At 39.8% G+C, this 144179-nt stretch overlaps 2 protein-coding genes across 6 annotated transcripts; both read left to right on the forward strand.

Moving 5' to 3' along the window:
• Positions 1 to 10452: 10452 nt before the first annotated feature.
• TUT7 (terminal uridylyl transferase 7) lies at positions 10453 to 68887 on the forward strand (the record flags this gene model as incomplete). 4 transcript variants are annotated; one of them, XM_079707119.1, is made up of 29 exons in its annotated part: positions 10453 to 10972; positions 15135 to 15316; positions 15673 to 15789; positions 16290 to 16467; positions 18205 to 18293; positions 20079 to 20130; positions 21095 to 21164; positions 22139 to 22265; positions 24340 to 24459; positions 30867 to 31019; positions 33900 to 34080; positions 35501 to 36600; positions 37013 to 37163; positions 38439 to 38525; positions 39130 to 39230; positions 40920 to 40977; positions 45368 to 45471; positions 46126 to 46215; positions 47044 to 47157; positions 47332 to 47409; positions 48032 to 48209; positions 51458 to 51505; positions 51592 to 51683; positions 53023 to 53138; positions 54333 to 54658; positions 56820 to 56896; positions 57258 to 57325; positions 68384 to 68440; positions 68538 to 68887. In XM_079707119.1, the coding sequence occupies 29 exons, from the start codon at positions 10453 to 10455 to the stop codon at positions 68677 to 68679; spliced, it is 4776 nt and encodes a 1591-aa protein (XP_079563245.1). In that variant the 3' UTR covers positions 68680 to 68887. The 4 variants fall into 4 exon arrangements, with proteins under 4 accessions (XP_079563245.1, XP_079563246.1, XP_079563247.1 ...); XM_079707120.1 differs by lacking the exons at positions 68384 to 68440; positions 68538 to 68887 and adding an exon at positions 62558 to 63384 and having other exon boundaries at positions 57258 to 57321; XM_079707121.1 differs by lacking the exons at positions 56820 to 56896; positions 57258 to 57325 and having other exon boundaries at positions 68380 to 68648.
• Positions 68888 to 74335: 5448 nt separating this feature from the next.
• ISCA1 (iron-sulfur cluster assembly 1) lies at positions 74336 to 87273 on the forward strand. Of its 2 annotated transcripts, XM_079705753.1 has the most exons (5): positions 74404 to 74537; positions 78031 to 78135; positions 81586 to 81639; positions 84347 to 84452; positions 86835 to 87273. In XM_079705753.1, exons 2-5 carry the CDS (start codon positions 78115 to 78117, stop codon positions 86981 to 86983), a joined length of 330 nt encoding a protein of 109 aa, XP_079561879.1. In that variant the 5' UTR covers positions 74404 to 74537; positions 78031 to 78114; the 3' UTR covers positions 86984 to 87273. The 2 variants fall into 2 exon arrangements, with proteins under 2 accessions (XP_079561878.1, XP_079561879.1); XM_079705752.1 differs by lacking the exon at positions 78031 to 78135 and having other exon boundaries at positions 74336 to 74537.
• The last annotated feature ends 56906 nt before the right edge of the window (positions 87274 to 144179 follow it).

Here is a 144179-nt window from a genome sequence, read left to right on the forward strand (position 1 = left end):
GTTGCTTTGTGGCATGTGGGATCTTCCTGGACTGGGCTCGAACTCATGTCCCCTGCACTGGCAGGCGATTCTTAACCACTGTGCCACCAGGGAAGTCCCTGTGAGTCTATTTCTGATTAATTAGTATGATGATCTCTAGGTCCATCCACATTACTGTAAATGGCATTATTTCATTCTTTTCTTCGGCTGAGAATATTCCATTATATATATATATACCACATATTCTTTTTTTTGGCTGCGTTGGGTCTTTGTTGCTGCATGTGGGCTTTCTCTAGTTGCAGCGAGCGGGGGCTGCTCTTTGTTTTGGTGCACGGGCTTCTCACTGCAGTGGCTTCTCTTGTTGAGGAGCACGGGCTCTAGGCGTGCGGGCTTCAGTAGTTGTGGCACGTGGGCTCAGTAGTTGTGGTGCATAGGCTCAGTAGTTTTGGCACATGGGCTTAGTTGCTCCGTGGCATATGGGATCTTCCCAAACCAGTGCTGGAACCTGTGTCCCCTGCGTTGGCAGGCAGATTCTTAACTACTGCACCACCAGGGAAGTCCCAATGTACCACATATTCTTTATCCATTCATCTGTCGATGGACATTTAGGTTGCTTCTATGTTTGCCTATTGTAAATAGTGCTGCATGAGTCATTTATATTTACAAAAAAAGAAAAACAAAGATAAACAAGAAACAAATAAATTTGTTTATCTATGGGGGTTGGGGGAATGAAATGGAAGAGATGGAGAGGGGATAGGACCTGTCTGAATATAACTTTTATATAGTTTCATATTTTGAACCATGTTAAGCATTTCACATATTAAAAAAAAATAAATTAAATCAACAAGAATGGGTGGGTAGGAGGCCCTGAAAGTGAAAGAAATGAATTAACTTGATTATAACCAAGTTAATAATACAATTACAAAGAAAAAAGAATTAATCCAAAAAACATCTGAACATAATAACAAATTATTCTGACTATACACTTTCAGTGGGATATGTTCTAAGGACAAAAAAAATCTCAAACTTTACTTGGTAAGCTTGTTTTGGATAATGTTGGTGAAGTAATTCTCAAACTGTTTTGTGTATGTTATAGAAGTGAGCAAATGAGTAAATACATTGATGTTTTGAGGAAGCAGGGAGTTCACTGTGGGAGAACAAAGAGACAAATATGGAATGGAGGTAGAATTCTATACTACTGGATGGGATATCAATTAGACTATCATTATGAAGTCATGGATTTAAAAAAGTGTTTCTAGTACTGTCCATTTAGAGGACCTAAAAGCAATTTCACCCCAGAGCAATGAGCACACATGGCACCCAGGGCTTGTTTTCTAAACACCATTCCCCAAACCCTTTGGGAAAATGCATAATTTCAAGGTGAGCCTGGAGCATTTTCTAGTGCCAGAAATTAAGGAAGTACTCAATACTAAGGAAGATACGTCAAAGAGATATAAGAACCCGTTTAAGGGGCTGCCACTTGCCAAGTTTGGGACAATATGAGCATCAAAGTGAATAATGACAGGAATGGATTATAACACACTGAATAAAATAGAATCCATGAGTCTACACTGACTTTTTTTTAATTTTAAAGTGATTAGGAGGAGAAAGGAAAGACTTCCTTTATAGAAGAATGCTAACTAATAAACATAAAAGAGATGATAGAAATAGAAAGTCACTATTTCACAACTACCGTATTAATATTTGATTTCAGGAGCGAATCATCAATGGATACTAAAACCATTGGGAGAAATATGGGGAAACAGGACCTTCACACAGTCCAAAATAACCCATCACAAGTCACTTATTAACTACAAAGGGAAAAAATGAATCTTTATAATGGAGAAATACAGTAGATAACACCTTAATCAAATAATCCAACTGATCATTATCAAAAGGACATATTCACATCATATATCCTCTGTTGTGACACACTCAGATGTGTGATATATCACCTATTAGTATTCCTGCCAAAAACGTTTAACCTAAGTCTAACCATAAGGAAACAATCAGACATCTGCAAAAGAATGCACTTGGACTCTTCAAAAATGTCAATATTATGAATGAAAAAAAAAAGACTGTCAACCTGTGCTACATTAAAGAACAGAGACATGAAAATAAATACAATACGATGTATGATCCTTGCTCAAATCTAGAATACCAAAAAAAAAAAAATGTTAAAGGACATTACTGGGACAATTGCAGAAACTTAAATATGGACTGCATATTAGAAAGTAGTATTATGTCAATATTAAATGTCCTGAGTGTGATAATTACACTGTAGTTACAGAGGAAAATATCCTCATTTTTAAAAGATACATGCTGAGAGTTTGGGGGCCTAGGTGTCTAGATATCTGCAACTAACTCTCAAGTAGTTCAGCTAAACAATACACATATGCACAAAGGGAGGAAAAAAGGGAGGAGGGAAAGGAAGAAAATGTGACAAAATGTTAAAATTGTTGAATTACGTAAATGGTCTATAGATATCCATTGTACATTTCTTGCAAATTTTCTATAGGTTTGCTATTTTTCAAAATACAACGTGGTTGGGGGAGAAAGGGAGCTTTTTATATGGTCACTGCAAGAAGACAGCATAGTAAGATATACTTAGATAACATGAGAACCAGTAAGTATTCTTTAGTTGGGTAAATCCTTGCCAAGAGTTCAAGCTCTAGCAGAAAGCCTCCGGAAGATATTGGAGACAGCCAAAGTTAGCAACAACAAAATTAATTAGTTAATACAGGACACCCAGTTAAATCTGAATTTCAAATAAACGAGCAATTTTTTTTTTTAGTGTAAGTATGTCCCAAGCATTTTATCTGGCAGCCCCACTCAGAGAAGCACTGTGGTCTGTTCCATGCCCAGGGGATAAAGTATAATGGTTAAAGAATACTAGAACAGTTCAAGATTAGAGCCATTAATATTTTTTATTTACTATTTTTATTTAATCAAAGTCTACTCCATTTTCTGTAATGAAGACTACTCTTCAACCTATATTTTCTCCTTATATATGGTTGGTACAGCCCTAATTTAAGCTTCATTTTCTCTCTCTGCATTGCGAAGCTTTCCCCCACTTCCACCACCTTTGACTTCTAAATACTACTTTCCCATCCTCTTCACTACTTTTCTCCCTTCTCAATTTCTACCTTTTTGGCTCAGGAGAGAATAGTTTCAAAGCAATAGATGATACTTAGCTGGGATTGCTTCTGGAAATTTGAGTCACTGTGTTAACCCCACCCAATGTCATTAGTTAAATGCCTTGACCTAGGCTGGTTGGGGATCCTCCCCTCCCAACGGAACCCCTGGATGTCTTGACATAGCATTTTTGGTACATTTGGCATCCATCAGGCCAGAGCGGTTCAGAGAAAAGTTTTATATATTACACTCTGTGAAATTCTCTTTTATCAGAAATGCAAATCAAAACCACAATGAGGTATCACCTCACACTGGTCAGAATGGCCATCATCAAAAAATCTACAAACAACAAATGCTAGAGAGGGTGTGGAGAAAAGGGAACCCTCTTACACTGTTGGTGGGAATGTAAATTCGTACAGCCACTATGGAGAACAGTATGGAGGTTCCTTAAAAAACTAAAAATAGAACTACCATATGACCCAGCAATCCCACTACTGGGCATATACCCTGAGAAAACCATAATTCAAAAAGAGTCATGTACCACAATGTTCTTTGCAGCTCTATTTACAACAGCCAGGACATGGAAGCAACCTAAGTGGTCACTGACAGATGAATGGATAAAGAAGATGTGGCACATATATACAACAGAATATTATTCAGCCATAAAACGAAATGAAATTGAGTTATTTGTAGTGAGGTGGATGGACCTAGAGTCTGTCATACAGAGTGAAGTAAGTCAGAAAGAGAAAAACAAATACCGTATGTTAACACATACATATGGAATCTAATAAAAAATGGTTCTGATAAACCTAGGGGCAGGACAGGAATAAAGATGCAGACATAGAGAATGGACTTGAGGACACAGGGACAGGGAAGGGTAAACTGGGACGAAGTGAGAGAGTGGCACTGACATATATACACTACCAAATGTAAAACAGATAGCTAGTGGGAAGCTAGTGCATCGCACAGGGAGATCAGCTCAGTGCTTTGGGACCACCTAGAGGGGTGGGATAGGGAGGGTGGGAGGGAGGCGCGAGAGGGAGGGGATATGGGGATATATGTATATACATATAGCTGATTCACAATGAAACTAACACAACACTGTAAAGCTATTATACGCCAATAAAGATGTTAAAAAAAATTCCCTCTTATCACTGAAGCTCCTCCTTTTTTGGTCTTCTTTATCAGGTTCTCTTATTTTTCTTAATGTCTAAATGTTGGACAGCCTCAGTATTTAATTCTGGGCATTATCTCTTCTCTCCCTTGGGTCCAGTGCTCCCCAAAGTTCAATCATATGTATATCGTCTTCATGACTTTTGACATCTCTTGATAATTATTACTAGTTTTCTTTAAATGGATATGTTTTAATTTATATTCTTTTAATTAATTTTTATTGGAGTACAGTTGCTTTACAATGTTGTGTTAGCTTCTACTGCACAGCAAAATGAATCAGCCATACATATACATATATCCCCTCCATTTAGGACACTACAGTGCATTAAGTAGAGTTCCCTGTGTTATCCTAATTTATATATATATATTTTTTTTTTTTTTTTTTTTTTTGTGGTACGCGGGCCTCTCACTGTTGTGGCCTCTCCCGTTGCGGAGCACAGGCTCCGGACGCGCAGGCTCAGCAGCCATGGCTCACGGGCCCAGCCGCTCCGCGGCATATGGGATTCTCCCAGACCGGGGCACGAACCCGTATCCCCTGCATCGGCAGGCGGACTCTCAACCACTGCGCCACCAGGGAGGCCCCTAATTTATATATTTTAAGAGAAGATTTTATACCACAACTATAGAGGAATATCATAAATAGAAGATAAATCTAAATAAAACCTCAAAATATATAAAATGTAATGTTTTACTTAGATTTAAAATAATCAATAAAACAAATTATTAATATATAAACAAATTATTAAAATGCACACCCCAAAATAAATTACTCATGAGAAGAACTGAGCTTTTCAGGATCAGTCAAGAATAGTGACTGGATGTTTGGCATCACGTTCCTTGTCTCGGGCTTACAGTTAGAAACTGAAGATCAGGAGGGAAGGTAATTTGCTGAAGATCAAAACAAAGTAGAGGCAGAGCTGGATCTATAGCCTGAGACTAATGAATCGCAATTACAGAGAGTGGTCTCAAAAAGAGAATTCAGGGCTTCCCTGGTGGCGCAGTGGTTGAGAGTCCGCCTGCCGATGCAGGGGACATGGGTTCGTGCCCCGGTCCGGGAAGATCCCACATGCCGCGGAGCGGCTGGGACCGTGAGCCATGGCCGCTGAGCCTACGCATCCAGAGCCTGTGCCCCGCAACGGGAGAGGCCACAACCGTGAGGGGCCCGCGTATCGCAAAAAAAAAAAAAAAAAAAAAATAGAGAATTCATAAAGGAACACTAGCTCCTGACGGTGTGAGGGTTCAGTCAGGGCACAGGAGCTTGGTGCATGGTAGAGTAAAAAGAATATAAACACTGAAGTCTAAAAGGCTGTGGTCACGTTGTGAATAGGCCGGTAAAGCCATGTTACCATAAGCCTATGACTACTCTTTGAACCTCAGTTTTCTAACTAACTCACAAATTGTAGAACTGCGAGAAGACAATCAGACACAAGTACTGAGTGCTCAGCCCAGTGGTTACACAATCAGTAGAAGTTTCCTTCCTTCCTCTCCCATCTTTGTATCACCAACACTGCCACAGACCTACCCACCACTAGCTATATCTCCTTTTGAAGGAGATACGGATTTTTTTTCTTCTGAATAATCCAGACCTGATTTCTCTCCATCACTGCCCTGTGTCCAGTGCTGGGAGAAAGGACTTCATCTGTGCTGGGCTGCTTGGCAAGGAGAGAGGCAGCAGCTTCCTGGTGTCTTTTGGGGGTTGGGTCTGTAAAGGTGAAGATGGCCTAGAGATGACTTCTAAAAGCCTCAGGTAACCCTCAGCTTTCAGTTGCAATGGGAGGGCTGCAGGTTTTAGGTGGTAGCACATGAGCCCAGGGATATTCTCATGTTCCTGATCCAGTGAATACTCAAAGGCCTCTTGGGAAGTTCGATCCCAGGAAAGCCGTGGGGGGCAGGGCTGTGGGGAACCTAAAAAAGTCTAGAGTGCAGCATTTGATGATTGTGGAGATGAGAAGCAGGCAATGGGACCTAAGAAATGGCTGGGAGTTGGGTATTAAGTTTTCATGGGAAAAGGGGCGGCTGAAACTTGGAAGTAGGGAGAGGAAGGAAAGATGGGGCTGCTAGTCTCCATGGCAACAGGGAGGGGAGCAGAACTTTCCATCACTCAGAGGGTGAGATTAGTTGAGGGAAAAGTTTGAAACATGTGGCCCATCCCCAGATTGGAACATGGGGGAAGCAGACTACCGAAGAGAAACATGGGATGATTTCAGGAGTGTGAAAATAACAGCAGGACACAGTCAAGCAGAGAACTGAAATTGGCACTTTCGGGCATACTTGAGATTCTTTGTGTTCTTGAAAAGAATCCAGATGTTTCTGGATTCTTCTTGATGCCAAGGAAGACAGACAGCAAAGTAGCCAGGAGATTGCCAACTGGGGGGAAGTAGTGGACCACCCACAATGAAAATCTCCTGGGAGTTGCAGCTAGATCCCAAGAGGGATGCATGATGCCATCATGTGTAGTAGGATTGGTCCAAGCTGGCAACAGCGAACCACTGGAGATGGACTAAGCTGACAGAACTAACCACGCGTCCATGAGTCTCAGACCTCAGCATCAGATATCCAGCAACAAGGCAAAGAACAGAGCCTAGAAAGACCAAAGAAGCAAGAGGACCCCCTCAAAGAGCCTGTGGATATGTATCTAGGGACACTTCTTTCCAATCATATGACTCCAGATCATCACATCTCCAGATAGCATGCAGCGGAAGTGGAGAAGGAAATCTGAACAATAGGGCATATATCCAAGAAACCAAACCATCAAAGATATGATTTAAATTAGCAAAGACTTGAGATATGTTAACTGGCAAGTTAAATTTTTTTTTTCCATAGTTCCCAGAGGGAAGTAGAGCCCCAGAGTAACATTAGCTCAAATTTAGGAGGAAAAAAAGTATATTCATCTAAGCGAAGTCTTAAATTTTCAATTTCAGGACATTTTTTACCTTTACCATATTTTTCAACACTTTGAAAACAGGGACTGTGACTATTTCTCTCATATATCAGGCACATATCAGGAATTCAACATCTGTTGAAAAAAATGAAACGGATGAATGACCCTAAATAAATGGCTGACTCTGGAACAGCACAGTCTAGGTTTTAACTCATAGCATATACTAGCTCACTGACTTTCCTAAGGTTTGAAAACAAGCACTGGAAACAGAATTATTTTACTTTACACAACTTCTTAGGTCATAAATATAAGGTCCTGAAATAATTTAAACTAAGAGACTTTGCGGCAGGCAGAAACGGGATTCTGTTTGCCCTCTGTAATTTGTTAATGAACTCTAACGCAGGCAGCCCCATATTTCTGCTCCAAATTGTTGGAAATATGTCTGGACCATGACGCAATCACTGCAAAGATTCTGAGAAAATCAGTATTCCCTCCAGTGACATCCAAAAAAGAATCAAACCAAACTTTTCAACTGGATTTTATGAACTCCATGACCAATTTATATTCCCATTACAGTACAATACTGACAGAAAGAGGTATCTTACCTGTCAATATCTTTTGATTAGTATTGCATCTTGTTTTAGAGAGCCTCATTTATCCTCAAGATGAATCTTAAAAATACATTTTGAATAGAAGTTAGGCTTTGGGAAACACATTGAAGAAAATGCAAATAAAAAATATTTTAAACTCTTAAAAAGATGTGTCCTCTACTGCTCCCCTAGAACTCTAGACAGTCAAGACTGACTTTTCCTAAACCGGTTGTTCCAGAGTTACTCGGCTGGGTGTGGTGGTGCTGCTCTTCCATATAATAAATGTAATAATGTATCATCACACTCCCTTTGGACTCCATAAAAGGCCACTGTCTGCCTGTCAGATTACTGGCTTGTCATGTATTTTCAGAACCAAAGTATCTAGATAAAGCATTGTACAAAAGTTGTACCTACCTGTTTTAAATCACCTTTAGTATAGACAGTGGTTAAGAACAGACTCTGCCTCATTAGGGTTTGGATTCCAGCGGTTCCATTTACTTCACCATAAACGCTATTTCGCCCACCATCTTTAAAAGGGGGATAAATGCTATTCTCCTAGTGGGACTGTTGTGAGGATTAAATGAGTAATTATTTGCAAAGCCCTCAGAACGGTGCCTGGCAACAGCCAGTACTAATGTGATCATTTTAAGACCATTATCCCCACAGAATCTCATGGATTTAAATTTAAATACCCTTAAAGAGAAATCAAAACTGCTGCATTTTCTCAAAGCTCCCTAATTTTATTAGTTGCTCGAGGCTTTCCAAGCATTTAGAACACGGCAGATAGCAAGGAAGGTAAAGTCAATGGAAAAGAAAGAGAGAAGAAAGGAACCCAGTTGTTTGCTAGTTGCATTAAAACATTCTCCGTTTGAAAATTCGAATATGAATGCCCTCCTTGGTCATCCTTTGCGTTTACACATTTTCTGCGAAACCAGATTTTGTTTTTAAGAGAAACAAATCCGTACACAATCCAAGAAAAAAGCATAGCATTTCTTTCTCTGAGCCATACTGTGATCTGGATGAACAGCGGAGGCTTAAAAGCTAGGGTCGGCCATTAAGACCTCACTGAGACTTTCAATCACTCGAATTATCAGAAAAACAGCACGAGAGCCACGAGGCCTCAGACCCACGCTGAACTTGCCCTGGAGGTAACCAGGAGCATCCAGGGGCAAAGCGAGCCTCCGAGCCGACCTGGGCACGCGGCTATGCCACGACCGCGGGCTTCGCTTCTCTCGCAGAGAACCAGAGGCTTCCTCCGCACGCCTCCCCAGTGCTTTTAAAAGCACAGGAGAGAGAGGAGCCCAGGCGAAGACAGCTCCGAGCGAACAAGAGCGGAGAGCCTGCACTCCGACCCCAACCCAACGCCCAACACGCGACTCCCGGAAAATGCGCCCGCGAGGCGGCGGCGGCGGCGGCGGCGGAAACGGGAGCGGCGGGGTGGCGAGAGTTTCCGGCGTGCGCGGCGGAGCGCTCGAAACGGGGCACTGCCGAATTCCAATAGCGCACAATGAGACAGCGCTGAGCGCCGGAAGTGGGGCTGGAGGAAAACACAGAGAGGGAGCCCGGCCGGGACAGGAAGAGGCGGGGGGCCGCGGCGGAGATGGTGAGTGCTCACGGGCACCGTTTCCCCCCGTGTCCCTGTCAGACTCGCGTCCGGGGAGGGTCTTGGGTGGGTTCTCCGGTCTGCACAGTCGAGGGTGGGCCCGGCCCGGGAGATACGTTGGCTCCATCCTCCGCCGGCCTCCTCTCCCCAGTTGCGAGGTCCAGGGAACCCCCGAGCCGGTGGGGCTGAGCTCTCGGGCTCTCTAGTCCGCGTCTTCACTTTGTGTCAGACCCTGCGGGGGCTGGAGAAGAAGGGATCTGGGTGGAGGCACTCGGCCTCAGCCCCCTGTCCGGCCGGGGAGACCCCGGAACCCTTTCGAGGAGGCAGGTCACTTCCTGCTTTCTGATCCCCGCGGTGGCTTCTTGGCCAGGACTGCGGAGACGCCTCCTGTTTCTCCGCCTCCGACCCAAAGGGTGGAAACCGAGGCAGATCGGGGGTGGGGCGGTCCCATGGGGATCGAAGAGGGAGAATTGCTGTTCGTGACAAAACCAAACTTGTTTGAGGTGGGAGGATGAGGACTGGGGGCGTTAGCTTGAGTTGTCCCTTGGTCAGAAAGCCAGCCTCACTGACCAAAGCGGAGCCTTGGTCGGGAGCCCTCCGTAGCCCAAGAGATCGAAGCCTGTCGTTCTGAATAGTCGCAAGCGGAGTCGAGGTGCCGGGGTACGTAGAAGGGACTGAAAAGTGGAGTTGAGAGATGTACTGCGTTCACAAAGTTTCGGTTACTTTGTAGTAACACTTAAAAGTAATTGCCAGCTTGTTTTTAAAAGACTGGGGAGTTCTCTAAAGTATAGGCTTGGAGTGAGGTATTTGGTTTTGGGGGTTTTTTGGGGGGGTTCTGAAGAAAAGAGCTTTTGTTATATCTATATAATATCTATGAAGAATATTATAGAATTAAGCCTCCTAACTTCTAGCATAACGCACTAATTATTGGAGCGTGATGGAAATTAGGAAAAGAAGGGTTTCTTACAAGCTTTTGAGCATCTGTGCAATAAATGTGTGGTACTTTGTGAACTTAGTATGATACCTTGTTATAGTTTGTCTCCAAAATGCCTTCTTCCAGGTGAAGAGTAAGAAAATTGAAGTCAAAGACCATGGGAGATGCCGCAAAACCTTATTTTGTGAGGCGTGCTAAAGAGCGAGGGACTACAGATGATGAGGATTTCAGAAGGGGTCACCCCCAACAAGATTATTTAATAATGGATGATTATGCTAAAGGCCATAGCAGTAAAATGGAAAAAGGCCTTCCAAAAAAAAAAGGAACACCAGGGAACTATGGGAATACCCCCAGAAAAGGACCATATGCTGTTTCTAGCAATCCATATGCATTTAAGAACCCAATTTACAGTCAACCCGCTTGGATGAATGACAACCACAAAGATCAGAGTAAAAGATGGCTATCTGATGAACTTGCTGGTAATTCAGACAGTTGGAGAGAATTCAAACCTGGACCTAGAATTCCTGTTACCAACCGACCAAGAAAAGACTCTTTTCAAGAAAGTGAAGATGGGTATAGGTGGCAAGATGGAAGAGGGTGCAGAACTGTAAGACGACTATTTCATAAAGACCTGACAAGCCTCGAAACTATGTCAGAAATGGAAGCAGGAAGCCCTGGTAATGTTTCCAACTTGTCAGGTTACAACCCTGATGTCAGCAATGTCTTTTATTTTTCATTCAAATGAGTTTTATTATTTTCAGCAATGCAGTTCCAATTTTTCATAGTTTCTGCTTATTTAATGCGATTATTTTAAGAATTGTAATCATGTTATTTGGGCAACTTCAATATGTTGCATGTATTTCCCTTTAAAAGTTTACTTTGCCACAAGGCTTATTTTACTTTAGTAAAACTATATTTCCCATTGGTACTTTTTACAGAAGAGGGTGATGATATCCCCCTGGGGATATACCGTAATTTCTGAGGGGTATGTATGTGTTTTCTAAATTATGTATTTTAATTTTGTACTTGAATAATGAATGTATCTATAATATAAATGACAGAATATAAAACTTAAAAAAAACTTATTCTATATAAAAACATGATGTAGACTGCATATATCTCCTGCTACAGAGGGATATGTGTCTTTTGTGTGGAGCATCAATCTCTAGAGAAGGATAGTGCAAGATTTTTTTTCTCAAAAGTGAACATGGTAAACAGGTTGAAAAACATTGTTTAGAAAGTCAGAAATTCAGATAAGATAAAAGCTTGTCCTTTTAGTTTCAGTAAAACCAAAAGCCTTCTTAGCACCCTATGTGCTTGATAATAATTGCCCCAGAGTTATTATTTATACCTTTCTCTAAAAGGTGAATAGATTTTGTCCATGTAGCAGAAGAACAGAAGAATCAACCAGCCTCGTAAATCTTTAAGCTAAAAAGAACTTGAAGGAATTGCAGTGCTCTGTCATGCTGTGTCAAAGGTAGAATCACAGTTTTATTCAATACAAAACAGGTAGCTGTGTCTCTGGAGAGGTTAAATTTATCCAGACTTGTTTATGCAGAGTGGTAGATGAGGAAGTGGAACTGAAATCAAGTACTGTGCTGCTCTGGCCATGAACTCGGCCTGGAATCTGACAGAGGGAACTGAACACGTATTCATAATTTCTGGCCTTTCGATTCTAAAAGTTTGTGTATATTTAAGTAGTTCTTTATTACTGTGTCCAGGCGAGACATGGACATTCTAATTTAGTTACCAATTGTTGGTCTTTCAGAAAAGAAAAAGTTGATCTTAAGCAGCATTACCAAAAGAAAGATTTATAGGTCAGAAGTTTGCAACCAGATAGATATTAAAAGAGACTGTTTGCAGACCAAAAACCTCTTATTCTATATTCCTGTCTAGTCTTAAAAGCAAAGCTTAAGTGATTTTGAATAGGACCTGCATTTTTACTATCTTTTTGTTGAAGTAAATCCAAAACTCCTGTGTTTGCGATATATGAAATTATATTTGTGTGCTTTCAGTTTCCAAATGAAGGACTGTTCAGTTTCTATCCCTTGAAAAATCTTCATAAAGAAAATATTAAGCTTTGGCATAACATTGCTTACTGTAGCGAGAAATTCAGTTTAAAGTATAAACTTTACACTATACTCAGAGGATCCTAAAAAGGATCTCACTAAAGGGACTGAAATTTTCCTTAAATCAAACTTATATCTTAATAAGGAAGGGTCTTATTAAATGATGCAAGAAGATGTAATGAAAATTATCTTAGAGTTGCTTTGTTTTTTAATACTAACTTTCTATTTTTCAGTTCTACTTTACTTCCCCTACTTCATTCCTCATATATCCTAGATTGCCAATTTAATATATTTGGGACAATGCCATTAATGATCTTAGCTGGAAAATATCCGCTCAGATGCACTTGTCCTTTGTGAATGGAGTAATGGACCATATGCAAATAAAATATGAGAAACTTGGAGTACCGTATATAGAAAATTCATATTACTACAAAAAGCCTGGGATGAGCCAGGTAGTTTTCCTCTAAGTAATTATGGGAATTTTTTTAGCAATACCCAGCTTTGCCTTTCTAGATTCCCTCCAATGAGATTTTAACTGTTTTTACCATGCAGGCCTATGAAATTCAGTTCAGAAGTTTGTATTGCCTTGTCAGTTCCTGCCTTTTTTTTTAAACAAAGTAAGGGGTAGGGAGTTCTGGTCTATTTTAGATGTGAATGGGTTTGCTACAAGAAGGGATTTTTCTTATACTGTTAGATAGAAAGATGAATTTCAGAATTCCATCCATGCTCTAATCTCTGTTTTAAATCCCTTTATTGGATTTAGTCATGTGTCCCTGGACAAGTTACTTATTTTCTTGGACCAGCATGTTCCCTATCTGTATAATGGGGATAATATTAGCATCCATGACAGGATCACTGTAGGGATTAATCTGAGGCAGTGCACATAAAGTGCTTACATTGCATCTGTTGCATGAGAAAATACTCAGTACTGGTAGCTGCATTTATTGTCATCACCAGACAATTTGTGCAGCCATCCACTTCTGTGTATAAAATAAGGAGTTAACTGTGCTCTTTGGAGGGAAATTAAAGTCACTAGTTCTAGAAAAATGATAGCAAATATAGTGAGAAGCCTTTGTGATCCAGAGAGAGGAGATGAAAAAAGGAGTTTGGTTTCATATCAGTTTTTGCTTTGTGAACTAACGATGGACTTCTCTGATGATGTTGCACATGTTAGTGTAAATCTTTAACGAGTGTTTGCCTAAGAAACTTTGCCCTGAAAACTGAAGTCAGGTGCAGTTATTTAGAGTTTGTATTGATAAGCAAAATACATGAGAATAGACACACCTCTGAGTTAAAAGAATTGCTTATCTCAAAGGTTTATGGGGACCAGGAGCACTATCCTTAATTGGGCATAGGGGGAGTGTTAAAAAGCAATAGACCATTTTTGACTACTTACCTTTTAGTATTCTATTTGTCCCATTTTGATTGCTTTAAAAAAAAAAAAACAACAACTGTATTTGTCCTAATACTTGTTTAATTTTTTTAATTGCTGCTGTATTTGCAGAATTTCATTATATTCATCTTAGGGTAGTTTGAGTACAGTGCTTGCTGCTTTTCCTTTAGAGCTGTTGGCGATAGCTATTTTTAAAATTAGAGGTCCTATACGTCCCTTTCCTGACATAATTTCTTTTCAGTCGACTGATTCATCATACTTGCTATACAAGTAATGAGTTCCACTGAAAACTTGACATGACAGTTACCGCATGCAGAGCATTTCAGTAGGTTTATATTTTCAGAGAGTACTTTTTGGTAAGCCATTTAAAAACTATTCAGTCCACTTATCACACTTTTAATTGAGGAAATGAATTTCATTTTACTCTTATGTGGTACTAGTAGCTTCATTTTCAGAACTTGATAGAAATTACCAAAGCTATTAAAAACAATTTTTTGTAGATCAGTTCCACAAGCATCTTCAGTTTTACTGAAGTTGAAAAGTTATAAGTTTAAAAAAGGAATAGATTCATTTATTAGTTATAAGGACTGTAGAACTAACAGCAGGGTTTATAAACAAATGTATTAGTCTGTACTTGTAGAAAACTTTTATTTCAACTGCTAATTGTTTTTTTCCTTTGAAATGTGCTCAGTGTGCAGGCCGTTCAAAGAAGCTAAAATGAAAGTAAAGATAAAATGGGTAATAGTTATCCTCAGTAAATACAGTTTTGGCTTGGACTTCTTGATATTAATGTGGGGGAGGGCCCAATTATGTGAATGCTAAATTTACAATTTAGTGACGGATTTTCACTCCAGATAAGAATGTAGTTGATTTCTGAGTTCTTTGGAGATAGACTGTCCATCTTTGCTCCACTGAGACTGTTCACTTATAAAAAATGAAAACAGATGTGGATAGTTTTCATTAGAATACCAGGTATACTTACAGGTCTACTAGGAAGCGTTAGATACATGTACATTATATATTATGATATATTAATCACATTAGAATTACAGGTGTACTTCAAAGGATAATTTTTACTATTGCTTGAGTATGCTCAGCAGTATACCAGGAAGAGATGATAAAATCGCATTTTATGGTTGAAGTAGAATTCTTTTAAGTTTTCCAAAAAGATGGTTTCTGTGGATTGGTGTATCCAAATGTGAGGAGCTTAAGAGTATTTAAGCATTTTATCCATGGGAGAGGTATACCTTTCCTTTTGCTCTGTGTTCAGATGTCATTCAGATATCACATGATTTCATTAATAAATATGTAAGTTCTGCTTTTTACTCAGAGTGGTGTTATTCAGTATTGCCAATAATATTTTCCCCCTAACTTAAGAAAACAAGAAACAGAGGTCCAGACCTAGGAAGCCACGGAGGACTAGAAATGAGGAAAATGAACAGGATGGAGACTTGGAAGGCCCTGTGATTGATGAGTCTGTGCTTTCAACTAAGGAGCTACTGGGCTTACAGCAGGCTGAGGAGCGATTGAAAAGAGACTGCATAGACAGGCTGAAAAGGGTAACAGCCTTTATTTGTTAGTTAAAATCCTTATTTTGGCTTAATCTGTTAGTAATTGGGAACATGTGCTTTGATGAATTATATATCCTACTTTGGTATTTAAGCACTACAAGTCAAAAGTGATACTGTTTGATTTAATAGAATTACTTTTTTTTTAAGAATTACTTTTAAAAAATGATTATTAGCATAGTGATAAAGAGTGATAGTACTATATTAACGGTTTTTAAAGTGAATGAGAAATCATCTCCTGGCCAGTTTTTGTTTACCTGTATTTTGTGTCTCTACATCTTTCTCTCTATATGTCTCTATAAATATGTGCTTATGTGTATGTCTCTACAATTCTCTTCAAATTGTAGCGACCGAGAAACTACCCTACAGCAAAGTACACCTGCAAACTCTGTGATGTTTTAATTGAATCCATTGCATTTGCTCATAAGCATATCAAAGAGAAGAGGCACAAGAAAAACATTAAGGTAAGTTTACTATAACCCAAACAAATATGTTTGCTTGTCAGTTATTACTTGTCATCTTTATGACTTTCCTTAAGATTATGGTATTAGTAATTTTGCTACTTATATTGCTGAATTTATTTTGACCAAAATATTTTATACTGGTCAGATATGTTTGCTGGGCAGTCTTGTGAATTTCCTTAGGACAGTATCAGGATGAATGAAGCCAATGGTAGGACCTAGATATATGTCCTTAGGCCAGTAATAATAAAGTAAATAATTTGCCATTGCTGTTTCTAAAGTTCTTTCTTTACACTTTTTCCTTATTCCTGTCTTCCCCCTATTATGACTTTATGTGCATAAAGAAGTGTGTGCGTGTTTGATAAGATGAAGACTAAAACAGCTAAAGTGAGAAGGAGGGCTAAGAAAAATATTCCAGAATACTGTACAGGGTGTTGTCTCTGTGAATGGTAGAAGGTAAAAACTGTGTGAGTCATTTTTAATCTCAACATTGATCCTAAAAGGAGAAGCAGGAGGAAGAGTTGCTCACCACGTTACCCCCGCCTACACCCTCCCAGATAAATGCGATTGGTATTGCCATTGACAGAGTGGTACAGGAGTTTGGCTTACACAATGAGAACTTGGAACAGAGACTAGAAATTAAACGTATCATGGAAAATGTGTTCCAGCACAAGTTACCAGGTATTTTCTAGATTTGTTTTTCTTTCTAGCTACCTAAAAGTACCCCATTCATTTTTCCTACCAGTAGTAATTTTTGCCTAATAGAAATTGATTTGCCATGTCCTGAAGCTCTCAATTTTATTGTATGTTTTTGTTTCTCCTGGCTTACCCTAAGGTAACAAAGACTTTTACATATGTTGTCATTAACCTGTCTTCATTGTGAGTTTCATTGTGTCTGTCCATTTACATGTCCCATATTATTAGAGCACCATGGGACTCTTGTATATCTGTTTACCTTTCTATTTATTTATTTACTTTCCACCTCTAAGTTCAGTTTCTTTTTTTTTAATTGAAGTATAGTTGACTTACAATATATTAGTTTCAGGTGTACAACATAGTGATACAGTATTTTTTATACATTACAAAATGATCACCACACCTTTCTGCCTATTTACATTGACACAATATTTTGAGTTAAAATAAAGAAAAATATCCTGGAGTCATTTTCAGGTTATCTGTGTCCATAAAAGGTTCTATTTAACTGCACTTAAAAGAATTGCACCATCTAAAATGAGCTTTCAAAACTAATTTGTAAGAGATTTTGTACAGTGTTGAATTGATTTTTCCAAGTTATGTCTGTGGAGCCATGGAAAACTATTTTTTTTGAAAGCTCCACAAGTGATTCTGATCCACAGCCAGGGTTGAAATCACTATTTGAATTTATCGCCGTACCACCCATAAAACTGTTTGTTCTACTGAAAGATCATTCATATAGTATATGATTCATATTAATATATATCTGTTAAAAAAATAAAGGGCAAGATTCTGCTCATCCCCCTGTATAGGTGTCTCATCCTTTATGTTGTAGACAAGCTCCTGAGAAGTCATTTGTAATTTTGATTTTTGCCATAGATTTTCATTGTAAAATTGAATGTGCTTTGTCATGGAAAACCTGTTAAAACCCAAAGAAGTTGTTTGACTTAACAAACCTGAAAAAAAAAAAAATACAAAGTCCCCTGGTGAGAAGGGGTAATTTTTTGGCACAACAATAGTAAAACATTGGGAAAAATGCTATAAAATAAATATAGGTGGTACACATACACACGTCTTACTCTGAACTGTGAATCGCTTGCTGCCTAACATTTTAAGTTATATCAGTGATATTACAATTATTTTCTAAACTTTTCCTAGAGGGATTATATTATGTTAAATTAAGCTTTTTGTTCATAATACAATGAGTATTCATATTGAAAAGTAACTTTATGCTGGTTTTTGTAATTATTGTTTTACTGAAACATGATCTTTATAGTAAATTATACCTATGTACGCTTTCAAAAAGGTGAAGTGTTTGCATTAACTCTTCAGTATATACATACTATCAGGTTTACAAACGTATAGCAAAGTTAGGCATCCCTTTTCGACTTCCACATTTTAAAAATCATTTCAAATAGTATTTTCTGCACAAAACATGAAATAGTAAAGTAAGTTTTAACATGTTTTACAACTGATATGAAAAGAGTGGCTATTAAACTGAACTGCAGTCAATGCAGTCTTCCTTTTTAAATAAAATAAAATGAAGACAAGAGCAAAGAGTCACCCATTCTTGTTCTTTGCTTATGCCAGACTTGAACACTGTTTTTCCTTTGTGTGTAGTTCTAATTGATGGTTACATTTCTGAAATAGCAGTGTCTTGTAATAACTTTTGAGAAATTTTACTTTATTTATGACTTGTATTTATTCAATTTTTTTTGGTTTTAGATTGTTCTCTGAGATTATATGGGTCATCCAGTAGCAGATTGGGTTTCAAAAATTCGGATATAAACATTGACATTCAATTTCCAGCCATTGTAAGTACAAAGTGAAGTGTCAGAATTTTCACAGAGTGGTACAGAAATTCTTTTTTTTCCCAAATGTGAGCTATATATGGATATATTTTAGATACTTGAAGACAGTTTACGTGTGATTTTTTTTTCCTAAAACTGCATTGTTTTTCCTAAAATTGCTGTTTTTATGTTCTTCTGCATGCCTTCAATTTTAGCACATTTCTTTTTATTCTACAGATCTTTCATACTTTCTTTAGACACTGGTCTTCTAACCATGTAAATCTGATGGGGTAATTTAGGTCTGTTAACTTGAAAGGATTAAATTATCTTGATAAGTCAACTTTCCAATGGCAGGAAAGGATTTCAGATTTCAAATTGTGTATCTATATAAACATTTATGACCTGCAAGCTTAATTTGTTCCTGAGTTTCCTCTTATATACACCCACCTTGTAAAAATAATTCTGCTTTTGAAGAACTACACCTAGCCTAGATTTCTGGTTTAAACATGGTTCAAAAAGATGTTGATGAGTCAGAACTTTAAAACTGGAAGGGACTTTGGTAGATTATCCATTTACTTACTGGTGGTTCCTGCAGGCCAGTTTGCAAATGGTTTATGCCCATTTACTTGGGTTGCTACTTAAAAATAAAAATGATTCCTAGTCTGCTCCCCCAGATTTTCTGTTTCACAACTGCTCATTCCTTGCCATCCCTGACTGCTATAGCTACATGCTCAGCTGACCAATAGATTTTACTGTTCTTTTAACCTTAAATTCTGCTTAATAATTTACCAGCATAGCAGTTATTTTGATTTCATGTCATTCATTCATTTAGCAAATATTCAGTGAGTTTGAGTATATGTCAAGCACCATACTAGGTTCTAGAGGACAAAACAGATATCATTCCTCCCTCCTGGAATTCATACGTAGAGAAGGAGATAAGTAATTATGTATGTATAATTAATTATAATGAGAGCTATGCAGGGAAACAAGGTTCTGTGAGAGAAAATAAGAGTGTAGATACAGCTGTCCTGAAGGCCCCTTTGAAAGGATTACATTTAAACTGAACTCTAAAAGATGAAAATGGGTGGGGACAGTGAAAGGGTAAAAGAGTAGTGAGAGGCCCGCGTACCTCGAAGGAAAAAAAAAAAAGTGTTTCAGCCTGAGGGCACATCATTTGCAAACTGTGAGTTTGGCCATTCAAGGTGCTGAAGGGAAAATTGTAAGGGCTGTGGTGAAGGGACCTTGAGAAAGAATAGCTTAAGATTAGGATAGAGGAGTAGTCTGGGGCCCAACATACAGGAAGCCAGAATTTCATTTTGACCTAAGGGCATTAAGAAGTCAGACTGAGAGTTTTAAGGAGGGTCACAACTAGATCTAATGTATGATTTTTAAGTGGTTTTGGTTCCTGTTTGGAGCAAGGATTAATAGAGAAAGGCAAGACTAAAGTGGAGACCCAGGTAAGCAATCTGTTGAAGTAGTCTCACAGAGTGAGAAGTAATATTGTTAACAATTTGACAACCTCTAGCCACAACTTTGAGATTTGCTGAGAGGCTAATTACCTCAGGAATTAGTGAATCAGGAGTTAACTGCGTAGTAGGTCTCTTTTTGCCCACACTCATGCTCTTTTTGCCCATCTCTCTGTGTCTGACTGATGTGTGCACACAGCACAATGATTAATTCCTTTACTGTGGTAGCAAGGTGCTTTCTAATTTGGAAAGGAATTTGGGTAATTTCAGACGACTGTGTATTATCTCAGTGAAGCAAAAGTACTTATGGATTATTTGATATATTCACTGATTTATTTCCTAGATGTCTCAGCCAGATGTTCTCTTACTTGTCCAAGAATGTTTAAAGAACAGTGGTAAGGCCAAATTCTTTCCACATTTTGCTCTTAAATTTTTCATTTGTCTATAATTTGAATATCTTATTTCTCAAACTTTGAAAATAGGAAGTCATGTTTTTTGATTTACTTATATGGGTAATATCCAAACAAAAAACTAAAGCAAATGCCCATGAATTATTAGCAAGTTAATTAGAGTCTTGTTAGTTGTCCTACTATGCAGAATAATTATTTTGTAAGTAAAGCTTTTAGCTTGGTGATACTGTCATAATTTATAAAGATTATATTAGCCCTAGGCTGAGACTAAAAAGAATCAAAATATGTAAAATTTACTCTTGAGGGTAAAAAAATAAAGGATAATCTTTTTTATTCCATGGTTTAAATTAATACTTTACAAATAATAAATAGTGTGGCCCAGCCCAGATGAATGAATCAACAAATAGTTGTTCCCAATTAGGTTTATCAGTTGTCCAGAGTAATGTCCAGCTGGGGCTTGACGGCTTATGTGCTTTCCATAGGCCTCATTAAATTGTCTCATCCCTTTAATTAGTCTTTCCCATCCTTTTTGTTTTGATTGAATGAAACATTTAAACATTTCTTCTTACTTCAGTCAGCATGTATTTTGACCCCACGTATTTTAGTAGCTTTTGCAGCAATTTTTTTTAATGTCCTATTCATATTTCTAATTATGTTACCCACGTAACATTTAAATGTTCTAATTCAATAATGTAGTCATTTCTAATCAGACATTAGTTTTTCAAAATAAGGATTTTAAATTAATGTGATTACTTGATTCTTGAATATAATACTTTTTTCCTTTTCAAGTCACTTTTATTTCATAATCATCTCTTGAGAACCTTATTTTGTAATGGTCTTTCAAAAGGCCAAACAGATAATTCACAACTGGTACTTGTACTTTATCTAGTTGTGCTTTTAAACAAAGGCTTAGTTAACTAACCTATCTGATATTCTTTTCTTTTTCCAGACTCTTTTATTGATGTTGACGCAGATTTCCACGCTAGGGTGCCAGTGGTGGTGTGCAGAGAAAAGCAAAGGTCTCTGCTTCTTTAAGCTGTTTATTAAATACCAACTTGCCAAAAGCACTTGTACTTTACTCCATCTTAATGTCCAGTTTCTAGAATTGTAAGCTCCCATGTGGTTAATTTCACAAGCTTCCTGTTAGCATTCTCCCTCTACTGTTGCTGTTTAACGCAAGAGGAAAAAGTGTTTTATTTTTAAAAGGGTAAAATTACTTAAAAAGAAAAAATATAGGAAGGAAGCATTTTGACCCATTTCAGTAAAAAACAGCTCTGTCAAATAGTTACTTGCTCTAATCACCTTTATTTGCCATCCTTTTTAGAAGCATTTTAAACAGTGCTGAGTAACAGTTCACCCGGCTCTCTCTCCATCTGGAAGTATTACCATTACCACTGTAAATGGGTAGTTTGTAGGCTGTAATGATTTGCCATTAGGCAGATTCCTCCAACTAGGGAAAACACTCTTGCCCTTATAAAGATGAATTTATACTCCCATTTGAAACATTTTACAGTATTCTCCTTACTTGCATTTTCCCCAAAAAATAATTTTAATATATGAAAACATGAAGTTTTAGTTCTTGAAAAATAAAGTTTACTCAGAAGACAGCTGCCCTATCTTTTTTTTTTTTTTTCTTTGCGGTTTGCGGTCCTCTCACTGTTGTGGCCTCTCCCGTTGCGGAGCACAGGCTCCGGACGCGCAGGCCCAGCGGCCATGGCTCACGGGCCCAGCCGCTCTGTGGCATGTGGGATCTTCCCGGACCGGGGCACGAACCCGTGTCCCCTGCATCGGCAGGCGGACTCTCAACCACTGCACCGCCAGGGAAGCCCTGCCCTATCTTTTTTAATCCCATATTGAGATGACCCATAAAGGTTTAGTGAGTTAGAAGTATTTATTATCAGTGTAAATTAGTTGGTGGTGGTGTAAAAGACACCTGATACCTGTATAATACTTTCTCTTTTTCCTTCCCATTCTCACCCTCTACCCCCACCAGTGGTCTTCTTTGTAAAGTGAGTGCAGGAAATGAAAATGCTTGTCTGACAACAAATCATTTAACTGCTCTTGGAAAACTAGAATCGAAGCTGGTTCCTTTGGTGATTGCCTTTAGGCACTGGGCAAAGGTAGGTTTGAGTTCTTTAAATGAATGCACATTCTATGTGTGCATAAGCAGTATGCTTTGATTTTTACGTGGTTCATTTAATCTTAAATGTTTGGATGCATATTTATAGACATCAAGGGAGTTGGCATCTGAGTATTAGAGCAGAAATTTTAATGTGTACAGAAAGAAAAATTCAGTTTCTATTTCACTATGACATATTGCTCAAAAGATCAAAATGCTTTATGATGCTTATTAAAAATTAGATTTGTAAGTCAAATCCCAGAGTTATGGCCCAAGTGTTTACATTTTTTTTCTTTTCTTTGTAGTTCTGATCCCTCACCAAACAAAAGTAAAATTTTGATGGTTTAAAAAATACCTCGAAAGCTATTTCCATATATTTGTTAGTGGAAGCAACCAGCTGGCATTTCAATGATGTGTCCTAAATCTAACATTACTCTCATTGGCTGGAGGCAAATTCAAAAACACATAGTTTGAATAACAGCAGAAGAGAATTCTGTCAGTCCCTCTCCCATTTCCCCCTTTCTATTGGTAGAATGGCACTGCTGTTACCCTCAGAAAAATGCAACTCTCCCAGAATCTTATTTTTTTGTACGAGTCTGTCTCAAACCATAATTCTTTCCATGTTAATTGTGTAGCAGGGATTTCTATGGATTTCTCAGCTGACATCCTTGGAAGCAAGTTCACTTTATTTCATGAATTTATAAGGTTGTCTGTGCTTGATCAGCTTCACTAACTAAAGCCCCCCATCCCTTAGTCTCAGTTTGGGGCTGGATCTTGTTCATGTTGTCCTGCTCAATTAAGAGAGACAAAATTACACTGCTTAAAGATTCTTGATGTAGGTTGTCAGGAAAACCTGATAAAAACATGTGTGTGGATTAAGGCAAATTATGGCCATCAGTGAAAAGTCAGTTTAGAGCACAGGACTCCCACAAGTGGGTTAAGAAATCATTTTCTGCAGATCAAGAAAATATACTCATCACAATATTCCTACCTTTGTACCCTATGAATCAAATACACTGTAAATAAACCAGGTCTTTGCTGAGGAAAAAACAATGTCCAAAAGCATTTATAAATGAAGCTGCAGCTTCATAAGATGAATCTCATCAATAGTAAGTACATTACTCTCATGTGACCCACCAAGTGTTTACATTTTAACTAGTTTCCGGCAGTGATTCTCAGGCACAGGAAAGTTTGAGGTGAAGCTTCTCATACCATTTCCAGTAATATACCCAGAGACTCCCCAAAAATGAAAGCCACTATCTGATCTTGCTTTACATTTCTACAGTGTTTTAAATATGGTATCCTATTGAAATGCTCAAATAAGCATGAGAGCATCTAACATTTCCCCAAAATGTAAGGTCCCATCATGATTATAAAATTGAGATTCTGTGTAGAGAAAAGCCAAAGCTTTACCGATTAAGACATGGCTGTAACAATACGTAGTTCCTGTTGCTTGGGTCCAGGACCCAACAGGGACAGAGGATGTCCCACTCTTAACTGGGTGAATTGATAATCACAATGTGCTGTGCTTTGAAAGCAGCCTCCTCCTTCATCACTAAGTAGGCCATGCTTTCTAAGTTGTTATTTCTGCTAGCGCTAATGAGTTTGCCTACATTCTCCCCTAATCGCCTTTCTGACCAAAGCATGCATTTTCAAGATAGTAGCTAAGGGTGAGGGGACCATCAAACTGAGCAAAGCCAATTGGCTTACAGTTGGAATTGAACCATCATTTTGACTTCATTAACAAGTTTTTGAACCAAGTGAATGGATTTACCATGGATATCAAAAAAATAAAACAGCAAATATTAGTTTTAGGGCCCTTCACAAATGAGTTTAGTTAACAAAATGAAAAATTTGAAATTGAAACTGTCACTCAAAACCACAATATTTGGTTATCCCAAAAGTACAAGGAAGTATTTTGTCACTGTGGAGTTTTATTTGGAGGGGTAAATCATGTGACACACGGAAATGAAGTAACGGGTTTTAGACCAAATTGCGTAAATGACAAGTTTACAAAAGAATGTACTTTTTGACAAGTACAAAAGAATGCTTATCCTCTTTTCTCTCATTTGTAGCTTTGCAGTATAGATCGCCCTGAAGAAGGAGGTTTGGCACCTTATGTGTTTGCCCTGATGGCCATTTTCTTTCTTCAACAGAGGAAAGAACCCCTTCTGCCTGTTTATCTAGGATCATGGGTATAAAACTTTTTTGCTTATATATCTGATACTGATTTTATTACAGGGCCACAATCCCTTGTGTATAATTTCAGAGTCTAAAAACCTAACCAGAACTGACATGAATTTATTTATCCTACTATTGTGAATATTCATACTTTTCACTGCTGAAATATTAATGTATTTGACTCAGGATGCTGCCCGGTACTCTGCTTAGGGACACTGTTACTTTTCTAAACTGAAAAAACTCTTGATTTATGGAACACATGATCCTGAGGTTTTCAGACAAGAGAATGTGAACCTATATTATCATTTGGTACACACTTTCTTTGGGTACAGTTTTATAATTTGATACTTGAATTTATATATCACCTCCAGACAGACTGTAGGAAACTTTTGCTTCGCTATCACTTACTTTCTATTTCTAGTCTTTTGATTCTCTTTATACCCTGTTCCCTGTGAAACAAAAGAAAATATAAGTGCTGAAATTGCTACCTATAGCACAAGATGCAGAACTTAGTAGTCACCTCTTGAATAATATTTTGCTATAATCTGTAAGATGAATTAGACTTCAGTGATGTGACTGTTCTTTCTTTCTGGATAAATTTAAGTTGAGCTGATTTATTCAAATAGTAAGATTTAAGAAGAAGCCATCCCAAAGTCAAAATGAGGTTCTTCTCATTCTCTTGGAAACCTCACTGTTAATCCCTAGGTGTTTATCTTGATAAAAATCTTACTTGTACACTTACTTTATAAAAAGGCTCACTGGGTGAAAGCTTACTTTGGTACATCCAGTATTTTAACTAGTCTTCTTACCATACGCAGGATTCTTGTCATTTAAGGAGATGTTCTAGAGCAGTAGCCCTTAATTATGGGTCTATAAAAAATATATAAGATTTTAAGGAATTTTTTCTTTATACTTAATAAGTTGAGCATTAAGCAGGGACCTTTGTCTGCCAGGCCCTGAGAATAAAGACTAAAGCAGAATAAGTCCTATATAGACTCTGTCTTGGCATTAGGGATTGCAGTCTGCTGTGCTGTGACCCAGTTGCCTAAAGGGAGCTCTCTTTGTGCTTGTGGTACTGAAATGAAAAAACTCAGGGTATCCTTGCTAGTCTGTTCTCCTGGTAGAAAAAAGGGTGAGAGAACAAAGTCAAGCCTTAGTTGATAAATAACCCTTTTCATCAGACCCCAATAGGATTCTGTGAAAGTCTTTGAAGTTTTCTTTTCACTTTGATCCAAGAGAGACAGGAGTTTAAGATGGAACCAAACCAGTTGGACTCCTATGCCAAACAAAAAGCCTTAGAAGAGGTTGGATGCATTGCCATGCTCACTAATGTCTTAGTGAAATCTGCCTTTTCTTGTGTCCTCATCATCTCTAAAGTAGGCATCTGTCACTGATGTGAGGATGCAGTAAAAAAAAAAAAAAAAAAAAAATGCTTCTATTCTGGTGATGGGATTCTCCTCAGGATTTGCTTAAGAGTAGCATGAATACCCTTTCCTATGGCCAGTGTATTATTTCCTCGGGAGTAGTACTGGAATTTCTCTAAGGTGACACAGAATTTGGTTTTGAGTATACCATTTATTTATTTAAGATTCAATAACAAAAACAAGTATGTGGTGGCCAAATACTAGATTGAATTCTGTGTATCAAATATGGCAAACTCTGCTGCCTGAACCAAAGTGATCTGTAGCTTTCAACATTTTAAACTAGTCAAGTATCAGGGTGCTGGCTTCTGCTAGGGTCTTTTAGTCAAAAATATGAAGCAAGTGAGAGAAAAGAAATTCAGTGCCTTGTTCATGCCAGATATTTTATATCACTATTTCTGCAGAAAATCTATTGAGAACCTCAAAATTACGTGCATGAAAGTATCTAAACTGTTAACTCCTTCAAAATTTTTAAAGCACTCTATATGTTAGTCACTGTACTAGACCCTGAAGGTAATACACATATGTATAAGACTAAATTCTCTGTCAAGAAGTTTAGAGTATTGTATCTCTGTGCTCAGATCTGTGTTTTCAAAAATCTTTCAGCCATTCTCTCCCAACCTACTCAGATTTCTTCCATGTTGGAGATTATCTCTCTGACCTTTTACTCCCAATTAAAATTCCCATTTATTATCATTAGATATTGATATGTGAGTTGTGAATGATGAATAGGCTTAACCCTGTGTTCTTAGCATCTTTTATCCCTTACAACAATATTTTACTAGTAGATATTATTTGGAATCTTCCTTATTTTAGATTATGTAAACGTAACCCTTAGGAAACAGTTATTTACACTTTAAGAATGCCAGATAATATAGTAGAAAGAAGAGTAGTGTTAAAGTTTGGCAGCCCTGAGATTCACCCAGGATTTGCCACTTAAATCCTTGTGACCTTGAACAAGTTATTTAATCTCTGAGCCTTGGTGAAAGACTCATCTGCAAATTTTTGAAATGAGATCAGGAATGTAGAGTTCCTGGAACTCTACAGGTAGGAGAACAGATGTAGTCCTTTCCCCCTTCAATAGAAAGGCAAGTTCCACTTACGGTATGTAGGTGTGAACTCCTAAAACAAGTGATCCTTCTGGAAATAACAGCTATAAATTCTCAACAAAATACATAAAACAACAACGTGAAGGCTCTGGAGACTGAACAAATGCAAACAGACTTTGGAGAGAAGTCAAAACCTGTAGCAAGTGACCAACACAGAGTGAGTTTCTGTTTTTCAGTGGCTTTATCCCTGAAGGCAACCCAGGTAGAAAAACCAGTCCTCTTTCTGGCCAGAGGAACTAAGGCCACCAGATAATAAGGGGAAGAAAAAACAGAAAGGGAAGATATAGAGAAGTGGAACCCTTAATTCTGTGTGGGAACTCAGTACATCACTGACTGACTTCTGAACCAGTCCAGCGTGCCATATAAGGAGATTAGAAGTCAATACTCTGTCCTCACAAAAAGAAAAAAACTGAACGTGCTGAAAATCAACAACTCTTTTTAGATCCATCAGAGAATTGAGGTCATGAGGAAAACCACTGCCCCCAAAATTGGAGAGACAGGCAAATATATAACTTGTCAGAGCATAAGCCCAGGGAACAGAATCCTGCCCATGGAACGGCCACCAGGGTAGAAAAACATGGACTCTGATTCTGGAGACTCAGTTTGGATAAGCTTGAAAGTGAAAAACAATAAGGGGGCCAGTCTTAGGGGGCTGATTTCATGAGTTTTATCTCCAAAAATGCCCACCAGTTTCTCAGGGTAAAAATCTAAGAAAAATCCCATTTGAGGGAAAAGCTAGCCATTTTGAAATTGCCTGGAGCATTATTCTGTTAGAAACAAAAACCTGCCCTCAAGGGAAACTGTTTTACCAGAGCCTAACCACCTTAAGTTTTATCAGGGCCTAAATGTCCTGGGTAAAGGAAAAATACCAACTCCAACCCTCTGTAGTTTCCTGTCTCACCTCAGGTGGGCAGGACTGAGAAGCACTTTGTGAAGGTCACAGCCCAGGACCACAGTCTCACTAAAAGACTGAGATCTGAACATAGGACTATAGAATGCTTCCTCTCCCCTCACACCTTACTACAGCATCATTAGGCCTCCGGTGTAATAATGGGATTACAACAGACAGACCTCATATAAGAAGAAATCTCTTGGGAAACCCAAAAGCAATACAGGAGACAAAAACAAGGATACCAGCATAAGTTATAGCCCCTTGACATGTACAGCTACAACAAACAGTACATAGCCTGACTCCTAGCCAGGTAAAAGAAAACCTCACACCACAGGCCTATATTTTACCCAGCTTTCCACAAAAAAATAACAAGGCATACTAAAAGTCAGAAAACATAGTTTGAAGAAACAGCAAACATTGGAATTATCAGACTAGGAGTTTAAAAAACAAGAATATGCTAAGGGCTCTAAAGGAAAAAATGGTCAACATGCAAAAACAAATAGGTAATATAAGCTGAGAGATGAAAACTCGAGGGAAGAATCAAACGGAAATACTAAAAATCAAAACTAACAAAAATGAAGAATGCCTTTGATGGATTCATCAGGAAACTGGACAAAGCTGCGGAAAAAATCAGTGAGCTTTATTCAATGGAAACTTCTCAAACTGAAAAGCAAAGAGGAACAAAAGAATGAAAAAGAAATGGAACAGAATAGCTAAGAACTGTAGGACAGTTACTAAGGGTTGTAATGTATGTATAATGGGAATACCTGGAGAAGAAGAAAGAGAAAGAAACAGAAGAAACAGTTGAAGTAATAATGACTGAGAATTTTTTTTTTTTTTTTTTTTGCGGTACGCGGGCCTCTCACTGCTGCAGCCTCTCCCGTTGCGGAGCACAGGCTCCGGACGCACAGGCCCAGTGGCCATGGCTCACGGGCCCAGCCGCTCCGCGGCATGTGGGATCTTCCCGGACCAGGGCACAAACCCGCGTCCCCTGCATCGGCAGGCGGACTCTCAACCACTGCGCCACCAGGGAAGCCCATGACTGAGAATTTTTTAAATAAATGACAGACTTATAAACCATACATGTGAAGCAGACTGAAAACAGTTAAGAGCCAAGGCTTACTAAACTGAGCTGAGGTTGGAGCTGCTGTCTCCCAGAGATGTGACAATCTGCATTTTGTCTAAGCAAGTTAATTACCTATAAAACAAAAGTAGCTACACATATTGGAGTAACATAAAGAATCCAGAATTTTCACAATACATTATAGTATCACAATATCCAGAATACAATCCAAAAATACTCAACAATACAAAGAGCCAAGAAAATGGGACACACTCTCAAGGGAAAAGAAATCAGCAGATGCCAAGCCCAAGATAAGATACCAAAGACTTTAAAAGCAGTTATTACAACTGCTCCATGAGACAAAGGAAATACACTTGCAATAATTTGAAGAGATAGAGAATATCAGCCAGAGAATTAGGAAGTGTAAAGAGAACCAAATGGAAATTTTAGAAGTGAAAGATACATTATTTTAAATTAAAAAAATTTACTGGATGGGCATCATAGCAGAGTGGAGGTGACATAGGAAAGAGTCAGTAGATATGAAAATAGATAAGTAGAAACTAATCTAAAGAAGAAAAAGAAAAAAAATTAAAAAATAAATAAACCTCAGGGACTTGTGGAACAATTTCAAAAAAATCTAACCTATGGGTAGTTTGAGCCCCAGAAGGAGAGGAGCAAGAGAAGGGGATAGAAAAAAATAAAGTTTCACAAATTTGATAAAAAGACAAACTTACAGTCTCAATAAGCCAAGTAAACCTCAAGTAAGATAAATTCAAAGAGAAGCATGCTTAGCACATCATAGTCAGACTGCTGAAAACCAAAACTAAAGAGCAAAACTCAAAAGCAGCCGGAGAAACACCTTACATAAGGTGAGAAAGGTAAATAAGTACATATCAAGTGGTGGTAATTCTCTGAGGAAAAATAAACCAGGGTAGGAAGGACAGAGAGTGAAAGAGTAGGAGTTATTTAGAGTCCAAGATATTTGAGCAGAGCCTGAATGTGTTCCTCGCTGCATGGGTTAGCTTATTTAGGGAGAAGAGTCTTCCAAGCAGAGGGAATAGCAGGTGTCAGCTCCAAGCCAGGAGGACAGATCAAGAAAATGGGTCAGAGAAGTAGCAAAGGACCAGATTACCTAGGCCCTAGAAAAGACCGAATTTCATCCCGAGTAAGAAGGAAACTGTCATGAGCAGGGGAGTGACATGATGTCTTCTGTTTTAGGATTGCTCTGTCTGCTAAACCAAAGAAGTAGTCCATTTGATGTGGAAATACATTGGGGAACTGGGGCTACCACAGACACACCCCACCCCACCCCACAATTCATTATGTACATTAACCTGTCTAAAAGGCTGTGATACATCCCTTTGTACCTACAGTAAAGAAATCTGTTCACATTTGTTCCACATTTCTTAGACCTTTTGAGCCTAGACTTTTCTTTACCATCTTAACAATGTCAAAAGAAACACTTTATTAAACACTTACTATTTCATACCCTGTATCTGAATGCTTTGTGTCCATTATTTTATTCCATAACTATCGCATGAAGGAGATTCTAGCGTTATCCCTTTTTACAGGAGCCTGAAACCTAACGAAAATGAGGACCTTACTGAAGGTCTCACAGCTAGTACATGAGGGAGTGAGATTTGGGCCCAGGTGGTTTTATTCCAGAACCATGACCTTAGGCCTAGGCCATGTTGCCTTCTCTGAGACTATTTACTAAAGAATTATTTCCAAAAATCACCAATTCTTTTGCAAATCAAAACCTTGATTTTTCCTTTAAATTTACAGATGTCTCAAAGATACTCCTTTTATAAAAAAATACCTTTTATATTTTCAGTGAACTAAAGTATGTTACTTTTCATTTCTTCCAGGATTAATATGCTCTGCTTGATATAAAATCGTTTCTGCCTTATAATAGTATGTGTCTAATTTTTCCCAGATTGAAGGATTCTCATTAAACAAACTAGGGAATTTCAACCTTAAAGAAATTCAGAAAGACTCTGTGGTCTGGGAGTACACTGATAATGCTGCAGGGGACACAGACTCAGCAAAAGAAAAGGCACCAAAAGAAATGCCCGTTAAAAGGGGACAGGTCTGTTCTCCCTTGTTTCTAGTTTTACCGTCTATTTATAATTTGTTGTTAATTGTGGAGTTTATGAGTTACTCAGTTCTTCCTCTTCTTTCCTCAACTGTCTTAACTATTTCGTGGCTGTTTAGTTTCCTAGTCTATTCAGTCCTTTGAATAGACAAGTAATGAGAAAAGGTAAAATTCAAATAATTGAATCCCCAGTTACTCATGTGGTTTCTTGTGTGTGCAAGGTGCTATGAAAGAGGCTGAGAATTCAAAGATAAATTCCCATCTGTCCTCTAAGAGCTTAGGTCTTAGATAGTATTATGAGGTTTAAATATATGAAAAGTTAACCAAGCTCAAATTACTAAAATAACAGTGAATAAGTCTGTGGTCTAGTGTGCTTCTGCATATCCATACCATTAGGGGTGGGCAGGAGAATTTATGCGAAAGGAAAGAATTGCCATTAGAATTTCAAACAAAAATCTGAACAATGTAATTATACTAGTAATAACAATAGGATTCTGACCCAAATTGGTAAATGGGCCTTGACTCCATGAGCTTCCCCATAACCCTTTGGGGTAAAATGACAGTAATACCCACAAAATACTTCTGAGATCCGGATTCTAATCCTAGCTCTTCACTAACAGGTCATGTCACTCTTTTAGTCCTTATTTACTCATGCCTAAAATGAGATAATGGTGAATCATACGTTCTCCAGGTGTGTTTTCTGGAATCATTGAGAGTTGAGGGGAAGAGGGTTGGGGTGGCACTCTACCCCTGTTGCCGCCGGAACATGCTGCTGGTATCAGTTTTCTATTTGGGGTTCCAGGAGTGGCTAAAAGCACAGGCTGTGGAGCCAGAATATTTGAATTTACAAACACAAATGTAGCTCTCCCACTTCCTAGCTGTGTGTCTTTGGGCAGGTGACTTAATCTTTCTGTGCCCCAGTTTCCTCACCTGTGAATGCGGATGATATTGGTACCCTCTCATAGTCACTGATTTATAGAATGCTTCACTCAGTGCCGAGCATGTGGTAAGCACTCAGTAAATGCTAGTTGCTAGTCTTATTTTATTTGAGAAAGAAAGTGTTCTCTACGTTAGAAAAGCAGAAACAATAACAACAACAACAACAAAAAGTGTAAGTACCGCTAGTCTAGATATGTCAAAGGTCTCTTAAGTTCCATGTTATAATATTATCAAGTCATTTCAGTGAGATGCTTAAAAATCCTTAGTAATGCTGAATATATGGATAAAGAGGTGAGATCTAATGAAGCTTTCCATTTCTGGGGTTTTCTTTGTGTCCTCAACTATAGTGTGTGGGACCTAGACAACTTCCATTTTTAATCAGTTTTGCTTTGTAAGTCCACCTAATAACTTTATCTTATTTCACAGAACCTTTGTGGTTAAGATTTAGTGAATAAGTATGTGGCATTAATAAAATACCATACCACTTGTTTTGAAGCTTGATATAATAAAGTGCGATTGGAAACAAATTTGTATACCCTAGAAGGAAAAGCTATTGCTGCAAGTCCAATTAAATACTTTATCTTTTCATTTGAATGCTAATTGGAGAGATAAATCATGCTGCCACTTCTGAAACTGAGACCTCGACAGTGTCGAAATTGCGTGGTGTGGTGAAAGAACACTGGACTGGGGTCAGGAGACATTGTCCTCATTTTGCTCCTGATGGGCATTGAGACCTTTGACAAGTCACTCTTTGGACTTCAGTTCCTTCTCTTGTAGCATATGGGAGTTGAACCAGATTACCTCTTAAGAGCATCTTACAGTTGTGACATTGTTTCAATGGTATATGGATTTCTTGTATTTAAAAGACTATACCTAAATGAAAAAATACAGAGAGCAGCCAGTCTGCCAGATGCTTTCCCTTGTTTCTGATTTAATCCTCATAACTATCCTGTGTTATAGGTGGTATCATCCCTACTCTGCAGATAATGGTAGCGACCATTTTTTGAACATGTGTGCCAGGCACTGTGCTAAGCTCTTAACAGACACTCTCTCACTCAGTCCTCCCAACAACCCTATGAGGTGGGTACTGTGATCCCCATTGTTCAGATGAGGAAACTGAGGCTTAGACAGCTTATATACCTTCACTAGGATCAGACACAGCGAATAAATGGCAGAGCTGGATTTGAAAGCTAAGCATGTCCCACTCCAAAGCCAGTTCTCTTAGCCTCTGTGCTATACTGCCAATCCAAGAAAGAAGAAGCTAAGTCACAGAGCAGTTAAGATCTGTGAAGTGGCAAAATTGTATTTGGACCAGTTTTTTTCTTTTCTAAGTCCTTTGTACTTTCCACTATATTCCATCACAGTATGTCCCAACTTGTCATGAGTCTGTGAGTGGAAAACTTAGTATTAATTTCTGATATCAAGAGTTATTTATTTGACTTTAAAATCAGTTGCTACTGGCAGATTCAATGAACTTAATGTAGCTTCTCAGAGCAAGTGAGAGGAGTGTTTTTGCTTTTGCTCTGTGCCTCTAGCTGCAGCCCATTTCTGTGTGTAACTGTGTAAAGGCACCCTCCAGAGGCAGGAACAGGGAGAGCTCAGTGCTGAGAGTAGTAGCAGTCGGGGCACAGTTCTCTCCACCTGCCCTTAAGACTTCAAAATAAGGAGTGCCGCCTGGTTACATAAAACTGCCTGTCTATTCCTATGATAATGACTAGATTTTAACATACTTTAATCCTGGGAATTCAGTGAAGGAAGGCTGTTTTCCCACAATCAAAATAGAACCTAGAATGTGGTTATCTAGATAGGCTGTCAAATTCATATCTTTGCTAAGGTTTTTCAGATTTTTTAAATTTGATGCTTGAATGATCTCTTATTTTTCAGATTGTACTGACATCTGAAATAACCTGTATGTTTTCTCTTTGCTGTTAATAGGTATCATTAATGTTTGATTTAAAACACCAGCCTTCAGTACCAGTTGGGCAACTCTGGGTGGAATTGCTTCGATTCTATGCTTTAGAATTTAATTTGGCTGATTTAGTGATAAGTATCCGTGTCAAAGAATCGGTATCTCGTGAATCAAAGGATTGGCCCAAAAAGCGCATTGCCATTGAAGGTACCTCAAAATGTTTATCTTTAATTTCCCCACCCCACCTTTTTTTTAAGGTGTCAGTCTAACAGCATGCTTTTTATTTCAGTCTTTTTTCAGCTCCTACATGTGAGGTAGGCCTGACCCCAAAAGTGAAATAGATAGCTAGAATCTTGCATGTGTTACAGTGAGTCATTCCAAGGGACCAAATTGTTCATCCTGGGTTTTTTAAGTGCTGCAACAAAACATCTTAATCACTTAAGCAACTAAAAGAATGGCTGGCTGTGTCCTTATTTTCTTTGTAAATTGCTTAACAACTTGAAATGCTTAAAAAGTCTTTTCCAAGTGATGTGTAAATCCCGCTTTCCTCTTTGCTGTTCTCATTTCTGGATTTTTAGATTCACTCCTTTCATGGATTGTTGTTGATGTTGTTTAGTTTTACAAAGGTTGAGGAAAATACCTTTTCTCATGAAAAATAACATTCTTCATTGGATTCCTCTCCATAGAGAAAAAGGATAGTTATTTTTGGAATATCTGCAGTAACATTTAGAACTTATTCATAAAAGCACCTTTTCTCTTAAAAAAAACACTTAAACTCTTAAATGAGTTAAGGTTCATTTAACTGAAACCATTGTATAAAAGACATACTGATGTGCCCTGTAGATTTCATTAAATGTCTGAGATCTTCTCAGCTTTACAAAGTCAGGAGGTGGAAACCCCACTAGAAATCTTAATTCTCCTCCTTCAGATAATTTAAAGAACCTCCTAAATGGAATTCTCTTATTTTTGCTTGATTTTTTTCAAGCCTTATATTGCATAAGAGGGTTTTTTGCATTTTGCATAAATTCTGTGTGCAGTCATGGGGATCTCACATTTTTAAACCCTCCCCTGCAGTTTCTCTGGCTCAGCTCTTCTGGCCAATTGCCTAACCTGCTGGAGTTCTAGGGGAGGAGAAAAGATTGAGAGAAGTGGTGTCTCCTCCTGGTGCCTCCCTCTCGCCCCTGAATTCAGTCCAGCCAGTTCAGTGATGGGGCTTCCCAGGGCAGAAGAGTGGAGGTAAGCTCTACAAACCGCAGGGCCTGGCTGAGTGGGGAGGCTGAGCACTCAGCAGAGCCTGGCGGGAAGACCTCACTTCCCGAGGGCACAAGAGCCACACTGATGACATCTTTTTTTTTGTTTTTTTCAACCTCCGCAGTCACAGAACAGAATAGGGAAGGGGTACTGGTTCTGAACAGAATGGGTTCTCTTCAGAGAGCAGATGTTTAAGAAAGCATTTCTTTTCGTTTTTAAACTGTATCTTCTTACTCCCCATCCCCAGTTTTTTTAAAAGCATATGATACATGATAAATTTTACTGTTGCTTACTTGTTGTCTTTATCTATAGCAGGCTAATTTTTAAAACATGAAATAGAAGTGTATGAAGTAGCAGATTTTTTTTTTCATTACAGATCCCTACTCTGTTAAAAGAAATGTGGCAAGGACCCTAAATAATCAACCTGTGTTTGAATATATACTTCATTGTTTAAGGACAACGTACAAATATTTTGCTCTTCCACACAAAATTACAAAATCCAGCCTTCCAAAGCCTCTGAGTACTGATCCCTGTACTTCCAAACTTTCTAAAGAAGTAGCAAAACGTGATCCGGATGTACAAGCGAAAGGTGATAAACTCAAAACCTCAGTTTTGGCTCAAGGTCCTGGTGCTGCCAGTTTAACTGCAAGCACCTGCAAGGTACAGTCACTTACTCTTAAAGAGACTGCTGAAAGCTTTGAAAGCCCATCAACAGAGGAAATGGGAAACACACACATCAGTGTCCACCTGGAAAACTCAGACTATATCAAGGCAGAGGTCACTTGTGATGACTCTGAGGATGTTAAAGTACATCATCAAGAAACAGGAAGTAAAGATGAGAAAGAAAAATGTGGAATGGAGGGCAAGCATCCTTTGACTGCTGATGATCAAGCTTTAAGTAGTAGCAAACGTGGAGAGCTTGTCATCTGTGGCAGCCCAGGAAATAACGAGACTGATGGCACTTTGGATTTAAAAGGCTTCGAAAATCCTACAGCTAAAGAGTGTGACGAATTTGCTACTTTAGATGACAAGGCTGATGTTGATGAAGAAAGCATTGAAGGTACAGACGAACTTGGAGATGCTCTAAGCCACTTTACCCCTTCAAGACAGGGCCAGACATCGGGAATCATTCACTCTGATGAAGAAGAGGAGGAGGAAGAGGAGGAGGAGGAAGAACCCAGGCTCTCCATTTCCCGAAGGGAAGATGAGGATGATGTTGCTAATGAAGATGAGTTAGACAACACCTACACTGGATCAGGGGATGAGGATGCCCTGTCTGAAGAGGATGAGGAATTAGGTGGATCTGCTAAGTGTGAAGACTTGAAGGAATGTGGAAAACACCAGGTGGATGGAAATCTACTAATGGAACTTAATAAAATCAGTCTTAAAGAAGAAAATGTATGCGAGGAAAATTCAACTGCGGATCAGTCTGATTTCTTCTATGAATTTAGTAAACTCACCTTCACCAAAGGCAAGGTAATCAGTGCCACTCCTAGACATGGCACTAGGAGACTTGAAAGAGTTTTAATGCATGTACTTCTGATTTTTGTGTACTAAAACAGGGCTCTCCCCTCTCGGTAGTGGTTAACAAGTTGCTCTTTCACTCCAGTGCAACCACTAGGTCCACTTCCCTCCTTAATCTCTTAGGAATTTGCAGAGGAGAAAAGTAATGCCGTTGGTAGTAAAACTAACTGCCTTTTTCTCCTGAGTGTACCAAAAGGGTGTCCCCATCTCAGATACTTTGGAGTGGCCACACCATTATATTTTCATTCCTTTGGAATGTGAGAAGTAGAATGTGTACTTTGGAAAAAAGATTAAAGACCCCTTTATTTGGTAAATAAAATTTTATCTTAAATCTTATATTATTTGCTTTGCCATCTTCCTGCAGTCTCCTACAGTAGTATGCAGTTTATGCAAACGAGAGGGTCATCTAAAGAAGGACTGTCCCGAAGACTTCAAAAGAATCCAGCTGGAACCTTTGCCACCATTAACACCCAAATTTTCAAATATCTTAGATCAAGTTTGCATTCAGTGTTACAGTAAGTTATTAACATTTCTTTTGATTTGTCAGAATATTAAATTGGCGGGCTTCCCTGGTGGCGCAGTGGTTGGGAGTCCGCCTGCCGATGCAGGGTACACGGGTTCGTGCCCCGGTCCGGGCAGATCCCACATGCCACGGAGCAGCTAGGCCCATGAGCCATGGCCGCTGAGCCTGCGCGTCCGGAGCCTGTGCTCCACAACGGGAGAGGCTACAACAGTGACAGGCCCGTATACCGCAAAAAAAAAAAAAAAAAAAAATTGTCATTTTCTCAAGAGTTATCTGAATCACTAACCCAGTAGCTTCATTATAGGGGCTAAGTCTGTTCCGTTCTCCATTGTATCCACAGTGCTCTATGTATCCTGTTCCATTTGGGACATGCAATAAAAAATTGTTAAAGACACGGAGGGAGAATCTTTTAAGACTGGAGTACTATCATTTCCTAACTGGTATTCCTTGAAATGTTTTTCTAGGTGCCTGCCATTAATCATATTTCGTCACAAGAAGTATTCCATAGGTCAAGTAGGGAATAACTCTATATCCTGCCCCCTCCCATAGAGGTTTTCAGGGCACATTAGCATAATAAAGCCTTCTGAGAAATGCTATGGTAAAGAACTTATTCAACTCTTTAGTCTTATGTAACTCTTTTCCAAAATTTGAGCGTAGAGTACTTTTTAATTAATGCTAATAACCTTTATAACAGCCCTTTAAGGAGCACCAGTTTGGGGAAGTGTTGGTATACAGAGGTATAAAGTTCCACAAGGAAAAACATTCGATGGAGAGGCATGGCAGCTGCTTAGAGTGGAAGAATGTGATACATCACATTGCTGCACCTTGAGCTGTCTGTCTGTGCCAGAAGACACTTATTCTTAATCAGGGATTTCTTTTTTAAACCTCTTCAGAGAGTATAAGTGATGAAAGAAAACTATTGGTTCTCTTTAGAAAAAATACATACATATGCACATGCTCACAAACTATTATGTTCACCTTTGGGGGGAGTTCCCTGAAGGCTGCCTTCATAGAGCTCTGGGTCTCTGTGAAACCCAGGAGCAGAACCCTTGTTCAGACTGCTTTACATCTCAGGAGCAGTTCTTGGTGATAGACTCTCTCACGAGGCATCTTTATTTTACATTGCTTAATGCTGTCTACTGAGAAGACACACAAAATTTAGAGTTTTGTTTATTTTTTTTAAAGCCAGTTAGGTTTTATTAAAAAATATAATTTTTCAGAGAATGTGAACAATCTTTGTTTCTGAATGTATCTTTATTTTAAACAGAGGACTTTTCTCCAACTATTTTAGAAGATCAGGCACGTGAACATATTCGGCAAAACCTGGAAAGTTTCATAAGACAAGAGTTTCCAGGTAAATAATTTTTTACCTTTATGAAAAGAACGATAGTGTGACTTTCCTTCAGAATGAGTACATGTGTTACAACAACATTAATTTTGAGACTAAGAAAGCAGTCTTGCAGTGATGGTGGGGACAGGGCTTCAGTTGTTTTGTGATATACCTAGGGTGGTTTTTGGTCTTCCCAATCCTAGTTTGCCAATAGAAAAGACAGATGCAGTGTAGTATTTTGCTTAGCAGATACCACAAGTGAACTTCATTTAGTATTAGGTTTAGAGTCAAAGTTCAGACCTGTAAAAGTGAATTTATTTAGAAAGTAGTAAGCTTACATTATTAAATGTGCTGAGATGATCCACATTTTCCTTGAAATGTCCTTGCATTTAAGAAGAAAGTGGCATTTGATAACCTTTCATGTCTTCTATAGCTTGTATTTATTTATTTATAGTAAATTTTGAGAGAAAATATAATAAATGACTAGTTAATAAAAGAACATAATTATAATGAGATTATTATAGGACAGTTAACAACTGGGTATTTTTGATTCATGAGAGAGTTGTTTCGATCAGAAAATTAAATGTACTCAGGTAATTAGGTATGACTTCTCATATATCCCTAACAGGAACTAAACTGAGCTTGTTTGGCTCCTCCAAAAATGGATTTGGGTTCAAACAGAGTGACCTTGACGTCTGTATGACAATTAATGGACTTGAAACTGCTGAGGTACAGTGACCACGTAAAACTTCCATTTGCTGTGGAGTGTGATTTGACAATCTTGACTGACAATACAGCATGGTATTTTCCCGATTTATCAGGGTGTATCATACGGAGTATGCCATTTGGCACAATCTGTCTGGTCAGATAACTTAGAAGTTGAGAAGTGAATGTGAGGAGTAGAAAGCCTTCTGCTTGCAACTTGTAGTGCAAACTAGATTTGAAAGCAACATCTGGGAATTCTAGAAAGCCAAACCAGCCTCTCCCGTGTCCCATTGGCATAGCCACTAGGCTGACTCAGGTACATAAATATGCCAAAGTAAGGTTTTCTGAGAAGTTTTTTAGTAGGCAGACAATGTGGTACAGTGATAGGAGAGTGCTAAACTGAATTCAAGACAGACTTGATTCATCAGTCCTTAAGCATGTGGTCTTTGGTTGATAATCTCTAATATGGAAGTGAGATCCTCTTGCCTCAGGAGATGGTTGTGCTCATCAGCTTGGATCATGTATGTCAGGAGTCAGCAAACTATGGCTCGCTGCCTGTGTTGTAAATATCAGTTTTTATTGGCATACAGCCACACCCCTTCATTTATGTATTGTCTACATCTGCTTTCACTCTGTAACTTCACGGTTGAGTCCTTGCAACAGGCCATATGGTCCACAAAGCAGGAAAGGTTTGCCAGCCCTCATGGATATGAAGACATTTATAAAATGTAAAATACTTTTGAAAAAAGGTGTAAAGTCTGAGAAGTACTGAATTTTTTATTTATAACAGTCCAAATGCTGTATATCCAAAGGAGTGATGCTGCTGTTGCTCAGGATCTTTTTATGCCTCTTTTGAGTTTCAAGTTTTTATCCTTTGAGGATGTATCTGATTTGGGAAAATAGTCAAAAGTTATCTAGCATGACTATGGTGAATAAGGTGGATAAGCAAGATTGGGTCCAATATATGGAATGACCTGATTATATCGGGTGGCCAAAAAGTTCGTTCGGGCTTTCCTGTAAAGTTCTGAAAAGACCCAAACGAACTTTTTGGCCAACCCAATACATCATCAAGATTGAATTTTTACATGATTAATAAACTAGTCTTGAGGGCATTTCTAAATTAAATTCCAAATATATTCTGGGAAGTATATAGCCATCAGAAGGACTTAATGTTTCAGCCCGAATGTTTTTAAATACTTGAAATATTATTCATATTTCCTGTATGACTTTCTTTTTGTGCATTATATTTTTTACTGGCCCTGTGGAGAAATAATCTGAGCTTAATTACTCTCCACAGCATTTCATCAGCTCTTAATTAAAGTGTAATGAAGGTCTACCCAGAATGAATAAGACGGGCCACAGAAGCTCCCTCTTATTAATTCTGTCACATAAAGAGTACTTCTGAGTGACATAATTACATAGCGGGGAAAAATGGAGATCCTCGCTGGTTCAGAGACTTTTCTGGAGGCACTGATTTCAGCCTCTCTTGTGCCTCCAAGAGCAACCCAATGAGGGTTTCCATATCCTTAGGATATTCCTATGAATGAGGATTAATGCTCGCCTAAAAGGGAAAAATGTATGTAGAATAATTTGAAGTTAATTTTGTTATTTCTGGAGGAAATGGAAACTATAAGACAGGTTAGGAACCTGTCTTCCATTTCTGATTCAGTAGTTTGTGCCTTTTTTTTTTTGTTCGCGCCATTTTTCTTGCAGGGGTTGGACTGTGTAAGAACTATTGAAGAATTGGCAAGAGTCCTCAAAAAACATTCAGGTACCTCTATAAGCTTTTTCTAAAAAATATTTTTCTTTTTTATTAGTGTTTTGCATACTTAGAATTTATGAATGCCAATGAAACAGTGTAGTGGCTCATATAATATTTATGGTATTGGTGTCTTTAAAAAAAATCTTATGTGATTAAGTATGAAAAACTGAGGAATTGGTTATAATATGTGTGTGCATGTTTTTGCCTCTGTCAGTTTTATTTCAAGACAAAGTATATACCACGCAAGAAATTTTGGGAATCGCTTTGCCTTATCAGCATTGTGTAAATCAAAGTGTAGGGGCTGCTCGCAGTGATGTGAAGTGTAGTGGAAAGCACCATGGACTAGGGTGATGGATTGTACTTACAGCTGTTTAGCTGTGTGTGACCCTGAACAAGTATTTACAGCTGTAAAATATACAGATTCTGTAAATTGTGCACAGAGCTGAAATGCCATTAGCATATTCTCCTGCCTCTCTTTGTCAGAGGCAGCTATGGATGCTGTTAACAGTGAGAGTCTTCATTTAAACTGTGGTTCATCAAACTTCTGTGCTAAGAGTTGAAAATGAAAGTGAGCAAGATATTGTCATTGCCTTTGTGGAACTTAAAATCCATGCACCATCCATGAAAAGCTTTCTTATATCTTAGTGAAGAGTAGACTTAAATTCACAGCGTGGGCATGCACACATACATACATACATACACATAAATATGCACTTGGAATGCCCCTTTTTGTTGCATTCTTTTTTTAATAAATATATTTTATTTATTTATTTTTGGCTGCGTTGGGTCTTCGTGGCTGCACGCGGGGGCTACTGTTTGTTGCGGTGCACGTGCTTCTCATTGTGGTGGCTTCTCTTGTTGCAGAGCATGGGCTCTAGGTCCGTGGGCTTCAGTAGTTGTGGTGTGCGGGCTCAGTAGTTGTGGCACATGGGCTTAGTTGCTCCGCGGCATTTGGGATCTTCCCAGACCAGGGCTTGAACCCATGTACCCTGCATTGGCAGGCAGATTCTTAACCACTGCGCCACCAGGGAAGTCCCTGTTGCATTTTTTATTTCCAGGAGTTTAAAGAGGATACTGTGTTATTTAAATAACAGGGGGAAAAAACTTAATTTTGATTTACTCCTAATGAAAACCTAGCACATCACTATTTTTTTAATATGCTTTGATATAATTTTTTTGGTCATTGAAATAAGCATTTTGGGACTTTTACCTCTAAAGATCATGTGCTTTTTTATTTTTATTTTTGAAGATTATGCAAAGAAACTAAATTCCTAAGCTTCCGTGACTATTAGTTATTTAGTGCTGAGCTAGGTTTTGACTTTTGATTTTGAAATAATTTCAAAGTTAAAGGAAAGCAGCAAAAATTGTATAAAGAACTCTGTCTATCCTTCATTCAGATCCACAAGTTGTTAACATTTTACCACATTTGATTGATCATTCTATCTCTTGCTTGCTCACAATTTTTTTCTGTACCATATGAGATTAAGCTGCAAACATCACGCCCCTTTCCCCTAAATACCTGTGTGTATTTCCTAAGAATGAACCATGTTAAAAATAGGTCATTTTTAGACTAGAAATGACTTTTACATACAGATTACAATGTAATGCAGATTGCATGGAACAAAAATGGAATAATAGCTACAGGACTATGATTAAGAAAGCAGTCTCCCCATGTATTTTATTGGGTACCTGTTATGTGCTCAGCCCTGTGTTGGGCACTTAGGGATGATAGAAAAATAAGTCTATACAGGTCTTTGACAGCTTTCAGATCTCAAAGTTAAGGTAATCTCACAGGCTATGTAACAATGTGTGGTAGTATTCATTTATTAAAATGAGTTGTAGAAACTACAGTAAGTATTAAATAACTTCTGAAGAGAGAGAGATTCTGGGAAAAGAGTTGAGTAGGGGAGGTTCATGGAAGGGATGGGCTTTTTCTGATCTCTGATGATGATGAACGTGATTTGAAAAGGATAGGAAGAGAAGTCATCTCTGAGATGCATGGATGTGAGTGCGAGAATCACTGTAATATATTTTTTAGGACAGTGAGAAGATTGGTACATTTTGAGAGGAATTTCAAGTGGGAACTATTAGGAGATAAGGTGAAGTCTGTAGATATTTGGAAGCCACTGAACTTTCTTCAGAGGGGAGAAACCCAATAAAAGCAAAACTTAGACTTTTTTAGGGAGCTGATATACTCTTAGGGAAGATATAAGCTAAGTGACAGGGCAGAAGGACCTTAACCAGATGCCAGTGATCCTAAAAGGAAAAGAATATGAGAGATTCCAAAGGCAAATCTCCTAGAATTGGAACCTACAAGTAGAAAATAAGGGTTCAGGCTGATGTCTGGGTATTTGAGAAATGAGAATGTTTGCAGAGAACACCAGTGTGCCATGAAGGTATAATCTCCGAGAGTTAACAGTACAGCAAGCAGTTAGAAATATGGAGTTGTCAGTTAGGATTGAAGAACAAAATGAAACAGTTTTCTATTGAAATGCTTGAAGGAAGAAAGAGAGACAGAAGCCAAGCATAAAACAGAATTCCATGGGAGCATTTGAGAGAAGTTGAGGACCAAGCTTTAATTCTTGAGTGTAGAAATTAGGGAAAGACACTGAAAAAGGAGCTATTGGAATGGTAAAATAGGAACCACGATGATGTGCTATGAATAAATCCTAGAGAACAGGCTTAGAAGTGTCATACTGGTTAACAGGGTCAAATTCTAGAATGGGAAGGAGATTGAGAAAAAGGATATCTAATTTAGAGCCAGTATAGCAAAGTGGTTAATGGGGCTTCTAGAATCAGACTCTCTAGTTTTAAATCTTCGGTCCCCGCTTTCTGGCTGTGTGATCCCCAAAAGTCACTCAACTTCATTATGAGCACTCAGTTTCTCATCTTTAAAGCAGGAACAACAGTAATAGCATTTAAGATTAAGAAAGGCAATACATTAAACTACAGGGCCTGACATATGCTAAGTGTTCAGTAAGTACGAGCTTCCTTGCCTCTCCTCCCTATCAGTGTGTTAGACTTCTGTCTCCCACACAGACCTTTTTTGCTGAAATTTCTTTCATCTGTGTACTTTCTTTCTAAATTCCAGACCACTAGGGATCTGCCCTCTAGCCATCACCACTTAACTCTCTCAGAAGGAGCTCAAACCCCAACATCTCAGGATGAGCTCATCTTTCTCTTTACTGCCTCCCTTCTGCTACAGCCACCACTACCTGCTCGTCCTTCTGAATCCTCTTTCTTGCTTATTGACATTGGCTTCCTTGGAATCACCAAAATGAATGAAGTGATAATTAGCCTGTCCTAGACTAGGTTCAGTAGATTCAGTCATACCTAGATTTGAATCCCAGCTCCACAGTTCACCAGCTGCACATTCCTAAGCACATTCATTTCTCGGGGTCTCTGTTTCCTCATCTTTTGGGTAAGGGTGAATGGTCTTAGGAGGTAATGTTTGTAAAGGAATCTAGGTACTCAGGAGATGGTCTTACTGTTACAGCCCTCCTTCTCCCTTATCACCCCTACTTCTACTTCCCCAACCCATCCAGTTATGGATGCTCTCACACATGTCTTACTGCTTCTCTGCCAGGTCAGTTTTTATAATGGTCACTTAGTCTCTCTTCCGGGTGCCTCCAGTCTATCCATTGCCAGGGACCTTGTCTAAATAGATGTGGTCAGTGATTCTCCCCAACTTACACCAGTTCATTGGCATTTCTTTGCCTGTAAGGATGTATATGTTCCCTATTTGGACTCTTCCCAGTTTTTACCACATCTCCTATTACTCATTATTTCTTTCCCTCAAGTCCACTCTGTAGCCTAAACAATTCCATGGAAGTTCCCTGAACATGCCGTTCTGCTTCAGGCATCTACCCTTTCCCTGTGCAGTTTTCCTTGCCTGGTAAATCCCCTCAGCCTTCTCTTTTTTTGCCTGTTCTTTTTCAAAGCCTAGCTCAAGCAATTTACTTCTCTGTTGAAGTTGATTCCTTTCTTTTACTGACATAGCTTCTAGCTCCAGGATGAGTAATTTTTGTTTTGAGGATTCTGATGATTACCCCATGGGCTTTTCTCCATATTATATGTGTAGTCATATGGAGAGAATAGGTAGGGCCCACATAGTCCAGATTCTGTAGTAGTTTCCTCTTTTGTGGTGTTTATCAGACTGACAGCCCTATACACATGCACATGATCCATTGAGTTCCTGAAGAGCAGTGGCTGCCTTGTTCATTCTTGTACTTCAGATATTGATGTGTTTAACAAATGTGAACTTTGCCAGAAGAGTCTTCCCAGATGTTTGTTAATAACAGAGAATTCTTTGACTAGTCTTAGTGACTCACATTAACGTAAGAGCAACTTATATCCCCTGCTGCTGTATTTAATGACACTATCTTATTTCCCAACCTAGGGCTGAGAAACATCTTGCCTATTACAACAGCAAAGGTGCCAATTGTAAAGTTCTTCCATTTGAGAAGTGGTCTGGAAGTGGACATCAGTTTGTATAACACATTGGTAAGATTTTCTTTAGACTTTTTCTTTATGGAGATTAAGGGGAGCAAGTATCTCTTAATTTACACAATCTTTCAGTAAAATTAAGCCATTCATTTCATCCAATTCATTCTTTCAGTAGTTATTTATGAGTGCTTGCTAAGTGCCTGGCAGTGTTCTGAAGCTGGGGATGTAACATAGAATTGAGTTAATATTAGTATTCATTTAAAATGAGGTCAGAGTGGCAAGTGCTTTTTGTTTGGCTTGAACTTTGTTTTAATTTTGGAGTGGGTGTGTGTGTGTGTGTGTGTGTGTGTCTTTGGTCTCATACCTGGTTTATTTCAGGGCTTTATTGGCCCTCTCTGGCCCCTAAGGACATTTAATTTGAATAATGGGCGGGGAGGGGGGGTGCAGATCTTACATTGACTTAAATGGAACTGATTATTTTAATAGCCCATATTTTCTAGGAATGTTTAGACTAAGGAGGCCTGAGATCAGATGTCACTTATAATTCTTATCTAGTAAGTTCAAGAAGTTTGTCTTCAGGGGAAAAATATTAGTTTCAGCCTAAATGTCTTCATCCTAAAATGAATTACAGTGTAAACCTTTTCAGAAAATTCCATCTTAAAACTTGTTCTTCTAACTGGTAGACTTATAGTGTAATTTCCCTTTTAACAGGCCCTTCATAACACAAGGCTCTTATCTGCTTATTCAGCCATTGATCCCAGAGTGAAATATTTGTGCTATACCATGAAAGTATTTACAAAAGTGAGTATGCTTCCTCTTGTGATTTATCAGGAAATCTCATTACGTCTTCAACCTTGTTGAAAACATAAGTCTGTAACAGAAACAGACTCAGTGATACAGAAAACAAACTAGTGGTTACCAGTGGGAAGAGGAAGCGGAGCGATAGGGGTATTATGGGATTAAGAGACACAAAGTACTATGTATAAAGTAAATAAGCAACAAGGATATATTGTACAGCACAGAGAATATAGCCATTATTTTGCAAAAACTTTTTTTGGCCTCACCGCACGGCTTGTGGGATTTTAGTTCCCTGACCAGGGATTGAACCCAGGCCCTCGTCAATGAGAGTGCAGAGTCCTAACCACTGGACCTCCAAGGAATTCCCTATTTTGTTATAACTTTAAAGGGACTATAGTCTATAAAAATATTGTATCACTATGTTGTACACCTGAAACTAATATAATATTGTAAATCAAATATACTTCAATTAAAAAAAGAAAAAAGATAAGTGAGTGTTTTTAAAGAACCATAGCCATGTCAAATGCTTTTAACTATTTGAGAAGCCCTACTCAGCAAGATAAATTTTGTTGCTTAAATTTTACGTGGTAACCTAATATTGCTTCTGGCTGATAGTTCCACAGCTTTGTTGGGGTTTGTTTTGCTTTGATTTTTATTTATTTTTTTGGTTGGTCTTACTTGGTTTTGTTGGCATATTTTAGCATTTGAAAATGTAATTTTTATATTAGTGCCCTCTAGAAGCACCTTACTCTTAGTGACAATAGAATAGATGCAAGTGTAGCAGAAGACATTGGTGGTCTTTCCTTTGTTCCTCCTTTTCCTTCCCCCCAGATGTGCGATATTGGTGATGCTTCTAGAGGCAGCTTATCGTCATATGCATACACGCTTATGGTGCTATATTTTCTCCAGCAGAGGAACCCACCAGTCATTCCTGTCCTTCAAGAGGTATTAGTAAAAGAAATTGTATTTCTCATCTGTAGAGCTGGGTGATCTTTGAGCCCTCTTCCTTCTCTAAAATTCTGTGGTTCTGTAGTTAAAATTTTTACTATTTTCCTACAAGTTTTTGTATCAATGCATTAAGTTTGTAATCCATACTAATAGTTTAAAAATTAATTTCAGATATACAAAGGTGAAAAGAAACCTGAAATATTTGTTGATGGCTGGAATATTTATTTTTTTGATCAAATAGATGAACTGGTACGTATTTTAATAGTAAAGATTTTTTACATCCTTGACTGAAAGTTACCTATCCTATGCTGTAGTGTAGATGGTCAACAACTATATTATCACTTGTAATATTTATTTATATTATGATAGTAAAAAAAAATAGCACATACAGATGATTCCTTTGAAGTTGAAAACATTTTTTTTAAGCCAGGTGAGTTTCTAGGGACTATATCCAGGATTTCTTTAATGCCTAATAATTCCAAATGGTCAAGTAACTTTATTCCAAATGAACAAATATTTGCTCTGTGGTTTCCTACAGAGAGTTAGGAAAGGCTCTCAGTTACAGAGATATAATAACAAGGTGTCACCAAGGCTCTTAAAATTTATTTCCAGATTCTTCCACAAACATGCATTCTGAGGTTTGGCATTTAAAACCCTGAGCTCTTTCTGTCTCCAAGTCATAGGGTAGAAACTAATAAACTCATGTAAATGATATTTTAAAATATAAAAGAAAAGTTATATAATTGTATTTTTATGTATTTAAACTCTAGTTAATTAAAATAAATCCAGATTTACTCCCTAAGATACAAATGACTATTGATATTAACACTTTACTATAGAGCATGATATCTCTTGTTCCTTCTATTTCTAGCCCACCTATTGGCCAGAATATGGAAAAAATACAGAGTCTGTTGGGCAGCTATGGTTGGGACTTCTTCGTTTCTACACAGAGGAATTTGATTTTAAAGAACATGTTATTAGCATCAGGAGAAAAAGTCTGCTTACAACCTTTAAGAAACAGTGGACATCAAAATACATTGTTATTGAAGGTACAAATAAAATCAAACTTAAAACTGAATAGAATATAGAGATTGAACTGTGAGGGTGTTCTTCATCCTTGCAGAGCTCTTCCAGAGCAGCCATGAGCCACTGATCGGGGTGTGCCTTGCGGCCATCCCGTTACTGTCCACATCAGGCAGACTTGTCTGTTTCCAACTTAAAGATTTATTTTTAAATGGCTGATGCCCTCCCGTGGGGTCTCTCACAAATCCAAAAGTCTTTGTTCACCATGACAAGCCCTTTACCTGTGTTTAACAGGTACTGGAGAATAAGGTTGCTATAGAGGTAAGCCAGCTTCAAAATAGTGGGACTTTTAAAACCTTCCTAAGTGAGGGTTTGAAGAGTACCACCGAAAGTCAGTTTTCAAAATCCTTATTTGCTGTTTATTGATGGAGAAGTTTACCTATAAGTAGTTAGATATCAAATTTGCCATTTATTTCGCCCATGCTGAAGCCTTCCTTGAATGCTAAGATCCATGGGCCCTTGTGTTTGTATTGATATTTGATAGTTTATTTCCACTTTGGGAGATTTTTGTTTCTATCTTTGTAGATTTTTTATTAACTATATATATATTTATATATTCACCAAATTATTTTCAGTGGTTGCTCAGTACTGGTTTTTTTTTATTGTTGTGTACTTGTTTTACAATATTATATTAGCTTCCTGTGTATAAAATAGTGATTCGATATTTTTATAGATTCCTCTCCATTTAAAGTTATTATAAAATATTGGCTATATTCCCTGTGCTGCACAGTATATTCTTGTTGCTTATCTATTTGATATATAGTAGTTTGTGTCTCTTAATCCCATACCCCTATCTCGCCCCTCCCCATTTCCCTTTCCCTACTGGTAACCGCTAGTTTGTTCTCTATATCTGTGAGTCTGTTTCTGTTTTGTTACATTCATTTGTTTGTTTTATTTTTTAGATTCCACATATAAATGATCAATTTGTGGGATTTTTAATTTTAAAGACAAAATGGAGTTTAAATGCTTAAAAATGAATTGAGAAATGGCTTAAATATTTTGTTGATTTTGGTCCTTTTTTATTTTTGTTTTAATATAATCATACCACCTAAATAATGTGTTACTTTAGGTTATGCTTTTATCATTACTTCTGCTTATTGACAGTATTAAAATACTGTGAACATTTGTAAAATTAAATTCAGATGACAATGGGTTATAGATACAGTTTTAACTTTTTGGTATCTGCTATGTCAAAAACATAGAACTTTGTCTTAAACCTTTCCAGAATCACAGTGGGTACTTATGGTCTGCCAATTATTAATATTTTTTTCTTAATTTTTTGAAGCCTCATTATCTTTTGCTTTTAACTTTTACATTATTTACAAACGAGCCATTAGTAATAGGCTATATTAGAAGGAAGACTTGTAACTAGTTATTCTAGAACTGAGAAATTTCAGTGGTGGTAGTTTGTAGTGTCTGTACAATAGCTAATATCGTAGTATCTCTGCTACACCAAGCAAACAACCAAAAATACTTCCACATAGCACACACATAAAAATCACCAGAAGAAAGCATGACCAAACCTACTAGAAAGGTAACCTTCTCATAGCAATTATTAGTATAGGGTTAAACTGAGTAAAGGGTCCTATACACCGGTAAACTCTTAGTGGGTCTAAATCCCAAATGGTATACCCCAGTTATTATACATTAGAAGCATAACAGACAACCAGAAGGAATGCCTCTTTTTACTTCTTTACTCCTTTTGTATGTACCATATACATCCTCCATTTTCTTAATGAGATGATCCCCAAAAAAGGTTTTGGGTTTATTTTTTCCTTTGCTTTCTTAAATATGTTTTTAGACATTTATTGGAAATAATTAAATATCTACACATAATGTTTAAATTGTGAATTATTCTGTGTATTTTTATTTTATATCAAATATAAAATAGTATTTTGACTTAGAAATAGTGCTTTACCTGAATTTATTTCATGAACCAGTTTATTCAGATCTCACATACATCTTTGACATCAGCATTTTTTTCATCATTTCTACCACTTTTTGGATCATCTAACAAATAATATTTCAGATACATCATGTATATATACCTATCTAAGACATTTGAGATGCAGACATTTCAGACCATATGGGAGGGACTTCCCTGGTGGCACAGTGGTTAAGAATCCACCTGCCAATGCAGGGGAAACGGTTTTGAGCCCTGGTCCGGGAAGATCCCACATGCCGTGGAGCAACTAAGCCGGTGCGCCACAGCTACTGAAGCCCATACACCTAGAGCCCGTGCTCCGCAACAAAGAGAAGCCACCGCAAAGGGAAGCCCGTGCACTGAAACGAAAAGTAGCCTCCGCTCGCCACAACTAGAGAAAGTCTGTGCACAGCAACGAAGACCCAACGCAGCCAATCAATCAATCAATCAATCAATCAATAAATTCTAACACAAACCATTTGATTAAAAAAAAAGATCATACGGGAGTCTTTTTTTGGGGGGGTGCTGCATTGGGTCTTCGTTGCCGCGTGGCTATAGGCACGTGGGCTTCAGTAGTTGTGGCTCGCGGGCTGTAGAGCACAGGCTTAGTTGCTCCTCAGCATGTGGGATCTTCCCGGACCAGGGATCGAACCCATGTCCCCTGCATTGGCAGGCAGATTCCTAACCACTGCACCACCAGGGAAGTCCCAGGAGTCTTTATATAAAGCTTTTACTGGAAATGGAGATCCAGATAGCCATTGGTATGCTACTGGGACAGGTGTGTGTGTCTGTGTATGTTTTCATTTATCTTATGTTTTATGAGCTTCATGATAAATTATTTTCTAAAATGATGTTTTAAAGGCTGTTAATTAGCAGGAGCATTCAGTACTAAAATGTTTTAAATATATTTGTGACCTCTATATGCCTGTAAAACTAGCATGATTAGGTAATATCAGACTAATATGTCTTCTCCAAACAGTATTTTGTTGTTCAGAATGAAGCACCTTCTCATAATATGAAGGACTCTTCAAGGATTCAAATATAAAGCAATACCCTCTTTTCTGATGGATACTTTTGGGGGAAGACTTGCCTTATATTTAGGAATATATATATTATTACTTAGTTGTATTATAGACTTAAAACTCATTAAAAAGGCAGTCATTTAATACTTTTATTCATGATAAAGTATGTAACACTTTCTTCTTGTTATATAGACCTCACTTCATGTATGAATACTGGTATTTCCTATTTGATTATCTTTTTTTGTTTTCATTAATTTTCTTTACTTAGATCCATTTGATTTGAATCATAATCTTGGAGCTGGATTATCAAGGAAAAGTAAGTTATTACTTTGTTTATAAATATTAATTCCATCTCTTTTCCTTTTAATCCCTCTAATTGAGCCTTTACTCTTTTCTTCTTAGTGACAAATTTTATAATGAAAGCATTTATAAATGGGAGAAGAGTATTTGGTATTCCAGTCAAAGGATTTCCAAAGGACTACCCCTCAAAAATGGTAAGTGTTGGAAATACAAAAAACCAATTCTAAAAGCCATTTAAGCACCTAATTTGTATACTTTACTTCAGTAATAATCTAAATATTCTGGAAGTTTGGTGAGTCTAGCCAAGATAAAAACCTTTTAATAAACATCCCTGTTTTGAAGCCATTTATCAGGAGAACAGGAAGAGATAGCCGGAAGTGGAGTTTGGGTGGGAAAATTAATAATTTTGTTGCTGCTGCTTTTCCTCGGTAACACACATTGGTGGCACTGCTGTTCCACCAAGCATTCAGCTCCATACCAGCCTCTGCAAACCCAGTTTGCACATATCCAAGGACATCCCCCACCCCCTCATATGACATCTAGATTTTTCCAGTCTGCTTGCAAAGAGTAATAAATCCCTTAATGGGACAAGAGAGAGTCAGTGCTGCCTGTGCTAAAGATCTGTCTGTTCTCATATAACCTAATAATTAGGTTTTTATGGAACCACACTCACTAAAAACAAAACAAAACTGCATTATAAAAATTCATTTCAGTGAGAGAAAATGGGAAGGGGTTAGGAACTAGAGAGTTTTATATTAAAAACAAAGGGTTTTTTTTTCCTGCATTAATTTTCTTAATAAAGACTTTTTAAATGAACCTTAAGTTATTGGGTGTATAAGCATGTTCAGCATTTGATTACATCTCTACATCTAGTTTTTGCTAGATACTGCTGTGGTGGTCTTCTACACCAGTGCTTTTGAAACTTGTTCAAACAAATCACCTGGGGATTTTGTTAAAATGCAGGTTCTGATTCAGGAGGTCTGGGGTGGGGCCCAAGCCTGTATGTCCTACAAGCTCCCAGGGGATGCCACTTCTGCTGGTACCCACCTTAATTTTGGTGGCAAAGAGACTAGAGTCCAGACCATTGTCTTTCCTTTCCTCTGATATTTTCCTTCAGAAGCCACAACAAAGCAACAGCACATAGCTTCTTTCTTTTTAGGTTTTAGCCTTTTCATTTTATGAGAAAATGAAGTCTTTGTACCTGGCCTCAGCTTCCCCCAAGTCCTAGAAAGCTGACTCACAGGGATGTGTAATGCTTTTGTTCAGAAGTGTGCAAGGGAACAAGCTATCTTTATGGTTAAACAGTGTTCTGCATGATGAATAGTAATAAACAAAAATGAATTTAGGTAAGCCTATCCTGAATTAGACCTCCTAATGGTTTTAGATTTTGGAATTAAGCAATATAATAATAACTATTAAAATTAATAATGTCGATGTTGGTATGTCAGTGAGATTCCTGATTGATATTGGTTAGTTTTTGTGTTTGGATCTCATATTAATCGTTCAGATTTTTATATATTTATATTCCGCTAGGAGTACTTTTTTGATCCAGATGTGCTAACTGAAGGCGAGCTGGCCCCAAATGATAGATGTTGCCGAATTTGTGGGAAAATTGGACACTTCATGAAGGACTGTCCTATGAGGAGAAGGTAAGCAAATATTCAAAAGGGGTGGTTTTGTTTTTGTTTTCTTGCTGTACCAGTTTTTAAATGAGGTTCTCTTGTAACAGAAAATAAACGTATTAAATCCAGCAGTTCTCAGATAAATTTGAGCTTTTTTTACCATGAAAATGAAGTGATTTAAAACATGGCTTTAAGTGCAGATGACTAGGATTAACTAGGGTGTACAGGCAACAGTCTTCCAGGCCCAGTCACCTTTCCTAATCTGGGGCACAGCCCTAATCATCACTTGATCATTTGGTTATCACACTGTCCAACAGGGATGTAAGAACAAAAGAGGAAACTGAAATTCTTCCCTTTTACAGCAGTGAGGAGTTCAGAATCATTTCAGTCAATGAAAAGTAAAATGGTTTTTTTTTTTAGGATCTCAGTTACACTTCTATGTACAATAACTGGGGTGTACTGTGTGGGAATTTAGACTCACTAATACTTTACTGCACTGTAGTACCCTTCACTTGTATGCATTTTAATTCTTAATAATTGCTATAGTGACCTACTCAATTTGGGCACCATGCTTTCTTATGATAATGATTGCAGGAGGGCAGAGGGGGACATAGGTTTGGTTGCTTGCTTGGGACATATTCTTGTTTTGGGGTGGTGGTGGTATTTTTAACTGGATGATAATATTCACATTTAAAAACATGCCACTTAAAATAAGTCACCATCTGGAATTCAAGGCTCTTATTTAGTACTTTATTTTTATTCAGATAATAGTCACTGATCATGTAGGGCAAGGAAGAAATAATTTTGACAGTTTAAGAACATAAATCTCCTTATAACCACTGTTTCCTTGTGAACCTGAAGTTTCATGTCTCAAGTTTCCAGTGCTGGTAAAGAATGCTCATGGGCCAGAAAGGTTTAAGAAATCACTCCAAGGATAATTTGAGTTTCATTGCATCAGTATCAGAGTAGGTATTAAATTAAGGAGTTCCACTAGTTGCAAAAACTGGTTTTACAGCACTGGAGTACTTGTGAGAATGAAAAAAACTACACCCTTAAGCCCTGAGGTTGCTTCTTAATAGAGAAGATGCACTTAAATTGTTAAACTCTTGTTTTTCCCTCTGATGCCTCCTATATCTGGTTGTCTCCTAAACCTGAAGTGACCTTAGGAATTTATTTAGGTTTTTGTTCAGATTTTTCCTACTAATATTATATTTTCTACAGAGTGAGGCGACGGCGAGATCAGGAAGATACACTGAACCAAAGATACCCCGAGAACAAAGAGAAAAGAAGCAAAGAAGACAAAGAAATTCAAAACAAGTACACAGAGAGGGAGGTATCAACAAAAGAAGATAAGCCCATGCAGTGCACACTTCAGAAAGCCAAGCCAGTGAGGGCAGCTGTTGACCTGGGGAGAGAGAAAATTCTCAGGCCACCAGTGGAAAAATGGAAGAGACAAGACGACAAAGACTTAAGAGAAAAACGTTGTTTTATTTGTGGAAGAGAAGGGCATATTAAAAAGGAATGCCCACAGTTTAAAGGCTCTTCAGGTATGCACACCCATCACACCTTGATGTTTGCACTCACATCTCAAGGGAAATCTCTTTTTTAGAGTTCTTAAGTATTTTATTTATATTTATTTCTTTAACAGATCTATTTACTGGCAAAGATTTTACTTTTAAGAAGGTGAACCCACCTCTCCTGCCTTTACTTCTGATCCTCTGTATGTCTTGAACACTTATTGCTGGTTTTTTGAGAGGCTTATCAGAGTCATTTGGTTGACTTTTCTCATAAGATTATCAGTGAATCGAAGACCTGGTAATCCCCAGTACCTAAAAAAATGTAACCTAAGTGACCAGAAAACAAGCTACCACTTGAGCTTTGCTACTCAGTGTGTGCATTTTTGAAATGGAAGCGCTGCCGGGCCATGGGGGAGTGATCTCAGGACACCATACAGTGCGTGCAGGAGCCACTTGTATTGTTGTTTAAATACATGTGCGCACAGGCCTAGAAAGGGGACTAGAAGTAGAAGGGTTACACAGTTAATGGTGCCTCTACCTGCAGAGGATTGTCTTTGCATTTCATCATTTTAATAATTTTCTGCAGTGAGCATGATTATTCTTATGATGAGGAAAAATATATTGATACTATCAGTCCATAGCTGAAAATCATCCACAGATCTTGCCCCTTTGAGTTGTCAGATCTTAATCCATTTTTTCTATTAAATGGGTGAAGTGTCCGTTATGGGCATCTTTTTAACAGACTATTAAGGGTAAGGGTTCTTTGTGTGGGGGGGATAAGTTATGGTTTACAAAGCAATTTATACACTCTCTCTTTTCTCAGAACAAACCTGTGAAAGTGGATGGAATTTGATTAGCATGGAAATGAAACCCTGAGAAATGTTTTTGATTAAAGTGGTAACCCTGTTCCTGTCCTCAATTGTAAATGTTTATGTGCAGCATAAAAAAATGTCAGCACCGACAATTTCCTTAAAATACTCACTCTAGTCCTTGTTGTTCCTGGAACACTAATACCTCTCTTCCATTTTATGATACCATATCAGCAATATAGTATCTCTTTTTTTTAAGGTAGAAAATTTTTAGATCAGCTATCCTTATTTTTTTTAAATGAGCTTTATATGAAAAGAAGTATATTTTTAAATTGTTTTCATTATTGATTTAAAAATAGGACTTAAATGTTTATGAAAGTTACAGCTTCAGCTTGTCCTACTTCTAAGGAATTCAAACTCAAACTTTTTTGCCCTAACAAGGGACGTATACCAGAATAAAATTATCTTCTTTTATAATTATGAGAGGTAAAATGTTTAAAAGAAATTAAAAGCAATAGCTAACATTCATTGAGCACTTATGATGGGTAATTTCATCTCATTTTCACCACAGCCCCATTAAATGTGGTATTATTGATATCTCCAGTTTACAGATGAGGAAACTGTAAACAGTATAGATAAGATGTAATATAGTCTCACCAAAATTCCTTTTGTAGGCTACCCTTCAGAAAACTCAGGTCTTGTGTTTACTCAGAGCAGGAACATTGCGTTCCTCTTTGGTACAACAAAGTGGTGAAGGAATGCCCCTGTCCTCCCGCAGCTTGGATGGATCTCTTCTTTCTGGCTAGTAGCAAGTTTTAAGTTGCCTACTAGTGAATCTCTCAAAATAGTTAGAGCAGGGAATTCCCTGGCCGTCCAGTGGTTAGGACTCGGGGCGATTTCACTGCTGTGGGCCAATCTGTGGTCGGGGAACTAAGATCTGACCAAAATTTTTTTTAAAAAGTAGTTAGAGTGGTGATTCTGGCTGCCTAGCGGGCAGTAGCAAATCAAAGAGAGATGGGATATCCTGGGGCAGGGATGGGGTATTATCAAAACTACGGAAAGCACTAGAATCTTAGTTTCTTCTGACTGCAGTGTTTTCACATTAAATCAAGTAGTCATAATATAAAAGTAAAATAAAAAGGGGAGGAGTGGGGCTAGAGTATGGTGAATTTCCTCCAAGAGCAATTAAAAATAATCAGCTTCTTTCTGTCTAAAAATTATGTTGCTCCCACTCATTTCTTCCAATATGTTATTATTTTGTCCACACAGTATACTGAGTAGAGTTTCTGTCATATCAACAGAAAATCTTTCTGTGCAAGTTTGAAACAGGGCTACTACTTTCGATTTAAAGTAGGAACCAAAAGTGCTGATTTCTTTCTCAGGTCTGTCTAAATCTGATTGTGTATTTGGATCCCCTTCTTCACCTAGCCCTTTGAGACCAACTGGCACATTTATTCAGGTAAACCTAGCTCAGGCCTGAGCAGGAAGCCCTCCCATCCTCTGTCTCTCCCGCAAACACGTACTGAGTGCTAGCAGCTCTGTGCCAGGTGCTCGGAGGTGCTGGGCTGCCCCAGGCCCTGTCTCCATCCTTGTGGCTCCTCTCCTCTGACTGAGGCGCAGGTTGCGGTGAGCTTGCTGTGCACCAGCTCACCGGGTGTGCTTTAAGGGGTCCTGCAGATGTGTCTTGCTTGTTGGTTAACTTGCAAAGTTCTGCCACCCACGTGCCTAATTTCAGCTCTCCTTGGATTTAGTTACAGTTTTCAGGCTGTTTCGGATGCTATTCCTTTCGACTTTGTAAACCAGTCTATTTCGTTTTTTAGGCAGTGCTTTTACATGAAGACCAAAAGAAACAAAAAACATCTATATTTTTGAGTCCCCAGTCAGGTATGTGGGTTTGAAAAAAAAAATGTGTTATTTTATTTACTGCATAGTGTACCACATGCCTTTTGAGGCACTTCCTTTGAATAAGTGGTTTTAACAGGGATTGGACATCAGAATCACTTGGGGAACTTCTAAAAATACAGCTACCCTGCCCCCACCTTCATTTCTTAAATCAGATGCTTCAGGGGCTAGGCTTAGGCCTGTGTATTTTTTAAATGTTCTAGGTGATTCTTATACCATCCTTGAGTAGGAACCATAGTCTAGTTATTTGTTCCTCTTCTATACTTTTTGTTTCTGCCTTGAAATTGCCACTGTCTTGTCAGCAGTGTATTCTCCTCATGGAGATCATTTACCATGCACCAAAGTAAGGAAAGAAAGTAATCATTGACCTGAACACTCTCTCTCTCAGCTGCGTCATTTACTAATTCCTTCAACAAATATTTATTAAGCCACACCTCCCACCCACCCGCCCCCTCTAAGTTCAGGGTGTGGGCCTAAACACTGATGAAGCAGCAGTGAACCAGCAAAGCCCCTTCTCTCATTTACTCTGCATTCTTGTCAGAAGAGAGACAAATATTTCATGTGGGACAGATGCTAAGAAATATAAAGCAGGAAAAGGGAAAGAGAATGTTGGAAGGGAGGAGGCCTCTCTGATTGAGTAACATTTAAGCAGAGAGTCAAGTGAAAGAAAGAGGCAAGCCAAGAGGAAATTGGAGTTAGACTCTTACAACAGAGCTGAGAACAGTTTTGTCCTGGATGGGTGACACTAAGTGGGATGAGGGTGAGGTGGGTAGGTGGGAGGTGAGGTCACGGGTATACAAGTGTGGGTCATGCAGCTCCTTCAGCAATGGTAGGGATGGGATTTTTATCTCTACATGAGATGGGCAACTGTTGGAGGGTTTTGAACAAAGGAGTGGTATTATCTGAATTGTTTTAAAAGGTTCATTATGCCGTGAGGAGGCAAGGGTGAAAATTCAAACCAACAGGGAGGCTCCTGCTATAGTTCAGGGGAGAGTGGAGGATGGCTTAGATGTAGGTGGAAGGGGGTGGAGGAAGTGAGGACTGCTAATGTTCTGGAGACTTTAAAGGTAGCGCCATCATGATCTGTTGATGGGTTAGATGATAAAACATGACAGAAAATCATGAGATTTTGAGAATCAGAGCAGACACTGTGATTTTTGCTCTGAGCAGCTAGAAGAATGGAGTTTGAATTTCCTGTGCTGGGGAACCGTCAGGAAGAACAGATTATGGGGAGAAATAGAGTTCGGTTTTAGACGTGTAAGTTTTAAGAGACCTGCTAGATATTGGGTAGAGATGTTGAGTAGCCAAGCAGATATAGGAGCCTGGCATTTAGAGCAAATTTCAGGCTGCAGATACAAATTTGAGGATGCTCAGTGTATAATAGATGGTAGTTAAGTCCTGGGTCTGACTGTGATCACTTAGAAAAGAGAAAAAGCATGTAGAGGCTCAAGCAAAATAAACCAAGGAGACACAGGAAAAAGGGTTCATGGGGGAGGAGAAGCAGCAAGTTGGGTCCCGGAGCCCAAATGGAGAAAGTGCCTCAAAGAGGGAGAATTGACTTCGTGCGAATTGCTGCTCATAGGTCTGTGCACCAAAGACTGAGAATTCAGCATTTTATTTGGCAACACAGAAGTCACTCACTGTGACTTTGAAAAGAGCCATTTCTTTGGAGTGGAGGGCAGAAAAACCTGATTGTAGAGAGTTGTGGTGAGAAGTGCTGGAAGAACTGTAGGCTACTTAACTTCAGCTGTGGGTTAGTGCCAGGTGGGGTTAGTGCCCCATCCCCATCCAGGCCCCAGGCCTAAGGAAAAATGCTAAAAGGGAGGGGGAAATGGGAGGCTGTGAAGCCCTTCTCTTTCTCTTTCTTTCTCTCTCTCTAATCTTCAATAAAGTAGAGTTAAAGGAGGAACATTATATAAGCAAATAGAGCATTTGTGCTCTTTTTAACTTGATTGTATAGTTGATGAGAAAAGTTAAGTTTTTGAAATTTTAAAACTTCATTGATATAACCTGACATTTTTATATATAATGTAAAACAAGCCACATATCTTATGCTCAGCTTTTACATATTGTCTTATTGCTAATGTGCAAAGAATGTTTGCTTTTAGATTGGAGAGGTGCCTGTGTTAGTTACAGAGTGTGAAGAGGCTAATCTGTATCTACCATCAGGTGTCGGTTTCTGAGAGATAGTGCTCTCAGAGCCTCAGCAGCCTCCAGAGTCCCACTGTAGAGAGAGCTCTTCCCAGCTTTCACCAAACCAGGCTGAAATAAGCCAGGGCACAGTGATCTCACCCTGGGAAAGCTGAGAGCTCCAGGCGAAGAGTATTTGGTTGTTTCTACTTTGAATGTTAACAAGAGAAAAATTAATTATTAAATTATTTAAGTACTTCCGTTTCTGTCAGTACCACGATGAATTATCTCCAGTATATAAAATGATCTACATAGAAGTAGGCATTTATTTTTATGATATGCTAATTTTACAGTTGGGTTTTTTTTTTAATGATTGGGAAAAACATTTGAAATGGCATCAAATCTCTTTACAATCAAAATTTAAAAGGCCAGGGTTTTCCTGGTGGCGCAGTGGTTGAGAATCTGCCTGCCAATGCAGGGGACACGGGTTCGAGCCCTAGTCTGGGAAGATCCCACATGCCACGGAGCAACTAGGCCCGTGAGCCACAATTACTGAGCCTGCATGTCTGGAGCCTGTGCTCTGCAACAAGAGGCCGCGATAGTGAGAGGCCCCGCGCATTGAGATGAAGAGTGGCCCCCGCTTGCCGCAACTGGAGAAAGCCCTCGCACAGAAACGAAGACCCAACACAGCCATAAATAAATAAATAAATTTAAAAAAATATTTTAAAGGCCTGAGTATTGAGGTTGGTATGCAGAGTGAGGTAGAACAACTCAAAGAGAAACAGAAATCTTCAGAGAATTGCCACCCTTACCCAAAAGGAGAATATGGTGTCCATGAAAGGTAAAGACATAGGAGACTGTAAGAACAGGGGAGAGCAGGTCTTTCCTGGGAAGGTCTTGTAATTGCTGTCAGTGGAATGCATGGACTTAAAAATAAGAAAAGTTCTACTGGGAAAACCCTCAAAATGAAATTGTGTGAAAAGAGAATGGGGCCTATCGTGAGAGGATTTGATTGACAATGGCAGCAGCCATGAAAGATGGATGAGGAGATTGACAGGCTGCTTCTGAAAGCTGCTTCAACAGATGAAAGTGTTTGGGAAACAGACTCCACTGCAGTTTGTGGGATTGTTTCCCGTAGATCCTCTGAGAGTTTGAGGATCACATAGTTACCAGATGTAAGCAAGGCAAAAGAGTGTTGTTTTTACAAGCTTCAGCCTTGAACAGGCATTTCCAGAACATTTTATGTGAGAAAATACTGATTCTTGCTTAGTTGAGATATTTGTTTTGCCAAGGATAAGGTGTTTCTGAATATCAGCTTTGCCATCAGATCGCATGGTGTGATTTCTAGCTTTGTGATCTTAGCCTCCACTTCCTTCAGTTTCCTCATCTGTTACAAGGGGATAATAGCACTACTATCACTTGCCTGGTATGGCTTTTGAGAAACCCTGGTAAAAGCACTTAGAACGGTAGCTGCATGCAGCGAGGGCGGAGATTGGCGGGGGCTGCTGATGGGGTTGATATTCCCGCAGGGCATCTGTCGGCATTGCTTTTGCTAAAGGCTTTACACATCTTGAGAGTAAAACTTTATATTATAATTGTATAATTTTTTAAGTGGGGGAGAAATACAGATATTAGACATATGCCTAGAAATGGCATTACCAATTGACAGTAAGGATTTCAATAAATTGTCTTCTGAGTAAAAGACTTACATATTTATAAATCTTTTGAATAACTGTAAAACTTAACTTTTTTTTTCCTGTAGTAAGTTTATTACAATAAATAGGTTTACTTTATACCAGAAAAGAAAACATAGGTGGTTAAAATTTATCCTTTCCGGGCTTCCCTGGTGGCGCAGTGGTTGAGAGTCCACCTGCCGATGCAGGGGATATGGGTTCGTGCCCCGGTCCAGGAGGATCCCATGTGCCGTGGAGTGGCTGGGCCTGTGGGCCGTGGCCGCTGAGCCTGTGCGTCCAGAGCCTGTGCTCCACAACAGGACAGGCCACAACAGTGAGAGGCCCGCGTACCGCAAAAAAAAAAAAAAAATTATCCTTTCCAATAAATTAAACTTCAAGTTTAATTTATTGACAACTGTTAAGACTGTTAAATTTACCCATGGTAAATTTATACAAGTTATCTATGTTGTTATAGATGTGAAATATGTCTCAACTGTAAGTAGTATTAAGTTTCCGAAAAGCTCTTCCTTTTCACAGGCTTATTTATCTGTGATGCGTGGGTAGTTTCCTAACAAGAGCCTGCTGGTGTGGACAGCCCCTGCTCTCACACATCAGTTATATTGACCTTAGAAGAGATTAGCTGCTCTGAGCTCCAGATGTCACATTTATAAAATTGGCAGTAGCACCATCTGTGTCATCGGGTGCTGAGAAGATTAAAGCACCCATTCAGTAGTAAGCACTCAACCAAGTTCTCTTTTCCTCTCCTGATACCTCCCTCCATTCCTTTCCACTAGGCTACGTATAGTTCTTAACTCTCAAATGTGATAGTAGTAGATAGAGAATTCCATGAATTTCCTTGATCTTCATTGTTTCCTCCCTCCCCCACATACACACAGCCAACACAGTGCCTTAGGTGTTCAGTAAGTTTGGAAGAATGATCAAGAATACGAACATTAAAATCAGACTTACTTGAGTTTGAAATCCAGCTCAGTCATTAATAGTTGCATTACCTCTGTCGAGTTATCGAACCTGTCAGTGCCTCAGTTTCCTTGTCGATAAATTGGGGCTAATATCTCACAGGGCAATTGTAAGGATTAATTTCATATATGTAAAGCCCTTAACACAGCATCTGGCACACATCACTCAATAAATTATTACTACTCTTATTACTGTGGTTAACAGAAAGTCTCCAACCAGGCTGTAATTCTCTCTAACTTCTAGGACAAATATATAATGGAAATGTTTAACAAAACAGAAGTATGTGGAGATTGGAGAACCATAGTCATAAACTGTTCAGTATGAGAATCTCAAAAAACTAACATTTTTATGTTTCTTAATCCTCTACCGTTTTTGCAAAGAAAATTACTTTTCAAAAGAAACTACCTGTCTCTTCGTTTATTCCATTTTAATCCCAGGATTTGAAATCTTAAAAATTGGAGATACTGGGCTTCCCTGGTGGTGCAGTGGTTGAGAGTCTGCCTGCCGATGCAGGGCACACGGGTTCGTGCCCCGGTCCGGGAAGATCCCACATGCCGCGGAGCGGCTGGTCCCGTGGGCCATGGCCGCTGAGCCTGAGCGTCCGGAGCCTGTGCTCCGCAACGGGAGAGGCCACAACAGTGAGAGTCCCGTGTACCGCAAAAAAAAAAAAAAAAATTGGAGATACTATAAGAGATTGGCGGATATCTTTTCTCCTTCATGATGATGTATACTTTTTTCCTTAACCAGAATGTTAAAGCCTACTTATTAAAAACAAAAACACAGTTCTCTTTATGATAGTAAATTTAAAGTAATAGAAGCACTTTTTAAAAACCATATGGGGAGGGGCTTCCCTGGTGGCGCAGTGGTTGAGAGTCCGCCTGCCGATGCAGGGGACACGGGTTCGTTCCCCGGTTCAGGAAGATCCCACATGCCGCGGAGCGGCTGGGCCCGTGGGCCATGGCCGCTGAGCCTGCGCGTCTGGAGCCTGGGCTCCACAACGGGAGAGGCCACAACAGTGAGAGACCCGCGTACCGCAAAAAAAAAAAAAAACCATATGGGGAGATCTTAGTATCAGTGAATATAGATCATTCTTTTTCATACCCTTCTTGATATTCCAGTATATGAATATACATTATTTATTTAACCATTCCTTATTAATGAACTAGCTCTTTTCAAACATTTGTTATGTCGGTGTCTTCAAAACTTTTTTGCTCGCCTACTCTTCCCCAAAATGTTGAACCACCAATGTATCTCCTTGTATGTGTTTAAGTTTATATCTCAGTTTTTCATCATAATTGCAAAACATGTAATTTCTGGAGGTTTTTTGTAAATATTGGCATTTTAAAAACGAAACTTTTAAATCAGCCTTAAGTGTATCAAATGAAATATAAATATTATTGCAGAAATTTTACATCTTTTATTTTTCGCCTTGAATTCTTTTGTTTCACTTCCATGGAATTTTATCTTAAGATGATACCTTTTATCATATATATTTCAAGCATTTTATTGACCAGCCTATCATACTTATCTGCAACAGAAGTGTTTATATAAATTGGATTTTCTTTTATAAATTGAATTTTTAAGCTTTTTATTAAATCTCAAAGTGTAAAAATTTCTTCTAAATTATTTTTATAGTTATAAGAATAATATAATTAACCAAAACAAATGTTACAAATTTTGATTAAAAATTGCTTTTTATGTTTACTTACTGAAAATGACTGTCCTTTAATTAGATGGGATTTTTTTCCCCATGCATTAATTCATCTTTGGATCAGTACTACTTATTGCAGGAATGAAACAGTGAATCATTTCTATTCCTAATCTTTTTGTTTTTATACTTGGTAAACATTGAGAAACCTCATTAGTCTTTATGATAGCAAATTAAAAGTAATAAATACCTTTAGGAGTCTGGGAAGGGAAGATGTATTACAACAGTGCCACTCAGTTGTTTTCATTCCTTTTTAATTAAATGACCAAAAATCACATAGTAATGCATCATCAGAAATTATTTTGATGGTCATCAGCTATCGGTGTAATTTTATGAAAGCTAAAAATTTGGGTTTTTATTAGAGGCATTCACATTTTGTCACAGATACCAGCATTTTGTGTGCCTCCCTGCCTCCCAAGGCTTTTTTTTTTCACCCTGGGGCAACGTACCACATTAAGAGGTGGATGGTTAGAAGGTATGCCTCTCTGTCTTGTGAAAGGGGAAAGAAAAAGTGGTGTGATTCCTGAGAACCAGCCCAAAGCCTGGGCCACAAAGGCATTCTCAGAAAGAACTCAGAAATTGAAGCACTGTGGTCAACTCTGATTGCCCAACGAATATGTTAGGCACTTGTCCTGTTAAGCTGTTCAGGAATACAAGTACCCAGGGTTGAAGACCACTGTTTAAACTTTATAATGTATATTTGCATGTTTGTCTAGTTATTTCCTCAGGATAAATACCCGTTTAGGAGGATAATAGGTTTAAAAGTATGCATGTTTGGACAGAGATTAATGGCATGTTGTGATTGTTGACAGTCTCAGAGAGTCATTCACAACCTTTCCATACCCTCACTTCATTAGGGTAGTCTTTTTTGCCAGTCTGCTTGAAATTCTACTATTAGCGTTGAACACTAACATTTCCCACATTTTCATTTGTATTTCTTCATGTTATATCTTTGTATTTTCGTTAAGGATTCATTTTTGTCTTTAGTTCTTTCTACTTAGAAATTCATTCATGCTTTGTCAAATGTGTTACAGTAGCCTTCACCACCACCACCAGTTTATTATTCTTTCAGCCTCATTTATGATTTATTTTTCCATACATACATTTGTTTGTTTTAGTAGTTTGATCTAGCCAACTTTAGGGTAGTTTCAAGTCATGCTTACACAATTTTAAGAATTTCATGTTCTTCCCCTAGATTACATAAAAATTCATATTTTATTTCTAGCAGTTTTATCTTTTTTTCTGGCCGCACCATGCGGTATGTGGGTTCCTAGTTCCCAACCGGGGATCGAATACGTGCCCCCTGCACTGGAAGTGTGGAGACTTAACCACTGGACTGCCAGGGAAGTCCCATAGTTTTATCTTTTTACATGTGAATTTTTTATATGAAGTTTCTTCAGGTATGATGAGATTTTATATATATATATATATGGGATTACATGTTTAAGTGATGCAGTAATAAAACTATAAGTACTATTCTTAGAAAAGAATGGTTTCTTAACATTTGGGGGAAAAATATTTTTAAAGGTACAAATAATATAACAACTACCCATCTACTAGAGAATTGGCGTTATTTTTTCACATTTTCTTTTCAATCGTTTGTTAATAAAAGGTTAAGATGGTGACTACCCCAGGCCCATTCTGTCTGTCATGTCCCGCTCCATCCCAGAGGATCCATTATTATGACTTCAGGTACCCGTTCTTTTTAAGCCCTTACATATGTATCCTTTAACATACGTATCCTTGGTGAATATTTAAATTTAAATGACATATCACACTGTATAATAAGAATGTTCTACAACCTGCTTTTTTATATCTATTTAACGAAATTATTTTGAAATTTATATATGTTGTTGTATATAGAGTTAGCCTGTTTCTTTACAGTATTGCATCATACGAATACAGAATATTTTATGTAGCCATTACCTAGTACATGAACATTTAGATTACCTCTGATTTTTTCCTATTATAAACAGTGTTGTAGTGATCATTCTTGTGTGAGTCTTCTTGAGCATGTTTTAGAGATTCTATAGGGTTTGAGTACCTAGAAGTCAAATTGTTGGGCCATAACGCATTTTCATATGTGCATATGTGCCTTTTCAGTTTAGTTAGATACTGTTGTATACCCTCTTATTGGTTGAAACAATTATCACTCCCATCAGCAGTGTTTATTCTTACAAATCTGTTGAGTGAAAAATACTTTGGTGTTGTTCTATTGGGTATTTTTTTGACTCTGGTGATGCTAAGCACCTTTTTCTATGTTTACTGGCCAGTTGGAGTTCCTCTTCTATAAATGATCTGTTCAGATCATTTGCCCATTTTCCTGTTGCGTTATCATTTCCTTAATAATTTACAAGGGTTCTTCATTCTGAATACTGAGCATTTATTATTGTATACTTCCCTAATATCTTCCTCCAGTATATCTTCTCTTTCACCTTGTATCTATTGCCACTTCAGTTTTTAATTTTGAGATAATCAGATGATTGGTTTTCCCTGATTAATTTTCTTGGACATGTAATTCATGATTTTAGGGTTATCTTTCAGAAATTCTTCCCTAGCCTGAGGTTATAAAGATATACATCTATATTTTTTTCTGTTAGCTTTAAAACCTTATTTTTCCTATTTAGATCTTTAATCCATCTGAATTGTGTGTAGAATATGAGGTGTAGTGATCTAAATTTTTGTCCCTTGAGTGAAAAGCCTGTCCTCAATACTTTGTGCAGTTCAGAATATCAAAGATGTGTATTTTTGACCAGTAGACACTCCGTGGTATAAATATGGTATTTATATACAAGTAGAGTGCTTTGAATCTTCTTGACATAGCACTGATTTTTCACTGTGAGTTGACTATCTAGATGTCCTGCTTCGAAAAGTTTGCTTTTGGGGGGCATAAGTTTATATTTGCATACTTAATATTTTGGCTTTGGACATTTTAGAAAGTATAGTTTAAGCAAAATGAAAATAAAAGCCATTTATACTTGTCCCGTTCTAGAGCATTAACTATTATTTAGGTTTTGGAGGTAAAATCTTCCCATCTTTTTACATCAGTGTAATGATAATAGTTAGCATTTACTGAGTACTTTCTATGTGCCAGGTACTATTCAGTTGCTTTACATGTATTAATTAATTTAATCGTCACAATAACTCCAAGGGGGTAGGTGTTATTGCCCTTATTTTACAGATAAGGAAAATGAGGCGCCAAATATCTGATTGGTAGGGTTTTTCCTTTTTCCTTTTTTAATTTTTAGTTTTAATGAAAATATTATTCATATGGTTTTATAACCTGCTTTTTTCATGTTATTGATTATCCTCTGCATACCTAATAATCCTATTGTGTTCATGATATACTTAGTCATATCACAAGTTCTGGACATTTGAGTTGTTTGCATACTTAAATTATTGTAAGGTTTGTATGAATATTCCTTTACCAAAATTTCTACCCACTTCCCTGTCCTTCTGATATTCCTTCAAACAATTTGGTGGTTAGGAATTGGTATCTTGTTTACATTTCTTTGATTACCCATTGATATTGAATATCTTTTAGATACTTACATGCTGTTTTTTTCTCTTTCATATATTGCTTTTTCTTTCACCAGCTATCTATTGGTGTTCATCTTTTCTCTATTGATTTGTAACTTCTTTAGTACTAAGCATAGAAAGCCTTTTTCATAAATAAAACATAATGTGATGTACTTAGGAAACTCTTTCCCCACCCCAAGATTGTATAAATATTCACTACTTCTTATACTTTGACTCTCTTATATTTAATTCTATAATTCATTTGGAATTAGGTGGGGAGGAAAAGTATGATGTGAGGAAGGAAACTTATCTAACTCTTTTCTTCCAAAATTACTTATTTGATACAATACCAGTTATTGAACAATCCATACTTTCCCCCATTGGTTTGAAATGTATATAATCAATGTGTATAACCTTTGTTATATACTACTTTCTTACAAGTAATCACTTAAGAATTTCTCAATTTTCTTGCTTCGTTGATCTATTTGTTTAGACTCCAGAACAGAATTTATTAACTGTTCTGTGGTATGCATTTAATTAGCAGTCTTTATTTCTGTCCTTCACCTGTAAATATAATAAATTTCCTTTTTTTCTTTTAAATCAATGACTTATGGCTACACTATCACCATTCACAGCTTCGTGTCTTCAGAGTAATAATGCAAGATATATATTTCTGACCAAAGTATTCTTTGCAATCTATTCTGTTTGGTTGCAGATGCACAGCAGAGCCTTTAAAAGTTCACCTGGGCTTCTGTACCAATATGTAAATAGTGAGCATGCAAATGTATTAAAATGATGTCACTCTAGCAACTCGTCTGCATTTAGAAAGAATGTGACGAGGCTTACGTTTAATAGATAATATTCTATATATACTTTTTTACAATGTATCTAGCCAAATTACTTGATTCAAAACAAGTGACCAGTATGAAAAGTTTCTGTGAATAATTAACAATAAGAAGTAATTGTATGGCGTTTACGATAAAGTGAGGCTTGTTTCATTTATGTTGGGTTTTGTTTTTTCCCCTCCTCTAGGTAGCCTTTCCAGTAAATATATGACTCAGGGAAAAGCCTCAGCGAAGAGGACCCAGCAGGAATCATGAGGGAAGGAAAATGCTGCACTCTAAATGGCCACTCAGGCGTTCCTATTCACTTTGAAAATTAGGTTCATTTCACAGGACACAGCAGCATAGATCAGGCTTCAACTTAACATTTAAGGGAAATGTCAGATTTTTTTTTAACTTAATGAAATTGTTAATGAGGAAAAAAAATTTTAATATAGTCTTACCTACTACAAATCCCTGTAGATTTAAGGATTTTAATAGAAAGCCATGATGTATGTATTGAAGACAGGTTTAAAAAAAAATGTAACTATGGGCCAGTATTCAGGAACACAATTTCATGCTTTTTAATTCTTTCAAAGCACACTAAAAATGGTGTGCTGATAAACTCCAAGTAAATTAATCCTTTTTTTTCCCTTATAAATCCTTTTTTGTTTGTTTGTTTTGAAGAGGGGAAATTATATTTATTGTTGTTGATTGAATCCTTGTGTGAAAGCGTGTCAAATATGTGTGAACTGCCACTACTGTATTTACGATTTACAAACCTTACTTTATTGATATTTGTAGAAGAAGTGATAACGTGAACATGCGTACCTATTTATGTGAGCCTTCCGTGGATGAGCAGTGCCACTGAGGGGCTTTTAGTTTTCTTCCCTCTCTAATTTTAAGTAAGTTGACATATAACTACTATGGTCATAAAAATGAAGTAAGGAAAACAAGAGTCCTGTTTGCTGCTAAAAACATTTTCAAAGGAAAAATGACGAAAGTAATTTTTACTTTTTATGATATTCAGAAATTAGGGTGGAGGACTTTTAAAATCCCTGATTATTAAAGAGGCTATCTCTGCCAATCATGAGTTTGATTGGTATCATTTTGGTCTGACTGGAGCCCTCCTGGAACTGTTTCTCTAATTCACAAGCCCTTCAGAAGTAGTACATGGTCTAAACTATGCCTCGGTTTATTTATCATTTTGAAATAAAATCACATTTTCAACCTGTAACTTTATCCACATTACTTTCCACTGAGAGTCCTAAATTTCCTGAGGAAACTAGGTCAAGGATTAAGGGCAGTACAGATCTGCTCCTCTTTATCCTGTGTTGCCTTTACATGTGCTCATTCGATCTGGTGTTTATTGACACCCGACGCCTGCCAAGTCCTGGGAATGTGCCAGTAAGAGGCACAGATTTAGGGGAATGAATGCATAGGAAGGGCTGCAGGGGGTGCTTGCTGGGCAAACATTCCCAGATAGAAGAGGGCTCAGAAAGTAGCACACCTTGTGTGCCCTGCTTTTAAACAAATTAGAGACATTTTCCAGCTAAAAAAGAATCATATCAAAATTAACTTTAGAGGGGAGTTCCCTTTGGCTTAGTGGTTAGGATTCGGGGCTTTCACTGCTGTAGCCCAGGTTCAGTCCCTTGCCAGAGAACTGAGATACTGCACGCCACGCGGGGCAGCCAAAAAAAAAAAAAAAAAAAAATTAACTTTAGAGTAGGGAAGTTGTGCTAGAAAGAATTAGGGATTATTCCTTACTCAGTTTTGAATGAACAGAAACTCATGAATTAACAAGTGAATTAAGCACCCTGGGCTAAAACTGCTCTACCTGACTTTCCTCCGCGGCTCTCTTCTTCTCTTGCCTTCGTGCGTGAAAGTCGACTGGACACGTAATTCTTGTCACTTTTTTTGGAAAGACTGTTGATGACATTCTGTTGTCTTCTGGCATAGTAACGAGATTGGGGCCAACCTGATTTTTGTTCCCTTACAGGTTTTATTTTTCTGCTTGGATGCTTCTGTGTTTGTTTCTCCCTGTAACTTTTGTATCAGTGACATTTGTCTGAAACAAAAGTGAATCCAATGTCTCTCCCCACCTAAGGTTTTTTTTTTTAATTTGAGAGAATATCTATATTCATAATTTTAGTTCTCAAAAATACTTTTGTCTATTCTCAAATGCCTCTCCCTATCATCTCTTTCCTTTCTGGTTAGGAAAGCTTGTCAAGTTTAACCTCCACGTGACTGGCTTGATTTTTAGTGTCATTCTGCTGTTTGCTGTTTCTAACATGAAGTTTGTTATTGCACTTTTAACTTTCTTGAACTTACCTAACCCACCACCTTCCTTTTCCTCTCATTCTTTTAGTTTGTTCTTATTATCTTCCTTTTCATAGAAACCATATTTTCATATATCCTTTTAAGAATGTTGAAAGTTTCCTACATTTTATTCTGATTTCTAAAGTAGATTCTGCCCAATATATTTGATAGCTTTTTGATTTTCAGTTCGTCACACTGAATCAATGGGACAGTGACTAGTGTTTGCCAGCAGACCTGGATAATGTATTGCCCTTGGTTCTCTTCACTCCCTTTACTTGGATGCTGGTCACAGCCCCTTCTCAGCACCCCAGCTGGGGGACAGGAACATCTGCTCCATGCTGAGTCCAGTTTCCAGGGTGTGGCTATCTTGCAGATGCAGCTGGTCTGTCTCTTACAAGCTCCAAAAATGCCCCACCACCAGGGTTCTCCCTTCCTCTTTGTCTCAGAAACAAACAAAAATATGAAATCCATTTTTTATACCCCCAATCTATACTTTTTAATCTCTTTCTCAGTGTGTACAGTAGCAGGAATGTGCACACTTAGAGATGTTATTAAATGTTCTCAGATAACTTCAGTTTATTCAAATATATATATATATATATCTTTATTCCCCTAGTGGAAAAAATCCTGGGTAGATAAGTCAATAGGGTTCAGTATTATGGCAAAAAAAAAATGTTGAAAAGCAAACAGAATTTAACAAACCTCCCTAAAACTGCAAAGATGAGCTCGGTACTTTTTTTTCTTTGAAAGCAGGCTTGTTTGGACAGCAGCAGTCAAGAATTTAGCACACTTTCCACTGAGTGGGATTCTAGGCCTAATTAGGTTCTGGCTCTGCCATTTTTCCAGCTGAGAGTGTGGCAAATCCCCCTGACCTCTTAGCAGTTCATTTTCCTTGCCTGTAAAATGGAAATCATACCTGCCCTTCCACAGTAGTGAGGATCAAGTGTGGTCTTACTAAGAAAAAACTTTTTTTAATGTCTAGAACCCTGAAATTAAATCCTGAAGTGCAGTGTTGAACATTTCCCTATTGTAAGTTTTTAACCTATTAGTGGAAATCTAGAAGTGGTTACAGCTTGCGACCACTTCAACAGTCCCCACACCCGCCTAACTTCAACACCACACAACAGCTGCTGCTCTGAGATAAAGGAGCACACATTTTTTATATAGTCATGAAGACACTTTTTTTTTTATTAGTTTCTGCTTTATAACAAAGTGAATCAGTCATACACATACATCTGTTCCCATATCCCTTCCCTCTTGCGTCTCCCTCCCTCCCACCCTCCCTATCCCACCCATCCAGGCAGTCACAAAGCACTGAGCTGATCTCCCTGTGCTTTGCGGCTGCTTCCCACTATCTATCTACCTTACGTTTGGTAGTGTATATATATGTCCATGCCTCTCTCTCGCTTTGTCACAGCTTACCCTTCTCCCTCCCCATATCCTCAAGTCCATTCTCAAGTAGGTCTGTGTCTTTATTCCTGTTTTACCCCTAGGTTCTTCATGATATTTTTTTTTCTTAAATTCCATATATATGTGTTAGCATACGGTATTTGTCTTTCTCTTTCTGACTTCACTCTGTATGACAGACTCTAGGTCTATCCACCTCATTACAAATAGCTCAATTTCGTTTCTTTTTATGGCTGAGTAATATTCCATTGTATATATGTGCCACATCATTGCAGCTCTATTCACAATAGCCTGGAGATGGAAACAACCTAAGTGTCCATCATCGGATGAATGGATAAAGAAGACAGTTTCTTCTAACATGCCAATTTCTTTCAGGGATCTGCACCATTTTCAAGTAACATTAGGTATGCCTGATCCACTGACAAGTAGATTATGTGGCTGAGCACATACATGCAAAACAGCCAACAAGTTAAAAACTGAGTAGTGTGTATTAAGTAGAGGAAAGAAAGCTATTAGTCATACACAGGATCCTCAATCAGAAAATTTAGGACTAGAGTTTTTAAATAGTGTCTAAGGCACTATACTAAACGGCTTGAGTTTAAGCATCATTTATAAAATAGCCATGCCAACGCTCCTGCTCTGTGTGGCTCAAAGTAGTGAGGCTTCAGTGAGATAACGTGCTCAAGGGTTCTTCTGAAACCTGAACAGTGCTGCACAACTGTATAACATTTTTTCAATAATTGATAAAAATGATACATGGCATCTTTTTTTTACATTTTTATTAATAAACTTTATTTTTTTAGAGCAGGTTTAGGTTCACAGCAAAATTGAGCAGAAAGTAGAGAGTTCCCTTATGGCCCCTGCAGCACACCAACCTCCACCACTGTCCACATCCTGTAGCGGAGTGGGACATTTGTTAAAATCCATGAACCTACGTGGGCACATCATTGTCACCTGGAGTCCATTGTTTATGTTAAGATTTATTCTTGGTGTAGCACATTATGTGGCTTTGGACAAATGTATAATGACATTGTATCATACGGAGTATTTTCACAATTTATGGCATCTTTGAATATCTATTACCAATTAGCACCGTTTATGGAGTGCTGCTGTGTGCTGTGCAGTCTTCCAAGACCTTTTCATTTAAGCTTCACCATATCTTTAGGAGACAAGGCATAAGAAGGAACGTGATCACCCACCTAGTCACAGATCACCACCTAGTCAAATCACCCACCTAGTTACAGATGAAACCAAGAGACGATTCCACACACCGTCTCCTAAACTCAGTTTCTTCTGTGCACATAGGGGCTTGGAAAACAACTGTTCTCTTACTGTCAATGCGATTGCATCTCAGTAGCAGAGAGAAAATTACTTAACGAATTCTGAACTATCCAATCCTGTAGGCTCTAGGGGATGAAAGATAAACTGGGTTCTAATAAACACTTCACACTCCGCCCGTGGTGGTGCGCGCGGCGGGCTCACCCTCGCCCAACCCAGCCCAGCATTTTAAAATAAAAATTAAAAAACACTTCACTGATTGGTTCTTTCCACGTCAAAACACTGAGCAAGAATCCATCCTCCCCCGCAAGACTCCACAGAACCCCCTCCTTCCTTTTTCCCTTTAGCACTTAGAAATGCCGCCTTTCTTGATGTTCTCCTCCCATCTGCTGCCCCTGCTGCACTTCTCTCCTACCAGGATCTCCAATTCTTCCTTGGACCTTCCGTTTACCAGGCTTTCTGTGTATGCCTGGGTATAGTGCTGGCTGGACAATGCCTGGGGCTCAGGAATGTTTGCCGAATTAAAGGACAGAAGTCCCTGAGCAGCCACAAGATCTGACAAGCAACAGGTATTCCATCAAGCTATCGACTGGTACTCGCTATAAAAGTACTCCCCGAGCTGCCCAGTCACATCTTACAGTAAAGCTGGATTCCAACCTAAAGCGAACATTGTGTTAGTACCATATTTCAACATCCCAAGCAGCTTGGGGAAAGGCGGGGGAGAGAAGGAGGATGTTTATTGAGAATCTGCGGTAATTCTACGCTCTTAAGAAGAACTGCCTAGCTGGACAAAAAAGGAAGACGGAAACGTAGCTGTCCGGGCCTCGAATCCATTCTGTCCTTGAGAACGGCACCTCCCCGGCCGGTAGACTCCTCTGAGTTCTTAAGCGGCGGGGCAGCACCTTGCCCAGAAGGCAGGGCGTGGAACGGCGCGCCTCCAGAGTCGACAAGTCCGAGCTCATTCCACGTGCCTCAGTCCGGTGTGAGTCAGCGCGCGGGGATCTGCCGCAGAGCTACGACCTTGCCCTCGACCCCTGTGCCCCGCGTCACATGATCACGGCCCGGGCGCCAAGCCACGCTCTCCGCCTGTCACTCATACAGCCCGCCCCACGCCCGTCACTCATACGGCCCGCCCAATGGCGACGGCGCGGGCGGGCCCACGAGGGGCGGGGCCTAGGGCGCCGTGCGCCGGGCTTGCGGCGTCAATGCGCCCGCCGTGTCCATGGAGAGAGGCTGAGGTGGCCGAGCTCCGGCCCGAGGCATCGGGTTGCCGGGACGGCGAGGATGTCGGCTTCGTTAGTCCGGGCCACTGTCCGGGCTGTGAGCAAGAGGAAGCTGCAGCCCACCCGGGCCGCCCTCACCCTGGTGAGTGGCTGGGGCGCGCGACCAGGCCCGTTATATTGGTTCACCTTCGCCCCCGCGAGGGGGGCACGGTGGCAGGGCACAGCACGGCCGGGCGGCGGGACCCCTGACCCGCTCCGCAGCCGCCGCATCGTCCGCATCCCTAACTCGCCTCTGCTGGGGAGATAAACAAGCGCGGGCGGGGCTGCTCCTCGGGAGCCGGGCGCCCGGGAACTACGTTTCCCAGCGGGCCGCGCGCCGCCGCGTGCTGAGGGGCGAGGGGCGGCGCGAGCGTGGCCCCTGGGGGTCAGGCGCGGCTTTTCCGGAGATTGGGGCCGCGGAGGGTCTTGCCGTGGCAGCAGTGCTTGAGGTCGCGGGTTACTTAGAGGTCGAAATGCCAGGTGCCGGGCGCAGCTGGGTGAATGAACCAGGGTTCCTACCCTTGAGGCGCTTGGGGAGATCCGAGCCTAGCCTCGCCCGGCTGGAGGACCACAGTGTGATATGGGAGCGCCGGTGAGAGCGCGGAGACAACAAAGCCCTCCCCCTTGCAGAGATCAAGGCTGCAGTGCACAAAGGGTTACTTCCTGGTGTCTGGGGTGGTAGAGGCTTTGAAACGCACTCTGTGCCTCCAGCGGTCCTAGGCCGTGGTAGCTCTAACAAAGGACAAAGAAGGATAAATTTCCACCCTGAGTGAGTTTACAGCGTTCTCTGGGCGAAAGGTCAAACACACTCAAAGGAAACTTGCTGCAGATGCTTACAGAATTTACTGCGCATGCTGGATCCCCGACGTAGTGCACAGTTTTGTTTTGTGTTTTAAAGTCACATAAAATTAACCACTTGTAAGCGTTCGATTCGGTGGCATTTAGTACATTCACAGTATTGTGCAACTGTCACTTCTATGTAGCTCCAAAACACCTGGCCCCAAAAGAAAACCCCCTGTCCATTAAGCAGTCACTATTTGCAGTTTTGAAAGATTAATTTCATAGGAAATCTTATGATCAGTTCAGCATTCTTCTCACACACACCCCACTCTTGGTAAAGAAGTCTTTGTGCAAACACTCAATTCCTGAAGACTGGGGAAAACAGATTAAATTGAATAGTGGATTCCGTTCAATTTAATGCCATAAGAAGGCCTGTTGCCGGAAAATTCGTTTCAGCAAAACAGGAGAAGGTCATGATCAGGTGGGAGAATATATTTTTATAATGGGTCACTGTTTTAGGTGCATAAGGAGGTTATCCGGTTTTTGTGTGATACTGTATTCTACATTGTTTTTTTCTGTACCATCAAGCCCATTTTCCTGTCTGAAACATACACCGTCAAATCTTAGAATTCTCCAAGATTTGAAATCATAAGAACTAGAAAGCACTACTCATACTTTGCGTCTCCTTTCAATCTCAGTAAAAATTATTCAGAAATCAAAAGAATTCTACCACTGGTACTGATAGAGCCAGGAAGAGTCAGAAAGTGTGGAGACACTTTTTTGCCTTTTCTTTCTCCACCATTTGGCATGGGTCGTACCCTTTCTCTCCGTTCCTACTTAGTCATCAGACATTTAAGACCTACATTTCCCACCCTCTTGGGAAACAGTCATGGGCCAGGCCTTTGGCACCTCTAGAAATTACTAGGAACAATAACCCAGCCCACTTTCTCAGACCTGAGCTCTCAATCCACGCTTGCTCCTTTATGCTTCATTACCTGTCCTGGCTTACCAGGCCAGTTCTGCTACCAGCACTGCTTTGTCATGTCAGTTCTCAGTTCACAAGGGCTCTGTGTTGCCTTTGATCAACATTTCGAATTAGCGTGCAGGAGTCCATTGTCTGAATTTATCCTACTTAACTGTCTAGCAGACTTTAGTCCCTTTCCCTGTGATCTTAGCTGGTGCCAGCGCACATCCCTGTTTCTTTCCACCAAAGGTCTGTGGTAGCAGGCTTGCAGTTATTTTAATCCTGGCATGTGTTCCTAGTCTTAACATACTGGCATGCATGTATTGATATCTGTGCTTAATTTTCAAGTGTTTTTGCAAACGTTTAACACCATGTTCATTTAAGTGCAAAAGCAGTGAAATCATCAAAGGACTAATGAGTGAAGACAGATGAGAGCAAATGAAATGAGATAGTTCAATGAAACGGGTAAGAAGAGATGATGAATGTTAGCTAAGTATATAAATTTTGACATCAGGAATTCGACATGTTGCAACCTTTGAGAAGTGCTGTACCTGTGCAGTCTAGTCAGTGAGAGGTTAGGAAAAGGTATTGATAAAATAAAAGCATGATTCCATGTTTTCAGAGCCAGATTACCTGTGTTAACTGATGTTAATCCAGGAGAGGATTGGTGGTTTGCTGGAGAGAAAGACTTCAAAGACTGGTCACAGGCACTTTTATGCAACCAGGGGTGGGTCCTTGATAGAATAAGGTTTCAACCCACCACATCAAAGTCAGTACCCTTCATCCAAGGAGGATGACATCCCCCTTCCCTACTTCGCTGCAGACCCAGGAATTGTGAATGGAATTGTATGTATAGGAGCCAGAATAAAATATGACTGAAGAACTTGAAGATTTAACGCTACACTGCAAGCAGAGGCCTTTATTTCCATTGTTGTACAAAGCAGAATCATTGCAGCCCTAATTAGGGTTATAGGGATATACCCACAACTGGCCTAAAGTTCAACCAAAGATGTGAAGATTAATGGTACATAGCCAGCATCATTCTTGATGCACAAGAGAGAAGTTAATTCATTGCATACAGTGGGTGCCTTAGGGCTTAATTTCTAGCAGCTCCTGGTTGAGAAGGGTCTGGAAACAATATGATGTTAAATACATGGGGGCTCAAGGAGGTGTTTATTCATTGAAGGAGTAGCCCCAGAAGTCCTTTGGAACAGTGACCAAGCTGTAAGATTGGTATAGGAGGCAATTTAAGGGGCATTACACAGGAAACAATTGGAAGTAGCCTGAATGTCTAACAGTGAAAGGCCAGTTAAATAAGTAAGAGTAAATCCTGTTGGCGAGATATGTAGTCATTCTAAGTAATGATTTTTTTTTAAAGGTTTGGGAGTCATAACTCTTAATTCTTTGACTTACTAGCCCTGTGCAAATTATTTAATCTTTAATACCTAAATCACAGAACTGAAAGAATAAAAAGATGATGCATATAAACCATTAAGCACCTAGAAAGTACTCAAGAAACAGTGAATATATGTATGTTACTATGTATCAAATGAGTAGCATGTTAAACTTTCAAAAGTAGGCTACAAAATTGTGAATATATACTGTGATTACCTGCATGTACAGGAATAGGCAAAGACAAAAGGGAAACAGCATCATAATGCCATAGCTGTTAAAGAATGACTCAAACAAAATATACTGAAATTTATTCATTGGCTGCCCTTTATCTACCATCTTTTAAACCTTAAAATGCCAGATTTACAATGAAACGAAAGTAGGTTGTAGCTGTTGGCTCATGTTTAGTATACATAATCGTGGAGTTAACTTTGGGTTTTAATCTTGTTTCCTTAAACAGCAAAAAATGAAAATTGCCTGGGGAATGACTAAGGAAATGCAGTATTGAGGATGGAAAGTTTCTGCTACAAGGAATAGAAACGCTATGGCATTGGATAAAGTAAAAGTATGTTGCTATGAAGTAGTCAAAAAATTCGTTTATCTACAGTGCCTTCTCCCATAATTTCAACCACAAAAACAGACTAGAAATCTTTTTTTTTTTTAAGGCCAAAATATCTCACTCACAGATGCTCTTTCACTTGAAAGAATGTCTTGTTCTGTGATACACATATGAGAGAAATAATATTTCATTGAGTTTCAAGGGCCTCTTGAATTTTATTTCACTGGCCAAATCTCAGGTGAATTAGACTCATTGATTCTACATAACTTTCTTGGTTGGGTATGGGTAACTTAGTTGTTTGGGGGAGTATGTTGAAATGGGAGGGCCGCTAGGCTTGCAGCATGTTGTTTTGTTGAAGTTTTTATACTATTTCCCAGAATGATCTTAAGTCCTAGATGTTCCCCTGTTTAGTCATTCTGACTTGTTCTGAAATTCAGATCCATTGCTTAGAAAGTTCTAATAACCATATCTTTACCCTGAAGTGGACTCTCAGCAGGGTTATACATCATCAGTAACACTCCTCCCAGTGGGGTATATTTGATTATTGCCTGACACTAGAAAATTAAGACATGTTTTGGTTCCTGTAATGACAGTTCCCAGGCACGCAGGTAATTTTTCTCTTAAGCCCCTTTCAGTATGAAATGTTGAGCATCAACCACTTTGTGGTAAGTGGACCACTCTCTATGAATTGCTTTTGTTTGCTGTTTAAGTGTTTTCTACTAAGAGTTGAGAAAAGAAAGAAATATATTGCTTTTGTAAAAACCAAATTAGATAATTTAGAAAGTCACATGAGACTCGGGAGTTCCCTGGTGGTCCAGTGGATAGGATTCGGCGCTTTCACTGCATGGCCCAGGTTCAGTCCCTGGTCAGGATGAAAAGAAACAGGTGGGGCAGCGTAGTATGTGTGCCCTGAGCTTACACCTCCCATCTGCTGGCAATAAACCAAGGCTCCGCATCAGGTTGGACTTCCAGTGAGTATTTTCCCATGGCTGTGCCTTTTTTTTTTTTTAATTTACTGGAAATCTTTTGATTGTAATTTGACAGTAATTAGATTAATTTCTTCAAGACTCACATGGGAAATATCACCATGAAAATTAGGAAAGCTAGTTTTTACTGGCAATCATTTAGAAGTGTAACTAAGCATTTAAAAAAATTTTTTCCATTAATATCTCTCTAACTGAGGTTAACATACTGTGATCTTAAAAAATGAATAAATAAAAATAATTCTCTGCAGAATTTCCTCCTTCCCCCCACCCCCCCCCCATCCTGTTCCCTGTCATTGATCTGCTTGGTTCCTGTTCTGATAGAACCATGGGAAACGGCCTTTATAAACCACCCACTGGTAGTGATTTATTTAACTTTTTTTTTTTTAAGTGAGACACAATAAGAAATACATACACACCGTATGTTAATAACTAAATCAAAGTTTCACTGTTTATCCAGTGCAGTGCACTGTTCTGTGATTTTTGTTTTTGTTTTTTGGCTGTGTTGGGTCTTTGTTGCTGCGCACGGGCTTTCTCTAGTTGCGGCAAGCAGGGGCTACTCTTCGTTGCGGTGCGCGGGCTTCTCATTGTGGTGGCTTCTCTTGTTGCGGGGCACAGGCTGTAGGCGTGCAGGCTTCATTAGTTGTGGCACCCGGGCTTCAGTAGTTGTGGCACGCGGGCTTAGTTGCTCTGTGGCATGTGAGATCTTCCCGGACCAGGGATCGAACCCATGTCCCCTGCATTGGCAGGTGGATTCTTAACCACTGCGCCATCAGGGAAGTCCCTGCTTTTGTTTTTGTTTTTGTTTGCGGTACGCGGGCCTCTCACTGTCGTGGCCTCTCCCATTGCAGAGCACAGGCTCCAGACACACAGGCTCCGGAGACACAGGCTCAGCGGCCATGGCTCACGGGCCTAGCCGCTCTACGGCATGTGGGATCTTCCCGGACCGGGGCACGAAGCCGTGTCCCCTGCATCGGCAGGCAGACTCTCAACCACTGCGCCACCAGGGAAGCCCTGGTTTTGTTTTTTTAATGATAGTGTCAACCTTCTACATTGGTTTCATGACTTTTCTAAATTGGGTCCAGACTCTGCTTCAGCACCTTCATCTGGCCAAGTCCCCACCAGACAGGGTGAAAGAGCACACTCGGGCCATCCATCAGGTCTGTACCCCCAGCACAGGCTTGAGTTCTGGCTACGATTACTACCTAGTTGTAGGTCATAATGTCCACTCTTAGGTCATAATGTCCACTCTGAGATTTCACAAACCAGGAAAATGCCTGTATAGAAAACTGGAGGACCGGTTCAGCATTGCCAGCTAGAGGAGCTAGTAAAACAAGAAGTAGGAAGGACATGATCTCTTCATGATAATATATTCTCATTGTTATAATAATAGCTGGCTTATGTTGAGCTCTCTGTTCCTGGTGCTATTCTAAATGCTTTTCATGAACTCGTTCATTTAATCCTCACAAGAATCCTGAGGAGGAGGGACATTTATCCCTGTTTAAGCCAAGTAATGGGCTGGGACACAGCAAGGAAGTGGACCAGGAATGCCCTGGGACAGGCTTTCTCCCTAACAGCCTCCTCAGGAAATTGGGGTTTGTAATGCTGATCTACGCATGAAGTATTTTTGAGGACAACTGGGCTTGGTTAAACAGCATTTCTCCTGAAAACTCTTCCATGTTCTTGTTTCTATTATTGACTAGCTTAGTTCTGGTCATCTAGATGCTTAGATGCTGATGTAATAATCTCTGTGACTAGGGACCTCCCTGGAGGTCCAGTGGTCAAGACTTCGTGCTTCCAATGCAAGGGGCGCAGGTTCAATCCCTGGTTGGGGAACTAAGATCCCACGTGCCGCGCGGCGGAAATCAATCAATCAGTTAATCAATCTCTGTGAATATTCGGTGGGACTGGCACGAGAGGCACACACTGGGTTATTTGATGCTGGTATCACTTTTTCCTCTAGCTGTGCATTTTGATGGATCTGAAATAGATTTGGGGTAAACAGAATGAGCAATAGAGTTAATAATGATCAATAGGAAAAATGCCTGAAGGTTGGCTTTCCCAATGTGGTACTTGAAATCATTCATTGACTGTCGAGTGCCTTCTGTGTGTCAGGCAATGTGCTTGTTGCTGGGCATAAAGTAGGAATTCGAAATAGATGCTGACTAGAAAAATTACATTTGTGATGTGAGTAGATAGTACCACAGAGATTATGACAGGGAGCTGACCTTGACTGGGGGGGGTGGGGGCAGGGGATGAAGAGGATGTTGCTAGTAGATATTTTAAAAAATGCTTTTAATTGAGTAGAGTTCATATGCTTGTGTATGAAATCCACAAGGTACTCTGATTAGAATGGAACATAAATTCACCACATGAATTTGCTAAAGATAGACTTGAGTTGTCTTAAATACTAGGAAATATAAGGCTAAAGAATGCAAAGTTTGTAACAACTTAATAACCTTCCCTTTTTCAGACACCTTCAGCAGTAAACAAGATAAAACAGCTTCTTAAAGATAAGCCTGAACACGTAAGTAAAACCAATCAGACAAATATTTAGTAAAAAATTGAAGTTGTATTTTCACAATGAATTTATCTTATGATAAACAGGGTGCTTTCATTAATTAGGTGTTTTTATTTAAAAAGTAAAAAATGCTCATGATTTTTAAATGCAAGTAACACAACAGGGTATTATGAAAAGGAAGTCACTCTCTCACCCCACATTCTTCATTCATGCTCCCTTCCAGGAGGCAGCCTCTCCGTGTCCTTGCACAGACAGACCATCTGTGCATTTTATTACCTAGACCAAGGTTTCTCAGCCTCAGCACTGTTGATGTTTTGGACTGGATAGTCCTTGTTGGGAGTGGATTGCAGGATGTTTAGCAGAATCTCTGGCCTGTGCCAGAGTTGTGACAACCAAAACTAATTCCCTGAGGGGAACCACTGGCCTAGACTTTGCTTGTTTCATTTGTGTGTGCGTCTCTTTTCCTACTTAGGTGAGAACATACCACACACACTGTGGTTGCACTTTGCTTTGCCCCTAATAGTATAGCTTGAAGATCTTTCCATAGCCTAACATAAAGATCCTTATTCTCTTCATGGCTGCATATACTAGTATATTCCGTTGAACAAGTTTATTTAGCCAGGCTCTCATATTAAAGGTCTTTTGGGTTGTTCTCATTCAGTGCTTCCACAAACATTATTCAACAAATATTTAGCATCTGTAGTGTGCCAGGCCCGTTGTTCTGGACCTGTAGGCATAGCTTATTTCATCTACATAAGCTGTATTCTTAGATGTAGAATTGTTGGGCAAGGGGTGTGCGTACCATCTTAATCTTAGCACATTGTTCATTGCCTAAGGGATACTGTAAATGACTTCCAAGACTATTAATATTCAATAATTAGACTACAGAGTAGTTTCTAAGTTCCATTGTACAACCTGTATTACAATATAACAGGAGTTCGATCATCTTCCCCCTAAGAATTATTAAATCTAAGTATATCAGTGTTCCAACTCAATTTGGGTAGACTAATGACTAGAGTATAAATTGACCAGTTGACACAATTTCACTTTTGTAGAGTTGAGGGATGTTTGTTCATATTGTCATGAAAAGGGTTGAGCAAACACTTCATCAGGTGTCATTTATGGCATAAGCAATCCCTTTTCCAAACTCCAGTTACCTAAAGCTGTATTTTCACATACTCTTTAAGTGTGTCTCTATTCCTAATAGTTGGACTTCCTGCTTGTTTGAGTCTTCCTATTTGCAAAGATAAAAACTGAGGTAAACAAGTATTTATGACGTGTGCTCCAGAATTTCAGCCAGGCAGTTTATTATTTATCATGTTGAATATGTGAAATTCCCTCACACATTCTCTAAGCTGTCACTCTGAAGGTGAATAAAGCTATAGTTGTGTCTCCTTGTTTGAAGACAGAAGAGAATACTCTGAATGCTTCAACTCATCAGAACCACCAAACAGCTTAACATCTAACTCACGCTCTTCATCAGGTGTCTTCCCACGTTATGTTTGCTTTCCTGGAGCAAGCACGTGTTACTGCTTTTCAGGGAATCAGGATCTGCTTGCTAAAATGATACTTATTATGATAATGCTGTATACACACACGAAAAAGCAGATAGGACTCAAGAATAGATAGGAATTGGGTAGATATTGTTAGAAAACTACATTGAGGTAGACATTGGTATTTTAAAAGTGCTGTTTGGTCACCTTTTAAACTTCTTAACGTCTGTGTTGACTGCAGGCTTTTGCTTTCTGGTACTTGAGAATGTTTACAGAATTAAGGCCCCATGTCACATAGCGGCAATACGATTGCCAGGTGATGACCTATGAACCTTGGTGAACCTAACCATAGGGAAATATCCTGGGAACATCTCACATGGTGAGGTGAAGCAAAAACATTTTTGAGAAAGTCCAGTTTTCTTAGGTAGTCTCTGCCATCAGATATTTTTTTCCTTTTTTTTTTAAAAAAAAAAAAGGTGATTATTCATTTTTGGAATTAAAACTCTTCCCTTAGAAATGTTATTCCCAGACAAAATGGTTAATAGTAATGGTTAAGTAATAAACATGCTTTAGGTGTAGTGGAATATTATGTAGGCATTAGTTGCAAATGATATTACAAAAGCTAATTACATGGGAAAATGATGTCTTAAGTGGGAAAAAAACAAAGCAGAGAATAAATTTTTTATTTCTGCTCTAATAAAAACTATGTTTAGGGAATTCCCTGGGAGTCCAGTGGTTAGGACTCTGAGCTTTCATGGCCAAGGGCATAGGTTCAATCCCTGGTCAGGGAACTAAGATCCCACAAGCCACGTGGCATGGCCAAAAAAAAAACAAACAAAAAAAAACCCATGTTTAGATTATATATGAGACAAAGACTGAAAGAAAATAGGAAAAAACACACAAGCTCATTTTTAGGGTACTGGTGACTGTAGTTTTGGGGGGCAGTGTTCCCTCTATATTTCTTTCTTTGTATATAATTGGTTTTTATTCTTTTTGGATCCCTGCCAATGTTGTAATGATATTTGTACAGTAGTTAAATTTTTTAAATGCTGGTTTCCCATTCTGCTTATACTTCCTAAAGGGACTTTTTATAGCCAGAAATCTAATATTTATCTTTCAGCTTTTGAAGAAATGAATGTTATCAAATAGGGCTTTTATTAATATAACTGTTTAATCTGTACTACTTTAAAACTAAGTTTATTTTTACAATGCCTTTTCAGGTTGGTGTGAAAGTTGGTGTCCGAACCAGGGGTTGTAATGGCCTTTCCTACACTCTGGAATATACAAAGACAAAAGGAGACTCTGATGAAGAAGTTGTTCAAGATGGTGAGTTTTAAGCAAACTTTTTCTGGACACTTTGTTCTCCCTAAAATGTTTAGCCTTGTGTAGCATGGAGAGTAATGATGATAATAGTAGGAACGGTGTACATAGTGCTCACTGTGAGGGAGGCACGGTTCGACAGGCTTTCAAATATTAACTGATTTATACACAGCAACTAAAATGAGAATGGTACTGTATTGTCCCCATTTTGCAGATGAAGAAACTGAGGCACTGAGAGATTAAATATGTTTGCCTAAGGTCACACAGCCAGTAAGTGGCCTTATGAACATTTGAACACAATCAAGTTCACTCCATAGGCTGCGCTCTTAGTAACTAAGTGATAGATTATTGGATAAACTTGTTTATTTGTTTCAGTTATGAAAGGTTATCATTGTGTGCAGAAAGATTTTAAGATGATAAAACTTCAGAATGAACCAGCCACTTTGGTGTGAAGCATCTATGTCAAATAAGTAATGTCATCTTCTGCTTTAGAAGGGTCTATTTCCAAATTTTATTAAAAATTGCAGTGCTTTAATTATATTTTGCCCCTACCCAATAATCTGATAAAATCTATTTAAAACAAAATAAATACTGCCACAACCTCAAGGGAGTTTCAGCGTGCATGGGTTCTGCAGCACTGGCTTTGTGTGCACCATTAGCCAGTTTTCATGGGTTCTTGATGTGTATTCTTTTTATTGCACTTAAGTTACTGATCAGTAAAGACATTTGTTAATATATATATATATATTTTTTTACATCTTTATTGCAGTATAATTGCTTGACAATGGTGTGTTAGTTTCTGCTTTATAACAAAGTGAATCAGTTATACATACACATATGTTCCCATATCTCTTCCCTCTTGCGTCTCCCTCCCTCCCACCCTCCCTATCCCACCCCTCTAGGTGGTCACAAAGCACCGAGCTGATCTCCCTGTGCTATGCGGCTGCTTCCCACTAGCTATCTATTTTACGTTTGGTAGTGTATGTATGTCCATGCCACTCTCTCACTTTGTCACAGCTTACCCTTCCCCCTCCCCATATCCTCAAGTCCATTCTCTAGTAGGTCTGTGTCTTTGTAGTGAGGTGGATGGACCTAGAGTCTGTCATACAGAGTAAAGTAAGTCAGAAAGAGAAAGACAAATACCGTATGCTAACACATATATGGAATCTAAGAAGAAAAAAAAATGTCATGAAGAACCTAGGGGTAAGACAGGAATAATATATTATTTTTAAAATCAATATGTAAAAGTATCTTAAACCTGAAACTTTTCATCTTAAAGAAGAGATCTAATAAAGATAGTTCATATTTAAGTAATGATGCAGTTTTTTATAAGGAAGAAAGCTTTCTTAATCCATTAGTATTTATGAAGGTGCCCACCTCTACCAACTAGGTAGGTAGAGATAACTAGGGAGTTATGTTATTATCCGTTTTCAGGTCCATAAGCAGAAAAACAGAACTGCTTGTACTGCTTTATGATTTAGTCTTATTAAGCTAGCCCATTATATCATAGTCCTTTGTGTTTCTCTAGGCTTGGCAGTGTGTTGTGTGTACAAATGTCATTTCAGGATTTTCATTAATCTCATTCACTCCATCTTTACAGAACTCTTACTGAGAAATATACACATTTTCTTCATGTAGCAAATTGAAGTATAGCGAAGAAAGGCAAATTCTAGTTTTACACAGAATTGTCATGGAATTTGCTGTACACAACTGTCTAGCCTAATACAATTGTTTTTGACATAGATTATTGTGTAGGAAAGGGGACAGAAAACTGAGCACTGCATCCCTTAAAGGAAATAATGAGACAGATTCAAAAGGCTCTTGTTGTTTTCTTTTTTTTTTTTTTTTTTTTTTTTTTTGCGGTATGCGGGCCTCTCACTGTTGTGGCCTCTCCCGTTGCGGAGCACAGGCTCTGGACGCGCAGGCCCAGCGGCCATGGCTCACGGGCCCAGCCGCTCCGCGGCATGTGGGATCTTCCCGGACCGGGGCACGAACCCGTATCCCCTGCATCGGCAGGCGGACTCTCAACCACTGCGCCACCAGGGAAGCCCTCTTGTTGTTTTCTTGTTTGTTTTTTCTGCGGTACGCAGGCCTCTCACTGTTGTGGCCTCTCCCGTTGTGGAGCACAGGCTCCGACGCGCAGGCCCAGAGGCCATGGCTCACGGGCCCAGCCGCTCTGCGGCATGTGGGATCCTCCCGGACCGGGGCACGAACCCGTGTCCCCTGCATCGGCAGGCGGACTCTCAACCAGTGCGCCACCAGGGAAGCCCCAAAAGCCTCTTGTTTGACGTTTGTTAGTGGTTACTATTTAAAGTTCAGTTGTGCTTTGAATCAGCAGGTTCCATGGGATGGCAGGCTTTATATGACTCATGTTTTCTTCTGCCCCAGGAGTCAGAGTGTTCATCGAGAAGAAAGCACAGCTAACACTTTTAGGAACAGAAATGGACTATGTTGAAGACAAATTATCCAGTGAGTTTGTGTTCAATAACCCAAACATCAAAGGAACGTGTGGCTGTGGAGAAAGCTTTAATATTTGACTCCTCAGAACTGCTCGGGCTGTAGGCCCCAGGAGAGCTGTGGAAGCTCTACGGCTTATTGAAGAAGTCATAGGACTGTCGCATGCTTAAGATTTGTAATGTATGGCTGCCTTACCAGGAAAATAAAGTGATGCATTTGAAGATGAAGCCAGTGTGTTAGATTCCAGAAGAATTGATACTTGTGTCCTTTATAGGAGACAGAAAATGAGAATCTATTGCTCTCTTTGTGTCGTCTTTCTGATCTGTAAAGAAAAAAAGTTTTACCCTGCAATTAAATTCTCCTTCCTGCATCCTTTCTGTTAGAGCTGGTTTCATGGAAGTTGCCTTCCCGGGGGGATTTCAGAAAACATATTCTTTTTTTTTTTTTTTTTTTTTGCAGTACGCGGGCCTCTCACTGTTGTGGCCTCTCCTGTTGTGGAGCACAGGCTCCAGACGCGCAGGCTCAGCAGCCATGGCTCACGGGCCCAGCCGCTCTGCGGCATGTGGGATCTTCCCGGACCAGGGCATGAACCTGTATCCCCTGCATTGGCAGGTGGACTCTCAACCACTGTGCCACCAGGGAAGCCCTGGAAAACATATTCTTAATAGGTGTAGATTGGTAGATCTTTTGAAAGGATTGAATACATCTCCCAACAAGATGGATGGCTTTTAAAATTCAGAGGCAGGAAGTCTTGACTGCTGGTGTGGTGTGGTGGTGCACTGTTTTTCTACCCAAACTGGGCACAGCGTTTCTACATTTTTATCTAAAACTTCATTGTCAGATGCCTCATTTGCTTACCCTGCAGCATCCCCAGCCATTAAAGTATTGGACAAAGATTTCCTTGAACTGTAGTGCAGAATAGTTCTGAGTGATGGGATCAAAAGGTAAATACTTCACCCACCTGTTTTTAAGTCCATTTCTTTTGCCCACCCTAAGCGTCTGCTCGGATATGGGATCTCAAGCGGACTTAGATCCTTTTAGTCAGAAGGTCTCTTAAAAGCCATCTAGCCCATCCCCTCAGTTCTATACCCAGGGAAGCTGAAGGGCTTTTGTACCCCCTCACACTGCAGGCTGGGTAGGGGCACAGCCAGGATCACCCACATCTCCCCGTCTTGTAGGTGACACGCCAGCCCTGCGCTCCGAGGCAGTCAGTGAAGGTAAATGGGTGGTCTGGCTTATTTATCTGGTGAACATTTGGATAAGATTGCTTTGTAATTTGGAGAGCATATTTAGTTTTATTTTATTTGGGGTGAGAAGAATCTTATTTTAAAACCCATTTATGTGAATTACCATCTTGTTTCACCAGGACTGTGGAACAGTCGTTTATACTAGCAGGGAAGAAGACATTATAGCCACCCAGAACTGTTCTTTTGGAAGGTAGTAGTAATTGTGAAGCAGAACATGGGGATCTTTTCTTATAATTCCCAATATGGTGTGTACACTCTGGGTCCTAAGTCCAACTGCTAAAATTTTTAAGCCTAATATTTTAACCTGACATTTTATCACCAACTTTTCTTTAACAGTGTTTCTTTTGTCATTTAGTTATTGATTTTCCTGGGTTTGACATATTAAGTGTTCTGTGAGATGACATATTTGCTTTTTTTGAAAGCCGTTTCTTATGAATTGAAGTAGCTGAGTTCCTTTATGTTTGTCATATTTACTAAAGTACCAGGCACAAAATGCACCAAAACCTGCTAGAGCAGTAGCTTTATGTAAATGCTCATGAATTTGTATTGTTAATATAACTGTCAACCCACTTATAATTTGTGCAATACTGTATATATATAGATTGAGTTGCCAATAAAAAAAAATGTAGCCTCTTTGTGATCATAAAATTGCCTTTTCTTTTAAGAGAGCAGGGTTTGTGAATAGCAGCCATTGTTGCTACTAATAAGTAATGTTCTACTTTCCTAACCAGTCTCCCTGCCGCCAGGATTTTCCCCACCCGATTCTGTTGCATCCACCCTTTTAGTTGTTGGGGTCCCCTTGCAGCCCACTGACAGACCATTTCAGATTGCTCTGGGCTCCAGAGTCCTCATTCCCTTTCTCCTTCTGTATTGCCTTTCTCCCTTTTTCACTATAAGGGTCATTCACCTCATCCAAGCTGCTTCTACAGCCTCCCACGCAAATTTCATCCTTACTTTCTCACATGTTGTTATTCCCAGTAGGGAATGCTTTTTCCAACTCTGTCGTCTGAGCTTTATGTTCATCTCCCTGCGGTAGTTACCTTCAGGCATATTTGTGAGCACCTGCTCTCCGCCATCCCTTAGGCTTCACAGATAACCAGAGACCATCTCTGAAAGATCTTAGCATTGACAAATGAGACAGACACCAATGAAAAGAATAGGGTAAGTGTTGCTAATAGCATTTATTCCATACTTGCTACATGCCAGGAACTGTTCTAATTAACAGTCTTCACTACAACCCAGTGAAGTAGGTCTGATGACTGTCTTTTTCGTAGATGAGAAACTGAAATATGGCGTGGACCAAACAGTTGACCTAAGGCAACGTGGTAAGTGGCCAAGTCAGGATGACACCCCACACCATCTGGCTCCAACCCCCTGCCTCTTGCAGTTAGGCTGCACTGCACATCACGATAAGAGCCGAGATTGCAGGTGCCCTTCTAAAAAGGTATCTAAGAGGGCTTCCCAGGTGGCGCAGTGGTTGAGGGTCCACCTGCCGATGCAGGGGACACGGGTTCGTGCCCCGGTCCGGGAGGATCCCACATGCTGCAGAGCGGCTGGGCCCGTGAGCCATGGCCACTGAGCCTGCGCATCTGGAGCCTGTGCTCCGCAACGGGAGAGGCCACAACAGTGAGAGGCCCGCGTACTGCAAAAAAAAAAAAGTATCTAAGAGGTTATGACACCTGAGCCGAGTCTTAGAAGAGATTTGGGGAAGAGGGAAGAGAATGAACAAAACTAAAGAGGGTTAGAAACACGCTAGGAAGCTAAGCACTCAGAAGACTGTGAGGCACAGAAGGGGCAGGAGACAGGATGGAAGGCAAGGCAGGGATGTAGGCTCGCTCTAGGCTCTGTGGGTGCTGAGAGCTGCGGAAGGTTTTCACAAGGGGCTCATCAAAACGACTGTACTTAGCAGTGTCACCCTGGCTGCCCTGTGGAGGGGGAGAAGGCTGCATGAGGAGGGTGGACAGGAGGAAGCTACTGCAAAACCCCAATGAGGACCTGAGGGAGGGGCCGGTGTGAGGAAGGCTTAGGTGAAATGGGCGGGACTCAACACAGCAACCGAGACAGGCCATCATTTTGTGGCTCTTGGCCGGTCACACTAGCAATGCTTGTACTGGTGTTTGGGTTTTGGTTTGGTTTTTTGCACAATATTGAAAGGTTCTTGAAGACAAGAGCACAATCATTTTCTCTCATATTCACTTAGCACCAGGCACATGGTAATTATTTTTGGCAAAATAACCCCTACAGCCATATGGTGTTCTGTCTGTTCTGCATCCTATAAATCCAAGCTCCGCTCCCTACCTCGGGCGTCCTGTGAGGTCACTTCGCAGTGCCCCTGTGTGATATGTAGGCCGTCAGCTGCTGTGGAGGGAGCTTCACGCAGAGGCAGAGTCGATGGTTGATGATGGTTATTAGATCACGTTTAGAAGCCCACTCTTCCACAGCAGGATGCTAATTGGGGGTGCTCGGGCCACTGTGACTGAAACACCCCTTGGAGAATTCCGGGAGCCGAGGGCATGAGGGTGCCGTGCTGCATGGCCGCAGTGCGCCTCCCTGCCCTCTGTCTCTGCACCCACAAGAAGGATTTCTTTTCTCAAAGGGGAAAGGGTGGAATGGGATTGGAAAAACCCCTGGAAGATCAGATGTCCCTTAGGTTTCCAGTACTTCCTAGATTTCATTCAGCAGGAAATACCTTTACAAATCAGCTTTTCTTATCTTGTTTTGGTGGCTGAGAGATCAGGGAAATGCAAAAGCCTGTGGTGGTAAGCTGCCTGGTAATTCCGCTGCCATCTAACCAGCTGTGAGGACCTTCACAGCCTGCAAAGCTCTTTAACTACCAGTGTCCCATTTGTGCCTCAGGGCAGACGTGCCCCGGGCCAGGGAGACCGTTTCAGTGTGGAGTAAATACAGATGGGATGCCAACATTAGTGCGTTCATGGGAGGCTGGTGTGCAAAGGGAGAAGTTGGGGGTGAGGTGCACCTGGATTGAATCACAGGTTCTGTCGTTTTGTAGCCTTGAGACCTGGCACAGATTAGGTAGCTTCTCTGAGCCTGTTTTCTCTTCCGTAGAACAAGCTCCGAACTGGGGAAAGTTGATGAGCTAATAACTGCATATAAACAGCATCCAGCTTAGAGTGCACACTCAGTATGTTATAGTTCTAGCCCCTTTGACCCACGGATTATCAGTCAAAGCAAGAGTTCACAGAAATGAGAGTTTCCATGCCATTAAGGAGTTATTGTCCCGTATTAAAATCTGGGGGAAATTTGCTGTATTTCTTTCAAATGACCACGTAGCATGTTTGAAAAGAACTAAAAATGTAATCATACAGAGAAATCGTATTCTCTTAGTAGCTGATTAGCTATAAAGAGAATTCCTGTGTAGAGAGCAACCCGCCTTAATGGAGGAGTAGCAGCTGAACCCCCTGGGCCCAGGTAGGCCACACCAGCCTTCAGAGGGAGAGCAGGGCTGGAGGTCCCCACCCTACACTCGGCCTCTTTCGAGATGCGGAACCCATTTCTCCAAAGAAGATATACAGACTGCCAACAAACACATGAAAGAATGCTCAACATCATTAATCATTAGAGAAATGCAAATCAAAACTACAATGAGAGGGCTTCCCTGGTGGCGCAGTGGTTAAGAGTCCGCCTGCCGATGCAGAGGATGCGGGTTTGTGCCCCGGTCCAGGAAGATCCCACATGCCGCAGAGCGGCTGGGCCCGTGAGCCATGGCTGTTGAGCCTGCACGTCCGGAGCCTGTGCTCTGCAACGGGAGAGGCTACAACAGTGAGAGGCCCGCGTACCACAAAAAAAAAAAAAAAAAACTACAATGAGATATCATCTCACACCAGTCAGAATGGCCATCATCAAAAAAATCTACAAACAATATATGCTGGAGAGGGTGTGGAGAAAAGGGAACACTCTTGCACTGCTGGTGGGAATGTGAATTGGTACAGCCAGTATGGAGAACAGTATGGAGGTTCCTTAAAAAACTACAAATAGAACTACCATATGACCCAGAAACCCCACTACTGGGCATACACCCTGAGAAAACCATAATTCAAAAAGAGTCATGTACCAAAATGTTCATTGCAGCTCTATTTACAATAGCCCGGAGATGGAAACAACCTAAGTGTCCATCATCAGATGAATGGATAAAGAAGATGTGGCACATATACAATGGAATATTACTCAGCCATAAAAAGAAACGAAATTGAAATGAGGTGGATGGACCTAGAGTCTGTCATACAGAGTGAAGTAAGTCATAAAGAGAAAGACAAATACACATATATATGGAATTTAAGAAAAAAAAATGTCATGAAGAACCTAAGGGTAAGACAGGAATAAAGACACAGACCTACTAGAGAATGGACTTGAGGGTATGGGGAGGGGGAAGGGTAAGCTGTGACAAAGCGAGAGAGTGGCATGGCCATATAGACACTACCAAACGTAAAATAGATAGCTAGTGGGAAGCAGCCGCATAGCACAGGGAGATCAGCTCGGTGCTTTGTGACCACCTAGAGGGGTGGGGATAGAGGGGATAGGGAGGGTGGGAGGGAGGGAGACGCAAGAGGTAAGAGATATGGGAACAGATGTATATGTATGACTGATTCACTTTGTTATAAAGCAGAAACTAATACACCATTGTAGAGCAATTATACTCCAATAAAAATGTAAAAAAAAAAAAATCTCTGTGGAATGTGGGATGTCAACATCCTCCGTCGCTCCCACAGAATCTTTGGTAATTGCATGGAACTCAACCTTCCCGAAGGCAAGGGCTTTGTCCGGCAATAGTCCCCCAGCTTAAAACCCTCATTTTTCTGATAACTTTGTGAGTTACTTCACGGTTTTACTTCCATGAACAAGTAATTCCCAAACTGTTCACCATAGAGTACCTTTTTATTGTTCTTCATGGAGTCCAGTCTTGAAGCAATTCTTCTCAAGATTTAGGATTGTATGTAAGTCACCTGGGAATCCTGTCAGAATGCAGTCCTGATTCCAAAGGTCTGGGGTTCTGAACATCCAGCCAAGCAAGGCCCAAGTGGAGCCCATGCTGTTGCTCTGCAGACCACCTTTGAGTGTCAAGTTTTAAAATTAATTATCTCTAGAAGAACCTGGTGTATTAAGTGATAATTCATGCCCACGTTTGTTTTTACTAAACACCCACCGTAGGGTTTCCAATTAGCATGAAATACCCGTGAGGTGACAGAACTCAAAGGCTAGGACAGTTCACCTGGCAGTTTTAACTCTGTAAGTGCTGACTATGATTTCCTTAAGGTATTCTGAAACTCTAAAACTATCTCAGGGACCCCAGTCTCATTTCTTCTTAGTAGCTTCCTTGGTAGCTGGCGTCCCCAGCTCGGCCACCACTGCCTAACCAGGAGAACTAGGTGATTTGGAGGGTCCACAAGTCATTTTTATCCTAATGCACGTGACTCAGAACCTTCTCAAATACAAAGACCGAATATGACATCTCAGGAAGACTAAAAAGAAGGGAAAAGTATGGCTCTTCTTTGGCCATATAAGGTGGCACAGGGCCTTGCCTTTTTTTTTTTTTTTAATTTGGCTGTACCGGGTCTTAGCTGCATCACTCGGGATCTTTAGTTGAGGAGTGTGAGATCTAGTTCCCTGACCAAGGATCGAGCCCAGGCCCCCTACATTGGAAGCGCAGACTCCTGACCACTGGACCACCAGGGAAATCCCAGGGCCTTGCCTTTCTTAGGAGATTTGTTTTGTGGTAAGATATACATAACATAAAATTTACCACTTTAACCATTTTTAAGTGTAAAGTGCAGTGACATTTAGTACATTCACATTGTTGTGCAACTATCACTACTATCCATCTCCAGAACTTTTTCATTATCCCAACGGAAACTGTGTACCCATGAAACAATAACTTTTCAACCCTCCTCTCCATGAATTTGACTAAGTACCTCATATAAGTGGAATCAATTTGTCCTTTTGTGCCTGGTGATGTTTTTTAATCTTCTTTGTCAGCATTAGATGTAGCCTAAATATACTGACCACTTATTACTGTTGCCCTTTAAGCCACGATGATAAAGTCTTAATTATTCAGCTGTGAAATTGTCTTTTGATGGTGTGTCTATTGATGGTTATTTATGAACAATTAGGGACATTTTAAGAAAAGCATCAAAAGATTATACAGTGCACTGACCTAGCTGAAACTCTTCATGAGGACTCGGGCAGAAACATTATCAAATTTAACAAAATAAGTTAAATATGTAGGACTTCCTTCACTCTTGTGAGGAAATTAAGTAGACTTATTTGATGCTGCAACAGATCTTTTCTTGTTCCTTATTTTCCAATATTCAATCCATTTATTCATTCTATCAAACATCAAAAACGTATTCCATACCTACACTATACTAGGACTTTTTGAGGCCCTGGGAATTCCAGAGTTGACAAAACCTATATGTTCACAGGATCTTACACATACAATTTACTAAAAGTAAGTAAAACATGTTGTGGAAAAACGAGTAAAACATGGTATGTGCCCTCTAGCAGGCAGGCAGAGAAGGCTGTAACAACTGGGGGGGCTGCCACAGGGGGAGGGGCAACCCCAGGTACTCAAGTGGAGATGGATGTGCTTCTCCAGTATTTCAGAAGAGGTTTATACATGATGAAAGGGTGGGATTAGAGTTCTCCCTGCCTACAAATTTGAGAGTCTGTAATTCTGAAATTTCATGTTAAAAGATAAACCTCAGGGTAGAGAAAGATAGCACTTATTTGAAACAAAGCAATTTGGCATTAAGCCAATCTACAGGGGAGAAAACCCAAATTATTGTAGGAAATTATGTTTTACTCTCAACATAGCAAACTTCTCTCTATATAATATATACTACAAAAATTCAGATATTTTTCCTCAGAGGAAGACAGCAAGCACAATATCAAATCTGTATTACAAAAAATCAATAAGCTTAGGCACATAAAATCCACCTGAGTCACTGTAGAGACCACGCCTCTCTCACCGCACCTTGTCTGCTGTCATTCATGGTCATTATTAACACCACCAATACGCCACCCCTGAACTGTCACAGATAAAGCTGAGCCTGTAGCCTGGGTTGCCCTGACAGTACCCAGAACTCAGCCAGACCTGAGTTGGGTAACAGTGAAATATTATTCCGCCTTAAAAAGTAAGGAAATTCTGGGAGGAGCTTCAAGATGGCGGAAGAGTAAGACACGGAGATCACCTTCCTCCCCACAAATACATCAGGAATACATCTACCTGTGGAACAACTCCTACAGAACACCTACTAAACGCTGGCAGAAGAACTCAGACCTCCCAAAAGGTAAGAAACTCCCCACGTACCAGGGTAGGGCAAAAGAAAAAAGAGAGACAAAAGAATAGGGACGGGACCTGCACTAGTGGGAGGGAGCTGTGAAGGAGGAAAGGTTTCCACACACTAGAAGCCCCTTCAATGGCAGAGATGGGGGGTGGCGGGGGTGAAGCTTCGGAGCCACGGAGGAGAGCGCAGTAACAGGGGTGCGGAGGGCAAAGCGGAGAGATTCCCTCACGGAGGATTGGTGCCGACCAGCACTCACCAGCCCGAGAGGCTTGTCTGCTCACCCGCCGGGGCGGGCGGGGGCCGGGAGCTGAGGCTCGGGCTTCGGAGGTCGGATCCCAGGGAGAAGACTGGGGTTGGCTGCGTGAACACAGCCTGAAGGGGCTAGTGCGCCACAGCTAGCCGGGAGGGAGTCCGGGAAAAAGTCCGGAGCTGCCGAAGAGGCACGAGACTTTTTCTTCCCTCTTTGTTTCCTGGTGCGCGAGGAGAGGGGATTAAGAGCGCTGCTTAAAGGAGCTCCAGAGACAGGCATGAGCTGTAGCTAACAGCGCGGACCCCAGAGACGGGCATGAGACGCTAAGGCTGCTGCTGCCGCCACCAAGAAGCCTCTGTGCAAGCACAGATCACTGTCCACAGCCCCCTTCCGGAGAGGCTGTGCAGCCTGCCACTGTCAGGGTCCCGGGATCCGGGGACAACTTCCCCGGGAGAACGCACGGCGCGCCTCTGGCGGGTGCAACGCCGGCCTCTGCCGCCGCAGGCTTGCCCCGTATCCGTACCCCTCCCTCCCCCACGGCCTGAGTGAGCCAGAACCCCCGAATCAGCGACTCCTTTAACCCCGTCCTGTCTGAGCGAAGAACAGACGCCCTCAGGCGACCTACACGCAGAGGCGGGTCCCAATCCAAAGCTGAACCCCCGGAGCTGTGAGAACAAAGAAGAGAAAGGGAAATCTCTCCCAGCAGCCTCAGGAGCAGCGGATTAAATCTCCACAATCAACCTGATGTACCCTGCATCTGTGGAATACCTGAATAGACAATGAATCATCCCAAATTGAGGAGGTGGACTTTGGGAACAACGATATGTATTTTTTTCCCCTTTTTCTCTTTTTGTGAGTGTGTATGTGTATGCTTCTGTGTGTGATTTTGTCTGTATAGCTTTGCTTTTACAATTTGTCCTAGGGTTCTGTCCTTTTTTTTTCTTTTATTACATAAAAAAATTTTAATTATTTTTTATTTTAATAACTTTATTTTATTTTACTTTATTTTATTTTATCTTCTTCTTTCTTTCTTTCTTTTTTCCCTCCCTTTTATTCTGAGCCATGTGGAGGACAATCTCTTGGTGCTCCAGCCAGGCATCAGTGCTGTGCCTCTGAGGTGGGAGAGCCACATTCAGGACACTGGTCCACAAGAGATCTCCCAGCTCCACGTAATATCAAATGGCGAAAATCTCCCACAGATCTCCATCTCAACGCCAAGACCCAGCTTCACTCAATGATGGGCAAGCTACAGTGCAGTACACCCTATGCCAAACAACTAGCAAAACAGGAACACAACCCCATCCATTACCAGAGAGGCTGCCTAAAATCATAATAAGGCCACAGACAACCCAAAACACACCACCACACATGGACCTGCCTATGAGAAAGACAAGATCCAGCCTCATCCATCAGAACACAGGCACTAGTCCCCTCCACCAGGAAGCCTACAAAACCCACTGAACCAACCTTAGTCACTGGGGACAAACACCAAAAACAACGGAAACTACGAACATGCAGCCTGTGAAAAGGAGACCCCAAACACAGTAAGTTAAGCAAAATGAGAAGACAGAGAAACACACAGCACATGAAGGAGCAAGGCACAACCCCATCAGACCTAACAAATGAAGAGGAAATAGGTAGTCTACCTGAAAAAGAATTCAGAATAATGATAGTAAAGATGACCCAAAATCTTGGAAATAGAATGGAGAAAATACAAGAAACGTTTAACAAGGATCTAGAAGAACTAAAGGGCAAACAAACAATGATGAACAACACAATAGATGAAATTTAAAATTCTCTAGAAGGGATCAATAGCAGAATAACAGCCAGAAGAACGGATAAGTGACGTGGAAGGTAAAACGGTGGAAATAACTGCTGCAGAGCAGAATAAAGAAAAAAGAATGAAAAGAATTGAGGACAGTCTCAGAGACCTCTGGGACAATACTAAACACAGCAACATTGAATTATAGGGTTCCCAGAAGAAGAAGAGAAAAAGAAAGGGACTGAAGAAATATTTGAAGAGATTATACTTGAAAATTCCCTAATATGGGAGAGGAAATAGTTAATCAAGTTCAGGAAGCACAGAGAGTCCCATACAGGATAAATCCAAGGAGAAACACGCCAAGACACATATTAATCAAACTATCAAAAATTAAATACAAAAAAAATTAAATCCAAAGAACAAATATTAAAAGCAGCAAGAGAAAAACAACAAATAACACATAAGGGAATCCCCATAAGTTTAACAGCTGATCTTTCAGCAGAAACTCTGCAAGCCAGAAGGGAGTGGCAGGACGTATTTAAAGTGATGGAGAAAACCCTACAACCAAGATTACTCTACCCAGCAAGGATCTCATTCAGATTTGATGGGGAAATTAAAAGCTTTACAGACAAGCAAAAGCTGAGAGAATTCAGCACCACCAAGCCAGCATTACAACAAATGCTAAAGGAACTTCTCTAGGCAGGAAACACAAGAGAAGGAAAAGACCTACAATAATAAACCCAAAACAATTAAGAAAATGGTAATAGGAATATACATATCAATAATTACCTTAAATGTAAATGGATTAAATGCTCCAAGCAAAAGACATAGACTGGCTGAATGTATACAAAAGCAAGACCCGTATATATGCTGTCTACAAGAGACCCACTTCAGACCTAGGGACACATACAGACTGAAAGTGAGGGGATGGAAAAAAGTTCCATGCAAATGGAAATCAAAAGAAAGCTGGAGGGCTTCCCTGGTGGCGCAGTGGTTGACAGTCCACCTGCTGATGCAGGGGACACAGGTTCGTGCCCTGGTCCAGGAAGATCCCAAATGCTGCGGAGTGGCTGGGCCCGTGAGCCATGGCCACTGAGCCTGTGCGTCCGTCTGGAGCCTGTGCTCTGCAACAGGAGAGACCACAACAGTGAGAGGCCCGTGTACCACAAAAAAGAAAAAAAAAAAAAGAAAGCTGGAGTAGCAATTCTCATATCAGACAAAATAGACTTTAAAACAAAGACTATTAGAAGAGATATAGGAGGACACTATACCATGATCAAGGGATCAATCCAAAATAAGATATAACAATTGTAAATATTTATGCACCCAACATAGGAGCACCTCAATACATAAGGCAAATACTAACAGCCATAAAAGGGGAAATTGACAGTAACACAATCATAGTAGGGGACTTTAACACCCCACTTTCACCAGTGGACAGATCATCCATAATGAAAATAAATAAGGAAACACAAGCTTTAAATGATACATTAAACAAGATGGACTTAATTGATATTTATAGGACATTCCATCCAAAAACAACAGAATACACATTCTTCTCAAGTGCTCATGGAACATTCTCCAGGATAGATCATATCTTGGGTCATAAATCAAGCCTTGGTAAATTTAAGAAAATTGAAATCATATCAAATATCTTTTCCCAACACAACACTATGAGACTAGATATCAATTACAGGAAAAAATCTAAGAAATACAAACACATGGAGGCTAAACAACACACTACTTAATAACCAAGAGATCACTGAAGAAATCAAAGAGGAAATCAAAAAATACCTAGAGGGGCTTCCCTGGTTGCACAGTGGTTGAGAGTCCGCCTGCCGATGCAGGGGACACGGGTTCGTGCCCCAGTCCGGGAAGATCCCACATGCCGTGGAGCAGCTGGGCCCGTGAGCCATGGCCGCTGAGCCTGCACATCCAGATCCTCTGCTCCGCATCGGGAGAGACCACAAGAGTGAGAGGCCCGTGTACCGCAAAAAAAAAAAAAAAAAAAAACCTAGAAACAAATGACAATGAAAACACAATTACCCGAAACCTATGGGATGCAGCAAAAGCAGTTCTAAGAGGGAAGTTTATAGGAATACAATCCTACCTTAAGAAACAAACATCTCAAATAATCTAACCTTACACCTAAAGCAATTAGAGAAAGAGGAACAAAAAACCCCAAAGTTAGCACATGGAAAGAAATCATAAAGATCAGATCAGAAATAAATGAAAAAGAAATGAAGGAAATGATAGCAAAGATCAATAAAACTAAAAGCTGGTTCTTTGAGAAGATAAACAAAATTGATAAACTGTTCACCAGACTTATCAAGAAAAAAAGGGAGAAGACTCAAATCAATAGAATTAGAAATGAAAAAGGAGAAGTAAAAACTGACACTGCAGAAATACAGAGGATCATGAGAGATTACTGCCGGCAACTATATGCGAATAAAATGGACAACCTGGAAGAAATGGACAAATTGTTAGAAATGCACAACCTTCCGAGACTGAACCAGGAAGAAATAGAAAATATGAACAGACCAATCCCAAGCACCGAAATTGAAACTGATTTAAAATCTTCCAACAAACAAAAGCCCAGAACCAGATGGCTCACAGGCAAATTCTATCCAATATAGCTCCAATATCCAAGAGCTAACACCTATTCTTCTCAAACTCTTCCAAAGTATAGCAGAGGGAGGAACACTCCCAAACTCATTCTACGAGGCCACCATCACTCTGATACCAAAACCAGACCAAGATGTCACAAAGAAAGAAAACTACAGGCCAACATCACTGATGAACATAGATGCAAAAATCCTCAACAAAATACTAGCAAACAGATCCAACAGCACATTAAACAGATCATACACTATGATCAAGTGGGGTTTATCCCAGGAATGCAAGGATTCTTCAATATATGCAAATCAATCAACATGATACACCATATTAACAAACTGAAGGAGAAAAACCATATGATCATCTCAATAGATGCAGAGAAAACTTTCAACAAAATTCAGCACCCATTTATGATAAAAACCCTGCAGGAAGTAGGCATAGAGGGAACTTTCCTCAACATAATAAAGGCCATATATGACAAACCCACAGCCAACGTCGTCCCCAATGGGGAAAAACTGAAATAATTTCCACTAACATCAGGAACAAGACAAGGTTGCCCACTGTCACCACTCTTATTCAACATAGTTTTGGAAGTTTTAGCCACAGCAATCAGAGAAGAAAAAGAAATAAAAGGAATCCAAATCAGCAAAGAAGAAGTAAAGCTGTCACTGTTTGCAGATGACATAATACTATACATAGAGAATCCTAAAGATGCTACCAGAAAACCACTAGAGCTAATCAATGAATTTGGTAAAGTAGCAGGATATAAAATTAATGCACAGAAATCTGTTGCATTCCTATACACTAATGATGAAAAATCTGAAACTGAAATTAAGAAAACACTCCCATTTACCATTGCAACAAAAAGAATAAAATATCTAGGAATAAACCTACCTAAGGAGACAAAAGACCTGTATGCAGAAAAGTATAAGACACTGATGAAAGAAATTAAAGATGATACAAATAGATGGAGAGGTATACCATGTTCTTGAATTGGAAGAATCAACATTGTGAAAATAACTCTACTACCCAAAGCAATCTACAGATTCAATGCAATCCCTATCAAACTACCACTGGCATTTTTTACAGAACTAGGAGAAAAAAATTCACAATTTGTATGGAAACACAAAAGACCCCGAATAGCCAAAGCAATCTTGAGGAAAAAAAACGGAGCTGGAGGAATCAGGCTCCCTGACTTCAGACTATACTACAAAGCTACAGTAATCAAGACAGTATGGTACTGACACAAAAACAGAAGTATAGATCAATGGAACAGGATAGAAATCCCAGAGATAAACCCATGAACATATGGTCACCTTATCTTTGGTAAAGGAGGCAAGAATATACAGTGGAGAAAAGACAATCTCTTCAGCAAGTGGTGGTGGGAAAACTGGACAGCTACATGTAAAAGAATGAAATTAGAGCACTCCCTAACACCATACACAAAAATAAACTCAAAATGGATTAAAGACCTAAATATAAGGCCAGACACCATCAAACTCTTAGAGGAAAACATAGGCAGAACAGAACACTCTATTGCATAAATCACAGCAAGATTCTTTTTGCCCCACCTCCCAGAGAAATGGAAATAAAAACAAAAATAAACAAATGGGACCTAATGAAACTTAAAAGCTTTTGCACAGCAAAGGAGACCATAAACAAGGCGAAAAGACAACCCTAAGAATGGGAGAAAGTATCTGCAAATGAAGCAACTGACAAAGGATTAATCTCCAAAATTTATAAGCAGCCCATGGAGCTCAATATCAAAAAAACAAACAACCCAATCCAAAAATGGGCAGAAGACCTAAATAGACATTTCTCCAAATAAGATATACAGATTGCCAACAAACACATGAAAGAATGCTCAACATCATTAATCATTAGAGAAATGCAAATCGAAACTACAATGAGTTATCATCTCACACTGGTCAGAATGACCATCATCAAAAAAATCTACAAACAATAAATGCTGGAGAGGGTGTGGAGAAAAGGGATCCCTCTTGCACTGTTGGTGGGAAGGTAAATTGATACAACCACTATGGTGAACAGTATGGAGGTTCCTTAAAAACTAAAAATAGAACTACCATATGACCCAGCAATCCCACTACTGGGCATATACCCTGAGAACACCATAATTCAAAAAGAGTCATGTACCAGATATTCATTGCAGCTGTATTTACAATAGCCAGGACATGGAAGCAACCTAAGTGGCCATCAACAGATGAATGGATAAAGAAGATGTGGCACATATATACAATGGAATATTACTTAGCAATAAAAAGGAATGAAATTGAGTTATTTGTAGTGAGGTGGATGGACCTAGAGACTGTCATACAGAGTGAAGTAAGTCAGAAAGAGAAAAACAAATACCGTATGCTAACACATATATATGGAATCTAAAAAAAAAAAAAAATGGTCAGAAGAACCTAAGGGCAAGACGGGAATAAAGATGCAGACCTACTAGAGAATGGACTTGAGGATACGGGGAGGGGGAAGGGTAAGCTGGGACAAAGTGAGAGAGTGACATGGACATATATACGCTACCAAACATAAAATAGATAACTAGTGAGAAGCAACCGCATAGCACAGGGAGATCAGCTCAGTGCTTTGTGACCAGCTAGAGGGGTGGGATAGGGAGGGTGGGAGGGAGGGAGATGCAAGAGGGAAGAGATATGGGGACATATGTATATGTATAACTGATTCACTTTGTTATAAAGCAGAAACTAACACACACAAAAAAATAAAATAAAATAAGGAAATTCTGACTCATGCTATGACATGGATGAACCTTGAAGACACCATGCTAAGTGAAATAAACCAGTCACAAAAGGACAAATATTGTATGATTCACTTATATGAGGTCCCTAGAGGAGTCAACTTCACAGGGAAGTAAAGTAGAATGGTGGTTGCCAGAGGCTGGGGGAGGGAAGAATTGGAAGTTAGTGTTTAATGGGCACAGTTTCCGTTTGGGAAGATAAAAAAGTTCTGGAGGTGGATAGTCGCTACGGCTGCACAATATGAATGTGTTTAGTGCCACTACACTTAAAAAATGTTTAAAGTAGTAAATTTTATGTGATACATATTTCCCAACAATTTTTAAAAGTTGGTGACTCTCAATTAACCAGACTACTTAATTACCCAATGGTGACGGTCAATTTTATATGTCAGATTGACTAGCCAAGGGGTGCCCAGATTAAACATTATTTCTAGGTGTGTCTGGGAGGGTGTCTCAGGACACAGTAGATGGCCCTCCCCAATGTGGGTGGGCATCATCATATCCAGTGAGGGCACAAATAGAATAAAAACAGCAGAAAGCACATTTTGTCCCCCTTTTTTCCTGCCCCACTGTAGAGCTGGGACATGTCATTTCATCTCCTGTTCTGGGACTGGGATTTACACCACCAGCTCCTCTAGTTCTCAGGACCTTTGACTCAGACTGAATCACACCACTGGGTCTCCTGAGTCTCTAGCTTGCAGACCAAAGATTCTTGGCCTCTGTAATTGTGTGAGCCAGTTCTGCATAATAAATCACCTTTTATGTATACCTTCGTCTCTCTATATCTGCAGGGGGTTGGTTCCAGGACCCTCCACGAATACAAAAATCCTCAGATGTTCAGGTTCCATATATAAAACCTACTTGCACCCTCCCGTATACTTTAAATCATCCCTAGATTACTTACAATACCTAATACAGTATAAATGTTATGTAAATTGTCATAAATACAATATAAATGCTATGCAAGTAGTTGTCAGCACACAGCAAATTCAAGTTTTGCTTTTTGAAACTTTCTGGAATTTTTTTTCTTCCAATATTTTTGATCCACTGTTGGTTGAATCTGTGGATGCAGAGCCCGAGGATATTGAGAGCCGACTGTGCGTGTGTGTGTGTGTGTGTGTGTGTGTGTGTGTGTGTGTGTTGTGTGTTTATCCTACTGGTTCTGTGTCTCTGGAGAACACTAATACACCAGCAGATTCCATTCCGGGGAAATGGTCGTTGGGCAGAATTTTCAGCGATTGCTGTAACAATCTCCTGAGCAGGCAGCCATTTAAGGGTGAGGACAGAGTCCAGAGCACGGCTACCTGGCTCATGTAGAGAGTTAGCACGACCAACCGAATCTTCTGGGCAGATGCAGGGAGCAAGGGTCTGCCAAAGACCCTTAGCTTCCTTGACATCTCCTTTGCACTTTGTTCATATAGAAGGGAAAACTTGACTGATTAGAAATTATATTCACAATTCAGCTATTTAATGTTCACTTTTTTAAAATTTATTTATTTCATTTATTTATTTTTGGCTGCACTGGGTCTTCGTTGCTGTGTCTTGGCTTTCTCTAGTTGCGGAGAGTGGGGGCTGCTCTTCGTTGAGGTGCGCGGGCTTCTCATTACGGTGGCTTCTCTAGTTTCAGAGCACGGGCTCTAGGCACACGGGCTTCAGTAGTTGTGTCACGCGGGCTCTAGAGCGCAGGCTCAGTAGTTGTGGCGCACGGGCTGAGTTGCTCCATGGCATGTGGGATCTTCCCGGACCAGGGCTCGAACCCGTGTCCCCTGCGTTGGCAGGCGGATTCCTAACCACTGCACCACCAGGGAAGCCCTTAATGTTCACTTTTTAAAACATCTCTCCATTCTCTACCCATTACCCTCAAGCAGGAAGATAATCCCCTGACCTTTAGGGTCACACAGCTGTTTTTATGACCTTGAGGCTGTCCATATGTCACAGTGGGCAGTTACTCATCTACTCAGCAGTTCCTAAGCTGGCTTGTGCCAGATGCCGGGCTAGGCCTCGGGGCTACATGTGAATGCAACCCGGCCCCTGCCCCCAGGCGCGTAAATTCATGAAACACCTGGCCACATAAATGGAGAATTGTAAAACAAGTGGTAAGTTCAGAGCTTGATAACTCATGGAGCATAATGAGAACACAGAGAAGTGAAAAGGAAGCCAGTCCGGGCTCAGCAAGGAGGGGTGGGGTTAAGTGGGAGGTGGAGGGAGAGACAGAAAAAAGTAGAGCCGGGAGGCAGATGGCGGCTGGGCCCATGTCTAGGAATCAGGTCGGGAGACCTTCAGCTCCTTCCAGGAGTCATGGGAAGCTGGCCGCAGTGGTGAGGACTGAGCCCACACGGTCTCCCCTCCATCTCTGCACATCCTGCCTTCTCCACCACATGCCCACTGATGGCTCTGCCCTCACCACGCCTGGTGTCCTTTCTTCTCCCTCTCCCCACATCCAGCCTTAAGAGTTACAGCCTCACTAGAGATGAGAATCTGAATGAGGAAGAGGTCAAAAAAAGGGCAGAGAACTTTCTCTCCCCTTTTTCAGAACCAGCTCAGAGGGACAAGCTGTCTCTTGCGCCAAACCTGAGTGATGGAGCTAAGTGAACTAGTCATCCCAAAGCTCCCATCCACAGCTGCCAGGTGTTCCCTCCTCCTCCCACCCCAACAGGCCTGTCAGTCCTCAAGGCCACTGTCCATCCAACCAATGAAGGTCCTGAGCAGGTCAGTTCCCTGGGGACTGTCTGCAGCGCACAGGACAGTCAGCACGGGCAGCTCTCCACGGCGATTCCCTTGGATGGGATCACATTGTTTCTGATCAGCCCCACCCCCTCCTACCTCTGCTGCTCCCCACCCAGCATCTTTGCTTCCTTCTTTCCTGCATGTGTGCGGCCTTACGTTTCAGGTGCTGGATCACCCATAGGCGCATCGTGGTACCGTGAGTGGCACACAGACTAAGGCTGCTGACCCCTGGGCAGTCTTTCCAGAGTGACCTCGAAACCCGTTCAGTACACTTGCCAGTTCCCTGGGGAAGAGGTGGGGAGGTAAGCCCTGCCACAGCTGCACGGCTTTTCTTTGGTATCAAAAGAAGTAGAGTAGAAAGGGTTGTAGGTGCAGAGATAAGTGGGCACGGTTGGAATTAGAAGATACACCAAGGAGCTCTGAGCCTCCGCCTTTAGGTTGCTGAGCAGAATGGTGTCCCTCTTCTCTAGGTTTCCGTCTTTGGGAGCCTGGCTTCTTCCTTTTGGGATTCCAGCCTGTAGGCCAAGTGCTGCTGCCTCTACCAAGTGGACCAGAAGCAAACAGACGGCTTCCCTGGAGCCTATGCCAGGTACTGATTCTCTCCCATTTCTGGAAATACTGACACCCACAACTTTCCTGAAGCTCACGAGCTGCCCCACTGCCCCATCCCCTGAGACCCTGTAACACAACATACTGAACTGCAAGCATTACAACAAGATGTTCATGACCATTTTCTTTCTAATGGGCTCGGGGAGGATGGGGGCTGGTTTGTTTGGAGATTGCTCAAAGAATCGCCACCATCACCACGTGGAGATCTGTCTTATTGGGTTTTGTTTGGTTGTTTGTTTTGTGGTACGTGGGCCTCTCACTGTTGTGGCCTCTCCCGTTGCGGAGCACAGGCTCCGGATGCACAGGCCCAGCGGCCATGGCTCCCGGGCCCAGCCGCTCCATGGCACGTGGGATCCTCCTGGACCGGGGCACGAACCCGTGTCCCCTGCATCGGCAGGCAGACTCTCAACCACTGTGCCACCAAGGAAGCCCCATTGGTTTGTTTTTTAGACTTGCTTTTCATGTGTGACTGCAGGGCTCCAGCTATGTAATCATTAAGCGTCTATTGAGCCCCTGCTCTAAGGCTTTATTGAGCCTTGAGTTGTGGAGGACACAGAGATGAATGTGACAGGCCCTGGGCTCCCAGGAACTTGCCCTCCAGGAGGAGCATGGTGTGAGGACAAGGGTAGGAGTAGCAATTAAACAGCTAACGATGGTGAGAGCACTTCCTGGGGGCCAGACTGTCTTGTCGACACCATGTGAATTAGCTCATTTAATCTTCACACAACTCCAGCTAGTTCACACCATGCAAATCGTCCCCACGTTACATATGTGTATACCCGATACTGAGGTCAAAGGCCAACCAGAAAGGCCTTGATTCCAGAGCATATTCTCTTATCCACTCTGCTCAACTGGGGAAAATCAGACAACTAAACAAGTTGGAAAATGATACAGGCAGACCTCGGAGATGTTGTAGGTTGGGTTCCAGACCCCAGCAAGAAATCAAATATCGCAACAAACTGAGTCACACACATTTTTTTGGTTTCCCAGGTCCTATAAAAGTTATGCTTACACTATACTGTAGTCTATTAAGTGTGCAGTAGCATTATATCTTAAAAAAGACAACGTACATACCTTGATTGAAAACTACTTCATTGCTAAAAAATGCTAACCATCATGTGACAACACAGGGTTGCCACAAACCTTCAACTTGTAAAACATGCAGTATCTGGGAAGCGCAATAACGCAAGGTCTGCCTGTAAATGCCATTGAGGAGACAGAGGGACAGTGTCAGGGAGGCTCCGAGAAGCAGGAGATGACTCCCACAAGGGAACGGAGGATGTCACGGGAACAGCTCCTGAGATGGGCTCTGAGAGACTGCAGCTCTGGGGAGAAGGCCCCGGGCCCTCGAGTGGGGAGACCGGCATAAACAGGCAGGGAGTGGAGAGGTGAGGGGCACATGTGGAGAATGTCAAGAAGCAGTGACAGGAGTAGAACCACCTGGAAGGGAAGCAGTGGTGGACACAGGTGAGGTGTTGCTGTGGCTGGATGGTGAGAAGTCCGAGTGCTAACAAACTTGTACTTTATGGGCCACTGGGCAGCCACTGACGGCTTTAAGCAAGAGCAAATCTTCATCAGAATTCTCTTTTAGGAAGGCTAACCCAGCGTGGCTTATAGAAGGTAAAAAGTCGGAGCACGGGACTTTTAGGGCACTGAAATTGTTGTGTATGATACACAATGATGGGTACATGTCTTTATACATTTGTCAACACCCATAGGATAAAGTCAACACAAAGAATGAACCCTGATGGAAATTATGGACTTAGGTAATAATAATGTATATTGTTGGTTCATCAATTATAACAAATGTATCCCACTAATGCAAGCCGTTAATGATAGGGGAAACTGTGTATGATGGGGAGAGGGCATATGTGAACACTCTGTACTTTACAATCAATTTTAGACCTAAAACTGCTTTAAAAAACAAAGCTTATTAATTATAGAAAAAAAAGAAGTCTTGTATTAAATTAGCAATATAGTTGCATTCCTAAGAAAACTCAAGTTTTTAAAAAGCAATTATTCCAGGCTTCCCTGGTGGCGCAATGGTAAAGAATCCTCCTGCCCATGAAGGGGACACGGGTTCAAGCCCTGGTCTGGGAAGATCCCACATGCTGCGGAGCAACTAAGCCCGTGCGCCACAACTACTGAACCCACGTGCCACAACTACTGAGCCTGCACTCTAGAGCCCGTGCTCCGCAACAAGACAAGCCACCGCGATGAGAAGCCTGCGCACCGCAATGAAGAGTAGCCCCCGCTCTCTGCAGCTAGAGAAAGCCAGTGCACAGCAACGAAGACCCAATGCAGCCAAAAATAAATAAATAAAATAAATAATTTTTTTTTAAAAAGCAATTATTCCACTCAAAAAATACAACAAACCAGTCGGGGAATTCCCTGGGGGTCCAGTGGTTAGGACTTCTCACTTCCGCTGCCAAGGACATGGGTTCAATCCCTGGTCCTCAGGTCCCTGGGCTCTCACTTGCCCCCCAGGGAGGCTCCGTCGCTTAGAAGTGTCCCCAGAGCAGGGAACGCAGAGATCTCTCCTGACACCACAGGGGCTTTGGGTGTTTCAGAGGAAAAAGCAATGAAACAGTTGTGATCATGCCTCATGAATTGGAAATGTAAGATTATCATGACTTCACAGAAATACCATTTTGTTCTCAGTAACCATTGTTTCTTCCAATGTGGAGCATTTCCCGTAAGGACTCCATTGATCAGATTGACGTACATAACATTCGGCTAACGAGGTTCATCATGGTTAATGTATTTTTCACACCATTGGCTTGTTTATGTTGATCAAATTTGCAATCTTTGTTATTGCTATTGGGTTATAGTTTACTCAAGTTCACTTTTTAAAAAGGATCAGTGGCTCAAAAGTGTTCACTGAAGCATAAAATAGTGATGGAAATAGTGACATATATCCTACAGATACGAATAATCTTATGAACACACAAAGTACCTATGACTCCAGATAATGTAGAATGTCAGGATTTACTGAATCAAGCAAATCTGCAGGTGTGATGATTTTACACAAAGTGGTTGAAAATTGAAACTGAATAGGAGGTGCCACAATGAATATCTGACAACTGAATTTGATTAGATCAAAGCTCACTGTCCAAGACCTCCCTGCAAAGTTTTAATTCCTGCTTGGAGGATACCACTGAGGCTTTTGAGTCATTCAACAAGTGAAGACAGTGACATTCTTATCAACCAATGGAATTTTCCCAGAACAAGTACAAAAAATGCTTTTCAGGACAAAATTGATTAATTTCATTGGTAAACACAGAGTAACTGTTATTCAAAGTTTTACTTATTGAAGCAAAAACAGGTACGTGTTACATTATTGTTAAGAATCTCATAAACCTACAAGTTAATCACATATTTTATGCTCAGAGAGAAACAAAATGAACTATTAACAAGAATTTTATCCAGGATCTTACTGTACAAATATTAACAGTATACCATGTGACAGAGCATTTTCAATTGCAAAGGTGAGCTGTTGATATATATATATGTTGTATATATACACCAAGAAGAAAGCCACAGAGGTGCTTCATTCTCTTTAAAAACAAAGTGAAAAGACACCTCAGGGGGTGGGTTGTTGACTGAAATAGATGGCCAGGTATCCACACTGAAGGAAACGTGGGGGAAGCAGTGAGGAAGGCTATTGCTCTGGAGATGAAGGAACTGTCTCTGAATGTCCATCCACACTCCATCTCCTTCCCAGGGAGCTGCCTCTTGGTTTTGCTTTAGCTTGGGAAGATATAGTGAAAACCGCACACATAATCAACTTGTGGCCACTGCATTTTCATCCTGCCATGCAAAGAAATGGGGAAAGAGTGAGATTCCTGAACTTCAGACAATGGATTGAAACCTGTAAGTAATTTCATGACTCTTGACACCCGAACAAAGCTGAAATACAAGGATTTTTTTTTTTTAAAGACATAACATAAAGATGCGATCTGGAGAGAAGCTAACATCAATAACATTTGCAAGCTAGAAGGCAGATGGATGAGGCGTCACTGGCTGGAGGACTTGAGGAAACTGAGGCCTGGATGAACTTAAGCCTCAGGATTCTCAGAAGGCTGCACTTACAGGTGACTTGGGTGTTCCTGGAAATAAGGGTGAAGGGAAAGTGGGCTAAGAGGGCAGCTGAGTGGGCACTGTACGAGAAAGATGATCCCTAGGTGCCCTCCCCACTCCATGCCTCTAGCTGGACCCAAAGGTTGTCTCTGTGGAGAAGCTAAAAGAGGATCTCCTGGGGGAGGCCAGGCCCAGCAGAGGGTGTGAGCACCATACCAAAAAACAACCAACAAACACAACCCAAACAAGAGATTTTGTGAATATACTTCTAGTAAGTGTGGACCCCCAGCCCCTTCCTCCACTCTGCATTCAACATTCTCCAGCAGGGAGACTCTCACCTCCATGCCAGAAAATGGAAATCTTCTCTAGGGAATCTTACCAGCCCAGGAAAGACCTGGATACTCACGTCAAGGGATTCTCCCCAAATGGTCTACCAGCCCCATCCATGCATACAGGGCTTCCTGCCTGCTTTTTGGGACCTAATTCCTATTCTTGAGCAGAAAGTAAAGATCACCAGACATGGGAGCCCTGCCTCTTTCTTGGAATTTAGGGGCCAAAACAAACAGAAAAAGAGAGGGGGGGTGTATGTTGGCAGAGAAAACTTCAAAAAAACAACCACAGTATCTTCAGAGGGATAGGAGAAGGTATTGTAGGAGAAGATATATCATGAAACAAGAAAGAAGGACATGAAAAGGAACACTCAGAATAAGAACTGTTCATATAAGCTAAATTTGTGTGTGTGTGTGTGTGTACACACACACACACACACACGTGTTAAAAGATAAAGTGAAGGAAAATGCTCCAAAAAGCATATGAAAAAGACAGCCAGATAAAAAACAAGAGAGAAGAGGTGAACAGAGGGTATGTACTGCATCCCAAAGAGAAGTTCTGTTTTGACCCACTCTTAAGATTTGAAGGTTGACCATCATGAGCAGAAATTGCAGAAAATAGAAAAAATGCAGAGCAGCGCCCTGCCCTGACCATATTCGCTGGATTGCCTTCTCTGACCCACGACCTCGTCCTACTAGATGCCCCACCTGTGATGAACACTCCCTTACCCAGGACTTGATCATGATTTTGCCTTTGACTCCCCCTAAGTGTCCTTGAAATGCACAGGGAAGCCAAGGCTGGACAAGGACCCCAACTCTGTGCAGGTTGTTTCCCGCTGAGCCTGCATCTAATGAGGGCAACAGCAGTTTTTCCTTTCACAGCTGCCTTGCCATTCTGTTTTCAAAGGGGAATAGTACTGTGTTAGAGATACATGAATCTGTGTAAAACCATAGAGAACAACAAGAACTGAGGTGATGGTCACCCGAGGCTGGAGGAGGTGCCTCGTTTGGAGAGAGCCATCCACGGGTTTCTAAGGTTCTGGACACATTCTGTTTTCACCTGGGTGTAAGTACATGCTGGTTCCTTTTTTTTAATTCTTTAAATAGTACACATAAAGTCTACACCCCATTTTCACACTCAAGTATACTAGATGTTGAAAGAAAAGTATTTGTAAATGTTTTTGAAGTGCAAAGGAGATTTTCCTGTCTTTCATATGTTGATAATGCCAATAAAGGCCAGTTTTACTGCTTTAAGTGGCTGCTCACAGGGTGTCCTTGCTGTATAATCAGTCCCTGCACAGCTTGAACCTGTACATCAGGACTGAAAACTCGGGCTATAAATGAGGAACATGCAGTATTAGGCTTAAGTCCAAAGTGTGGTACAGTTGGCTAAGTCGCCGAGTGTTTTACTTTTCCTCACTTTTTCCTGAAAACGTGAAAGAAATCAATGGGGTGTATTTCAGTGTCCTTTAAAATCACATCCAAAGAGATGTGATTTCTCTCTCTGCAAGAGAACATGAAGAAATGCTTCTCAGAGTCAAATACAAGTGGAGCATGTATTGGCAAGTTGTTTGTTCTCCTTGGCTGAGATGGTCAACTGTCCATCTCTGGAATGTGACGTGCCAATAGGAGGAGCCTTCAGAGGGATGTCGCCCCATCACGCTTCCTAAGACCATAAGCCACCTGACAGGACCAGCAAACACGAGCTATCATTTCACAAGACCTATAACTGGGAGCCGAGCTTTTCTATTTAATAGAAATACTGTCAAAGGAAATCTGTTGGATGTGGAAACAGACCTAGTATCCAAGTATCATCATGATTCCTGGGGGAAGATTAGATTAAGAGCATCTTCTCTCACACATAGGAAAAAATAGTTTTTAGGTCATATTTTTGCTTTAAGAACTGTGATAAATATTTTCTTTTCATTAGAATTGTGTGACGACCCACTGAATGGATCAATCAGAATGACTTGGAGGCAAGTTAAGAAAAAAATTCCAGCTGACACTAAACAGGGAAAGTGTACACCCATGTTCATAGCAGCATTGTATAGCCAAGAGGTGGAAGCAACCCAAGTGCCCATCAATGGATGAATGGATAAACAAAATGTGGTATACACAAATGATGGAGTATTATTCAGTCTTAAAAGGAAAGAAATTCTGACACATGCTATTACAGCATGGATCAACCTTGAGGACATTTTGCTCAGTGATATAAGCCAGTCACAAAAAGACAAACACTGTATGATTCCACATATATGAGGTAGAGCATTCAAATTTATAGAGATAGAGAGTAGAATGGTGGTTGCCAGGGGGTAGGGGAAAGAGGAGATAGGGAGCTGTTTTTCAATGGGTACAGAGTTTCAGTTGTGCAAGGGTGAAAAATTTCAGGAGATTGGTCACACAACAATGTGAAATACTTAACAGTACTGAACTGTACGCATAGGTTATGATAGTAAATTTTCTATTATGTATATTTTGGTATAATTAAAACTTTAAAAAGAGGGAAGCAAGTTGCAAGAGAAATCTATTAGGATGCTTTCATTTACATAAAGTTCCAATACATGCCAAAAAGACAATATGTCATTTAGGGATGCATGCGCATATAAGAAAACTGAAGAAAAAAAGAGAGAGAATGCTAAACACAAAATTCAGGAGGTCGGTTACTTCTTGGAGTGAGGAAGGCAGAAGATGGAATTGAGGATGATACAAAGGGCTTCAGTGATGTTCCTGACATTCTATTTCTTAGGCTGGGTTTTGGACATGTGGAATTTCATAATTATTCATTCCCATTTAACTTTGACATGCTTTGTTATGACATAATTTTTATGTTATACCTACTCTCTTTTAGAGAAGAGCCCTTTAGACTGTTTAGACATTAACTTGTATCATATATCTGCTGTTCTTTTCAGCACCTACCTATGATGATTACCAAATCAGTTTTAATTTTTAGATCAGTGCTGTCCAATAGAATAAGAATGGAAGTCACTTATGTGATTTTAAATTTTCTAGTAGCCATATTAGAAAAAGTAAAAGAAACAGCCAAGATTAATTTTAGCATATCTTAATTTAACCCAATACATCTACAATAGTATACCTTCAGCATGTTACCAACATTCAAATCCTGAGTGAGATATTTTTGTTCTTTTTTTCGTACTGCAGAACATCTCAATTTGGACTAGTTACATTTTAAGCACTCAATAACCACACAGAGCTAGTGGCTACCCTACTGGAAGGCGCAGATTTAGAAAATTCTTCAAAGAGCAACTAAATTCAGCCAGTACTACCTATAACACGTGTACCTAGGAGAATGGATGGCATTGTCAACAGCCATGTCTGATTTCATGCAAACACAGACCATGAGAATAGTCTTGACGGCCGCTGGGCCAATGTCAACTGTGAGACCAATCACTGTTGATTATAAAATGCATCCTACTTTTCAATCATGTTAAAACATGAAGTTGATACAATATAGTAGTTGTAATGCAATGACCTGTGGTGTGGGGACTAGTTATTATTACAAAACCTAAGGATGCTGTAGGGAGATAGTGGTGGAAGCATGGGAGAAAGTGAACCTGGATTTTGAATGTTAGACTCAGGGTGAATGGCTTACCAAAGGCTGCTAGAGCCTGTGGGAGCGTGGGGAGGGTCTAAGAGGCTTGGTGAACCCAGACAGCAGGAGAGCACATTCCCTCGAGGAGGCTGGGAGGCCTGAGCCACCACTCCCAATGAACTCAGAATACCTAATGGCTTCCGGTATCCTGATTTTATCTCTTCACGTTTTACCCCTGGGGGGTATATGTGTTGGAGAGCAGTGGAAGTTTGCCAACCTTCTCTCTGTGAAACCACTTCCTGGCCCGCCTCCTAAGTTTTTCCTTTGTTGTTTTGTTTTAGTAGTAGTTTTATACTTAAACAACTAATTCCTTTACTGTCACTATATTGTGTTCAAGAAGGAGAGAACTCTCTATGACCAGTTTTCTATATCAAAAAATATTCTTGAGAGTAGGAATTGTTTCAGATGTTGCTTCAGTATCCTCACAAGGGCCTATCACGTGACCGAGTACATTAGTAACTCCATTGATACACGAAGACATAGGTTTATCTTTCTTTCCCATATGCACCACTTTCTCTTCAAAGCAGGAAGTCAGCCATGTCCCTAACAATGTCTAATTGTTTTGACATTACAAAAGGGACACATGCTTACTATTAAAAAAAAAATCCAAGCAAAATGCAAAACATTAATAAATAGTAAAGAACAAAAGCTCCCCATTCATCCCCTTCCTACTCACTCCCTTCTGTTGAAATTTTGTACATGTCCTTCCAGATGATTTGCTATGAATTGACATCTATGTATATATATTCACTTTAAATTCAAATATATTTTCTCTCCTACATAAAATACACATACAGCTCTTTTCTTTTTAACCTCTTTATTGGAGTATAATTGCTTTACATTGGTGTGTTAGTTTCTGCTTTATAACAAAGTGAATCAGTTATACATATACATATATCCCCATATCTCCTCCCAGCTCTTTTTTTTTAATGTGTGGAATCATATTGTACAATTAGCGTTATATGGATAGAACATATGTTAACAATATGTCTCTCCACATGGCTTCCAGAGTGCCCCTTTAAAAATGTAAGTCAGAACCTGTCACAGAGGCTGTGATGGCTCTGGGTGTCTCTCTGAGGAAAGCCAGCTTCCAAAACCCTGAGGACACAGAGTCCTCCTCCCCCTCCTCTCTGCCCTCTTCCCCTCACTTCCTCACTCCCATTTCTCTTGAAACCTGCTCTTCCTCCAGGCAGCCAACATATGGTCTCTGCCCTGGCTTCTCTCCATCTGGAAGGTTCCCCCCAGTTTTCCTCAAGGCTCACACCCCCTATAAGTCTTTGCTCAAATGGTACCTCAATGAGCTCTCCCCTGACCACACTATTAAGTTACACCCGGCCCCCAAGCACTCTCAATCCCCTTGACCCTGATATATTTTATTTCCTTTACAGCGCTTAGGACTTTCACACTTATTAATTCATTTATTATATATATGATTTTCTGTGTGTATCCCCTGTATGTAAACTTCCCAAGAACAGAAATCTTTGTTTTCTTTGACAATGTATGCCAAGGACTTAAACAGTGCCTGGGGCATAACTGGTGTCCAATAAATACTGGTAAATGTCAGAAATCTTTCCTTATTATTTGCACACACAGTTACTTCATTTGTCTTTCCTAAGGCTTAGTCCAGTACCTGACACATTGTAAAGTATTTGCTGAATTAAGGCATACCATAAATTAAAGCCAAAAAATCAGTCAAGAGAGGAAGGAAGGAAGGAAGGAAGGACGGAAGGAAGGGAGGGAGAGAGGGAAGGAGGGAGGAAGGAGAGAAAGATATTGAAAGAAAAAGTTATAGGAAACATTGGAGGCAGACTTCCAATGAGTGCCACCTGGTGGCACAACAGTACAGTCAGTATTCCTGGGCAAAAAAGGATGTTTAATTGTGTGACTATGATAAAGTAATATTGTTAAAGACACACATTGATACGGTCATTATAAAGGGATTTCATGTGAATATTTTTTTAAGAAGCATAGTCTGTGGAAGAAGAATTACTCAAGGAAACAAGACAATTTTATAATAAAATTTTTCCATGCTCTGGAAGAAAATAAAACATGGGCTCTGTGAAAAAGAGATCAAAAAAGGGATAAGACAAAAGAATATATTGAAAACAAGAACAAAGAAGTCAAGATTATAAGAAGATGATATAGAAAATATAGAAGAACCAACATACATATACTAGGTGTTACTAAAGAAAAAGACAGAACAAAATACCAAAAGGTATAATAAATTTTTAAACTTTGAGAAATTAAAGGCCCATAATAATTTACTGGGACTCTGAAGAACTAATAGAACACAATGGAGGTGGGCTTCCCTGGTGGCGCAGTGGTTGAGAATATGCCTGCCAATGCAGGGGACACGGGTTCAAGCCCTGGTCCGGGAGGATCCCACATGCCGTGGAGCAACTAGGCCCGTGTGCCACAACTACTGAGCCTGCACTCTAGAGACTGCAAGCCACAACTGCTGAGCCCACGTGCCACAGCTACTGAAGCCTGCGTGCCTTGAGGCCAGTGCTCCACAACAAGAGAGGCCACGACAGTGAGAGGCCCACGCATCACAACGAAGAGTGGCCCCCACTCACCGCAACTAGAGAGGGCCCGTGCACAGCAGCGAAGACCCAACACAGCCATAAATAAATAAATAATTTTTTAAAAAGAAAAAATGATGGAGGTGGACCATATATCATCAAGGAAAGTAATAATAATTGCAAACATTTATAGTGCTTACTATGTGCCAGATGCTGCTCTGAGTCCTTTCATATATTAACTAACTTGGTCTTCATAATAATTCTATGAATAGATGCTATCATTAGCCCTGTTTTTACAGTAAGGAAACTGAGGCATAAGTAGTTCAAGAAGACAGTTAAGACTCCAGAATGGCAAAGATAAAAACATTAAAATTATTTCATGTTGATAGAGCTGATGGAAAAAGAGGCAAGCCTATATAGAACATTTGGGGGAATACACACTGGTTTTCTTTTTTTTTTTTTAATTGAAGTATAGTTGATTTACAGTGTTGTGTTAGTTTCAGGCATATAGCAAAGCATTCAGTGTTATATATTGGGTGGGCCAAAATGTTCATTCGTTTTTTTCCATAAGATGGCTCTAGTAGCACTTAGTTGTTTTTAACTTCATTCGAAACAATTTTGTTAGATTGTATGTGACAGCTGTCACATCAGCGTGCATTTTTAAAAAGACATCAAAATTGATGAATTTTTGTGTAGCCATTTTAATATTGAAGACAGAAGAAAAACAACATTTTCAGCATATTATGTCTTATTATTTCAAGAAAGGTAAAAATGCAACTGACACACACAAAAAGATTTGTGCAGTGTATGGCGAAGGTGCTATGACTGATCAAACGTGTCAAAAGTGGTTTGTGAAGTTTCGTGCTGGAGATTTCTTGCTGGATGATGCTCCACGGTCTGGTAGACCAATTGAAGTTTATAGCGACCAAAGCAAAACAATAACTGAGAACAATCAGTGTTATACCATGCGGGAGATAACCAACATACTCAAAATTTCCAAATCAAGTGCTGAAAATCATTTGCACCAGCTTGGTTATGTTAATCGCTTTGATGTTTGGGTTCCACATAAGTTAAGCGAAAAAAACCTTCTTGACCATATTTCCACATGCGATTCACTACCAAAATGTAATGAAAACGTTCTGTTTTTAAAATAAATTGTGACGGACAATGAAAAGTGGATACTGTACAACAATATGGAACGGAAGAGATTGTGGGGCAAGCGAAATGAATCACCACCAACCACACCAGAGGCTGGTCTTCATCCAAAGAAGGTGATGGTGTGTATATGGTGGGGATGGAAGGGAGATTTCTATTATGAGCTCCTTCTGGAAAACCAAATGATTAATTCCAACACGTACTGCTCCCTATTAGACCAACTGAAAGCAGCACTCGACGAAAAGCGTCCAGAATTAGTCAACAGAAAACGCATCATCTTCCATCAGGATAACGCAAGACTGCCTGTTTCTTTGATGACCAGGCAAAAACTGTTACAGTTTGGTTGGGAAGTTCTGATTCATCCACCTTATTCACCAGACATTGCAACTTTGGATTTCCATTTATTTTGGTCTTTACAAAATTCTCTTAATGGAAAAAATTTCAATTTCCTGGAAGACTGTAAAAGGCACCTGGAAAAGCTCTTTACTCAAAAAGATAAAAAGTTTTGGGAAAATGGAATTATGAAGTTGCCTGAAAAATGGCAGAAGGTAGTGGAACAAAAGGGTGAATATGTTGTTCAATGAAGTTCTTGGTAAAAATGAAAACTGTGTCTTTCATTTTTACTTAAAAAACCGAAGGTATTTTTTGGCCCACCCAATATATATATATATAATTCCGTGTGTTATATATATATATAGAATTATATATATTCTTTTTCAGATTCTTTTCCATTGTAGGTTATTACAAGATAGTGAATATAGTTCCCTGTGCTATATTCATTGTTGGTTATCTTTTGTATGTATTGTAGTATATATCTGTTAATCCCAAACTCTTAATTTATCCCTCCCCCCACTTTCCCCTTTGGTAACCATGAGCTTGTTTTCTATACCTGTGAGTCTATTTCTGTTTTGTAAATAAGTTCATTTGTATCATTTTTTTGGATTCCACATATAAGTGATATCATATATTTGTCTTTTTCTGTCTGACATTTCACTTAGTATGATCATCTCTAGGTCCATTCGTGTTGCTGCAAATGGCATTATTTCATTTGTTTCTATAGCTGAGTAATACACACACACACACACACACATGTACCACATCTTCTTTACCCATTCATCTGTTGATGGACATTTAATTTGCTTCCATGTCTTGGCTATTGTAAATAGTGCTGCTTTGAACATTGGGGTGCATGTATCTTTTCAAATTAGAGTTTCTGTCTCTTCTAGATATATGCCCAGGAGTGGCCCATTGGTTTTAATTTTGATGAAGTCCGATTTATCAATTTTAAAATGTTTCTGCTTTGCTCTTGGTGTTGTATCCAAGAAACCATTGCCTAACCCAAGATCATGAAAATTTACTCCTATGTTTTCTCTAGTTTTACAGTTTTAACTCTTACGTTTAAGTCTATGATTCATTTTAAGTTAATTTCTGTGTATGGATTGAGGTAGGGGTTCAACTTCATTCTTCTGCATGTGCATATCCTGTCGTCCCAGCAACATTTATTGAAAAAACTATTCATTCCCCCACTGAATGGTCTTGGCAACCGTGTAAAAAATCAGTTGACTATAACTAAACCCTCCCTAAGTAATTTTTAACTTTTTCTTTATTTCCATTTCCTGTTCTACTTTTTGCTTTTGTTTCCCACAAAAGCTATTCAACATTGTGCTTCCTTCAATTTCATCTTCAATTCTATTACATATTTTTTAAATTATATTTTTATTTGGATTGGCATAAAAGAGAAGGAATGTTAAATTAACATTCTGGCTGATTATATGGGAAGTCAGAGTGAACAAGCCTCAAGGAAGAATGCATGGAAGCACAGAAAATTGTTTCAGAAATAAATGAATTGGCCCAGCTGCCTTATAGTGACACAGAAATATGGTTTTTAAATGATGAGAAAGTGTTAGGAAAAGATTATAGATAGTCTTTGTAAATCTGGTCAGGAATTTTATATTTTATCCTAAAAGTAATAAGGAGACAAGTTTGAAAAATGAGCTAATGAATGGCTGGATAAAGAGGTAAAAAAGTAAAGATAAAAAAATAGGGCTTCCCTGGTGGCGCAGTGGTTGAGAGTCTGCCTGCCGATGCAGGGGACATGGGTTCGTGCCCCGGTCCGGGAAGATCCCACATGCCACGGAGCGGCTGGGCCCGTGAGCCATGGCCGCTGAACCTGTGCGTCCGGAGCCTGTGCTCCGTAACGGGAGAGGCCACAGCAGTGAGAGGCCCACGTACCGCAAAAAAAAAATTTTTTTAATAATAATAATAATGTAAGAGCAAGGAAACCAGAAGATGATTCCAATAGTCCAAATCTGAAATCAATCAGGTTTCTTACTAGAATCATTACAATGCGTTTGGAAAGAATAAGGAAGGTATTTTTTAAAAACCATTTTCAAAGTGAAGGGGCACTTAAGAGTTGAGATTGATGAAAATGAGGACTGTAAAAACAACATTAGAACTGATGATTAAGAAGTCACTATTGCCTTCAAGTATTCAATTTTGGTTCATCAGTCGGGGTGGAAGCTAAATGTCATAATTCTGAAGATTAGGTCATGAGAATATTAAAAATAGTAAGTACAGAGAGTTAAAAGAGAGAGAAAGTTTGAGGGTTAGTGGTAGGATCAGAGTCAAGAGAAGCTGTATTTTTTTCCCCAAATGGAAGAGATTTTACTTGTCTGTAAAGAAAGGAAGGAGTCATTGGGGAACATGAGACTGAAGATAAGAGAACAATAAACAAAGAGGAGAAAACGTTGTTTCCCCGTTGAAGGGAAGGGAGGAAGGGGAACAATTTCAAGAGTTAGGAAGAGGATAAAATATACCCCTCTGGATGGGATAGACAGTTACCACTAGTTGAGCAGAGAGAAGTTGGGTATGATAGCAAGTGGAGAGGAGGATACCACCCAAGAGTTCCTGTGAGACGCCCTTGATCTTGGTAAAATTAGAAATGACGGTAGGCATTTCCGGGAATGACAAAACATGAATAGAAGTGCTGAAGAGCCCCTGCAAGGGCTCCCTCCAGTGGCGTGAATCTGTAACACACCGTTGGCTATGTTTTCATGGCTTTTCCAGGAACGCTCTTCATGGGAGGCTGCGTTAAATGGCTAATCCAGGTTTAGGCATCGACTTGGCTCAGGCAAAGAGTGAGAGTATGTTAGTGAAGTCAGCATTCAACTGGATAAAAGCATCGTTGGCTAATGTTCTGTTGTAGCGTTCTGTGTCCTGACCCTTCAATGAGACGGAGAGGTCCTTAAGAGCAGTTGGGCAAGAAAACGTCTTGTCTGTTGGTAATGGGAGAAGGCAGCTCTCCCGTGGTGGGCGACACCCCAGAAGACAAGTCATGGCTGACCACGAGACTCCAGAGGTTTTAGATGAAGCAGGTTAGACAAATAGTTTCCTTTGCAGGAATTGTCGAAAGGAAAGCACAGTCAAGTCGTATTTTAACTGGTTGGGGATGGACAAGTCTGTGAAGCCACTGCCCAAATGTAGGAAAGGGGGGTAGGTGTGATGCATTATATTGTCATTGTTTCCCACCCCACCTCCACCCCGGGCCGTGCCTCGAGGCTTGCAGGATCTTAGTTCCCGACTAGGGATGGAACCCGAGGCCTCGGCAGTGAAAGTGTGGAGTCCTAACCACTGGACCGCCAGGGAATTCCCTGATTTAAAAAATAGATAAATAGGTAGATAGACAGACAGATATAGTGGACTCAGTAGTGACAATAATATATTTAGATATATATCTATATTTTAGACATACAGATATAGATAGATATTTTCAAACAATAAATAGATATCCCAGAATGAGTATATATTCAAATATATATGTATATATTCATTCTGGATTTTCCCACTTTGCTTGGGAAGGGGGAAGAACCTAGTTGTTTTTGCTTCATCCCCAAACACCAAATGAGCATTTTGGGTTCATCTCTGATACTCATCCCAGTGACCACAGTCACCAATCAGGATACAGTGCCACAGTCACCAATCAGGATACAGTGGTGCCCAGGAAGACCTTTTCCCACATACTTTCCCCTATCTACCAACCCAGATTCACTGGAATAATTCAGACCAAGAATGTGAAATATCATGGGGTTTATCTGTTATTTATTGCTATATAACAATCCACTCAAAATTCAGTGTCTAGAAACAACTGTAATTCATTATGTGCCATAACTTTGGAGTCGGCTGGCTCAGCTGGGTGGTTCTTCTCCATCTGGATTCATCTAGAGTTGCTCATGCAGTGGAGGTCTTCTGGAGGCACCACTGGGACTTGTGATCCAAGATGGCCTCATTTATGTGTATAGGGTCTGGTGCTGGCTTTTGACTTCACCTGGTTTCTCCAGAAGGGAGAAACTGGACCTCTCTTCACCAGGTGGCTCAGGCTTCCCAGAGTATGAAGTGACGCTGCAAAGCACCTCAGTGCCTTGACTTATGCTGTCAGTCAAAGTCAAGCACAAGGCCAGTCCAGGGTCAAATGTGGAGCAGACTTCCACGATGCCAATTATAAAGGTTCTATGGCCATTTTTAATCTCTCACAAAGGGATTAAACAAAAATCCCATCTGTAAAGTGCTTACTGATATAGGTGGCCCAAAGCAAATTATTTCGAAACATTAATTGTTGTTGTCGTTATTGTTAGCCTTTTTCTCCTGAATAAAAAATACTTTTCCTGGATAAGGAGGTACGTGAGTTGTTCTTCAGAGGAACTGAAAGTTGATCAAAAAAAATATATAAAACCAAAAAATTTTAAAAGTCCATATAGGATTCTTTGAACCAGTATTAAATGCCTGAACATACATGTCATGTAAGAATTTGAGGTGTTTCAGAGAAAAGATTTGGTTGAAATGTAATTAATTTGACTGACAGAGTAAGGAGACAACAAAAGAAAATTTTTAAGGGTATAAAATTAGAAAGTGTCTTACAACCTTCCAAAGACTTAAAGAGCGTTACCTTTCTCTCTTGTATTTCATCTAATTTTTGATCTTTCATTTGGTCTTCCCTTATTTAGATCTTTAGGAGTCAGAAAATAAAATCCCAGTGCAATGTTCCTCAATAGAGACACAGATCCAAGTAAAGATGATACGGCAGCCAAGCTTCCGACATGTTCGGTATGTATTTAGGGTACAGCACACTTTATATTCAAGAATGGTACAAACTCCAACTATTGAATACACAGTGACATGGCTGGGGGCCATCGGAAACACAAAAAGTTCACTCTGGTGACTTACCCTTTGTTGTTACAGCAAAATGCAGCACTTCCCGGCAGGTAGGCATGGGTGCTAAGGTGTTTTCACGATGATGGCAATGCCTTTGAAGGAGCCTTGCACCAACTTTAGCTTCCTTCCTATCTGCTGCTCTTGCAATAGAATCGACCATGACTGAAGGGAAACTGCACTTGGGTGGGCTTAAAAGGCCCAGATGCAGGATCTCACTTTGGCCTCCTAGGCCTTCCAATCAAGGGCCTAAGAAGCCTGTTAGAAGTAATAGGATTAGTAGGCAGAATACTCTAGAAATAGGATTTTATTCCTTCAATACAGGATTTTAGACAGAGAAGGGTACTCTGAGGGAACATTTCCTGTCTTTTCTGCCAGCAACTATTTTCAAACACTCCACAAACCTATTTGCTTTGGTAAAATATTTCAGTGAATAAGGACAATTACAGCTTCCTTTTGCTGCATTCCTGAACATTCAAGCCCTTTGGACACCAGGATGAAGCTTTGATATCTAGATTAACTGGCTCCCTTTCTTCCTTAAAAGAAATGTAGCCTTACTCAAAACAGAGGTCGCAAACCGCCGCAGCGGTCTCTCTCCATGGTCACTCATGGAATTTTAGAGTTGGAAAGATCTTTAAAGACATTAGACTCCGAGTCTAATGGGCTTCTTTTATAATGCAGGCTTAATGATGTGACAAAATAATACCCTTTGGGGGAATGAATCTGAGATTCGACCCTCTGGTCTCTGTTCCACATTGCCACAATTAATTTGTTTTAGTTAGTTAGGCAAAGATATCTTTCAATGATATAGATGCTTCTGTTCGTATGGTTGTTGTCCTATTTGTTCTAGGATTTGTGGGTCTACAGACAATGACATTTTCATCCATCTCATGACTTCCCACTTTTTTTCTATAGCTGCCAGAATTATATGCATTTGTTGAGAATTTTAATAAGGAGAACAAGAAATCGAATCTCCTAAAAACTCACTGTATTTCACCTAGTGAAGCACAGAAAATCCTCAGTCAAAACCTGAATGGAACCAGGGGAACTGATGGGAGAGGAGAGGATTCCCAACCTGTTTGCACGTGCAAGGTGGTGAGAAAAGAAGAGGGGCCAGAATCTATGACTGAACTCCTACACCGCAGCTTGCTGACCAGATCCCTCTCCCCAGTGGAGAGACTCTCCAAATCCCAGAAGAGAATCTCTCTATATGGGATCCCTCCGCCCGTGCACACTTTTCCTTATGAGATTCTCATGGATCACTCCAAATCGATGTCACTGGTCGCCATCCAGAAGAGGATTCAGAGCACCGAAATACTGGGCATTCCGACTATCTCGCCAGAAAAGTTTATCTTTGAAGATAAAGTTCCTAAATACTTATTAGTCAATCCAGGTAATCTAAACAGATGATGCCATGTGGAAGAAAAGGAGTGAAATCTGACTGCAAAATGTACCTAGGTTCCTAGAGTCCTTGACGCAGGGGAATCTTGCAGTTCTGAGATTCAGGGCTGATGCCCTTTCTCCCTACAGTGACAAGGGGGAATAGAGAATAGGGAATCAAACATCTGAGGGCCAAATCTCAGATTCATCCCTGAAAGGGTGTATTATTTAGACGTGGCACTTAAGCATTTATAAAGTGAGCCAGTTAAACTTGGACTCACTATTTGTTTCCAGTTTCATGAAGTAAGTATTTATTGAGTAATGATTTTTCTTAAGTAACTTGCCTTAACTGCAATTGGAGGTTTTTAAAAATATTTTTTCATGAACCTTTATCCTTTCCTTATTATTACATCTCTATCAAGGCTTTCAAAATGACACAAACAACAAGAGGAAACTCTTCATAACTGATTCTTTCCTTCTTTCTCTTTTTCTTTCTCTTTTTCTTTCTTTCTTTCTTTCTTTCTTTCTTTCTTTCTTTCTTTCTTTCTTTTTTCCATCCTTCCTTCTTTATTTCTTCTTTCCTTCCTTTCTTTTTTAAGGGAAGGTGTGAGGGAACTCTGAGAGAAAGAGGGTATGATGGTGCTCTGAATGAGGGAAGGGGGTGAGGAAACTGAGTAAGGGAGCGTGTAAGAAATCTGAGTGAAGGAACTCTGAGTGAGCTGTATCTGAGTTTTTAATAGGGAGGCACCCATATAAGGCAAAAGACCATACAGAGAAAGTTTAAAATGTTATAAAACATGATGGTGGGTTTTAGCAAGGACGGGGTGTCTTCTTCCTAAGGTCTCCATTTTCCTTGCATAAGCAAGGGAAGTAATATTTTGTCATTCTGTGTAGCTATAAAAATAGATTAAATCAATGATGAAATATTTGAGACCCTCTGCAGTAGGTTCTTGACTCAAGACCAGCAAATGTTTTGACACCACCGTTTTTATATTAAAAATAGTGTCTGAAGGAACAAATTTAAAGAAATAGATTTATTACTCTGATCATATTTGGTCCAAGATGCTGGATGAATCTTTGCTGTAATTCCCTACATTGATGTCTTGACAGAGCCTAATTCAGGTCTCAAATTCCTTTGATAGAGTCACACTTAGTATCTTATGGAGCCCAGGCAGAAGTGGAAATTAGGAAAATTGTAGGAACAGCCTAGACAGTCCACAAATGTACATAAGTAAAGTCTGGGACTGGGGAGGAAGAAGCATAGAAAGTGTTGAGAATCAATAAGAATTGGCAAAAAACTTACTAAAGAAGTGCTGAAGTGCTGATGTTTGATAGGTCTGGAACATTTATGGCTTTTCTACCCACATGGGCCACATTGTCCTTTCTTCCTAATACATGGATTGCCTGCTGTCTACCTAACCTCTGGAGTTCTCTCATGAGCCCTTTCAGACTCTGTGTTGAAATCTCTCCTCTGCCTCCATGACCTCATTTCCTGAGATTTTGGAGTTAGAATCTCTGGGACATGTCCTGTCTATTCAAGGAATACGCATGAAGCCAAATAGGCATCCATATGAGGAATCTCCAGTAACTCCTTTGGTTTAATAGTAACAATTCATCTTTTACTATCATATATTGCCTAGTATTGCTATTATTGTATCAGCCAGCCAGCCCTAAAGTATTCTTACTCCAGAAGAACTTTAGGACTCCTGATATACCAAAGAATATTCTACAACATATCCTTACTAGCACCAAGAACTGGGGGAGGAAAAGGGAGTGGGTACCACCATTTTTTTCTTCTCATATCATATGAGTTGCTCTTGCTCAGGATCAATCCTATAGGACTATGTAGGTTAGACATGTGTTTGACCAAAAATAACAGAAAAAATCAGCTAAGAGTTGTTTTTCTATTTTTCCGTCTGGAGGCAGACAAGAGTAAGAGCAATGCTTTTTGATGTTGTCAAGAACCCATGCTCCCCCATCTTTTTATGTGTGGCTTTTGTCTTCATGGCCAAATATGTCTTCTTCACTTCCAGGTGCTATGGATGTATTCCAGGGAGGAAGGGGAGCTAGGAGAAAGGGCCACATTGGCTACTTAGAACACCCCTCCTCAGGTGACCTCTCCCCACATCTCCTTGGCCACAGTTGTGTCCCATAGCCACCACTTACTGCAAGGAAGGCTGCTCAATAGAGATCTGAGCTTCCCGCCCTCTGAGGAGAGGAAGGCAGAAAAGGACTTTACTTGGTATAGAGTGAGCCAACCTATAGTGTCCACCACAGATCACTAAATAAAGCTCTTCACTTATCAAAATCATCCATCCTATGGCCTTGCCAAATATCCCTGTCCTTCCTGCTATGCCAGGCCTGCCAAGATCTTGTCAGACTCCCTGAAACTTGGCAGCTGGGCCCTAGGGACAGACAGTTGAACACCATGGCCAGGTCTGAACTCAAGGAACAGTCCCTGGCCCCAGTCTCCTACTTCAGGCATTTGTAGAATATATAGAAAGACTTATAGAAAGACATACCACGCAGACTCAGAGAAACTCAAGCCCTTCCCAGGGATGGAGGCCTGACTGGGACAGGGGCAGTATCTGGGCCAGAGGTGACCTGCTCAAGTATCACCACACAGGGAAGATGGTAGAGTCACCTACGAGAAATAGACCAGCCCTCCTGCTTGTTTGCTCTACCCATGTTTCTCCTGTTCTCCTGATACTCCTGATACTCCTTACACTCATTTGCTCTTTGGCCTCTGGTTTTACAGCCAAGCCGCTGCCTTAGGCCTTGCTTTTCTGTTGTTGTTTTTTGTTTTTGTTTTTCTTTACAGTTTATTTAGCCATGAAAAGAATGGAAGGGAAGGAAAAGGGAAATGGCTGCTGAGTAGGAGAATATGCAGCGTATTTTGGCTTGATTTTTTCCGTGGTTCATTGCCTCCTTATAAGGATTACAACTACTAACGATGCCCCAAGCTGGTAGGTCCTGAAAGTGTAGGGAAAAGAGCCAAATTCTAGCTAAATCACTGCCCTTTTATACTCAGGGCTTACACTACACTTCTTGGAAGAAATGACACTAACAATATGTATTTCTGATCAATCTTCCTCCTTGTTTTAACCACTCATTAGGATCCTTTTCTATTCCCAGTAGACCTCAGTACTCTGCAGTTCTCTCCATTTGCACCAGAGGAGATACCTCTACATACGATGGCCCTTCAGGGTCCACTCCAGCCCAGTTAGCCAGACACACCCAGTTCCCCATTTGGAGGACGGCTTTAGAGGGGATGAACATTGTAGGTTCCCCCTTAGTTTACAAAGCTTCAGAAACAGAAAGCTTCAGAAAGTTCAAGAACACAAGGGAGAAGGAGGCTTGAGTTCATCAAAGATTTATTCTGTCCATGAAGCATCTCTAAATAACTGAAGGTTAAATAAGGCCATCATGTGATTCTTTGAAAATATGATTCTTTTCAGAAAAACAATTCATGGATCTAAGGGATCTGGAATGGAGATTTTACAAGGGGATTGTGAAGTGGAAGCGCCGCACTTCAGATGAATTTATAAACATAAAGTACAACAGTGAGAAGAGATTTGTAGGGAGCCAGCAGATGCCTCATCCTATTTCCCCACCTCTAGTACAAAAGTCTTCGGTCATTTATCCTCAGGTTGATTACCCAAGAAAGTTAACTTCTTCTTAACTGGATATGTAGTTCATTAAAACATCTTGGATATAGATCTTGCTTTTGAGAGCACTGAATTTATACAAGAAAAGCAAAGAAGCAGTGTCAACATGGAAAATAGAAACTGAGTCATACAAATATGCATGTAAGTTTCAATATTAAACCATTATTATGGAGTAAAAGATCCAAACTGATCTGCTAATATAAGACCTGGTTTGGACCAGTGAAACCCAAGGCTGAGGCAATTTAGATCTTATGAAAAAGGGTGCATATGAAGGCGAACTCCCAAGCAAGAATAGCTCTTAAAAATATTTTAAGCATATGAAGAAGTCCATTATCATAAAAATAGTAGTTAAATTCAACAAATGGAAGAAGTGACACCTGAGGATATAGAGATCATTCTGAGAACTTAAAAATAGTACACTAACTGCTCAAAGACATGAGGATGGAAGTAGCATTTATGAAACAAGAACAAGATTTGAAAAAGAAAAAATTGGAAATCTTGGAATGAAAAATATTGTCTTTGAAAAGAAAATAATAGTAATAATAATAATGACCCTCAATAAATTATCTCAATGGCATACTAGATATATCTGAAGAGAGAGGATTAATGATTTGGAAGATAGCACTGACAGAGAGTGTTCTAGATCACAGCACAGTAAGATAAAGGAGAAAATTATGAAAGAAGTTAAAGGTACAGAGTGTAGAATGAGAAATTCAGAAATATATCCAATATAAGTTGCAGAAGAAAATAGGGAGAATTGAAAAGAAGTGATGTTTGAAAATAAATGATATAATTTTCCAGAAATGAAGAAATACATGAAATCTTGAATTAAAAAATCTCACAGAAGTGGGATTGCTGGGTCATATGGTAGTTCTATTTGTAGTTTTTTAAGGAACCTCCATACTGTCCTCCATAGTGGCTGTACCAATTCACATTCCCACTAGCAGTGCAAGAGTGTTCCCTTTTCTCCATACCCTCTCCAGTATTTATTGTTTCTAGATTTTTTTGATGATGGCCATTCTGACTGGTGTGAGATGATATCTCATTGTAGTTTTGATTTGCATTTCTCTAATGATTAATGATGTTGAGCATTCTTTCATGTGTTTATTGGCAGTCTGTATATCTTCTTTGGAGAAATGTCTATTTAGGTCTTCTGCCCATTTTTGGATTGGGTTGTTTGTTTTTTTGATATTGAGCTCCATGGGCTGCTTATAAATTTTGGAGATTAATCCTTTGTCAGTTGCTTCATTTGCAAATATTTTCTCCCATTCTGAGGGTTGTCTTTTGGTCTTGTTTATGGTTTCCTTTGCTGTGCAAAAGCTTTTAAGTTTCATTAGGTCCCATTTGTTTATTTTTGTTTTTATTTCCATTTCTCTAGGAGTTGAGTCAAAAAGGATCTTGCTGTGATTTATGTCATAAAGTATTCTGCCTATGTTTTCCTCTAAGAGTTTGATAGTTTCTGGCCTTACATTTAAGTCTTTAATCCATTTTGAGCTTATTTTTGTGTATGGTGTTAGGGAGTGATCTAATCTCATACTTTTACATGTACCTGTCTAGTTTTCCCAGCACCACTTATTGAAGAGGCTGTCCTGGGGGCATATACCCTGAGAAAACCATAATTCAAAAAGAGTCATGTACCAAAATGTTCATTGAAGCTCTATTTACAATAGCCCAGAGATGGAAACAACCTAAGTGTCCATCATCTGATGAATGGATAAAGATGTGGCACATATATACAATGGAATATTACTCAGCCATAAAAAGAAATGAAAAGACCTAGAGTCTGTCATACAGAGTGAAGTAAGTCAGAAAGAGAAAGACAAATACCATATGCTAACACAAATATGGAATTTAAGAAAAAAAATGTCATGAAGAACCTAGGGGTAAAACAGGAATAAAGACACAGACCTACTTGAGAATGGACTTGAGGATATGGGGAGGGGGAAGGGTAAGCTGTGACAAAGCAAGAGAGAGGCATGGACATATAGACACTACCAAACGTAAGGTAGATAGCTAGTGGGAAACAGCCGCATAGCACAGGGAGATCAGCTCGGTGCTTTGTGACCGCCTGGAGGGGTGGGATAGGGAGGATGGGAGGGAGGGAGACGCAAGAGGGAAAGGATATGGGAACAGATGTATATGTATGACTGATTCACTTTGTTATAAAGCAGAAACTAATACACCATTGTGAAGCAATTATACTCCAATAAAGTTGTAAAAAAAAAACTCACAGAGTGATTAGCAAGAAAATAAAAATAAATCTACACCAAGAAACACTGTAGCAAAATTGTAGAGCATTAAGCAAGAAAGGAAAACATAATCTGCAAAAAAGAGAAGATGGATTACATAAAAATAAATGACAAATTGATAGTGGAACTTTCTTTAATAATAGATGTCAGAAGGTGATGGTGTCATACTCAACATCCTGAGGGAAAACAATTGTCAATCTGGAATTATCTAACCAGCCATACTCTCTTTAAATAGTAGGGGTAAAATAAATACACTTTAAAACATATGAGAGCTAAAATTGCTTACTATCCACAATCTCCAGCTGAAAAAACTACTAGTAAATTATGTACTTTAGCAAGAACTCAGAGTGCAAGAAATAATGGTGAGCGATTGAATTATTAATAATATATGTATATGAATGTATAGATGTTAAAATGCATTTCTGGATTCTATTTCCTATTACTGTACTTAGAAAATTTACCTGTATGTAGGTGAAATTATTCTATAGTTTCCATTTTTTGCACTATTTTTAAAACATTTTTATTGGAGTATATTGTTGATTTACAATGTTGTGTTAGATTCAGGTGTACAGCAAAGTGAATCAGTTATACATATACATGTAATCACTCTTTTTTTAGATTCTTTTCCCATATAGGTCATTGCAGAGTACTGAGTAGAGTTCCCTGTGCTATACAGTAGGTTCTTATTAGTTATCTATTTTATATACAGTACTGCATTTTTTGCACTATTCTTTTCTTTTTTTTTTTTTTTTTTTTTTTTTTTTGCAGTACACGGGCCTCTCACTGTTGTGGCCTCTCCTGTTGCGGAGCACAGGCTCCGGACGCTCAGGCTCAGTGGCCATGGCTCACAGGCCCAGCTGCTCCATGGCATGTGGGATCTTCCTGGACCGGGACACGAACCCATGTCCCCTGCATCGGCAGGTGGACTCTCAACCACTGTGCCACCAGGGAAGCCCCCTTTCTTTCACTTTAAACTTTGTATTTTATTGCTTTTGCTACAAGTTAATCACTAAAGGGTTGTTGCCTACCACTTAAAGTACACATAATGGCCCATCTGCAGGAACCCTGCCTCCCCTGCCTGAGCTTAAGCTAAAATACCTTTTTTAGCTCGCAGAAAACATCCTGACCAGGCCCACCTACGAATGGCTGCAGGCAAGAAGAAATTAACACACACCCTCCAGAGTCTGACTGGAACCCGGGAAATGCTTGCAACAACTTATCATCTTTTTTACTTTACCTCCTCAACCCCCACTCTTTGTTCTATAAAGGAAACTAGCATCCAAATCTGGACAAGATAGTTCTTTGGGACACTAGTCCACTATCTTCTCCGTCTACTGGCCTTCCAAATAAAGTCATTATTCCTTGCCCCAACACCTCATTTCTTGATTGATGGCCTGTCATGTGGGGACCAGTATGAGCTTGGACTCCATAACAAATTCTTTTAGGTAATTAAGAAAGAGGTAAAACTTCTTCTTGAGTCTGCTGGGTCATGATTGCCTTCGGCTCAAAATAATCCACTTGCCAAAGTGCCATATTTTGAGATAATGTGTTCTGTGCCCCTTCTTAGACAATCTATTTTCTGCTACTTGTTGTGTACCCTATATGTACAGTTAAATCAGATCTTATGTTCTCCATAATGAAGAACAGGAATTCCCAAAGAACAACGCGTGTTCTGAAGCTGGTCCACAATAGATCATTTATTGATCAGTTGCACAATGGGAAAAATAAGGACATGTATTGAGTTTTCATGGAGGTAAAATGACACTTTTTTTTCTAAGATAAATAATTCTCTTCCTACTCTTTTGGTATTAAAATATTTTTCTTTTATGAACTGGTAAAGTAAATAGAAGGTAAGACCCATGCGTGTGCATGTGCACACACACACACACACACACACAATAGGTGAGATATACATAACAATACAGAACATTGATATATATACTACATATTTATATGTAATATGAATATGTATACTAATATATTTTAATATCTTGTATTGTTCAGAGTAATGACCAACTAACTGCTTTTTGTACCAAGAAAGGCCCCAAATTCAATGTCTTGAGGAGAGAGGAGTATTCCTCTCTCACACAACTGTCCCACGGTGAGTAGACCTGGTTGGTGGGGCAGCCTTTCTCATGCAGTCATTCAGGAACCCAGGGTCCTTCAGTCTTATTATCTTGCTCCCTCAGGTGGGATCTCCTTGTCTATGTGGTCAAACCTGGGTCACGGACACATCAAAGTAGAGAACCCCAGGCAGGCAGTCTGTCCTTGGGGTTGGAGAGGACTCAGAAGTTGCACACTCTCCTTCTGTTCATGTCTACTACTGGAGAGGAATTTAGTATCAGAACCACAGCCAGCGGCACGATGGGCTGAGAAATATACTCTCTCACTTGGCAACTTTGCAACCTGCTCAGACTCTGCTGCTGTGGAAAAAGGAGAAACCGACCATGGTTGACAGGCTCCATCAGTATGGGCAAGTAAGATCTACAAAATGCTTGAATTTTCCCTGGTGCCAAAAGGGAAAGAAAACTCCCTCCCTCTCTTTTTCTTAGAGCATTCCCTTTAGGAAACTGGTCATGGTAAATCCTTCCTCTGTCTCTTTGAGATGTAGGTATATTTTTTAAGAAGCTGAGTAAAACTCACACCAGTTGTACAGCCCAGGAGTGTCTTTCTCTGAGGCCTTAGAGCCAAATCTTTGAAATGTGAACATCAAGAAGGATGGTATCCTGTCTCCTGTCCCTGAGGGAATCCAGCCTTGGTGCTATCTCTGAATTGTAACTTCCTGCTTGTCAGAAAGATCTGGGTAGTTTTATTTTTATTTATTTTTTCCCTTAGATAAAGACAGTTCACATGTATGTAATGGACTGTATCTGCCTGGCTATACAAAGGGGAGGGATTTCTCTCCATCTCTGCAACCTCTTTAGTGGACGACCTGGAATGTACACCACAGTCTTGTTCAACTCTTGTTCAATAATGAAACTGTTTCGTTCTTTTCTATCATTTGTGGAGAGGATGTTGCTGGGTTGTGAGGAGATCTTATTTGTAATTATTTCCCCAACTCCACCATATAACTGTATTTGGTAAAATAAGCGTTGTCAGTCCCCTGTCAGTTCCTCAAACTGCAGTGTCCCTTTATCCCTGGAGCATGGGGACCCTCAATGTAGGTCCACGCTTTCCTTGACTTTGTGCTGTAGGGGAGGAAAAAGATCTTTCCTTCTACCCTCCTAATTTCTCAGCTGGGGCTCCTGTACCAAAAGACACATTAATGAGAGAAAGGCATACAAGTTTATTTCGTATAAGTTTTACATGATACAGGAGCCTCCATAAGGGAAGGAAGGTCTGAAGGAGCAGTTTTACCTGAGTTTTTATGCCAAGTTTGATGAGAGCGGGGACTTGTGGGGAAACACAATAGGACAGAAGGGTATGAGGTAAGCTTGGTAAACTGGAAGAAACAGCAAGACCTGTTTGTTCAGATTCCTCAGCATCCCCTTTCCTCTGGGTATAGAGAAGGCACCTCTCACGTGAAAGTCTTATGACTTGCTTCAGGGGAAGACCAGAAATCCTTCCTGCACCTGCCATTGCTCAAATTCCTCCAGCATGAAGTATTCAGTATGCTAAGGTGCCATATTTGAGGTGGTAGTATGTCCTGAACTCCAACCGTGTGTGAATTATAATTTTATATATATATATATACATATATATATATATATATGTATATATATATATATATAGTTGTTGTTTGTTCGTTTTTGTTTTTTTCAAATTCAGTCCAGCCCCACAGCTACTCCCTTCACTTCTTCAGAAGCTCCCCAAGTCCCAGCTCTAGTCCCCTGGGCAGATCCTTAGCTTCTTGTCCACTTCCAGATTCTATTCCTACCATGGCAGAACCTTAGCCTTTGTAGCCACAGCCCCTGAAATGCCAGGAGGGTGGCTGGCCTTGGCCAAGCCTGCTGCGCTCTGCTCCCCACACCCAGGCCTTGTGTACAAGAAACACATGCTTGCATGAAATGACGATAAGCTCATCATCACATGATTACAGTAGTTTATTACATGATTTATGACTGATACCAAAATATGGCACCGGCGACACAGCAAGAATACGAACTCAGAACTAGGTGATATCCCTAGGTGACATAGCTTCCCTAAGAGAATATTTGCAGCCATATAAATGAATTGTGTTAAGGTTCCAAGGTTTGCTAGGGGATACAAGAGTTTTAAAACACACTGGTCTGGGTCTTCCTATGGTGTGGGCCTGGACCTCTGACCATTTCTACATTCACCTCAAGCCTGTCTCCCATGAGGAGACCCTGGAGCTGCCCTCACCCATTGCTCCCTTCTTACTAGAACCTGTGTCTTTTTTTTTTTTTTTTTGCGGTACGCGGGCCTCTCACTGTTGTGGCCTCTCCCGTTGCGGACCACAGGCTCCGGACGCACAGGCTCAGTGGCCATGGCTCACGGGCCCAGCCGCTCCGCGGCATGTGGGATCTTCCCAGACCAGGGCATGAACCCGTGTCCCCTGCATCGGCAGGCGGACTCTCAACCACTGCGCCACCAGGGAAGCCCCTCCAGAACCTGTGTCTTTAGGCTTGATTAAGGCAAATGTAATTTGCATCCTAGCTCCGTGTCTGAGGTTTTGTTTTCACAGGCCCTGCATTATCAGGGTGGGCCCTAAATGCAATCATTACTGTCCCTATCAGAGGGAGACAAGAGGGAGACTGGGCACACAGAGAAGGTGACATGAAGGTAGAGCAGAGAGAGTTTGAAGATGCTGGCCTTGAAGATTGGAGTGAGGTGGCCACAGGCCAAGGAATGCCTGCAGCCCCCAGAAGCTGCAGAAACAAGGAATGGATTCTCCCCTAGAGTCCCAAGAGGGAGCACAGCCCTGCCAGCACCTTGATTTCTGTCCAGTCATACTGATTTTGGGCTTCTGGCCTCCAGAACTATGCGAGAATACATTTCTGTTGTTTTAAGCTAACAAGTTTGTGGTAATTTGTTATAGCAGCCACTGGAAAATCAGGTTGTCTAAATCAATGTTCTTATAGGCACACAATAAAATACTTTTTAACCCATGACAAATGGTCATGAGGAAGTATGCTTGTTGATGTGGAAAGTGTTTACTCATATATTAAGAAGAAAGTGCCGCCTACAAAACAGCGTGCTTGATTTTGGCATACATACAGTCAATCCTTGTTATTTGAAGATTCCCTACTTGTGAATCTGCCTGCTTGCTAAAATTGATTTGTAACTTCCAAATCAAAGTCATTTTCAGACATGCATGGAGAGGCCAAAAATTTGAGTCATCTTGATGTGCACGTTCCCAGCTGAGATCAGACAAGATGACACTCTGCCTTCTTGTTTCAGCTCTCATACTATAAGCAAGTGTCCTTTTGCTGTCTATTTAGTGCCACGTTTTCTATATTTTTGTGCTCTTTGTTGGTGATTCCACTGTTTAAAATGGAGGCCAAATATAGTGTTGAAGTGCTGACTAGTGTTCCTAAGTGCAAGAAGTCTGCTATGTGTCTTATAGAGAAAATATGTGTGTTAGATAAGCTTCATTCAGGCAGTTATCGTCCTGTTGGCCATGAGTTCAATGTTAGTGAACCAGCTATATACATAATAAGTGATTGTTAAACAGAAACATACATAAAACAAGGTTATGTGTTGGTCCGTTGGTGAAAATGTGGTGATCAAAGGCTCCCAGGAACCCAACCCTGTATTTCCTCTAGGAGCAATGGTTCAGTATTCTAGAATTCAGTGTTGGTGGTTACTTTGTAGAACATAACTACCGGGAATAATAAGAATCAGCTGAACAGTACATCCACTGAAATGAATTTTATATGATGTATGCATATACACAAATACATGGAATAATATGAAAGAATATGCACAGGCATACAAACAGTTATACAAACAGGTAATGAATAGAATTATGGTATTTTAAATTTTCTTATTTTTGCCAACCTGCATTTTCTAGTTTTTTTCATAATAACTATATATTACATGAATTGTAATTATTAAAATGGATTTGGTGCACCTTCAAACAGAAAATGAATTCATCATATTCAGGTATTTGATCATTTTCATTGTATAATAAAGATGAAAGAATATGGGAATAAGAAGGGTTTTTTTTGGTATTGGCGTTTTGCGTTTTTTTTTTTAAGTCAGAATAGTACTTTCAAAGGTAGTAGGCTGTTTCCAACCTTTAATCCACTTCGTTGTTGCTTCCCTTTACTTTCACCCCGGAACTTCATTGTACAAGCATACCTGGAGGTTTATCATTAACCACTTAAAGTTGATTAAAACTGAACCTATGATTAAAAACCAAACCCACATTCTTAACAGGTGAGTGGATAAACAAACTCTGGTACTTGCAGATAATAAATCAAGCCATGAAAAGACCTGGAGGACACATAAATGCATATTACTAAGTTTTAAGCCTATCTGAAAAGGCTACATCCTGTATGATTCCAACTTGATGACGTTCTGGAAAAGACAAAACTATAGAGATAGTAAAAAGATCCGTGGTGGCCAGGGGCTTGAGGGGAGGGAAGGATGCATAAGCAGAGCACGGAGGATTTTTAGGGCAGTGAAACTACTCTGAATGATACTATAATGGTGGATACATGTCATTACATGTTTGTCAAAACTCAAGGAATATAGAACAACAGGGATGAACTCTAATGAAACTATGGACTTTAGCTGATAATATGATATCAACACTGGCACATCAATTACAACAAAGGTACCACATTAACACAAGATGTTAATGATAGGGAACTGGGAGTGGGGAGGGTTATAGGAGCTCTCTGTAGTTTACACTAAATTTTCCTATAAATCTAAAACTCCTACAAAAACAAACAAACAAACAAACAAAAAACAGTCTATTAAGACCAGAACAAAACAACTCATTCAGTTTCTTTTGGAAATTGTAAAGAAATGTGTTGCCTTGTACAGGACAAAAAGGCTTGGCTACTAAGTTTGACAGTTAAGGGCTTCCCTGTTGGCGCAGTGGTTGAGAACCTGCCTGCCAATGCAGGGGACATGGGTTCGAGCCCTGGTGCAGGAAGATCCCACATGCCACGGAGCAACTAAGGCTGCACCACCACTACTGAGCCTGAGGTCTAGAGCCCATGGGCCACAGCTACTAAAGCCTGCACGCCACAACTACTGAAGCCCATGCACACCTAGAGCCCGTGCTCCGCAACTAGAGAAGCCACCACAATGAGACACCCACACACCGCAACGAAGAGTAACCCCTGCTTGCCACAACTAAAGAAAGCCCGAGCCAAGCAACGAAGACGCAATGCAGCCAAAAATAAATAAATAAATAAATAAATAAATTTATTTTTTAAAAGTTTGCCAGTTAAGGACAACAATATAAACTTCACCATATTGTTTCTCTATCTCTGTGGCCAATTCCTTTCCCAGATTGAATACTGGCAGTGACAACTTTATTTGTTTATTTATTCCACATTTATGAGATTTTAAAAAATATTTTGTTTTTATTTTATTCTTCTTAAAATCAATGTGATTTTCTTTGCCTCAAATAGCATTACCATGTCATCTTTTTCTAAACTAATATCTCATTGTGCTTACTTTTTTTTTGAATTTTATTTTATTTTTTATACAGCAGGTTTTTATTAGTTATCTGTTTTATACATACTAGTGTATAATGTCAATCCCAATCTCCTGATTCATCCCACCCCCACCTTCCACCCCCGTTTCCCCCCCTTAGTGTCCATATGTTTGTTCTCTACATCTGTGTCTCTATTTCTGCCTTGCGAACTGGTTCATCTGTACCATTTTTCTAGATTCCACATATATGCATTAATATGCAATATTTGTTTTACTCTTTCTGACTTACTTCTCTCTGTATGACATTCTCTAGGTCCATCCACATCTCTACAAATGGCCCAATTTCATTCCTTTTTATGGCTGAGTAATATTCCATTGTATATATGTACCACATCTTCTCCATCCATTTGTCTGTCATGGGCATTAAGGTTGCTTCCATGACCTGCTACTGTAAATAATGCTGCAATGAACATTGGGGTGCATGTGTCTTTTTTTGGTTTTTTTAACATCTTTATTGGGGTATAATTGCTTTACATTGTTGCGTTAGTCTCTGCTGTATTACAAAGTGAATCAGCTATATGTATAAACATATCCCCATATCCCCTCCTTCTTGCATCTCCCTCCCACCCTCCCTATCCCACCCCTCTAGGTGGTCAAAAAGCACTGAGCTGGGCTCCCTATGCTTTGCAGTTGCTTCCCACTAGCTATCTATTTAACATTTGGTAGTGTATGTATGTCAATGCCACTCTCTCACTTCATCCCAGCTTACCCTTCCCCCTCCCCATGTCCTCAAGTCCATTTCCTACATCTGCATCTTTATTCCTGTCCTGTCCCTAGTTTCTTCAGAACCATTTTTTCTTTTTATAGATTCCATATATATGTGTTAGCATACAGTATTTGTTCTGCTCTTTCTGACTTACTTCACTCTGTATGACAGACTCTATGTGCATCCACCTCACTACAAATAACTCAATTTCGTTTCTTTTTATGGCTGAGTAATATTCCATTGTATATATGTGCCACATCTTCTTTATTCATTCATCTGTCAGTGGACACTTAGGTTGCTTCCATGTCCTGGCTATTGTAAATAGAGCTGCAGTGAACATTGTGGTACATGACTCTTTTTGAATTATGGTTTTCTCAGGGTTTATGCACAGTAGTGGGATTACTTGGTCATATGGTAGTTCTATTTTTATTTTTTTTAAGGAACCTCCATACTGTTCTCCATAGTGGCTGTATCAATTTACCTTCCCACCAACAGTGCAAGAGGGTTCCCTTTTCTCCAACCCTCTCCAGCATTTGTTGTTTGGAGATTTTCTGATGATGCCCATTCTAACCAGTGTGAGGTGATAACTCATTGTAGTTTTGATTTGCATTTCTCTAATAATTATTGATGTTTAGCAGCTTTTCATGTGCCTCTCGGCCATCTGTATGTCTTCTTTGGAGAAATGTCTCTTTAAGTCTTCTGCCCATTTTTTGATTGGGTTGTTTCTTTTTTTAATATTGAGTGGCATGAGCTGTTTATATGTTTTGGAGATTAATCCTTTGTCCGTTGATTCGTTTGCAAATATTTCCTCCCATTCTGAGGGTTGTCTTTTGGTCTTGTTTACAGTTTCCTTTGCTGCGGAAACGCTTTTGAGTTTAATTAGGTCCCATTTGTTTATTTTTGTTTTTATTTCCATTACTCTAGGAGGTGGGTCAGAAAAGATCTTGCTGTGATTTATGTCAAAGAGAGTTCTTCCTATGTTTTCCTCTAAGAGTTTTATAGTGTCTGGTCTTACATTTAGGTCTTTAATCCATTCTGAGTTTATTTTTGTGTATGGTGCTAAGGAGTGTTCTAATTTCATCTTTTACATGTAGCTGTCCAATTTTCCCAGCACCACTTATTGAAGAGACTGTTTTTTCTCCATTGTATATCCTTGCCTCCTTTGTCATAGATTAGTTGACCATAGGTGCGTGGGTTTATCTCTGGGTTTTCTATACTGTTCCATTGATCTATATTTCTGTTTTTGTGCCAGTAACATATTGTCTTGATTACTGTAGCTTTGTAGAATAGTCTGAAGTCAGGGAGTCTGTCCTCCAGCTCCTTTTTTTCCCCTCAAGATTGCTTTGGCTATTCATGGTCTTTTGTGTTTCTATACAAATTTTAAGATTTTTTGTTCTAGTTCTGTAAAAAAGGCCATTGGTAATTTGATAGGGATTGCATTGAATCTGTAGATTGCTTTGGGTAGTATAGTCATTTTCACAATATTGATTCTTCCAATGCAAGAACATGTTTTATCTCTCCATCTGTTTGTGTCATCTTTGATTTCTTTCATCAGTGTCTTAAAGTCTCATAGACTTTCTGAGTACAGGTCTTTTACCTGTGTAGGTAGGTTTATTCCTAGGTATTTTATTCTCTTTGTTGCAATGGTGAATGGGATTGTTTCCTTAATTTCTCTGTCGGATCTTTCATTGTTAGTGTATAGCAATGCAAGAGGTTTCTGTGCATTAATTTTGTATCTGGCAACTTTACCCAATTCACTGATTAGTTCTAGTAGTTTTCTGGTGGCATCTTTAAGATTATCTATGTATAGTATCATGTCATCTGCAAACAGTGACAGTTTTACTTCTTCTTTTCCAATTTGTATTCCTTTTATTTCTTTTACTTCTCTGATTGCCGTGGCTAGAACTTCCAAAACTATGTTGGATAATAGTGGAGAGTTGACATCCTTGTCTTGTCCCTGATCTTAGAGGAAATACTTTCAGTTTTTCACCATTGAAAATGATGTTTGCTGTGGGTGTTGTCATATATGGCCTTTATTATATTGAAATAGGTTCCCTCTGTGCCCACATTCTAGAGAGTTTTTATCATAAATCAGTGTTGAATTTTGTCAAAAGCTTTTTCTGCATCTATTGAGATGGTCATATGGTTTTTGTTCTTTAATTTATTAATATGGCATATCACATTGATTGATTTGTGTATATTGAATAATCCTTGCATCCCAGGGATTAATCCCACTTGATTATGGTGTATGATCCTTTAATGTGTTGTTGGATTCTGTTTGCTAGTATTTTGTTGAGGATATTTGCATCTATATTCATCAATGATATTGGTCTGTAATTTTCTTTTTTTGTAGTATCTTTGGCTGGTTTTGGTATCAGGGTAATGGTGGCCTCATAGAATGAGTTTGGGAGTGTTCCCTCCTCTGCAATTTTTTGGAAGAGTTTGAGAAGGATAGGTGTTAGCTTTTCTCTAAATGTTTGATGGAATTCACCTGTGAAGCCATCTGATTCTGGACTTTTATTTGTTGGAAGATTTTAAATCACAGTTTCAATTTCAAATTTTGTGTTTCGTCTGTTCATATTGTCTATGTCTTCCTGGTTCAGTCTTGGAAGGTTATACCTTTCTAAGAATTTGTCAATTTCTTCCAGGTTGTCCATTTTGTTGGCATAGAGTTGCTTGTAGTACTCTCTTAGGATACTTGGTATTTCTGTGGTGTCTGTTGTAACTTCTCCATTTTCATTTCTAATTTTAATAATTTGAGTTGTCTCCCTCTTTTTCTTGATGAGTCTGGCTAATGGTTTATCAATTTTGTTTATCTTCTCAAAGAACCAGCTTTTAGTTTTATTGATGTTTGCTAGTGTTTTCTTTGTTTCTATTTCATTTATTTCTGCCCTGATCTTTATGATTTCTTTCCTTCTCTAACTTTGGGTTTTGTTTGTTCTTCTTTCTCTAGTTCCTTTAGGTGTAAGGTTAGATTGTTTAGTTGAGATTTTTCTTCTTTCTTGAGGTAGGCTTGTGTTGCTATAAACTTCCCTCTAAGAACTGCTTTTGCTGCATCCCATAGGTTTTGGATTGTCATGTTTTCATTGTAATCTGTCTCTAGGTACTTTTTGATTTCCTTTTTGATTTCTTCAGTGATGTCTTTGTTATTTAGTAATGTATTGTTTAGCCTCCATATGTTTGTGTTTTTTACATTTTTTCCCTGTAATTTGTTTCTAATCTCATAATGTTGTGGTGGGAAAAGATGCTTGATATGATTTCAATTTCTTAAATTTACCAAGGCTTGATTTGTGACCCAAGATGTGATCTATCCTGGAGAATGTTCCATGTGCACTTGAGAAGAAAGTGTAATCTTCTGTTTGTGGATGGAATGTCCTATAAATATCAATTAAATCTATATGGTCTAGTGTGTCATTTAAAGCTTGTGTTTCTTTACGAATTTTATGTCTGGATGATCTGTCCATTGTTGTAGGTGAGGTGTTAAAGACCCTCACTATTATTGTGTTATTGTCAATTTCCTCTTTTATAGCTGTGAGCATTTGCCTTATGTATTGAGGTGATCCTATGTTGGGTGCATATATATTTATAATTGTTATATCTTCTTCTTGGATTGATCCCTTGATCATTATGTAGTGTCCTTCCTTGTCTCTTGTTACATTCTTTATTTTAAAGTCTATTTTATCTGTTATGAGTGTTGTTACTCCAGCTTTCTTTTGATTTCCATTTGCATGGAATATCTTTTTTCATCCCCTCACTTTCAGTCTGTATGTTTCCCTAGGTCTGTAGTGGGTCTCTTGTAGACATCATATATATGGGTCTCGCTTTTGTATCCATTCAGTGAGTCTGTGTCTTTTGGTTGGAGCATTCAATCCATTCACATTTAAGGTAATTATCAATATGTATGTTCCTATTACCATTTTCTTAATTGTTATGGGTTTGTTTTCATTGGTCTTTTTCTTCTTTTGTGTTTCCCACTTAGAGAAGTTCCTTTAGCATTTATTGTAGAGCTGGTTTTGTGGTGCTGAATTCTCTTAGCTTTTGCTTGTCTGTAAGGCTTTTGATTTCTCCACTGAATCTAAATGAGATACTTGCCAGGTAGAGTAGTCGTGGTTGTAGGTTCTTCCCTTTCATCACTTTAAATATATAGTACCACTCCCTTGTGGCTTGTAGACTTTCTGCTGAGAAATCAGCTGTAAACCTTAAGGGAATTCCCTTGTATGTTATTGGTCGTTTTTCCCTTCTTGCTTTTAATAATTTTTCTTTGTCTTTAATTTTTGTCAGTTTGATTACTATGTGTCTCAGTGTGTTTCTCCTTGAGTTTATCCTGCCTGGGCCTCTCTGCGTTTCCTGGACTTGGGTGGCTCTTTACTTGCCCATGTTAGGGAAGTTTTTGACTATAACCTCTTCAAATATTTGCTCGGGTCTTTTTTCTCTCTCCTCCTTCTGGGACCCCTATAATATGAATGTTGGTGCATTTAATGTTGTCCCATAGCTCTCTTAAGCTGTCTTCATTTCTTTTCATTCTTTTTTCTTTATTCTGTTCTGCAACAGTGAATTCCACCATTCTGTCTTCCAGGTCACTTATCTGTTCTTCTGCCTCAGTTATTCTGCTATTGAGTTCTTCCAGTGTATTTTTCATTTCAGTTATTGTATTGTTCATCTCTGTTTGTTTATTCTTTAATTCTTCTAGGTGTTTGTTCTTTAACTCTTCTAGGACTTTGTTAAACATTTCTTGCATCTTCTAGATCTTTGCCTCCATTCTTTTTCCAAGGTCCTGTATCATCTTCACTATTATTATTCTGAATTCTTTTTCTGGGAGGTTGCCTATCTCCACTTCATTTATTTGTTTTTCTGGGGTTTTATCTTGCTCCTTCATCTGGTACATAACCCTCTGACTTTTCATTTTGTCTGTCTTTCTGTGAATGTGGTTTTCGTTCCACAAGCTGCAGGATTGTAGCTCTTCTTGCTTCTCTCATTGTGGTTACTTTTTTCTTAGTCGCCTAAAAGGCATTTTTAACTTTTCATCCAGTTATGATTTACAGATATTTATAATAGTATAAATATGATGGGATTAAAAAAAAACTATTGCATCAATAAACATTGTAACAAGAATGAAAATCAAAAACAGGGAAAAAAAAACCCAGACTTTCAGGGTAAACCCTGTCCATTTTCATTTTTCCCTCATATAAAGGCACTATATATTGAAATCATTGGATAAATACAATGTTGTATTTTCTTTACAATAAAGTATATGTATTTTTCATATTTTTATATAGTTTGACAATTAAAATTTTAAAGGAAACATTTCAAGTTAAAATAACACAATTAATTAGTATTAAACATGGTTTGTTTTTAATTTTTTATATTGTAAGTAAAATGTATAGAAAAGTGTTCATGCATATAACTTTTTATTTTTTAAAAAAGATATTTCTTTAGAATAAATTTTCAA

The sequence above is a fragment of the Hyperoodon ampullatus genome (genome assembly GCF_949752795.1).
Source record: "Hyperoodon ampullatus genome assembly, chromosome: 6".
Lineage (NCBI taxonomy): Eukaryota > Metazoa > Chordata > Mammalia > Artiodactyla > Ziphiidae > Hyperoodon > Hyperoodon ampullatus.

Excerpts from the sequence above, each read along its gene's own strand:
- ISCA1 (XM_079705752.1), top strand. The coding sequence starts at position 74,457 with ATGTCGGCTTCGTTAGTCCGGGCCACTGTCCGGGCTGTGAGCAAGAGG. Across the intron at positions 81,640-84,346 it reads TTAAAGATAAGCCTGAACAC|GTTGGTGTGAAAGTTGGTGT; the intron begins GTAAGTAAAACC and ends ATGCCTTTTCAG. Across the intron at positions 84,453-86,834 it reads TGAAGAAGTTGTTCAAGATG|GAGTCAGAGTGTTCATCGAG; the intron begins GTGAGTTTTAAG and ends CTTCTGCCCCAG.